The following is a 144,179-nucleotide window of genomic DNA, read 5'->3' as shown; positions in this document are numbered from 1 at the left end:
AATTCTTAGTTTCCCCTGTGGTGGCACTGTAGGGAAGTTGAACACTTGCTGCCAAGTTTCTCCACAGATTAAAACTGATCGCTGGGGGACACTTTGTGATCAGCCTATTTTCAAGAAACCTTACTAACAAGTAGGGATTGTCCAAAACGGAGAACCCCTTGAAGGATGGCCATGCTTAGCCTCAGTATAATTTGTTTTTTATTCCATGTTATAAGCATTTTTTTTTATATTTGAACTTCTAGTTTATATATTTGAAAAAAAACAACAAAAAAAAACAACAAGCATTTCAAAAATTAGTCTGATTTATTATAAAACTGAATTGAAATGTGAGAATTTGAATGGTTATTGTTTCATTACCAATATTTTTGTATAAATGTATACCTATCCTGTGAATGTGCATTGGGACAGATTCCTGTTGATGAATCGGTTTCCACTGACATTACTGTTACTGTAGCTTGCATTATATTCAAAGGGCAACACAGACTTATGAGGCCCATACATATATAGATTCTGTCTCAAGAAACAATGACGATAATGTTGAGAATGCTCACTACATACATACACAATAGATGCCGCTGAAATAAAAGATACAAATATAAAAAAAAAAAATATATATACAACTTAATTTTCAGTTCTAATCCATGTGCTTGTATTGATTGTAGATGTGTTTCCACATATATTGGTTTCTACAAGAAAAAATATTCCTTTACCCGTCTTGATGCTTTTTTTTTTTAAAGGCAAAACAAAAGAAATTTGTATTAGGCCTGATTTACACGAGCGTGTGCGTTTTGCGCACGCAAAAAAACGCAGCGTTTTGCATGCGCAAAAGGCACTTGACAGCTCCGTGTGTCATCAGTGTATGATGCGTGGCTGCGTGATTTTCGCGCAGCCGCCATCATAGAGATGAGGCTAGTCGACGTCAGTCACTGTCCAGGGTGCTGAAAGAGTTAACTGATCGGCAGTAACTCTTTCAGCACCCTCGACAGTGAATTCCGATCACCATATCGAGTAACCTGTTTAAAAAAAAAGAGGTTCGTACTTACCGAGAACTTCCCGGCCGTTGCCTTGGTGACGCGTCCTTGGTGACGCGCCTCTCTTGACATCTGGCCCCACCTCCCTGGATGACGCGGCAGTCCATGTGACCGCTGCAGCCTGTGCTTGGCTTGTGATTGGCTGCAGCTGTCACTTGGACTGAATTGTCATCCCGGGAGGTCAGACTGGAGGAAGAAGCCGGGAGTTATCGGTAAGTCAGAACTTTTTTTTTTTATTGTGTATATTGTGATCGGAAGTCACTGTCCAGGGTGCTGAACCAGTTTAACTCTTTCAGCACCCTGGACAGTGACTGTCTCCTGCCGGGTTCGGTCAAAACAAGTTCGGCCGAACCCGGTGAAGTTCGGTTCGCTCATCTCTAAGACACTCCGTTCGGATGTTTGTAAACAGAAAAGCACATGGTGCTTTTCTGTTTACATTCAGTTTGACAGCTCTTGCGCGAATCACGCAGTTCGCACGGAAGTGCTTCCGTGTGACCTTCGTGGTTTTCACGCACCCATTGACTTCAATGGGTGCGTGATGCGCGAAAAACGCACGATTATAGAACATGTCGTGAGTTTTACGCAACGCACTCGCGCTGCACAAAATTCACGCATTGTCTGCACTGCCCCATAGAGTAATATAGGTGCGTACGACACGCGTGAAAAGCACGCGCGTCGCACGCGCGTATATTACGCTCGTGTAAATGAGGCCTAAGGCAGTTTCGACCAGACCGACCTACCCATCTCTCCTTATTTCTGTCATTTCTATCATTTTGTTGTAGTAGGTGCCTATAGAGCTCTGTCTCATGATCATAACTAGAATATTCCCATAGCTCTTCTCCATGTGATACTTTGTACACATCAAGTGCCCTTTTGGCCTCCTTTGGGCTCGAATACGTCCGTATACCTATTTTTCTTCAAAGGAAGGAATAGCGTAGTAGACGCCGTTTTTCCATCCCGGCGGATCCTTCAAAAAATGCATTCCACACGGTATACAGTACGTTTGGTTAAGGTGACGTATGCCATAGCCTTTCACAATGTATCTGTTAAACGGATACCATTATAATCAATGGATGACAGATCCGTTAGTCAGATACCTATTAGTGACATCCATCACCCATAGACTAAAATGGTATCCATTTAACGGATACGTAATCAACTCTCATATCCCCAGATCACGACATATCGGTTTTAACAGATACCATTATAATCTATGGTGACGGATGCCACTGTTACGCATCCATCACTTCCTACATTTAACGTATACGTCGGGAGATTTTTTCCAATGTATAGGTCGAACGTAGGCAAAAAACGCAATGTGAACAGGGCCTAACCCATACACACACACATATATATATATATATATATATATATATATACAGTGAAGGAAATAAGTATTTGATCCCTTGCTGATTTTGTAACTTTGCCCACTGTCAAAGACATGAACAGTCTAGAATTTTTAGGCTAGGTTAATTGAACCAGTGAGAGATAGATTATATTTTAAAAAAAACCTGAAAATAACATTGTCAAAATTATATATATTTATTTGCATTTTGCACAGAGAAATAAGTATTTGATCCCTTTGGTAAACAAGACTTAATACTTGGTGGCAAAACCCTTGTTGGCAAGCACAGCAGTCAGAAGTGTTTTGTAGTTGATGATGAGGTTTGCACACATGTTAGATGGAATTTTGGCCCACTCCTCTTTGCAGATCATCTGTAAATCATTAAGATTTTGAGGCTGTCGCTTGGCAACTCGGATCTTCAACTCCCTCCATAAGTTTTCGATGGGATTAAGGTCTGGAGACTGGCTAGGCCACTCCATGACCTTAATGTGCTTCTTTTTGAGACACTCCATTTTTAATGTCCTGGTGGAGGGAAGGAGGTTGTCACTCAGGATTTGACGGTACATGGCTCCATCCATTCTCCCATTGATGCGGTGAAGTAGTCCTGTGCCCTTAGCAGAGAAGCACCCCCAAAACATAATGTTTCCACCTCCATGCTTGACAGTGGGGATGGTGTTCTTTGGGTCATAGGCAGCATTTCTCTTCCTCCAAACACGGCGAGTTGAGTTAATGCCAAAGAGTTCAATTTTAGTCTCATCTGACCACAGCACCTTCTCCCAATCACTCTCAGAATCATCCAGATGTTCATTTGCAAACTTCAGACGGGCCTGTACATGTGCCTTCTTGAGCAGGGGGACCTTGCGGGCACTGCAGGATTTTAATCCATTACGGCGTAATGTGTTACCAATGGTTTTCTTGGTGACTGTGGTCCCAGCTGCCTTGAGATCATTAACAAGTTCCCCCCGTGTAGTTTTCGGCTGAGCTCTCACCTTCCTCAGGATCAAGGATACCCCACGAGGTGAGATTTTGCATGGAGCCCCAGATCGATGTCGATTGACACTCATTTTGTATGTCTTCCATTTTCTTACTATTGCACCAACAGTTGTCTCCTTCTCACCCAGCGTCTTACTTATGGTTTTGTAGCCCATTCCAGCCTTGTGTAGGTCTATGATCTCGTCCCTGACATCCTTAGAAAGCTCTTTGGTCTTGCCCATGTTGTAGAGGTTAGAGTCAGACTGATTAATTGAGTCGGTGGACAGTAGTCTTTTATACAGGTGACCATGTAAGACAGCTGTCTTTAATGCAGGCACCAAGTTGATTTGGAGCGTGTAACTGGTCTGGAGGAGGCTGAACTCTTAATGGTTGGTAGGGGATCAAATACTTATTTCTCTGTGCACAATGCAAATAAATATATATAATTTTGACTATGTGATTTTCTGTTTTTTTTTTTTAATATAATCTATCTCTCACTGATAAAATTAACCTAGCCTAAAAATTCTAGACTGTTCATGTCTTTGACAGTGGGCAAACTTACAAAATCAGCAAGGGATCAAATACTTATTTCCTTCACTGTATATATATATATATATATATATATATATTAGATGAATCCCAGACAAGGAGGGATTCACATAGGACTTTTATCACCACAGGTAGATCCTTCCTAATGTTTAGGTTGGTTTTGGAGTTTTAACGCCACTCTTCCCGCCTATTTTAAGCAAAATTAAGCTCAAGGTTAGCAACTGTAGGTGATTGGATCAAAACCTTTGGCCCATGTGACCTAGTTGGTGAGGAAGAATTTATGCTTCCCCCAGTAACAGGTAGGGTATTGGATTTGTAAATCCATGTGACCTACCTATTTGTTTATTTAAAAAGTGATGCTGTGAGTCATGGGCTGTCAGCTCCTAATCATGAGGACTCTTGGATTGTGCTCCCCGGCCCCAAGCACTTTATGTAGGTGCGAGTATTGTGTTAGTATTGTTACTGTTGTTTTATTTTATTTGTCACAAACTCTTTATTAGAAGGAGGTTTCACTCACTCATTTTGTGGCAATTTGAACTCGGGTCCATGCTTATGGCTGGACTTATTATGTTGTGAAGGTTTTAGTAATGTTTTTATTTACGAGTTTAAAATTATTTTATCTGACCTTTAAAGGCTATATAAACCTTTTGAAATTGTTTTTTTATTTTATTTTTTCAATAAAAATGTCTATCAGTGTGTTGTGCAACTTTCTAAATACTTTTATTAAATAATATTTTAACTTTTTGAGATACAGCGGCTTTGCATCCTGTATACAGAGCAGCTACATCGTGCGCTGAGACCTGAATCCGTCAGGTCAGCGGCACTGACGGGTTCAGTATCAGCAGGTCCTGCGGGTGTCTCTGACATGCAGGATCCAACTGTTCTCGATCCTAGTTTATGAACTTAGATGTGATCGGTAACAGATCGATCCTGCGTGTCAGAGACTCGCAGGACCCACTGACGCTGAACCCGTCAGTGCTGCTGACCTGACGGATACAGGTTTCAGAACTAGATACAGCTGCTCTGTATACAGGATACAAAGCAGCTGTATCTCAAAAAGTCAAAATAATTTTTAATGAAAAAAGAATTTAGAAAGTTGCACAAAACACACTGATATACATTTTTATTAAAAAAAATTATAATTATTTCGAAGGTGTACTTAGCCTTTAAAAAATATGGGTGTGGCCAATTATCTTCCACAGTCCTGTCTCCACTTCCATTCTTTATTCAGGGTTTAAATACAGGTTTAATAGTAATTAATATCATTTATGATCCCATGAAAAAATGTCGGTAGAGATACTCCATATAATCTATAATTTAGGATGGACTCACGTTTTAAAGCTTAATTTATCTAAGAATTTACCCATAAACCTGAACTAAAATAGAAAAATAGAAAAATATAACAAAAGCCAGCTTTTGCAGGGTCCATTGAGAATATTTGTCTCATGGTGATTAAATCAGGGTCTTCTTCATTCTTTCACTGCCAGAGGAATACAAGATGTTCAGCAAAGCTAGACGAGAGGAGGTCATAGAAGGCAGATCCTAAAAGTAGGAAAGTTGTAAGTCAGATGGTGACTACTTTTCAGTTTTAATAAATATGTCAAAAGACACATGTTCTTAATCACAAAAATATCGGGAATTCTCGATTGATGCATAGTTTCTATTGACTCTTTCTATTAAAGTAACACTCGGACAATACTGTTACAATGTGTTATAACTAGGTCAGGGACTGAAGGGGCGTTGCATGACACAAGGATTTTATCCTTGGTGTTCTGGACTCTTGTCGCCTCTGAAAATCCCCCTAAACTACAATAATCAGTAAATATCATTTTTTAAATTTATTTTTTAAATGCTGATTTAGAATTTCTAAGTTTTAACTTTTTACTCACTTGCATTCCCTCGCTATGAGCCTGAAAACTGGCCATGAACTGACAGTCTCTTTAAATCCCTGAATCATGCACTGCGCCTCCAGGCCCTGCACTAGGCATAACACAGAGTACCAGTGTTACCTGGAGGGTTCCATCAATTATTTTTTAATATTTGTAATAATTCCTAATATCAAATTTAATATTGAAACCTACCAAAATAATTTTTGGTTTTAATCTTCTTTCTCTATTTCTTCGTCCTTTTTCTTCTTGGTGACTTTGAAAGCTAGATTGTTCTCAATGTCTAAAACCTGCAGCTTTTCCAGTCCTTGGAAGGCAGACTCTTTCACTGACTGTGGAGTTAGCGTATTGAACCTGCCGGAGAAAATTTTGTTAGGGAAACCAAAGGATTAATAACATATATTTACGTTCAAGATATTACATTGTGTTACCTGAGGAAAATGCCCTTTAAGTTAGGAGTGGACTGAAAGGCACTGTCAGGGACGGTAGAAATCTTGTTATTCTGAAGATACAGGTATTCAAGATTCTCTGGAAGGTCCGGTGGGACATAAGACAGCAGGTTTCCTGACAAGTCAAGTAGCTGAAAGGAATGGAAATATTCAGGAAAACAGGAGCACAGCCACAAAAAAATCCTCAGTGTGAAAGGACAACTCCCCAAACATGTGTGGTGCACGCAGAAAAGAATCCCAGGTCCAAGGGAGACAATCAATATGCAATCGAAGAAAGGAACTGCAGCACTCAAGATAATCCAAAGAAGTGTATTTGATTTATTCACCAAGCATAAAAACACTTGCAATGTTTCAACCCATGAGGTTGAAACGTTGCAAGTGTTTCTATGCTTGGTGAATAAATCAAATACACTTCTTTGGATTATCTTGAGTGCTGCAGTTCCTTTCTTCGATTGAAAGGAAAGGAAAGATTTCTTGTTGACCAAGTATTTAGACACATGAGATTTATACAAGATCTGCAGAGCTCCAATAGTGGAACACAAAGCAATAACTGAAATCGATGTGCTCGATGGATTCCCATTGATTTCAATAAGGTTTGTTCCAAAGAGGGAGCCAATGTGGCTAATCTGAGGCTTTTGGAAAAAGGGAGCTAAGCCTTGGTTGGTCCCATCTCCTTTACTATTTAGTGGAGAGAACATGTGCATGACTCCCCTCTCCAAAAGAACTGTGTAGTTAGAAAAAAAAGGCGTGGTAAATTGGCCAAAGCATCAAGCGCGTAAAGGGGAAAACATTGACCAGACCTTGTCCTAGGTAGCAAAACCTGGCACCCTGTTTTTTCTTTGATAAAGGCCCTGTTATGGAAATGCAAGTGGAGCGATACCTCAAGGCTGCTGGAGTCTGCCACTCCACTCTGATCGACAGTGTCTAAGCCTACTCTAAGGTGTTCGCCAGAGCCGACTGCAGGGTGGGATGGACTTTGCTGCTTAGAACCCAAGTTGTCTTAACAGAGTTTAGTTTTGGATAAGAGGTGCAATGCAGACAAACCTGAGCAGGAAACCAGACAATAGGTTAACTGAAAGTGCAGAAACGGAGTAGAGGTAATCAGACAAGTCAAGGTCAAAACCAGCCAGGAGCGGATAATCAGAATCGGTAAGCAGAGGATTAACAAGAGGCAAGCTGTGGTCAGTATACACGAGGTCCAGAAAAGAGAAGTATAGGTGCAGTCAGGAGCTTGATCAGAAACCAGGAGATAGGAAAATTCCCAAGCAAAGACAGGTGGGAAAAGGCAGGTATAAATACAACACCACAGCTGATTGGCAGAAGTACGGAGAACAGAGATAGGCTCAAGGTAAAAGAAGAACCGCCCAGAAGCTAGAAAGGTTGCTATAGCAACCTTAAGGGAACAGGTGTTTTCCTAACAGACCCCTGCTCTTCTATGTTTGCCGCTCCCCCGTAATGTTGTGTTTTCTTAAAGTGACTTGGATAGAAAAAAAACAATTACATAACATTCCCCTTTATCTAATTGTTGGGGCATTTAGCAACACGGACTTCCTGGCAATCAGAATGAGAGTGACTCAAAACAGTCTATAGAGTCCAATTGTACAAAAATGAGTATACGTCATTTTTTTACTGTATACAGTTTTATGGAATGGAATAGTCAACTATGCTATTCCATACCTTTTTCTTTCTGTATATTAACTTTTATCGGCCCAATGGAGGCCAAAAGTATGCTCTTTTGGCCTCCGTCGGGCTAAAGAAGTCTTATTGGTACACTTAACGTGTACGCTGAGAGCTTTTCCCGGCATACACGCTAAGCGTAGACCACAACAGGGCGCAACTCTTTTGTAAAGCATACTTTCAGAAACTGTTCTAAAGTAACTTCTACTAGGGTTTAGCTACCTCACCTGAAGGCTAATAAGCTCTGCCCAGGCCCCGGTGTAGATGGAGCTGATCTTGAGTTTATTGTTTTTCATATAAAGTTCTTTAAGTTTCGACATCCCAGCCAGTGTGTCTTGTGGTATGGAGCTAATTTCATTATCATTTAGTCTAAGAATTTCCAAATTTTTAGGGAGTCCATGTGGTACAGATCTCAAAAAGTTACCAGATAACTCCAAGGTCTTGAGGAGCCTCAGTTTGCGGAAAGCGTCTTTATGTACTGCACTACTCATAATCTTGTTGTATCTCAGGTTCAAGTCCTCAAGGACATAAGTAGTGGCAAAATCATCCTTAGAAATACCAGTGATCTGATTGTGAAGGAGCATAAGGGTCTTCACCCTGCGTGGAAGCCCTGCAGGTACCTTCTCCAGCAAGTTGTTGTACATATGAAGAGTATGTAACTTCTTTAAACCAAGGAAGGCTGATGGGTGAATCCCTCTAGCCCTCAGCTTGTTGTTATGGAGCAAAAGATACTCCAGATTTCTTATCTGAGTCAAAACATCATCAGAGATATTCCTAATGGAATTTTTTTCCAGATGAAGTATGACAATGTTGCGGGGTAGTCCACTGGGAATGTATGTCAGGTTATTGCTTGAAAGGTCAAGGTACTCCAGTCTGTTTAAGTTCCTAAAGTGACAAGAATAACATTTTTAGAATAATGGCCTATGACATTTATTAGTGACATATAATAGACTCAGGGTGGAGTAAAACGGAAGGATCTTTAAGATGTTCTAAAATGTCTCCGGTAAAAAACACTTTTTAAGGTTTGCCTAGAAACGTTATTAGCAAATCTATCCATATACGCTTTCCACTTTTCTAGTATATACAGCTACACATTAAAATGGTCAAACAAGGCTGATATGCTACTTTCTACTAGTAGAGATAGAGGGTAACTATACGGTACGAAGAGGTAGCAGTTGCACTCTGGTCTTGGTGCCTGAGGTGGCCCAAAGGCTCCAGAATTATAAATGGCACATGGTAGGTGGGGGCCTTGTTACAGGTTTTGCATTGGGGCCTAGGAACTTGAAGTTACGTCTCTGAGTAGAGACACCAATTTTTTCAGCTAAAATATATTAATATGGAAGTTCTTCTTCCTACTGAATTGATGGGTTATTTTCTTATAATAACAATAACTTTTTCTTCAGACGGGATCCAAAACAAAAATCAACTTACATAAATGTCTCGTTATTCATGCCTTCGTTTGAAAGTAAGTTGTTTTGCAGGTAAAGCTCACGCAAACCTATGAGCTGGCTAAATGCTCCTACTGGGATCTTCTCCAACCTGTTGTTCTGTGAGAGATACATTTTTATACTCAGAATTTGGTTCTGTGGTGGACCACATTAGGAAACATTTTTCTTGTTCTAAACATGCACATAAACGTATGTTGTACATCTAGATTAATGTTACGGAACGTTTTTACCATGGGGGACCTGGCTTATATCAAATATATGGCCTGATAAAGATGCTGGTCCACTGTCAAAACGCGTAGCCTATTTAATTAATTATTTATTCAAAACCCAATAAATTCCATCTATTAATTACTTCCTTGTCTGGATTTGCAATTGAGGTTAGCAGCGCTGTACTTTGGTTCACATTTTTCTCCTTATACAGTATGCCTGATCTATAACATTTGTTATACTAGGTCTTGCATTTATAGACAGATGTCATATGATTTCTGATACCTTCAGGTGCAGTTTATACATTGCAGGAGGCAGGTTCTTGGGCACATGCTTCAGGAAGTTGCTGGACAATATAAGGATCTCTACATTGTCAGAGCGGTTGAACGCGTTATCTGGTAGGCCAGCGTCCGTCAACTTATTGTTGTGTAGATATACAGATCTGATGACAGAAACCATCCATTATCCTCAGTGCTGCTATATCAATTGCCACAATTCCAAGGTTAGTCTTTCTACTGTTTTATGTTTGTAGTTCATGTTAATTCTCTATATTATTTTTTAGCTTCCAACCTCCAGGGGATTCACACTGCTCTATCTACACCAGATTATGCTACGTGAATGTTTTTGGTCCACTTGGATAATTGCTGGGATGTTTTTTCTTTACATGGGGTGTAACTACAGGGGGTGTAACTACAGGGGGGTGTAGAGGTCACAGTCTCATTTGAGCCTTGTTGCCTGAAGGGCCCAACTGCCCTCTCTGCCACATAAGGGAATACCAGTGTTTATTATCTTTACTGTTACATCACTGTTTATTATTCCTGTGGTATTATATAACTCTGTGCAATATCTCCCAACTTTATTACCATGCTATGACATCATTATGTTCATTCAGAAAAAGAGATCAGCAGCACATCACAGTCCCAAGAAACACTAATGGAAATCGTTATGTCAGGAAAAGTTCCCAACCGGTGCAGGCAGTGTCAAGTCGTAGCCAATCCAACTCCAAAGTAGACACAAGAAAATAGAGAGACCGCAGCACACATTTCCAAAGTATCAAAAAGTGTCAATAACTTTTATTTCGCCATAACAGACAGCGACGTTTCGACCGAAGTGTGAGAAAGAACCACACTTGGGTCGAAACGTTGCTCTCTGTTATGGTGAAATAAAAGTTGTTGACACTTTTTGATACTTTTAAAACAACGTGTGCTGCAGTCTCACTATTTTCTTGTATCATTATGTGCATTAACATTGTGCTATGATGCTGTGTGTATTGTCCTTGTACTGTGACATCACTGTGGTTCTTAGGGTCCTTAGTCATTAACTGTAACATGACTATGTATATTGTCCCTATTCTGTGACATCACTGTGCACATAATTCCTATACTGTGACATCATTTTGGCAGGGGATTCCGCTCCAGGAAGAGCTACTGACGTCACTGTCCATATATGGACAGTGACATCATGGGCTTCCCCGGGCTCAGTGCTTCAAGTAGCGCTGTGCCCAGGGAGTCCTCTGTACTAATGCTAAAGCAGGGAGATGACTATTCCCTGTTTCAGCATTGGGTTCAACTGTATCTGCGTCCTGAGGACGCAGATACAGTTGACACCGGGAACCCGGGACATACCACCGGCCGCCCGGGACAGCAGGACACTGCCCAAAGTCTTGGACTGTCCCACTGAATCCGGGACAGTTGGGAGGTATGCCTGTACTATGACATCACTGCATTTATTGTCCTTGTATTGTGACATTACTATGTTTATTATCCCTGTACTGTGTCATCGCTGTGTTTATTATCCCTATATAGTGATATCACTGTGTGCATTTTCAGAGGAGTAAGTATACGAAGTGCAGAGGTTGCAGTCACACCTAGGAACTCGTGTCTGAGGTGGTCCAATTGTTCTTCTGCCACATAAAAGGATACCAGTACTATACTTTGCAGAAGTTAGGGGGAAGGGGGCAGTTACAGATTTTGAATTAGGGTCTAGGAACCTTAAGTTATGGCCGTAGTTTTCACCAAGGGATTTTGTCTAGTGCAGCACTTATAAAAGGGGATGGATGCTTAACTCAAGAATGCAAAGAAAGCCAAAGAGATTAGTCATGCCCCGCCCCCTCAGACCTGCACTAGGCACAACACAGTGGATCAGTTTTTCTTGTAGGGGTTCCTTTAAGTAAATATTTTTGTCTTTTTTTTAGCTGACAATGCAAAATGGATTAGCAGCTACTTATTTTTATATAAAATGGAATGTTTCTTATTATGAACATATGTTTTTAGTGCATTTAAGAAAACTGTTATTAATTTTAAAAAAAGAGGACCATTCAAGGCAAAGCTAGTGGTTGGCTGACTATACATATTCTGTGCATGGATGTTTATATTGGGTCAGTTATGGAACAGGACGCTGTTTGGGATTTTTTTTGTTGCCAGAAGTTAATTGTGCAAGAGTAGCACACAGAATACAACCAGAAGATATCCACTGTATACCCTCTGTGTCCTACACTACAGGTTACTCTGTGAAAGAGTTAATATTTCAATGGAAAATTGGAAGGAGGACAAAACAATATTATGTAAGCAAAGCTAATAAAGAACATGTTTTCATATGAAATACAGTAGAGAGCCCAGGGCAGCATCCAGCCAGCTAAATGAACTTAAATGACGGTTCCATACGTGGCTTTTATGGCATGACAATCAGACATATCATGAAAGTAAACCGGTGGGGGTCCTACAGCTTGATCCCCACTTTATCCTAAGAACAAGTGTATCCTGGTGCCTGTTTTTAGTGGAAAGGTGGTCTTTTAAACTACAATCCTTTCCACTGAGATAAGTGGGAGTTGCAAGTTTCCATTTGGAGTTATGGTAAACTACAATTCAGAGAACTCATAGGCTTCCATAACTCCCAGTCATGAGCAGCCAGCCACCTTTCCATTAAAACTAAGGACCTTAAATTATGTAAATTACGTTATTTTAGCATAGTCAGCTATATATATATATATATATATATATATATATATATATATATAGCTGTCTAATTTCTAATACATAAGGATGTATGGTTCTGTCTGTTCGATCTTACCGTAGATTTGGCTTATGTCCAAACGTCATTCCATAGATTCTAGTTATATAATTGGCAGCAAAGTCTGCACTTACAAGAGAGTTCGGAAGGAACCTTGGCGCCAGGGTTAGCTAAAAATTACACCAAATGAACAAGTTAGGGCATCATCATTCACAGTACTACCAAATATTACGGTATCATATGGCTTCTCCACTGAACACCATTTTACAGTTAATATATAGATATAAGAGCCATAAAAAGTTTCGCAACTTTGCAAATGCATTACTTGACTTATCTTCCGCAGATCATGAGCATTTATTATAATCTATGCCCCTTCAGAGATAAATTCATAATTCTGCAGGCTCTATTTCTCAAATCTCCCAGCACTATTCGCTTGTTCGGTATCTGCACAGAGCTTTGTCCGGTGATTTAAATTCTGTCAAGTGTCATCTTTACTCCAAGCACTGCACAGTAATCTGATATAGCAAACACTCTGCCATAATACAGTACACAGTGGGCCCTGCATTATAGGCGCTCAAATAAGCTGTTAGAGGTGTGTCTGTCGACAAGCTTGTTGACATCTTCCAGTAGATATTATCAGAACCCTGAACGCTCGGATGACAAAGGGTTACAATACATTTTGTAAGTAAGATCAGTGCATAAGTAATGCAATGTATTTGCAAAGTTTCTAAGTAGATTATATCTGTATATATATAGTAAAATGATATTTAAATGTGAACTTACACTTTATAAATGTATTTTATATTGTTTAGCAATATATTTATATTCACTGCCCTATGGATTTCCTGCTTATTTAACATGTAGAATAGATCTCACGGCTATTGCAAATTACATCTTTGATACGGATCTTTTAGGTTTGATAACATATGAAGCAATTGTCTTAAGTAAGCCCTTAAATGAACATATTTAATAACATAGAGATGAATATATAGCATAAAAGCCAGGTTTATGTACAATAAAAGCGGCCATAAACTAACAAGTTTCACTTATCGGCGAACATCCATTATGAACATTTGCTCTTTACCCAATGTTTCACTGGTTAATGGCAAATTATCTTTAGAGATTTATTTAAGGCTTTGTTCACACATATAGTTTCTGCCTCCCATCAGAGGTATACATTAGAAGTATTTTGCAACATATACCTCCAATGGAAGGCTCCGACCTAAGCGACTATATACAGTGGCATACATTGTCCATAGGGTCCCATTGGTAAAAAAACAAATGTATATCGCATGGTATATGTTTAGTTACTGTATGCGTGTAAAGGAAAACGCAGCAGACTACGCTTCCCTATACTGTAAAAAATGTAAGCTGAAACATACCGGCCTGGGAAATGCCAAAAGATGTCGGGAACATGGGGGCCTATGGATATTTTTAACTTTCCTGGTCCAAATGGCAAACAATGCAAAAAATTCACGAAAACAGAGCCTAGGACGTCATGCATACGGAAGAGCTGTCTTGATGGAGTCTATATGGTGACATACGGAATTTGACAGGAAAAACTGTATGCCTCACAATGTACTCATAATGTTATATATAAGTGCATCAAATATTACTAAGTAGAATGATAGATGCAAATTAGATGTAGACAAAAATAATTCAAAAGTGTTCCTCCAGGTACCATGTTTGTATCTATTTCATCTTATGTCGAGTATTTCCTACAAAATGCATTACGTCCTCTTTTGGCCGTTTTATTATAATTTTGGTGTTGGTGCAAGAAAAGACAATAAGTATCTATTCAGCACCATTTGAGTTAAAAGGCTAAAAGTGGAATCAAATCCTCACACTGTCTGTGCTTACAAGCTGTAAAGTAAGTGACAAATCCCTGACGCATCTCAGCTAATCTTGAACTCAATCCGGGCCCTATTATTGGCCAAACAAAATACAGGTTGGAAGAGAGACACGTTTGATGGAGCCAGCGAAACACATCCCAACATGTTATCTGGCCTCGATCTCTGGACCAGCAGACTGCCAGATTTCTGCATAGTGCATTACCTCCCAGACTTGGGCCTCAGCAGCTCCACTCTCTAAGCCACGAAACCTTACAAGTGCCACACACAGAAATATATGCAGCATCAGGCATCATTCTAAACATCCCTGATGCCCACATTAACATTAGGCTTGGCAAAATGTGCATATTATGAAGCTAGGAGGCGTGAGGGATGCCACTTAGCAGGTATCAGCCAGAAGAACAAAATCTAGGATCAGCGTGTTTTGTACAACTTTCAAAATACTTTTTATTAAAAATAATTTTTACTTTTTTAAATACAGCTGCTTTATATCCTGTATACAGAGCAACTGTATCGTGCGCTGAGACCTGAATCCGTAAGGTCCGCGGGACTGACGAGTTCAGTGACAGCGGGTCCTGTGTGTCTCTGACACGCAGGATCCACCTGTGATCGATCATGAACTTAGATGTGATCGATAACAGCTCGATCCTGCGTGTCTCGACCTGTTGCCACTGAACACGTCAGTCCCGCGGACCTGACGGATACAGGATTCAGCGCTAGATACAGCTGCTCTGTTTACAGGATACAAAGCAGCTTTATCTCAAAAAGTAAAAATTATTTTTAATAAAAAGTATATGGAAAGTTGCACCAATCACACTGATAAACATTTTTATAAAAAAAAATAAAAAAATTCAAAGGTTGTCACAGCCTTTAATTCCAGCTAGCTGTGGTCATATATGTCAATCCCACCAAAAACAATGAAATTCACCAACAGCTATCTAATGTGCACAGGAGAATGTAGAGGAAAGCAGACAATTCAACATGTATGTTTACCTTTGTGCATCATTTTGCAGTTTATATATAGATACTCCCAGGGAGAGGACAAAGTCTCTTGGTACCCAAGTCAGCAGTCTCAGAATGCATGATAGCTGTCGGATGGACACTAACTCATTTTATTGCCCCCACAAATTCTTATTTATTATACAAACTCCATATTTCCCATAAACTGCACACCCTAGACGGCGGCCTACTCCGCCTAACCCTCGTCCTGACCCCCCTATATGGTGTATAATAAAAAATGTAGTAACTCGGTAATTTACTTTATATTATCCTGTACTGGTCCTGAGTTACAGCAAGTAATATAATCCAGAGCTGTATTCACAGTTCTGCTGGATGTTAATATAAACAGTCATTGAGCTTGTTGACAGACGCCATAAATACAAATTGTCTGCTCCATGCCCATACACAACCATTCTTGTTGGATTCTTTTTGACTAAGCCAGAAGAAAGTTACCAACAAAATGTTTTCTACATCTATGGAAATTTGGCTTGCTAATAATAATTAGTTTAATTATGATATATTCTGTGATATGCATGAGATTCTCTGTGCCAGTAATATAAACTTACAGCTGGCCTTGGGAGTAGTAGGAATGGAGTTTGGAAAACTTCACATTGTTGATCAGAGGCCATGAGAAAATTGGCAAGGACCTGAACACCTGGAGCTCCAAATGTCATGGAAGTGTATTTAGAGGATTCGATGCCACGCACAGACTACAAACAAGCAGCAGCAATATAACTCACTTAGCATTCACAAGCAGGTTAGCATGCAACTGGTTCTACCCAAATAATATTCCATGCTGGTCTATCATCTATGGAAGAACTATCTGCAAATGGGAAATTGCTTTACCAAACAAAATATTAAAGCTCAAATTCATACTTGTGTTACCCGGGCTTTCCCACCAAAGACATAAAACCTAGATCAGTTCAGGTCTGGTGACGAAATCACACCGATTCTGGGAATGCTTTGACATAGGTGCAGAGCTCATTGCAAGATAGAGATTTAATATGCTTTTTATATGCGCTTCTTTGCTAGAAGGGTTCTCCAACAAGCTGATCACAGTCCTGCGATTGGCTGTTATCTGGAAGAAAGTGTCCCATTTCCCTGCAGTGCCACCACAGGGGAAATGATGTACTACACAGTGCCCATAAAAATTAGTGGGCTGTCCATGTAATGCACCCCGTTCGTGGTAGCTTTCATTCTAATTGATAGAGGTCTGGATCGAGGAAACTGACTCTGTTACTCTCTCCACATCTTTCCATTCTACTGCTAGTTTTGCTCTACTGATGGAAAAAATTTGTGGAACCGCAATGCTTGTGCTTACTATTTGCCTGACTCTTGGTTGGGAACATATGAAAGCAATCTACATAACCATGGACAAAGCCATGTCCCAAATAAGTTAGTAAGTTAATATTCCTTCTGCATGGAAGTTCCAAAACCGCTAGTGATTTTGGCCCATCACATTCTGATATTTGCCCATTGTTTCATTTAAAGAGGCTCTGTCACCAGATTTTGCAACCCCTATCTGCTATTGCAGCAGATAGGCGCTGCAATGTAGATTACAGTAACGTTTTTATTTTTAAAAAACGAGCATTTTTGGCCAAGTTATGACCATTTTTGTAATTATGCAAATGAGGCTTGCAAAAGTCCAAGTGGGTGTGTTTAAAAGTAAAAGTCCAAGTGGGCGTGTATTATGTGCGTACATCGGGGCGTTTTTAATACTTTTACTAGCTGGGCGCTGTGAAGAGAAGTAACATCCTCTTCTCTTCAGAACGCCCAGCTTGTGACAGTGCAGATCTGTGACGTCACTCACAGGTCCTGCATCGTGACGGCCACATCGGCAGCAGAGGCTACAGTTGATTCTGCAGCAGCATCAGCGTTTGCAGGTAAGATCGACTTACCTGCAAACGCTGATGCTGCTGCAGAATCAACTGTAGCCTCTGGTGCCGATGTGGCCGTCACGATGCAGGACCTGTGAGTGACGTCACAGATCTGCACTGTCACAAGCTGGGCGTTCTGAAGAGAAGAGGATGTTACTTCTCATCAGAGCGCCGTGCTAGTGAAAGTATTAAAAACGCCCCGATGTACGCACATAATACACACCCACTTGGACTTGTACTTTTAAACACACCCACTTGGACTTTTGCAAGCCTCATTTGCATAACTACAAAAATGGTCATAACTTGGCCAAAAATGCTCGTTTTTTTAAAATAAAAACGTTACTGTAATCTACATTGCAGCGCCTATCTGCTGCAATAGCAGATAGGGGTTGCAAAATCTGGTGACAGAGCCTCTTTAAGCTTCCAAGAACATTGCTGGTGCCAGTCCTGAACTGTCTACTTACAGAGTATTTTCACAGGGTTAAAGCTATGCAACAAAGTGAACACCCAGCCAGCTCTCATGGACGACAGCCCAGCATTTTTACTTACTACAAATGTCAATTCAGAGCCAGTTTATACCTCGCGTCTCTTGGTCTAAGACATGTTAAGCAGCATTCCCTCTATAAAGTATTTAGTTCTTATTACTAACACTTTCCAGGAAGCTTGGAAAAAAGAAACCCCATAAAAAAAACTTTCTCGGGTCTGTGATCTACCAAAATGTCTAATTGACAGGTAATAAAAATGAAAAACGGGTTGTCGGGGGACAACCCCTTCAATAGAGGAAATTGCTCACACTTATTAGAAGGATATATATGTGTATAGCCAGTATATAATTTCCAGACACTTTGATAACAATTACTTCATGTACTATTAGTGACAGTATCCACTCTACTTCATGAAAATGGCAGAGAGGTTTTTATTGTGCTAAGGGTCTGGCCAGTATAGTAAGCCCATTTTCTTTATTTTGGCTATAGATAACCCTTAAAGAGCACAATCATGATTGAATGCCATTTTACAAATAAAATCTGTCTACAAAAAAGTTGTAACTTTATGAAACATTCACTTTCCAGAGCCTATACTATAACCGAGAATTGCATTCACAGTTCTAAAGACTTCAGAGCTGAACTCTTTCAGCGTTCCTCGCTGATTCAGTATCTGCACAGAGCTTGCTGTAGTAATTAGTAATTTGCATTATGAAAAACGCAATTTTTACTGCAGGCACTGTACAGTCATCTGATGTAGGAAAAACTGTTCCCCTGCATTATAGGAGCTCAGCTGAGTCTAAGTTCACACTTCCGCTAGTATAGGTTTACCACTCTTCCGTCAGACAAAGAGAGGATCGAAAGATTAATTGTTAAGCAACGGTTCCGTTAGAATAACCATTGACTTCAACTGTAATTTTTTTGTTTCAGTTGCTTTCCGTTTGTCTCCATTCGCTAGGTTTCCGTTTTTTTAACAGAAACAAAAGCGCAGTCTACAGAACTTTTGTTTCCGTTCAAAAAAAACGGAAACCTAGCGAACGGAGACAAACAGAAAGCAACTGAAACAAAAGAATTACCATTGAAATCAATGGTTATTCTAATGGAACCGATGCTTTCCGTTTAATCTTTCGATCCTCTATTTCTCTCACGGAAGAGAGGTAAACGTATACTAACGCTAGTGTAAAAGAAGCCTTAGTTACTGGAGACTAACCTGTTGACTTTGCAATAACCAATATAATAGTGAATGCAGCTCTGGACTATCATACAGGTTGTAACTCTGAATCAGAACAAGATAAGTAATGCAATATATTTACAAAGCTGCTCACATTTTTAAGAATATTTGATCTATACATTAATTGTAAAATTAAAAGAAACTTAAAGGGGTTGTCCAGGCATGGACAACTGATGACCTATCCACCGGAAAGGTCATCATTATATGATCGGTGGGGGTCCAACACCTGGACCCCGCACCGATCAGCTGCTTCGGCTGCCTCCGGGCACCGGATGTCCATGCCAGAAGCAGATGGCTCTGGTCACGGAATAGCGGCCGAGCTGCAGTACTGCTCCTATTCAAGTGAATAGGAGCAGAGTTGGTTTTCTGCAGCACGGCCGCTATCCAGTGGTCGGAGCCATCTGCTTCCAGCTCTGAATACTGCATACCCTTCATAACAGCCGGCGCCCTGAGGCAGCCGGAGCAGCTGATCGGTGCAGGGTCTGGGTGTCGGACCCCCACGATCAAACCTGTGGATAGGTTGCCAGTTGTCCATGCCTGAACAACCCTTTTAAGTATAAGAGAAGATGCCTTACCCTATTATTTGCCAAGTATAAATAATTAAGATTCTCTAGCCGTTCAAAAAGATCCTCCGGGAGTCCTAAAAGGACAATAAGAGAAGAGGAATTCCATGAGCTGTGCATAAGTTAATCTTTTATTTCACATGTTTGCCATGCAGACCCATCCACCAGTAATATAAATGGCATATGGTAGGTAGGGGCCCCATTACAGATTTTGCATTCAGGAGCTGGAAATATGCCTCTAGTTAGTTCTATGTGTAACTATTCTTACCTCTTGATGTAAGACGATTGTTCTGTAAATTCAGGGTTTCCAGAATATGAAGTCGGATCAGATCTTCTGGAGGAATTTCTTCTATCCGGTTATTCTATTATTCAAAAAGAATGGTCTGCTCATAATATTTTGGCAATGGAAATATGATTTATTAATGAGCACCTAATAGTGTTTCAAGCAGAGCTTAGTTAGCAAGTTTTCAAAATTAAGTAGAGAGAACAGTGTGCCATGTTTGAATATAATGGAAGCAATAGGTAGCACAGCGCTCTAAGAATAAACAGCACTCGACTATTTCCGTCAGCCTCATAGATTCCGAGGCTGCTCCCTTCCATCTCATCGACTGGGTCCCAGCGGACCGACACGACCATTCTAGCATTTTTCAATAAGTCAGTGGTTTGGTAAAAAATGCTAATGGCTGGAACACCCATTTAATGCTGTGAACAATAGCTGAAGCAAAATGGCTACCTGCATAATCATGTACAGAAAGTAAAAATAAAAACAATCTAAAATAAAAAACTAAAAACAGATTAGATCACTATCTGGTTTAATTTGTGAAAAAAATATATAGGTAATACATTTCCTTTAAATACACCTCTATCACCCGTCTGTGAACCTGGCGGTTCATTGTCAAAATGAGCTTCAAAAGTTGCGTTTTTGAGTTCTCTTTCAAGATCCTAAAAGAGTTATTTTAGAGCTGGGGATATCAGAACAAGATAAGGACCTGGGTATTCTGGTTACGAATAACCTAAGCAGCAGTACTCAGTGTCAAGCAGCAGCTGCAAAAGCAAATAGAATTTGAGGGGGGTATAAAAATAAAGATAAAAATCTGTAATTCAAATGTAATATTACCCCTCTATAAATCCCTTGTAAGGCCACATCTTAAATATGGAATTCAGTTTTGCGCTCCAAATTGTAAAGAGGATATAGGAGAACTGGAAAATGTTCAAAGGGGGGGCAACTACATTATTAAATGGGATAGGAGGTGTCACTTCCAATGAAAGGCTAGTGAAATTGACGTCTAAGGCCCCATGCACACAACCGTGCCCGCAATCACGGCCCGCGACTGACAGCCGCATTTTCGGGCCGTGCTCACATACAAAGTATGGGAGCACGGCCCGCAAAATGCAAAAGAACGGACATGTTCCATAATTCCCGGAACATTTCCACGGCACGGACACCCATCCGTAGTTTTTTTTACGGTCGTGTGCATGGGGCCTAAGAGGTGATCTTATTAACATGTATAAGTATATGTGTGGTCAATATCAAGAACCAGCACATAATCAGTTTTATCCAAGGACTCTACAAAGGACCAGGGGACAGTCATTGTGTGTGGAAGAAAGACGTTTCAGACATCAATATAGGAAAGGGTTCTTTACAGTTAGAGTGGTTAAGCTATGGAATGCCCTGCTCCAAGAGGTAGTGATAGCAGATACTATGTCAGCATTTAAAAAAGGGCTAGGTGTTTATTTACTTATGAATGTCATTGGAGGTTATAATTAATCAAGCAATAAATGACGTGTAATTGATAGAGAAATGTTGAACTTGATGGAGCTGCATCTTTTTCAACCTATGTAAAGAAAAACATGTAAAGAAAAGTATATAGGACACACAAAATGTTAGTGCAGACCTGCAAAGATAGGTGATTTGTGTTTTCAGGAAGGTCAACAGGAAACTCCTTCAGATCTACTCCAGCACAGTTCACTACCCCTTCTTGAGTGCAGGTACAGTCCTTAGGACACTCAAAGTGTGCAGACGTCACCAAGACTAAGCGTTCATCATCCTCTTCTTCTTCTTCTTCTTCTTCTTCTTCTTCTTCCTCCTCCTCCTCTTGTCCTCGTACTCCATGTGACGAGATCAACAGGAGCGTAAAGAGAAAAGCCAAAGTACAGGGACGCATCGCACTGCAGGAAATGGAGCACAAAGTTAGTTTTAGGTTTTGTTATTTTTTTTAAGCTTTAATTGGGTTGATTTTGAAGTAAATATTGTGAGGTAAATATTATAACTTCATGAATTATTTTAGATGCTTGGAGTTCCACTATTTTCATGCGTACCTTAGGGCACACGAGTCATTGTGATTCCACCCACAATCACAGCTGATTGCAAGATTTCCCACAATTCGTTTTTCTCAGGAAGACCTATAATATAGCTGTGGTTATTCAGAGTGGAAATCCCCTTTAAGGGTAAATTGGATGCGTAATACATTGATGAACATATAACAAAGGTTCTTTTTGCATATTTTTCGATAGATTTTATATTCCATGGGATTAAGGCCTTAAGGCCCTACTACACGGTTAAATGATCGGGCAAAGGAGCATTCATATGAGCGCTCGTTCCCGATCATTGCCCTGTGTAATAAGGGGAACGATCAGCCGATAAACGAGAAAACGCTCGTTCATCGGCTTATCTGCTCTTTAAGCAGAATTAAAAATCATCGTTGTCGGCATCTCCCTGTGTAATCAGGGAGATGTGCGCTGACATGATAAAAATGTATAGGGACGAACGATCGTAGTAACGAGCACTCGTCCCTATACATATCTAATCATTGCTCCGTGTGATAGGAGCAAAGAAGCTTCGATCAACGAGCTGTCTCATTGATCGGCGCTCACTTACACGGCCCATGTAATAGTACCTATTGACATGGAAGAGCCATGTTCATGGAGCTGTATGGTGGCACACAAGCCTTAGGCCCCCCATGTGTCGGCTTATGGTGCCTTTGTATGGCATCATATTATGGAGGTGTTCCCTACAAGAATCAATGCTTCTAGAGGAGAATATCTCCGTGATAGGGTATCCATTGGAACATGGCACATTTTTTGACTAGCATATTCTGTATGAATTTGACAGAAGAAAAATCGGTATGCCTCCATATGAAATCAGAGGCATATGGAGTCGTATGGAACTTGTCTGGAGCCGTAACACAAAATATGCGTATGAGAACTTACGTAACCTATGTATAGGCACACAAAAACAAGATTCCATATTGGGTTGTGAAGTTTTTTTTAATTCATTATGGATGAAAATGGAAAAAAAAATTGTCTGCGTTGGCAACATGTGACCTCTAAAGCCAAAGACATCGCAAAATCTTTCACTTGTGTAATATATGAATCAATAAGTCTATTTGCACATCGTGTACCCTATACACTGTATATTGCAATTTGGCTAATAATTTTACTTTCTTTTGAGTATTTTTGAAAAAACCCCAAAAACAAACAAATGTTGACTAAGGAGCTTAAATATATCAAGTATGCAAAGAAGAGAACTTGCAAAAGATTTCAAGACCAAGGACACACCATTAAAGTGACACATATTGAGATAATGAACTATCCAAATGTAGAACTATATTCTGGTGATAGGTCTCAGACAGTTATTAGAGCGCGGTAACTTCAGGGGTGCAGAGGTAGGAGTCGCACCAGGGCTCTTGTACCTGTTCTTTTATCTCAGAGGAAGACACATGGTAGGTGGAGGCCCAGTTACAGATTTTGCATTGGGCCCAGGAGTTCCAAGTTTTGACTCTATACCAGGAATATGATTTACATTAACATAATGCCCATAATTAACCTACTTGATGCCAAAGGGTCTGCAGAAACGTAAAACCTCTGCACCTCTCAGTCACAGATGCAGTCTGTCTATCCACTTGTCTGTAACCCTGATATCACTGAGGCTTATACCGAATATTTCCAGCTGTCTCACTAATCATCAGATCCAAGGTTCTTGGCAAAAGTTCACGTAACAAAGAGAAAGGAAAAAGTTGGCCAGAACCACGCACAATACTTTGTATTTCTCCTCCGTTCGACAGTCTCAGTATGTGAGCGGCTGCTTGTGGCTTCCACATCATACTGGGGCCTCTTTCTGCTATGGAAAATATACAAAACCAGGCGAATTTCTGCATATTTGTGTGACTGCACTGTAATCCCAATGACAGAGGAGAAAACAACAGACAAGCTAATGAGGTCTGTAAGAAAATGGACAGCAATGTTCCCAGCGTGCATGGAGAAATCACAGCAAGAACCTGTGTACACTGCAGCCTTCCAACTCTTTCAAGTATATTAAATAATGGCGAAAATTTGATGGAGTTTTATCAACAGGAAGTCCAAATATCAACTAATCCAAAGTCTCCCTGGAATAAATTGCGTATAAAGCTCACATTACAAGCTATTACTGTCAGAGATAGCTGCTAGCAGGCTTATATATTACTTTTCCACCTCAGCTCCTTGTCGTTTGCTCCAGAGCCACCCATATAAATAACACGGACCTACATTAGTCATGCAACAACTCTGGAGCCAAACGAGAGGAAGCCCAGCTAAGGCTCACCCTATCTCCCTTTTCTATGAACACAGTGACTCTGTACAGGCCAGAGGGTCATGTTGGCCTCCTCTTCTACATGGAGTGGGAAGGTCTTCCTTTCTTCCGATGGTTGAGTGCGATGGCACAAATTGGAAGCATTATTTTAAATTTTTCTGTTGAGCGTCCTCTACTTTATGTAGACTGTGGAGTACCCTTTGAGTAGGACAAAAGAGGATTGGCCATATTGGATTTTTTCAAGACTGTCTGCACTAATTTTTTTGCATGAGGTCCAACTTGGCTTTGGCTCAGAGATGACTCAGTTATGGCTACGGGTGAAGAACTTTATTTTCCCAAAGAAGGCAATTGGGGTCTGCTTGCGACCATGCTATGCTGACCAAACTCTACAGTATATGGCATAACTTCATATGGGTATAAAGTGAAGATCCAGTGCTAACTTCTGAAACATCATTCCTGTTTATTTTCATTATAATTCCATGGAGCTCTATGGTACTTTTTTGGACTAAGATTTAGCAATATGGTAACAGCTGGAGCTCAAAGTAAGCGTGCATTGTGGTCAGTAGAGCACCTCTGGTGATTGATGGCGATCCCAGCGCACATTGCCTCAATGGCATGTAAAGATAATTAAAACCAGAGCTTCCTTTGAAGTCCTAACCATAAATCTATCATTGTTTTAAGATTATTCTGAATCTACCTTGAGGTGTTTTCCAGCATTGGCTTACTAGTAGAAATGTATGGGTTGTCACAGGGACTCAGTGGTTAGGGGTTGTGGGGGACAATACTGCAAAGTATTTACTTATGGTGAGGAAAACAAACCACCATGGCTTTACAGAAGGTGTAATCATGATTTCTTTACACTTAGCTGCTTCTACATTCCTTCCTCCTTGACCTATACAGGCCAATTTCTTTTGCTTGCCCTCAATTCCAACCAACAATTTATATAACTTCAATAAACTGGTTCCCTCAACATGAAATCTTCTACAAAGTACAAGATCTCTTAGAAAAACCATTCACAACACTGAGGCTGTGTTCACACGACCTATTTTCAGACGTAAACGAGGCGTATTATGCCTCGTTTTACGTCTGAAAATAGGGCTACAATACGACGGTAAACATCTGCCCATTCATTTGAATGGGTTTGCCGACGTACTGTGCAGACGACCTGTCAATTACGCTTCTTCGTTTGACAGCTGTCAAACGACGACGCGTAAAAATACAGCCTCGTCAAAAGAAGTGCAGGACACTTCTTTCAGACGTAATTTGAGCCGTTCTTCATTGAACTCAATGAAGCACAGCTCAAAATTTACGGCTGTCAGAGAAGCCTCGCAAAATGCGAGGAGGAGGAATTACGGCTGAAACGAGGCAGCTGTTTTCTCCTGAAAACAGTCTGTCATTTCAGCCGTAAAAGCCTCTCATCGTGTGCACATACCCTTAAAGAGGTTTCCACTTTATAAAAGACTTAGGACTCCCAGTGATCAGCTATGATCTGTGTCATCAAGTGTTCAATTCCCCTACAGCGCCACCACAGGTCAAATAACGCAATACATGGTGCACATTGAAATCAATAGGCTATCCTTTTAACAGAGAAGAGAAATTAGATCCAGCGCTGATGTAAGTAAAAAGGAAACTTTTTCCAAGTTTTATTAAGTTATTAAAAAACAAAATCGTCAGGATAATATCCTAAGTGCAGAGGGAGGTTCAATGGTATGAATAGCCTACGCGTTTCAGACGCTTCCTGCGTCCTTACTCATGAAACTTGGAAAAAGTTTCCTTTTTACTTACATCAGCGCTGGATCTAATTTCTCTTCTCTGCTTCAACTTCCTGATCGTGTGCCGACACGAGGACCCGAGCGCGAACAACAGTGCAAGTCTGTATACAAGGTGAGCTGGAGGCTTCCTCTCTTTCTCTTTATCCTTTTAACACCGAGTCCTCCAGAGAGAGACGCTCTTTGTATCCACTCTACGCTCTGCCCAATTGATGGAAGTTACGAATGAGGGACTCAAAATGTCCGCTTGGGGTATATGAAAATGGGGTTTCTAAACTAAACAACCCCTTAAGAACACATAATGAGACTGGATCGTTTTTTAATTCGTAACATTTTGTAAAAGGATAAAATGGTGATTTTAATTTTAATATATTCATCTGTTTATTATCTTTCAATTTCACCAATTGAGTGACCCCAGTTTGTCCATTATTAAAATCTATGGTCATTTCGGCATGTATTGTACACAGGGTTTCATGTTGAGATTTTATTTAACAACTTGTATTTATGGAACAAGTTAATCACACAAACTTCACTTGAGCTAGAGGATACTAAAACCATATGGCTGATGGATTGTAAACGATGGGATAACATGTATAAATAGAGCTCAGTAATTTTCCTTCCTTCCAAAAATGCACAGTGCAGCATTATACAGTACCAATATTATCTTCAATACATGTATCTGAGTGGCAGGATGCCCTGGTGAATTTCAATCAAGGAATTAACTGTTATAGATACAAAGAACTTTTAAAATGAATTATGTTCGGAAAGTGATGGGTTATAATTTATAACCTTTGTACTATTCCCCAGGCTTTCTGAGCCTATTAATATATATCAAATCATCGTTGTCAGCTCTTAGAAGGGTAAATAAACGTTAGACAAATTTCTGACATGTCAAAGTGACATGTCAGAAATATTGATTGGTGGGGATCCGAGCACTGAGACCCCCACCAATCGCTAAAATGAAGCGTCAGAAGCACTCGTGTGAGCATTCAGCCGCTTAGTTTCTGTTTGGCTTTTTCCGGAAATCAATGTATCGGAGTACGGGCTCAATAGGAAGTCTATGAGCCCGTCCTCCGATACATCAAAGAAACGAAGCGGCTCAGCGCTCACACGAGAACTTCTGCCGCTTTGTTTTTTTGCGATTGGTGGGGGTCTCAGTACTCGAAACCCCAGCAATCAAAACTTCTGACATGTCACGATTAGTTACCCTCCACGCCGGGCAAAACAAATACACTGCGTTATGCCTAGTACAGAGCCCAAAGGGGTTGTGGTGCACCACCATAGGAATAGGACATAGGAATTCTCTTTTTGGTGTTCTTTGAGTCATGCAGCCCCCCCACAGGCCCTTCAATAGGCGTAGCTATAGAGCTGTAGTATTGCTTTAAGAAATTGCTTCATGCTAAGAGTAGATGCAACACATGTAAAGTTTTCATAAATACATGACCACACCAATTATACAATGCATATAATTTGAATAAGGAGTGCCCACACATATTGACCTCCTAGTAGTGTCACATAGTTAACAATTCCTGTTGGGGTACTGGCAGCCAAAGTGCCCATACCTCCGCACTCCTATTCTGCGCTCTTCCTCATTTTCTTTTCTTTCCTGTGCTGATCTCATGGTGTCATTTACATCACTGGTTAAAGCCACAGAATTGGCTTCAGAGCTGCACTTCCTGCTGTAACGGAGGATAGGAAGCTGCACCCTGTTAAGTTTTAACTCTGCATCTAAAGGAATATCTCTATGAGAAATAAATCACTATGTTTTAAATTTGGATAATATGTATGACCCATGCACAACTGGTTGTACTTTAGTTCCTTTAGAAACAATTACTTTGTTCCTTCAATAAATAAGTAACTCCAGCCAGTCTTAGAACAAAGTTAAAATAATGTACCTACAATAAACCAGACCTGGGCTATCAGGCGTGCATAGTGCAATCTCAGAGCCCAATGCAAGTGAGCTCTTAAAGGGAGTCTGTCACAAATATTGCCCCTCTCCTGCACCGCTAACACCACTAGATAAGGATGGGGGACAACTTTAAGCCTACCTATGACTGCGTTCTGGCTGAAAGCAACATTCTGGAAATGTAATCGTCGGGCACCAAATGTCAAGTTTTATTTTTCCGCTTTAATTTTTCCCCTCTGCTCGGACCCCCACCAATCAAAACTTCTGACATGTCACTATGACATGTCGGAAGTTTGTTGAACGTTTAGTTACCCTTTAAAAAAAACAAATCAAATGGTGTTCATTGGTGGACATTCACTTTAAAACCCAAAAGTAATGATAGTTTATCCCTCTCGGCATTATCACATAATCTTCCACCGAAAAACTTCTGGGCTGGGTCTAGCATCGCAAAAACATAGCGCTAGTCTAACTGACAATCTTCAGTCAAGTCACAAGTTTATATTACAGTATATTACGCAGAATTATTATTTTGTTTTTTTTTCAGGCTCATATGTAAAAGTCTTGGCCAATCATCAGAGAAGACTTAGTTTGATTACATCTGGTAATGCCCCTGTCTCCTGAGAACAGCAGCGATCTTAATCATTCCGACACATGCCGCAGACTAGAATATCTAACATGATCTACAGCTGCCATGAAATTCGTCTTCAGTAGAGCTCACTGATACTTGTCAGGCAAATGCAGCAAAAATTTCCTATTATATGGTAATTGCAGATACAATAAGAAAAAAGTAACAAGTATTACTTATACAGATATAGTAGTAGTAGTTATAGTAGTAGTAGTCGTAGTCGTCGTCGTTGTAGTAGTAGTAGTAGTAGTATTGTTAATGCACCATGGTAATTCACTAAATAAAGAAGACAATGCAGTCCAAGGTAAAATTACAGATAACACATGACTTGTGTCACATAACAAACTCAGCTCTGCTACATCTGTCTTACAGAGAAATATATTCTACATCTGATAAAAGACAATAAATGCCTCCTTTTCTAATAGAAGAGTAGTCTCTAGCTGGTGCAAAACTACAACTCCCAGTATGCCCTGAGAGCCCGAGGCGGTCTACCAGCACTCCAGTGTGAGGAACCTGGCAAACAACTCCCCCATAGATTAGTATCCTGGACCCCTATAAGTGTGAGACAGGGGAAGATGGATATATGGTAGGTTATGGTAAATCACACATTATAGTCATTAGGTGTACACCACATATATAAACATGCATGCAAACACAACGCATATAAAAGTTGGCATTCATCTACATTGCTGCATCCTATTATTTTAGTCTTCTCCTTAGCTCATCTAGTTTTATCGGACCACTTATAAATCCCAAAGTCCTCGTTTTTAGGTTCCAAGTTCTTGTCTTTTTCTAGTCTCCCCACCTTTTCTTCAGACTCCCCACTCCCCGTCATCATTTTTCTCTCACTCCCTTCTCATCACCTACATGTCCAAGCCCCCTCGCCCCTTACTATTGTCATGTTCTCATCACTCCCCCTTCCCCCTCACCTTGCTGAGACAGAGATGAAGGAAAAGAGAATCACTTCATTCCATGTCAAGTTGTCCTCTATTTGCAGCCTCCCAGTAACAAGGATCCAGCCCAGATGTGGGACGGGGATGTCCTGCCTTCCCTGGCAGATGTGAGGGGCTTTGTAGAAATATCTAGGAGCCTCTAAGGGGAGGGGAGAAGCCCAGCGTTGAAGCAAGATCTGCTCATTGCGGATGTGGATCTGGCATTTTATAAGTCGGGGTTTGTATACAACTTGCCATATGGATGGAAGTCCTCAAAAGGGTCCCACTGCCGCAGCAAGTCTGATGTGTTTGTGCCACCTGTAGCCCACTGCGAACAATGCACTTCATGCTGTAGACTGAAGTCTGGACTCAGTGGCGGATTATCATATGGGCGTTTCGGGCGGCCGCCCGGGGCCCGAGGCTCCCAGGGGGCCCATGGCAGCCCGAACCGCACATCATCTGCAAAAATCTATTCAGCGCGCTAGCGCTGCTAAGTGCCGAAGATGAAGAGGAGCAGGGAATTGGCCGGGAAAGGGGTAGGACACGCCTCCCTGACAAGTGCGGGCCGCCGCCATTGAGTAACAGAACAGCGACGGACGGCTGTTCTGTTACTCCAAAGCAGCAGGAGGGAGAAGAGCCGGGCGGGCGGTCACCGGCGCTGAGGTCAGTATAGGCTTATCCTCCTGCCCAACTGGTTCCTGACCGCTGGCTGTATTTTTACGGCCAGCGGTCAGGGACGGGTCCTTAAAACCCGAGCCATAGACTTTCTACGGCTCGGGTTTTAACTTGTTGCCCGCGCGATCGGGCAGCTGAATGTCGGGTCTCCGGCTGTCAGTGACTGCCGGGGACCCTGAGGAGAAGATAGGAGCAGCTTTCGCTGCTTCTGTCTTCTCTGATCTCTTTTACACAGCGCTCAATGAACGCTGTGTAAAGGAATAGAGACAGCAGCAGCGGCGCTGTCTCTATTCCTCCCGGTGATCATGTGACTGGTCACATGATCGCCGGGTGCCGTTAGTGGCAGACTGTTGCTGGGTCTTACTAGACCCAGCACAGCCCTATTAGTGACAATCGTCACTATGAGAGGGCTGATTTCCCCTGTAACTGGGGCTGCTGTGCAGCTCCAGTTACAGTGGAAAAGATGGTGTAACAAAGAAAAAAAATATATAAAGTTCCCCAAAGGTCTTTTTTGACCTTTGGGAGACAGACCATAGTAATAAAAAATAATAAAGTAAAGTGCAAAAAAAAATGTAATAATAAATACACATAAAATACCCACCCCAATAAAAACGTCGCCCTCCCCCCCCCGCCAATCATTGTTGTAACGCTAGCGCTGACCCAATTACCCTAATATAGACATGTAATATATTAAAATTTACGGTAGACAATGACGATTACAAATAAAAGGTCTATTTTAGGGTAAAACTATGTTATTAACAAAAAAAAAAATAGCTGAAACGTAAAAAAGCTTATTTTTTTACTATTATTTTCAAACTTTATGAATAAAAATTCTAAAATAGCAAAAAAGGTGTGTATAAAAACGATAAAAAACGAAACCTGCATTATCTACGGAAAAAACGTCGCAAAAATCACGTCGGTTTTATTTTTTTTTAATAAAAATGTGTGTTTGGGGCAACTTTGTAATTACGTTTTATTAAAAAATATTTTCACTTTTTGAGATACAGCTGCTTTGTATCCTGTATCCGTCAGGTCAGCAGGACTGACGGGATCAGTGAAACGGGCCCTGCGCTAAATTATAATCTTAAATGTGATAGATTTGAGGTGGATCCTGCGTGTCACTGATCCTGTCAGTCCTGCTGACCTGACGGATACAGGATACAAAGCAGCTGTATCTCAAAAAGTAAAAATATTTTTTCATAAATCACACTGATACACACACATACACTATATATATATATATATATATATATATAATTATAATATAAAGTTTTTAAATGTGTACATAACCTTGTGGCACTATATACAAGGGGGAGCGCTGTGTGGCACTATATACAAGGGGGAGCGCTGTGAGGCACTATATACAAGGGGGAGCGCTGTGAGGCACTATATACAAGAGTGAGCGCTGTGAGGTACTATATACAAGGGGGAGCGCTGTGAGGCACTATATACAAGTGGGAGCGCTGGGAGGCACTATATACAAGGGGGAGCGCTGTGAGGCACTATATACAAGGGGGAGCGCTGTGAGGCACTATATACAAGGGGGAGCGCTGTGTGGCACTATATACAAGGGGGAGAGCTGTGTGGCACTATATACAAGGGGGGCTGTGTAGTGCTATCCACAGTGGTATGTGTGTGGCGCTCTTTATAGGGGGGGCTTTTTGGTGCTATTTACAAGAGGGGGAGGGCTGTGTGGCGCTCTCTACAGGGGGGCTGTACGGCACTATCTATAGGGGGCTGTGTGTAACGCTCTCTACGAGGGGGATGTGTGATATATAGAGGGGGCTGTGTATGGCGATATCTATGGGGGTGTGTAATATCTACAGGGGCTGTGTGTGGCACTATGTACAGGGGGCTGTGTGTATGTGGTGTTTTACAGTGTGTGGTATTATTATATGCAGTGTTTGGTGCTATTATATTTAGGGGCACAGTATGTGGCACCATGATAACTTTATTTTCGTTTATAGGTGTGGAAATGTTGGAAAAGTGAGGAGACGTCTGAGTGGCAAATTCTGCAGAAATGAGTCATGGCCGGGAGAAGTCGTCATGAGCGCTGGACCGGATGGAGAAGAAAAGAGGAAAAAAACTACTAGAATCTGAGACGTCGTAACCTGTGAGTCACTAGATTTAAAGAGAATCTGTCACCTTTCCTGACATGTTTATTATAGGAATCCTTGTATTTAACAAAAAGTCTTTCTGCAGTCCAGGACTGATAGACAATTCCCCTTGTCAGGAGGTTGTGTCCCTGCACAGTGTGATACTCTCAGTATGTAGGGACACCGCGCTGTGACAAGGGAAATCGTAACACTGTTAATGCTTGCCCAAAAAGGTAGTGTTAAAAATAGTTACGGCGCGGCAGGGCGGCGGTGAGGAAGGGGGGCCCAAGTTTGGGTAACAGCCCAGGGCCCATGGTCTACTTAATCCGCCACTGTCTGGACTGCACCTGTTTGTACAAGGTTTGGAATGTATGGAAACAGCGTAAAGGGGTTGTCCGGTTTCAGAAAATTAATGTTATTTTTTGTATAATTAAAAGTTATACAATTTTTCAATATACTCTCTGTATTAATTCCTCACGGTTTTCAAGAACTCTGCCTGTTGTCATTCAGTAGGATTATTCATTGTTTTCTTCCAGTGGATACAATTCTGTCCATGGTCATCATGAAGTCACCTATATGTATATAAGGTGTATAAAAATGTATAGATCAGCAGCACAGGAAAAATATTTAAAGAGGGTGCACGTCTCCTGGGTCACAGTCCGAGTAACCCCTCAGTCAAGATAAAGAAGAAATGGAGACAGCACTACCAAATTTTCAAAGTGAAGATCCTTTTATTCCACGGTGCAACGTTTCAGCTCAATACGAGCCTTTCTCAATGCTTGAGAAAGGCTCGTATTGAGCTGAAACGTTGCACCGTGGAATAAAAGGATCTTCACTTTGAAAATTTGGTAGTGCTGTCTCCATTTCTTCTTTATATAAGGTGTATCATGAACTGTTAATAGTATATGATCTGTGCTACTACTGACTGCTTCATCAGTTCGGGTTTTTCAGGATTTTAAAATCTCCGCATTTGGGCTCAGAATTGAAAAATAACAAACTGTGCAATGTACATACCTTACTGGTTCCGTAACTTCTGTTATTCTTTCATGTGCTCTAAAGTTACGTCCATTGTGACAACAGGTGACCACAGGTGCCAATTGCTGGCTACAGCCGTGACTATTCGTAATAGTGAATTCCCTGTTGCAGCCAGAGATTGGCTGTAGCTGTCACCTGATGTGTCATCACTATGGATAGCATGCATGATAAACAATAAGAGTTACAGAAATTGTACAACTGAGCAGAATAAGTAAGTATATAGAACAGTATGTTATTTTTCTATGTTAAACCCAAATGCAGTGATTTTATAATTCAGGAAAAACCCTTTTATAGGCTATGTACACCAAAACTTTTTTTTTTCTTTTTATAAAACTTGCAAACTTTGTAAGTAGTTATTAAAAATGATTTTACTTTTTGAGATACAGCTGCTTTGTATCCTGTAGACAGAGCAGCTGTATCTTGAGCTGAGACCTGAATCCGTCATATAAACTTAGATGTGATCGATAACAGGTGGATCCTGCGGACCCGTTGACATGACAAATTCAGGTCCCGACGCAAGATATACAGGATACAAAGCAGCTGTATCTGAAGAAGTAAAAGCTATTTTTAATAAAATGTAAATGACAAAGTTGCACCAATCACACTGATACACACGCATATATATATATATATATAGCACACAAGAAAATGGCGACAGCACACAGTGAACACTAACGCCACCTAAGCCACTAAATATAAATAAATATGCATTACTGCTAAATCTACTTACAATAGGGAGGTTCTTAGCGCACATTTTGATCAAATTGTGTGAGCCCACCTGCCACGACAAGGCAACCTCCATGGGAACCTACGCTGCACATGCTCCCAGAACTGGGACTAAGCCTACATATACTTGGGGATGGTAGGAACCAGCATTAAACTAATTAAAATCACCCAGGGCAGTATATATATATATAGTTTTCAAGGGTCTACATAGCCTTTAAGTTAAAAATAGAGTCAGAAATTGCTGTAATAGAAATCCCCTAGTATAGCATTATCATAATTGTAGCCCTAATTTGAGGAAATTGTGCCACATGATATAAGCTCTATAAGAGTTCATCTCTTTGGTCTCAGTTATTTGTATCACTATTGGATGCAGAATTCACAACATCTATCCAAACATTTGCACTCCACTGTGGGATATAAACTACACAGCAGGTTTCAGGGTGCAGTAACACGGCTGTTTTTTCGGTTTGTGATTCATCTGTATATTTCTTGCCAAAAACAGGAACAGAAGAAAGAAATGATGAGAATAATAAAATACTGTTTATGACATCCAACAACTGGCTTACTCCAGTTATAACAGTGCCATCTGCAGGAGAACCTTGGTTACTGCATGCAAAATCAGCTCCCTTCCATGTAAGTTCTGCAATATTTTTCCTTTTAAACAATAGTTTTTATACAATTTTCAATAAAGAAGGAACTACATAAGATAGTACAACAATATACAGTTGGTGACATCTAGGACACTAAACCCGTTTGGCCTTTCAGGGCCGAGAACTTTTTGCAGATAAGGGTCTATTAATGGAGGACCAACAGTAATAAAAACAAAAAGGGGAACACAAGGGGAACGCTGAAGGAGGGGGGGGGGGTATCTAGGCTGCACCAATGAAGCAATCAAAAATACTCCTTGTCAAGCCCTCCAAGGTTCCCAAGTTTTCTTGAAAGATTTAAGGGCGCCCCATGGCAAGGAAGTTTATTTCTCATTGATCATATAATAATTTATTTACTAATTGACTTCCAAGAAGTTGAGAGTTTGCTGCTTTCTATCTCTTGCTTTGTAAATATTAGTGGTGTGTTTAAAGCCTTCCACCAAAGGGGAATTTGTAAATTTCTGAATTTGACGCATTTATTTTAAAAAGGTGTGCAAATAAGAACACACTAGGACAATTATTTACAAAACAAAGAATTATTCACTATTGTCAAGAGATTATGATTCCTATGTATTTTATTCAACGCTGCTTTCTGCTACACTACGGAACGGGTAGGGGGGGGGGGTTCAATACCCCATAGATGCAACTTCTCATCTGTCTGGGAAAAATATTGTCCTCATATTTTCCAATTTTGAGCATTACATATCTCTTGCTTTGGTCTGTTTGACGGCCAGAGAGAAAAAATGTATACGTTTCTGCTTGACTCGAGGGACCCTGTCAATATTTTCATGGAGTAGAGTCTCCCATGAAATTTTTGGTTGAGTTAAAACCAGTGACCATGTAGTTCAGATGACAGAGCTGCGTTCACAACCTGCTGATTCTGGAGCTTCCCGTGTAAACCACAATGGCGCATCTGTTGAAGCGTAGTATTTGAACGGGGGAGGGGGCAATTTGGGCTGCATAATAATATTTGGCGATGTCCGGTACACCATAGCTTCCTTTAGACTTAGATTGGTATAGGACTGATCTCGGCCGTTCAGGTATAGAGCAATTTCGGATATACCGCAGCCCCATGTATAGTAGCTACGTACTGTGAGCACTGTGAAATAGTAGAGCACTTTGAGCAGAACGGTAACTTGATAGTATGGACACGACCCAGCCACGAAATAGGATATCTGAATCCATTGAAGGAATTTATAGTGAAACCCCCAATGTGGTGGATGAGATATATACGGTGGATAATATCAACCACTTGGCACAAAGCCCACCTGCCTGTAAGGGCTCCCAAGCTTTGATGGAGTCTAAAAGCGAATAGTTTTGCCAGTAGTTTGACATCAATGTTGATGAGGGAAATGGGTCGGTGGTTAGACTATTGGGTCGTGTCTTATGGTTTAGGAATTATCAATCCTGCAGCAAGAATTTTGGAGGGTGCCAGCCGTCAGCGCATTAGAGAGTCACGTCAGACTTGGAGTAAAAAATAGGCGCAAACTTCTTATAGTATTTGGCCATGAAGCCGTCTAGTCCTGGTCGTTTATGGATCTCCATGGATTTTATAACCAACACCTCTTTTTTCCTCCACATCCGAGATCTCAGGTAGCGATGGCCCTGTATATAGGCAAGATGAAGGACAGCGGAACTCCTCCACTACTCGGGTTGGTTGGCCATGCGAGTGCTACGTCTAGTTTGAGGGGTGATAGGGTTAGTGCGGTGAGAAGTTAAGTAGTTGGCTCGCTAAGGAAGTTGTAGGTTTGTTACCTAGTGGTCAAATTTATTGGCCATCAATCGCAGGTTGCGTTCTGCATATTCGGTCCGTCAGCAATCACGCTTCGCTTTGGCGGTATTGAGGCGTGTCCGAAGGGAAGGGTCCAATGGACTGTTTAGCTTCAAGCCCCTATTGGACAAGCTTCTCCAGATGCAGCTGTTTCACGACACGTTCACGGTTGCTGTGCAAAGCTTTTTGAATACAGTGATTTGTCATAACGGTTTAATGTGCTTCCCATAAGGAAACGATTGGAAGCAGAGAAGTTATAAAAAGACAAAATACTAAGACCTTCCACGTTGGGAGACCACTACTTCATAACCCAGGAGGGAGTCATTTAAAAGCTCGGAGGATATGAAACGAGAGAGGTGCAAGTGACAAGGCTATGGCCAGGGCACCAAAAATAAAGAGGCTAATGCAATATTAGGGAGGAAAATCAGAGGGACAAATATATGGTGAATCCTGGTACATAGCGAGTGAGGGTAAGAATAGTGGGTATAATCTGAACCTACAAGGTGGAGAGATCGCCAAGAATCATCAAGGTTTTGGGCTGTTTCTGCAGCCCTTACCAGACAAACATTACGGCGATGATGTGTAAGAGTCTGCTGAGACAGAGAGGACATGGGGGTTTCATGTTGAGGCACACGGCCCGGTGCCATTTTGGAGAGGCGGAAGGGAGCAGAGGATCTTGTACATTTCACTCTGGAAGCGTGTTTGCGTGGTGAGGTCATATTCCGGAGGTCTGCATGAACCGTAGGGAACTGGGGCAGCTACACCTGGGCGGTGAGTGGTCTATAGGTTACATCTTAATGGAGTGCTGCTACCAAGTGGCCATCCAGGATAGCCACGTGCATGCGCCCCCTATGTTACCCCACTTATATGCAATTATAATGGTTACACAATGATATCTACGGTGTATGGGGAGTTTTACATAGCTGTGCGAGGTCTTGATTTTTGATTTTAACATTGCTGAACCTGTTTTTTCACAGTGACACAGATGACACACAAACAGGAACGATATTTTTTTATGTATGAATGATACACAATAATCGCATATAAAGTTGCGGGGCCCCCTTAGGGATTTTGCATCAGGGTCCAGGAACGGTGTAGGAAATTTCCTTGGACTTTTGAGGATACAGTATATGAAGAAACATCTGACAAATGAGTGCTTGAAAATTGCAAAATTAGTGGCTTTTTTTATTAAATGTTATTCCGACTATTAACAAGTTAGAAAATTCTGCATCGATTTCTGCGGCTGTGGCGTATAGATACCAGGCAGCATAGACTCGACTAGTATCATTTGATCACAGGGATTAGTTCAATCACTGCTGCTCAAACAATAGGATTCAGAAATTATTTCAAACCATTAGTGGTGAGAAGACATCAGATTAAGTCACGATGTTAAAAGAAATGTCCCCCAAACAAGTCCCTTCATTTCTAAACAGCCCGGCAACCTAGATCGGATTTCAGAAGGTTACATTGATAAACATATATACATGTACAGCTGCACTTTGCCATACAATGCCTGCTTGGGAATGAAAGGGCAGATCATTCTTTTATTCTCGGGAAAGGAAAACAGCAGATGATGTTGGTCCTTTAAAAGCCAACAGACTGATGGCATCTGGGCATCGGAGGGTTGGCATCTGCTGCACTGCGGAGATTGGTCATATATCAGACACATGATCTCTTCAGAGCTTGGCTTTCACAGGCTGCAGCTGCAGACTCTGCAACTTCATGGCAAGTCCCATATTTCCAGTGATTTTCAGCTTGCCCTGGAAGAAAGCCTGAGAAACGTGAACCAGATTAGTTTAAGTCAATGCATAAGTGAATTTGTATAAGGAAGAAGAAATCAAGAAAAATTTAGAGAGTTTAAAAATAATCCCTATCTACAATAGAACATGCTGGAAAAGGGAATTATATGACAACTATATCAGACAGATCTTTTACTGCCAAGCTGCTGACATTACACTGCCATACTTCTAATGATCATAAGCACCTAATATCTTGCATGGACGCTTTACAACATGTTGGAAAAGCTCATTGTACAAGTGGGTACTAGTTGGGCAAGTCCTTGGTTCCAATACGTACTATACTACTATGTTATTCACCGGAAAAAGTGCGGGCGCTACGTTTATTGAACGCAAATCAACGATATGCGAAGCCTAACCGTTACGGCACCTCCCCATTATTTAGAGCTGGGGCCGCATTCTACCAGCTCTTCGCAGCCAATCAGACTGCTTCAGATGTGCCATCACCAGACCAGCTAGTGTTCTTACTTATGATTAACATTGTGTACTATCAAGGCCACCACAGGGCCCACTCCACCACAAAGTAAAGGCCCTATTACACCGGCCGGTGCAGCGAGTATCGAACAACGAGACATCGTTGATCGGCACTCGTTTGCTCCTGTCACACGGGGATGGGGACGAGCGGTCGTTACTCCGATCGCTCGCCCCCATACATAATCATGTCGGCAGCGCGTCTCCCTGTGTGCTGCCGACAACGATAATATTTCAGGTTTTTTTTTTAAATGAAACGATCAGCAGATGGGCGAGCGTTTGCTCGTTCATAGATAATTGCCCTGTGTAAATAGGGCAGCGATCAGCAGATGAACGCTTGTCTGCCTAATAATCGCCCAGTGTAAAACCCTTGCCCGCACCAGCTATGGACAGCACCTGTTGACCTTCAGGTACCTTGGATCATTTAAGATGAAGTCCCACACTTGCATACAATCAAAACCATAAAAGATAGGTAGTGGGTGTTACCAGATCACGCTTAAATACGCCCTAACCGTTACATTAGTTCAGGTGGTCGTTACCGTGAGTGTAGTCATAAAACTTCAATCTTGCAGACTAGTAAATGTTTACTGTAAGCAGAAACAGCTTGGACTTTAAATATCGCACTCATAGAAAAAGTAGTAATGAACGGATACATCATGTGTCTGCAGCGGAATACAGACTGCTGTAAACATTAGCCAGTATTCTGCAGACAGATGATCAGGGAAAAAGTGGGGAAACGCAATTCTCCACAGCCTTTCAATGCTAGCTTATTACCAGATTGCTCCCCCTTTGCAGCGGTAGGGTTTCAAGGTTTTATTTAATAGGTACGTTTTATACTTACTGTCTGTGGATTGATCTTGCCGGTCATCAAAGCTAGCAGGTCAGAGTCAGCCATTGTGATTGTACAGTCAGCTTTCTGGTCTGCAACACAAATAATCAAAGAAAATTAAATCCAATTCTCTGTCTTGCCGTGGTCATTGGTTGTGATTACATTTTAGAATTTATTAACATGATATAAATACAATACAAATTCCCCATCATTTCCGGATGTCTTTTTCTTGATCCTTCAGCTTTATTCAGACGAACGTATAAATTGTCCGTGTGACGGCCGTTCTTTTAATGGCCGAAACACGGCTGCATGTATTTTTATGGGGCTATTCACACAGCCGTTGTTTTAACGGACCGTGTGAGGGTCCGTGAAAAAATAGGACAGGTCCTATTTTAGTCCCTTTTTAAGGGGCCCTCAATAGACAAGTCTATGGGGGATCCATGCAATCCGGTCCCACACGGGTGCAAATTTTACACACGTTCGTCTGAATAAAGCTTCACAGGTATTTTAATTTTGCAGAGTTTCATTGGCGCATAGAGCTCAAGCATAAAGCAAAGCCATGTGCACGGACCCTGTACGGCAGCATACAGAGTGCCTTTTGTTTTCAGGTTTTGGTTTTATATTATGGACCCGTAGGCACCGTTTGGCTTTATGGAGCCTCTGTGAAACACTGTATTCTAGGGCGAACACCTCCATTATACAGAATGTGATAGAGAATGCCAGATCCATATGAAACCCAGAAAAAAAAATAATCTGCATTACTCTGTATAAAATTGGAGGCACACAGAGGTACAGTATGGGCCCATAGCAGACAATGGGCACCATATTACAGATCTGCATTACAGCCGTGTGCATGGGCCCTTACCTGAATTGGCCTGCACAGAGCCTTTGCCATTCTTCACATCAACCACCCAAGTTGCCTCTTTTCCATCAGGCCCATCCTTCACCTTAAAGGCAAAGACTCCGCCAATCTTCTTAACAAACTGCTCCCCTTCCTGCAAGACGAGTAGTAACAAGGAACATATGAATATGTAGTAATGCCTTCAAACATCTCTCTATCCAAAATCAAGACAGTGAATTAAATCCGTAGAATATACTCCAGGAGACCATTGTTAAGACATACAAAATTCTGGAAATATTTAATTGCACTTGAAAATAATGTAGTGCAGTAAAAGTACTTCTGCAAGTGCAGAGTTCAGGACTGATCAGATTCCTTTCCAAGAGTCAATGTGAATCACCTACGACCAGATCATGGTCATCACGTGTCTTGTTTAATATACGTTCGTTCTGCTTCATAATATGGGCTTTTGCCCCCCCTAGTTACACGAGTACAAAGGTGACATAAGCAGCCATTACAGCTCCATATCAGAACCTATTAGAAGGTACTACAGAGAAAACTAAACCCTCTTCCGGGAGTCCCTGCAGTACCTCCATCATCCTGTAGTCCCGGCTCCTCTACACTGCCTCCTGTATGCCCCTGGCTGGTTGAGTATGGCTTTGTCAGACTACTGTGGGTGTCATATTCAAGCACGACATAGCCCGAGACATAATCCATGGCATAGTAATACACATCCCCAAGAAATGCAAGGTCATTATGAGTGATGCAGCAGATAGAGCTAGTTAATCTCTCCAGCAGCAACATACTTTTCCTCTTGACTATTCTAGTTTTGTTTCAGTTGCTGAAACCTTAGGATTCTCCCCCATTCCTGTTCACTGATTTAGTCGTTCCCGTTTATGTATTGCAGAAACGGACATGATCAAACGTCTTTAACAGTTAAAAACAGGGAGACAGTTTAGTATGTAGGCCTTCTAATACATTGTATAAGGCACAACATTTCTATGTTAATTTGTTGTAGGTCACTAGAGGGAATACATTGGAATCAGATTTTGCCCTTAAACCCTTCTCTTATCAGAGGACAGCTTCACCGATTAGAAAATTGATCTTTGATCCAATCAACAAGAATGTTTTGCAGCCTTGGTTGTGCAATTTGCACCTGAACGTTGCCTGTGAGTTTGACCAAGTAATGTGACAGAATTGCTTAAAGTCTGGTTTATAAAACTTATTTGCAAGTACCCAGTCATTGAATGAGTTTAAAGAGGGGTGGAAGGGATGGGGGGAGAATCCTAAGGTTTCAGCAACTGAAACAAAACTAGAATAGTAAAGAGGAAAAGTATGTTGCTGCTGGAGAGATTGACTAGCTCTATCTGCTGCATCACTCATAATGACCCTGCATTTCTTGGGGATGTGTATTACTGCCATGGATTAGGTCTCCGGCTATGTCGTGCTTGAATATTACACCCACAGTAGTCTGACAGGACCCTCATCTATTAGACAGAGCAGAGAGCAGATACAAAGAGTGGGTATTATATGGTAAAACTAAGTGGGCTGTATATGGCAGTATTGTCCTGGCACAATATGGTGGCATTAGGCGAACTGAAATGGCAAGCGGAGGAGGCCTCATTTTCTATAAAACCAGCCCTGGCAATAAGAATTTTCAGGGGCATTGGCGAGTTGGCTTTGGACATTCACCCAACCCTGAATTATGTCAAATCAAAATATACAAATTCTCACGGACCTCTTCCAACTTCTTCTCAATTTCTTTAAATACAAACTGGGCTTTAAATCCATCTTCAGCGCTGGTTGGATTCAATTGGATGCGAGAAGAACTGAGAAAACAGATTGGTTTTATTTAAAAAAAAAAAAAAGACAAAATCCTCAATCAAATCCTATGGTTGCAGATTTTGCTGTGGATTACCTGCGGATCCACAGCAAAATCCGCAAGATACGTTTTATTATATTTTTTAAAACACACTATACTGAAAGTTTTTGTTTTTTTTCTTTAAATAAAATTACCCTACACGCCTTCCCCGGCACTCCTGTGGTCCCCCACCAGTCTCTGTAGTCTATTGTTTTCCACAGGGAAATCTGCACCAAAATCCACACTTTTTGCTGCAGATTTTATGCTGCGGCTTTTTTTTAAATTTTTTTATTTGCTACAGAATTTTGCCGTAGCAAATCCACTACATGTGGAATTAGCCTTTATATGAAGCTGTTCGATTATGTGTCAGACAGTGAAGTAGCAAGAAACTGTGGACTGGTACGAAGGCAACCAGCACCACCACGTGTCGTTCGTGAAGATGTAATGTGTCCATGATGACATCACACAGTTATTGGCCACCAGTGTTTTTGGGGGCCGCATTAGGGAAAGGAGAATTTAAAAATAATTTTTTTTAAATATATATATATATATATATATATATATATATATATATATATATATCTCTATATATATTATGTTCTGTCCCTGTAGAAGCCAATTCACATATCCTTATGTTTGTGCAGCGTAGAAGGAAACTCAAGTACCCAGAGGGAACCTACAAAACCACGAGGAGAACAGATGGACTACAGAGGTATTATAGCATTTATAATCTATTATAGGACCCCAGTAAAACTGCACTATAACTGCATGTGTGAATCCAGCCTTAGGGTCAAAACCATACGCAAGCTTCTGAGCTGGAATGAGGTCTGAACTTCAACAGATATGGAGTTTGATGCTAAAGTTCATGGTTACCCAACAGTTCCTGTGTGCACACGCTGACAGCTCATCGGCCATAGAACCCGCTCTTCACATATTCTCAATCAGCTCCAATAGATTTCCATTAAAGGGCCACTAAACCTAAAGCTGGCAGTTACGGCCCGGTGTCCACGGTGATTTAACTTACCGTGATGATCCCACTCCGCAGTAGATTGCTGTGTGATATTGGGCATTATTGGTGGTGAGGTTAACCTATGGGGAGGGGGTGCATGAAATCGCTTATGCTCTTAGTTTGCAGGGTCATAAAAACCACGTTCTTTCAAAATGACAGTGGACCATTTTTTTTTATCTACAGAAAAGATTTAAAAAATTGCAGTGATAAGTGTGTAACGAAAACGACACGTGTACCAGCGGATGCTCATCATTCACACAGCTGTATATAGAGCTGGACATAGACATGGTATAAACTCAGGGGAGGGAGACGTTAATCTCCAAGGAAAAGAACGGATCAGACAGCTTAAAATGTAACCAGTCAGATCCTTATTTTTCCAACAAGTGACGATTGGGAAAAGATCATCGACATTCGATCGCAGACATTTTTGGAAACTTCCTGCCAGTATTCCCTGTGAAGAACACTCCAGGCAGCCTGAATGATAACAGAGAACAACACCATTACACAGTATAGCAAACGGAGAATAGATATACTGCAAGTTTTGGCTACATGCACACGTTGCGGAATTTGATGCAGAAAATCCGCAGCAGAAACACAGGTAAAGCGAGTGAATTTTTTTATTATGCGTTTTTTAGGTGCGGTTTTTACATTTTGATGAGGAAATAGGTGCGTTTTTATCCTGCGGTTTTTGGTGCGTTTTTTTGTATTTTTTTTTACAACTAGTTAGATAGAATTCGCAAGCGGAAACGCAAGATAAATGGACACGCTGCAGATTTTAAAATACGGACCGCAGGTCAAGTTATGTGCAGAAAAAAATCTGCAACGTTTCTTGAAATGTCATTTACTTTGCTGGTACCGCATTATGCTGCGGATTTGCCGCACGTAAAAGGCATCGTGTGCATTTGGCCAGTCGCTAAGAATTATATAGGGGTTATCCAGTCACTAAAAATTGATGGCCTATCCTCAGGATAGGCCATCAATTGCTGATGCGTTGGGGTCCGACTCCGGGGACCCCCCTGCCGATCAGCTGTTTTGAAGGGGGTGCTTCCCACGTCAATGAGAGCAGGCGGCTGCAATACCTGTGAATCGTCGCTACTTCCGTCTCGACGATTCACAGTGAGCAAAAAGAAATGAAGGGGACGCAGCGCTCATACGAGGGCTGTCCCAGGAGTCGGCCCCTGGCCCAGCCGCTATTAGGGGCACATCCTCTGGATTAGGCCATCAATTTTAGCGACTGGATAACCCCTTTAATGTTGCTTTAAGTCAACCAGGATATAGACATATTAGGTTATGTATTAAATCTATTGAAAACCAATAGAGAGATTAAATATTTATATAGTGCACGTGATACAGAGCGCTGAATTAGAAAATTATATTACAGAACGCAGCTTCCCAGAATGCAACACTTCCTCCGGGATATAGGTTCCCATTCACATGCAGATAAACAATAGCATTGCGGTCATGGTTATCCCCTCCCTGCTGGGGACCATTGACCTCACACACACTACATAGTAATAGAATGTACCTGGATGCAGTGTCTGGAAATCCCATTTTATATAAAGTAACCACCACGGCTCCCCCGAGTCCGATGTTGTGTTGCAGAGCGAGCTTGGCTCCCGGAACCTGTCTTTTCCCGGCCTGACCTCTGAGCTGCCAGCAGAGTTCTGCACACTGAGCCAGGCCTGTGAATGCAGAAAAGAGAGAGGCTGAGCTTCCGGCTCTTGGGCGCACTCTATCTACTGAGAGGTAGTACTGCAACTCAGTCACTTAACCCCTCACTGCCCAAAAGAACACTCCACCATCTATACAATGATGCAGAAAGAAGAGAATCCTTCCCGGTCAGGAATATTGCTACAGTAAAATAAATCTCACTCTGTAATATGTATTGGAGCACATTGATACAAATTTGTTGCATGTGGACCAAATTAATATAGCATCCGGCTGCGCTTTTCTTGCCGGCTTATTTCAGTTTTGGAGCGCGGCTTAAGGTATGTTCACACGGCTTACTTTCAAGTGTAATTTGGAGCATAAAACGCTAATATTACGCTACAAAATAGTCTTGAAATACGCATGCAAACAGTTTCCTATTGATTTAAATGGGAAATGCACGGTGTTGTTCATAGGAGATGTATTTTTACGGAGCTGAATTGAAAAAAAAAAAAAAAAAAAGTCTTGTAAAATTACGCCTCATAAAAAAACGCGACATGTCACTTCTTGAGGCTTTTTGGAGCAGATTTTCCATGGACACTACAAAAAAAAACAAAAAACCTCAATATACGCTTCAGAATACGCTTGCAGACACCGCTTTGATAATCAGCTCCCAAAACGGCTGGATTCAGAGGCTGTGTTTTTTTCTTGAAATCAGCCTCGTATTTTTCAATACAAGTGAACATACCTTTAAAATATGCGCTACATCGATAAAATGAATTTGTTTGAAAAAAAAACAAAAAAAACTGCTGCCCAGGGTAGAAGGGTTTTGCTAAAGTACTGAAATGTCACAGAAGCAACATGGAATTATCTAATCACATTTCTGGTTTTGCCAGTTGCACTCCGGTATAAGTATTTGCGGAAAAAACTGGCACACGTGCGGTAAAAACTGGATCATTTTTGGTCAGCAAAATGACATTCTTTATTCAATGCGCTCCACGGTCTCATTGCAGTGGTCACGTAAGCCGGCCATTACAAAATCATTTCCGAACCTATAGAGTTCCATGGGATGTGCCCCCAATCGAATATCTATAGAAACAGTCTGACTGTCCCCAACATCCCCCATTCAGAGGTACAGGGAACTGACACATGCAATACTTTTAAATCACGTTGGAAAAAGTTGGTGAAATTTTGCAGTCACACTCCGAGCAACAGATTTACGAAGTGAAACTTGGGATTGTTTAGAAATGTGCTCTGGATTTCTTAGTAGGCGTGCACTATTTTGAGGAATATGGTTCAACACAGACTTGTGCACCACTTGGTCCAGCCTTAGTAAAGTCCCTATGACAAAGATCAATCACCAGTGGTGGGACAGTTGTCATAGTAAAAATGCAAACGCACTGCAGCATTATGCTCCGATTCCACATTTTTCCTGTATACTAAAGAGACTTTCATAATGACGTTCTCCATTACGTCAGTAACGAGTGAAACTTGCTGCAGGTTAAAGGTCCCAGGCTGTTGTGTCAGTCTTTATCAAATTCATATAGTCAGCAGGTTGTGGTGTCCCTCTCTCTCTTGACCTGATCAAGGACATGAATGGGAAAGTTCGAGAAGGAAGGGGGAGGGGGGAATAAGCTGGTACATGTGAGTGTACGCAGGGGGCCAATATCTGGCGAAGAACCAAATACACTTAAGACAGCCAACTTATCAATCTTTATTTCTTAAGAAGGCTGCACGCCGGATTCACCCGTCCGTCACCCTTATATGACAAAATAGGAATGTTTCCTGGGTAGGGACCTGTACACTATAAGGAAAAGCGATATAAAATAATGATGTTCTGGTACCAAACCCCAGAGCTCCTTCATAAATTGAACCCCTCCATTTCCCCTTAATGCTGACGTTGCTTTTCCTCCTCTGGACCCCTTACTCATATTTTCTGGAGTTGTGTAGGGATTGTTCCTTTTTGGACTATTGTTAAAAGCTTGATTGGTTCGGTCCTTTATGTAGAAGTCCTGCTGGACCCATTAATCCATTTGCTAAAGCTCTCGGCAAAATGTATGGGTAAGAGATCCTTCAGGCTACTCCTTCATATATTGACGGCGGCTCGATGCCTCATAGCTAACTCTTAGAAGCAAACTTTTTCCCCAACGAAAGCCGACCTTTTCTTTCGTATATGTGATATAAGTAGGCTTGAAAAATTCCTCCCTGGCTCCAAATATGGAAGCCAGAATAAATCCCTGGATCAATGTCCCATCTCCAGAATCTAGTACTCATAACCTGTAATATTATATTTTTCAAGAAAGGCATCAAGGCCCTTCATAAACTTATTCAAAAAATCAACCTTCACAACATCCTGTGGCCTAGATTTCCATGGTGTCACTGCTCTTACAGTAAAGAATCCCCATCTGTGGTGGTGAAACCTTTTCTCCTCTAGAAGTAGAGGCTGCCCCCTTGTCCTTGTTACAGGCCTAGTGTGTACGAAGATTATTCGAAAGATCTCTGTATTGTCCAATTATATATTTGTACAGTGTAATTAGAGCGCCCCTAAGCCGTCTTTCTTCCTAACTTAATATCCCCAAGTGTGATAACATTTCTTAGTACTGTAAGCCACCCATTTCCTTAATCACCTTGGTCGCCCTTCTTTGCACCTGTTCTAATTCAGCCATGTCCTTCTTATACACAGGAGCCCAAAATTGTCCACAATATTCCATATGTGGTCTGACTAGTGATTTGTATAGAGGCAAAACTATGTTCTTGTCAGGAGTATCTAGGCCTCTTTTGATGCATCCCATGATTTTATTTGCCTTGGCAGCAGCTGCCTGGCACTGGTTGATAAAATGTACTGTCCACCAATATCCCAAAATCTTTTTCAGTAGTAGTTTTACCCGGTGATTTTACATCGTGGCTCATTCTCTTTTTTTCTCTCACATTTGTCAAATTATTACACATATATACAAATACAGAGTTTTACTATCGTTATAATGATACGCTTCCATATTTTTACATTTATGTAATTGGTCCTTGAAGCTGCTGGGCCCCAATGCAACATCTACAACAGGGCCCCCCACCTACCATATAGAATTTAAACTAAAGGTGTCTTCTTATGCGCCTAAGTGGCTTTTGGGCCCCCTCAGGCTCCAGGGCCCGGATGCGACTGCTACCTCTGCAAATTCTATAGCAATGCCCTTGTCCTTATCTGCATACAATTTAACAATGTATGGCCTTTCCTTTATGGACCATAGTACTGCTGAGTACTTCTGTTGTTATTGTCTATTGGGCAGGATTTATCTTTGTCCCTCTTAGTGTTCTTATGTTGAATAAAAAAAATTTTTTTTCCAATAAATATAACAAAAAGAAAAAAAAAATGAATAGAAAAAAAAAAAAGAAAAAAAGGCTGCTTGCTAGATGGGGTCATGGCAGTTGTCAGGTGCGGTGCCAGTCTATTCCTATATTGCTCATTTATCTCTGCCAAAGGTCCTTATGCCGCTGTATCTGATATGTGCCAGAGGTAGCCCAGTTTGATGGGTGAAGTTCAAGGCATGCAGTGTAAAGTCCCTGTGTCGCTATCAGGCACGGAGATAAAAAGGGGCACAAATTCCATAATATCTTATAAACATGCAGATAAGAGCGGAGCCTGTCCCGGATTTCTTCCACTCCCGCTTTGGCCTTTACCCTACATGTGTATCAGGTTTGTCTAGCGCAGCTGTAGAAGGTCTATACATCCCATATATTGTGTTCATACACCGTGGTATAATTATAGAATATGTAAATCTGGAAGATTTGGGATGATAGCCCTCGGTGTTACGCAGCCGGCGTTCAATGTAAATACAGAGCAAAGGTTGTAGGTACAAAAATAGTGCACACAGTATGAAGCTTAGTGGGTTGTGTAATACGAACTATGAAATACCTCATTATGGATATAAAGGAGGAACGAACCGAGTAACAATCCGAACAGCTTTATTCAGAAACAACATCACTCCTTGCCAGGTACTGTGTCTGGTATTGCAACATAGCGTCATTCAGGTAAATGGGGCAGAGTTGCCGTTCTCACACAGAGTCAGGTCGGGAGAGGCGCTGTGTAGAAGCCCTAGTTTATACCAGTGGTCAGACAACAATGGCATATGCTAAAGAATATCTGCTTAAAGGGATTTTCCAAAGTTATTTAAAAAAAAATGGCCACGGTAAGGATGAATGCAAAAAAAATAAAAATAGCCATTGCTCAACTCACGGATCCCAGTCGTTCCAGCGCCGCCGCTCCGTTCCTTCCCGCCACTGTGTTTTGACATAGCTGCAGCGATGACATGCCCGTATACCCACGTGAGCACTGCAGCCAAACACTGGCTTCAGCGCTCCTGTGCCATAAACCCATTGAGACCAGTGATTGGCTGCAGCAATCACGTGGGTATACGGGCACGCAATCGCTGCAGCTATGTCAAAACACAGCGGTGGGAAGGAACGGAGCTGCGGCGCTGGAACGACGGGGATCCGTGATTAGAGCAAAGGCTTTTTTTTTTTTTTGCATCCCTTCTACTTTGGCCAATTTTTTAAATAACTTGGAAAACCCCTTTAAATAGCAATACACCAATGTTAAAAGGGCTTATCCTATCGACCACAGAATTTGCCAAAAAAAAAGTCTGATAGTTGTGGTTCCCAGAGGTCCGACAAAGCTTACCTGCCATTTGAGGTGACTTTTCAGAGTAAGCGGCCATATGTGTGACATGAGGAATAACACTATTTCCAGCCATTATAGGACTTATGTTCTGCATTATTTAGCAGTTTTCTCCTATGCAGGCGCTCTCTCTAATTCTCAGTTGTCTCAAAGCTAGTGGGTTGAGTCTAACTGCTATGATGTCCTCTAAGCACTGCACAGGGAGAAGAGGAGAATTATATTATATATATATATATATATAATAACATCAGCATGGAGGACGTCATGCAGCAGTTATGAGCAGTGGAGCTAGGAGGCCAGCACTAGGGCAAGATAGAACACTTAGGCTGGGTTCACACACACACTATTTACGGACGTAATTCGGGCGTTTTACCCCTCGAGTTACGTCCGAAAATGCGGCTCAAAAGCATCGGCAAACATCTGCCCATTCATTTGAATGGGCTTTACGATGTTCTGTGCCGACGGTCATTTTTTTTACGCGCTGCTGTCAAAAGGCGGAGCGTAAAAAAGACGCCAGCGTCAAAGAAGTGCCTGTCACTTCTTCAGACGTAAATGGAGCAGTTTTCCATGGACTCCATGGAAAAACAGCTCCAATTACGTCCGTAATGGGCGCAGCGAAAGACGCCTGCACATGCCATTACGGCTGAAATTACGGTGCTGTTTTCTCCTGAAAACAGCACCGTAATTTCAGCCGTAACGGACGCTGCCATGTGAACATACCTTTACGAGAAACTATAGCAGAGTCTGAATCTCTCTCTCGCTCTGCTATCCCCTGCTGACAATTTTAAAGAGTCCCAGGTAACCCCTTTAGGTGTATGTACACCTTTGCAACTATTTTCTTTGCTCCAATGCATCTAAAATGAAGAAACTTTGCAAATTAGTCTTGATAACAAATATCCTATTTTTTGTAAATGGCTACTATTTTTAAACTCGTTTTATTAAGAACTGTTACAATAACAAGTATAAAATCAATCATACATCTCTAATTACAAAACATGGCACATTGGATCAAGAAAATGTACATATAGCAAATCCAGTAATGAGTATACATAGAGTATTCCAATATGATGATATGTCAAATAATAGCGAGTAGACTGGTTTGCTTGGACATATGTATGACAATAGTAATAGAGAGGCAAAAACCAAAACAAATATAAAAGAACATAAAACAACCTAGGACCCATGTCACCCATGAGCATCTGATAAATCCAGCACAGCAAGTTCTTGGAGATACATACTAAAATTTGGGTCACCTATATTCCTAACTCACATTATCTGATGAACCAATGGAGGGGTTGACTGTCAGAGGGGAGTTATTCCAAATATCCCAGACCTTAGCAAATTTAGTACTACACCCACGATTCATAAATGCAACTTTCTCGAAAGGTATGACTGAATTTACCAATCCCTTCCAATGACCAATTGATGGAAGTCGATCATTCATCCAATGCTGTGCTATGGTTTTCCGTGCTAGAAACAGAGTTTCTCTCAAAAATTTTTTAGTATGGTGATTCCATGTCTCCCCATCCAGTATACCAAATAAACATATCTTAGGGCATAAGGGAATGCCTACATGTAATAAGGATGATAACAGGGATAGTATATCGTTCCAAAAGTCCCTAATGACAGTGCATGACCAGATCGTAAACAGCTACTATGCAGAGCTATGTGCACCGGGCTGATGAAGCTGCTGCCTCATGGGGTAACGACGGAGGAGTAAAAAACAGCTTTACAGAGAATGCCCTGAGAGCGCTGATCTTGCAGCTCCACAGGCAGGCACGTAGGCAGAAATCAGCCAACACCACAGCACAACGTAAACCTCTCCATGTACATAGATGCATTTTTTCCTTGACAAAGTGAGTCAACATATGCTGTAAGGGACTGTATTTTGGGTTCCACTGATGTTAGATTATTATAAGGCAATCAGTGGGTACTGCTGAAAAAGAATCTTCTGTCTACGACCAGCTTCATACAATGAAACGCATTTTCTAGGATTTTATCTACATAGAGTTTGTTTAGATTACCACAATTTATATATATCTGACCTGTTGCTCCCAGTGGATGCCCCTTGGAGATCAAACCTCCACTTGGATTGACAACCCAGCGTCCTCCATATGTATTGTCTCCTCTGTCAATCAATTCTCCGGCTCCTCCTGCAAAAGGAATCCCAAGGCAAATACGTCAGCTGCTTTATTATGCACCCGGTAATATAAGAGATCCATCTCATACACACCTATCAATTGTGGGTAGACCTACTACTTCCAATCCCCCCGCCCAAGTTACAAACTGCACACCTCAGATATCGGTGAAGTAACCGTTTACAAGACTGAACTATGTTTTAGCTAGGTCTGCTTGGGCAGTTCTTCCACACTACTAAGTGTCTTTCCTTCTCCATTGAATTCTACGTGGTATAAAGGGAAGAGACAACTCTTATGGGTGCCCAGAGTAGTTAAGTTTTTAGTCCCTGTCACCAGGTTAAAAAAAAACAAAAAAACTGATACAGACCCATTTGCACCAACCATTGTTGTAATTTGTCCATTGTCAAAAAGAATTCTGGTACAGTTGGAAACTTCCAGTGATAAAAAAAAATTATAAAAAAGGGGTTCAGGGGGCACTGTTGCCCATTCTTTAGAAATCAGACAACGGTTAAGCTTACCACCAGCACCATATTTTAACATGTCACTCTGAGAAGATAGATTTGGGGTGGAATACCCCTTTAACTCCTTCCCGACGGGAAGTCTGATGACTCACGGGCTGAGCACACTTTATCTGATGCGGGTGTCGGCTGTATATTACAGCTGACACCACACTATGCTACACCGCTTAGATGTTACGATCAATAGCAACCGCAGGATCTAAGCAGTTAGGAAGAGTGAAGGGGCCCCTCTGTCGTCCCACCCCGTGATATGCCGATGTCATAACAGTCTCAAAAAGCCCCCAGGTTAGAAAGAAAAAAAAAAAAAAAAAGAAAAAAATAACACATTTTCCCTCTAAAGTAATGTAAACAGATAAAATATACACATAATTATACTCTGGCCGCGTCTATAAAAGTTCGAACGGTTATATAATATTATTTACACTGTAAAAGAACAAAAAAAAAAAGGGCAGAATTGCTGTTTTTTTTTTATACTTTACCACCACCCCAAAAAATAAAAAAATGGAATAAAAAAGTGATCAAAAAAAAATTATATGTACCCCAAAATTGTACCAATAAAAAACAAAGCTCGCCCTGCAAAAAACAAGCCCCCACACAGCTACATCCACATAAAAAAAAAAAGTTATGGGTCTCAGAAAATGGTGACATAAATCAAATTTTAACAAATGGTCTTTATTTTGTAAAAGCAGTAAAAGATAAAAAAAATAAAAAGAGGAAAAACAATATAAAATTGGACTGACCCGCAGAATAAAGTCGACATGTCATTTGTACCACTCTGAACGGTGGAAAAATGAAACCCAAAAAACAAAAAATGGAAGAATTGCTGTTTTTTTTCCATTGCCCGCCATAAAATAAATACGTTTTCCCAGTACATTAATTGGTGCTATTAAACACCAACTCATTCCACGAGAAAAAAACCAAAAAGACCCTGACATAGCTACCAGTATGTCAACGGAAAAATACTAATAAAAAAAAAAAGTTTTGGAAGGTGGGGAGGAAAGAAACAAAAATGGCTGCAATGGGATCAATAATAACAAGTAATATTTTGTCAAGATTGATTACCTAGTGGGCAGAGCCCAAGTGCCTCATATGTAATGAGCTCATTGGCAGAGAAGCAGTCATGAAGCTCTATGACATCCACATCGTCCGCTCTCACCCCAGCTTTCTGATAACACCGGTCTGCTGCAATCCTGCTCATGTCAAATCCAACCTGGAAAGGATGCAAGAATTGTAAAGATGGGCATTCAAGGAGACGATAAGGATGACCTGAGAACCCAGCATTAAAGGGGGTTTTCCCATCTTGGACATTTATGGCATATCCACAGGCTATGCCATAAATGTCCTATCTCTAGAACGGGGCCCCCTATACACTGTTCTAGGTTACTGGGCTCCCGCTGCCTCCCGGCCACTTCCTGGTTAGGTGGTCGAGAGTTACGAAAACAGCTGAGATCTCGCTGAGCTACGCTGATGTCCAAGATAGGAAAACCCCTTTAACAACCGACAACCCAGGATTTCAGAACTTTATAAGGGGCTCCCTATTAGGGAATTTTGAGTTAATGGAGGGGGCTCATGGCTCCAAGATCCTCACGTCTTGGCCAAAGTGGAGAGCGGTTACAGAGAGTCGTTCTGGAGGACCTGTCCGGCATTACACAGACAACCCATTGATTTAAAGCCAATAAAAAATGATGGCCTATCCTCAGGATAGGCCATCAATAGCTAATGGGTCGGGGTCAGACTCCTGGGACCCCCGCCGATCAGCCTTTTTGAAGGGGCCGCAGCGCTCGTACGAGCGCAGCTTCCCCTTCATTTCTACTTTCTCACTGCGAATCTCCAACCCACATTTAACGGTGCTTCTCAGGTATTGCTAGTTTTTCTCCCATTCTAGTCAATGGGAGAAAAGGCTGCAATACCTGTGAATCGCCATTAAATGCGTGTCGAAGATGGACAGTGAGCAAGAAAAAAAATTACATGGTACGAGCGCTGTGGCCCCTACAAAACAGCTGATCGGCGGGAGTACCGGTAGTCGAACCCTGACCCATCAGCTATTGATGGCCTATCCTGAAGATAAGCCATCAATTTTTATTGGCTGGAAAACCCCTTTAACTGAGCACTGTGTAATCTCTGAGAAAATAAATAATGGAGGATAATTTATCACAACTAGTGCAAGAGGAATGTGGAGCAGTTTCCCATAGCAACCAATCAGTTTTCAATTCTCATTTTTCACAGGCCCTTTAGAGAATGAAAGCAGTGAACAGATTGGTTGCTTTGAGCAACCGCTTCACTTTTCCTCTGCACTAGTTTTGATGAATCTCCTATTTATTAGTTACAGAAAACCATGCTTACCGCCTTAATGCAGCTTTCCTCATTAAAAGTGCTGGATGTGTCTGTGATCATCTCTTGTGCCAAGATCTGAACTGCCTGGCGATGCAGCCCATGCTTCCGCACAAAGTCTTCACTTGCCAAAATGGCCGCTGCCGCACCATCAGAGGTTGGGCTGCAGTAAAGAAATTACAAAGAAAGCGCGGTCATTAGATCTGAAGGTGTCTGATCTCTTCATAATAAATTAGTCATTAAAATCGGACTTGACTTGCTGGAAAGTCTGTAAATCGACCCTTCCCACAGAAAAAGGAAGGGGTCTTCAACGTTGCGTGAATTGCACCTAGGGGTACAAGTTTGTATGCCGCCTTTTTTCCAAAGAAGACTGGCCAGGATAAAAAGAGTGTGGTTTGGGGCGTAACTTAACAGAGTGTGACTTGACACTTAAATCTGGGATTTATTGTTTATCAAGATTACTTACAGCGAGTGTCCGGTCAGATGTTACTCTGCTGATGATGTCAGGGATAAATAGCGAAATTCAGCCCTGACATCCTAGCTGCATGCTTGGTAAAGACTCCTGCGGGGTCGAAACGTAGCACTATTGACATTGGGAGGTGTTAATAAACACTTTTTTACTTTTGCCATACGGATGTTGTCCTCGAGTTTTTGCTACAATTGATTGTCCAGGAGGGATCGCTGGATTTGGAATTTGTAGCCAGCTGAAATGGAGTAGCTGTATTCTGATCAAGTGAGTGCGGTGGATAACCAGTCTATCAAGTTTGTCGGGATACACAAGAAGAGCCGTGGGGGAACTGAGGAAACTGAGACATTACAAGGCCCAGTTTAACCTGGTAATGAATAAACACACGGTAGAGCACTGAGGTACTACAAGTCCCATCATAACCTAGTAATAAGCACACAATGGAGCACTGAGAAAATACAATTCCCAGCATAAACAATCAATTAATAAATATGCACTGGGGAACTGAGGTACTACAAATCTCAGCATAGTCTAAAAAAAAAAAAAAAAATACACACTGGAGAAAAAAAAAAAAAACATGTCAAAAGTAAACGTAGTCTGACATACCAGCACTGAAGAACCGTAAGGTAATCAAAAACTTTCCTGGAATTCTTCACTTGATCTAAGCTGTATTCCTCTTGAAATTGGGAGTAACTGTAGAGAGAGGAGAACATTAAGCAGTTGAGTTAAAGGCGTTGTCCTGTTAAGGCCAGGATCACACACATAGTTTTGATGCAGATTTTGGTGTCGTTTTTAGGTCTTTTTTTTTTTGCCAAAACCAGAAGTGGATCCAAAAGGAAGGAAATGTATAAAGAAAAGATTGCATCTCCTTTCTTTTGTGACCACTCCTGTGTTTGGCTAAAAAAAACTGAGCCAAAAACAGCGTGTGCGATCCTGGCCTTAGAAAACCCATTAGGAAATTTCAAGTTAAAACAGAGGAGTCTCTTATTCAGGACCTCCATTAATCTGCCAGAGTAAATAGTGGCTGCAAAGAGCATCTCTCTCTCTCTGGAGGGCCCAACACATCCAGTCTATTGACTTTAATGAACAGCAAGTTATGCTTTATTTCCCCTGTGGTGGTGCTGCAGGGGAATTAACACTTGCTGTTGAATTTCCCCACAGATTACAGCTGATGGGCTGAGTTTTCCTGTTTTCTGTAGGTCACTTGTCAGCTTTGCCGTATAGATTGGGAAATAATGAGCAGAGTCATCTCATTAGAGGATGGGTGAGTTACTGACAGCTTTATTGTACTGCTCAAGGCCTAGATAAGGCTCTGTAAACATCTTCCCTGGTCTCTAAGGGAGCGGCTGTACTACATCACTTCCTGGAGACTGATCATTTATGCCATTTCTCTGTCACCTGATTTCAATTAATTTCGGCCACTGTTCACCAAATATATTATAGGGTATAGACACTTTTTGCGTCTTTTTAGACAGTTCTGAAAAGTGTCTACAAAAAGGGCGTGGCTAACAGGAGTCATGAAATGCACCAGGTAGTGTTAGGGTATATTCACACGGGTTATTTTCAGCCATTTGTCAGGCCGTGTAACGTCCCGAAAAACAGCTGAAAAATTGTAAGCAGAACACCTACAAACATCTGCCCATTGATTTCAATGGGAAATACGGCGTTCTGTTCGGACGGGGCGTAGTTTTACTCCTAATTTTCAAAACACGGCATGTAAAAAGACGCCCGCGAAAAAGAAGTGCATATCACTTCTTGAGCCGTTTTTGGAGCAGTTTTTCATTGACGCTATAGAATAACAGCTTCATAAACAGCCGTAAAAAACCCAGCGGAAAACGTGAGTTACTAAAAAAAAATAAATGCTGAAAATCGTATTTTCAGACATTTAGTAAGCGTGTGAACACCAGCCTGAGGAAGGGAGAAGTGTATAACATGTCTAGCAAGTTGCGCCAAATTTATCATAAAATGTGGGACACTGATAAATTTGGCGCAGTTTCTTAAAGGGACATTCCCTTTAATGAAAGTTTTGCCTATTACATATAGTGAGATCCTGACACTTATTACCATTGTATAGACAGGAACAGGCCACAGGTTCTACAGACAACATTTTTGCATGATTTTTATAGCTGGGTCTAAAGTTCAGAGCGTGTTTATGCCCTTTTCAAAATCTTCTTTGGCCTGGAAAACACAGAAAAAGCAGACGTCTCATACAACACTCACGGATTGTTTATTGAATGTTTGTGATTCTTCCAAGCGATCTTTGCAAAATGTTCTGACTTCGTTCCTACAAGGAAAAATCAAAACTGAATATGACAAGACCTTTCCAGTCAACCCATGTATTAATCGTGTTATTGAGCTTCTCATATATCAATTGACTGGAAATATATTCAATATCTAGTCACTGTGGAGAAATGGTCCCATTATTAATTTCTAACAGGGTTGGGCAAGTATCTATTTTTCCTACAGATCAGAGCACCGAACACTTGAGAATAATTCAAGTGCCACTTTGCTTGCGACCTCCTGCGCCATCCTAGATTGGGCACGGAGAGACCAAGGTACGACGCTGTGAGGTACAACTGCTGTGGCACCTATAGGACGCAGATGTTTTACAACACCATCACCGAGCATGCTACCTGCGTCAGGCAGGAGATCACAATTAAAGTGACACTCAAATGCAACAAGTCATCAGCTTTTTGGCCATCAAACTGCCAGCATGGCTCTGTAGTAATTTCAAACACTATTCCAACCATACCCTTGTTAAAGTCGTCAGGCAGCAATTTTTACCGAAAATAGGATACCTGAAGCAAGTGGGGCAGCATTGCAGCTTTACAGAGGCAGCGCTGTAAGCATGCCTATTCCTTTGTGATTGACACCCCCACGCATGCGTGGGATTTTAGATCCGCTAGCGCTAATGTTAACAGGCATGGGGGATATCAATGACGGTGAAATAAGCTTGCTCACAGCACTGGTGTATGACTTCATGACTCTGCAATGCTGGTGCACCGCCCGAAGACTCCAGATACGCTAAATGCACACAGCCTGCATGGGTATTAGGGCTTATTTAGACGAACGGTATATACGTCCGTGCAACGCGCATGATTTTCACGCGCCTCGCACGGACCTATGTTAGTCTATGGGGATGTGCAGACTGTCCGTGAGTTTCATGCAGCGTGTGTCCGCTGCGTAAAACTCACGACATGTCCTATATTTGTGCGTTGTTCGCGCATCACGCACCCATTGAAGTCAATGGGTGCGTGAAATTCACGCGCAGCACACGGAAGCACTTCCGTGTGACGCTCGTGATTCGTGCAACAGCAGTAAGAAGTAGGATTGAAAACAGAAAAGCACCATGTGCTTTTCGGTTTACAAACATACAAACAGACTGTCAATGATGGCGGCTGCGTGAAAATCACGCAGCCACGCATCATACGCGGCTGACACACGTAGTACACGTGCACGCAAAACGCACACTCTCGTGTAAATCCGGCCTTAAACGTATTATTCTGCAAAAAGGGAGACCTGACAATTAACAAGGGCATGGTTGGAATAGTGTTTAAAAGTCCTATAGCGCCATGCCGGCAGTTCTATGGCCAAAAATGTGATGACAGGTTCCCTTAAAATTAATGGCTCAGTCACATTTGACATGTGATATTTTTCTACTCCAAAATACAGTCGGACAGCAACCATCATCATCATCATCAGACTTGACAAACATTGTAGAAAGGTTTTTCGAATGGGTTAAAAATCATAGCCTGGCATTGTGGGATGTGTCAATTATAATGTGCCAGATCAGAACAAGCAGGGTATTTTGCTTTGACAGGCCCATGTTCACACACACGTCATACATACTGGAACATTTATATGGTAGTATATGATACTGCTCGTATACATCTGTTCATCATCTCTGTGGATATAGAGCAAGCCTGATAATATCTGAGCCATTTGTGCAGACAGAGCAGTTTTTAACACATTATTCTATTACCGTATTTCTCCATGTGTTCAAGCCCGGCTCTACCAAACATCTGAGGAGCCAACGGAGCAGCTTCCAGGCCATACTTGTTTGCTATAACTTCCACATGCTTATCCAATGGGTTGGTCCGGTCAGTGTACTAAAACAACAAGTTCCAAAAAAAAACCGAAAACGTGAACCTAGGATAAAGACTGGAATAGCGCAACAAGATGAATCAGAGAACTGAAAGGTAAAATGGGCCATGGGGGATCTGACGCGCGGCATCTCAGCTTGAATAATACCATAACACTATAGGACTATGAAGCATCATCTTGTTAGGTACAGATGAGCGAATTTTCTAAAATTATTTTCAGGGTGGATTCTAAGGGCTCTTGCCCACAACCGTGTGCGCCGCCCGAGTCCCGTCCCTGATCCGTGAAAAGATAGGACATGTTCTATCTTTCCACAGATTGGAGAGTCGAGTCTGTGAGTCACCGACTGAAGTGAACGGGTCCGTGAAAACTATCGGGTGCCACTCGGATGCCGTGAAAAACAGCCCAAGCGGCACTCGGTCTTGTGCTAGATGACTCGTATGAATCAGCTGTCCAATTCGATCCGAATAAATTCGCCGCGAATCGCAAGTGCCCTGATTTCCCGATCAATATTTTTCTCCCTGCGGTCGAGCAGTAGAAAGGAACAGGGGGTTTAGAACCCCCGTTATCACGATCAGTGCAGGTCCTAGCGGCGGGGGCCCCTATAGATCAGACAATTATTACCTATCCTGTGGATAGGCAATAATCATTTCTATGTAATGGTCACATATAGACAAAGCAGCCCTTGGTCATGAAGCAGCCGGTCATTATGTAAAAATCATCAAGTAGCTGTAACTGAAGTTTATGTTACAGGGTGTGACTAAAGTCAAGTAAGTGCGAGTGCACATTTACAATATGGGCAGTGCCGTACTTCTCCAGCACCTTATACAAGCTACAGAGAGCGCACAATCTATAAAGTCAGCCGCCCAAAAAAATCATCAATTAAAAAGAGCTGCAATTACAGACACTGTCCATGGACAAGAATGGTGCTCTTTCTAGTGGAAAGCAACCATGTTTTTCTATGGTCATACAATCCCTTTTTAAGAAGACCCGTCAGCTGCCCTGACCTGACAGATCTGCTTTAATAAATACTTGTATTCCCCATAAAATAACAATTCTGGAGCATCTTTTCTTTGAACTCTGTGTTGTGCCGTTTCTCTGTTATTCCTCCTAGAAATGTATGAATACATTGAAAACTGGGTGTTACCAGTTGGGGGTGTGTCCCTACACAGTCTGACAATGTCCAATCAGTGCTGACAGAGTGACTGTAGGGACACGCCCCTTTTTGACAAGGGGAATAGTAACACCCAGTTGTCAATTTATTCATTCATTTTCAGGAGGAATAACAGAGGAACGACACAATGCAGGGTTCTAAGAAAAGGTGCTCCACTTTTCTTATTTCACGGGGAATACAAGTATTTACTAAAACAGATATGTCAGGAGAGCTAACAGATTTGCTTTAAGCCCAGCATAAAAACAATATTAAATAAAAGTACTAACCATGGATTTTAATGATCCTCGCTCCATCTTCTCAAAACCGAGAGCTAGAATACAGTCTGCCAACCCTGAGACGAATATACAATTACACAAATCAGAGGTGCAGAAATGAGCATTTAAACACAATGCATCAATAATATAGTAAAATTATGACAAACCAAAGTAGCGAGCTTGAGACATCACTGTTTGCTGTCAGTGAATGAGAACATTCATCCATGGTCGATACAGACCGAATAAATCTCAATGCTACATTTGTAACTCTAGTCTTGACTAAATTTATCAGCAGCACAAAATCCCCCTCGTCCCAATGGTTTGCTACAGTGTATCCGTTTGAATAAAATGAATCCACCTAGTCTTTAAACTGTTTGGCTCACAGAGGAGTGTCTAGACTGGACACATTTGTAGTAAACGCTCAGGTGGGAAAAGTATTAGGATTGTACAGGTTTAGGGTATGTGCTCACGACCTCTTTTCAGACGTAATGGAGGCATTTTACGCCTCGAATTACGCCTGAAAAGACGGCTCCAATACGTCTGCAAACATCTGCCCATTGCTTGCAATGGGTCTTACGATGTTCTGTGCAGACGAGGTGTAATGTTACGCGTCGCTGTCAAAAGAATTGCAGGACACTTCTTGGGACGTAATTGGAGCCGTTTTTTTTATTGACTCCATTGAAAAACAGCTCAAATTACGTCTGTAATGGACGCCGCGAAAAACACGTGCACTTGTAAAAACTTCAGGAGCGGTTTTCGCCTGAAAACAGCTCCGTAATGTCAGACGTATTTTGCGTTGCCGTGTGAACATACCCTAACAGTCTCCGTATGTAAACAAAGTTCCATTCACTGACAGCAAGCAGGAATCTTAGACATGGTGATTGAAACACAGAGTATACTAGAAAGTTGCATAACTTTCTTTTATACATTGATTAACTTTTACTTACATAAAACTGGACAATCCACTTATATCCAGTATACAGGGAATGAAACATACACAAATAAGAATGAAAAGGTCAGTCCCCCATCCCTGCTGGACAATCCAAGGTCAAATGAAGGGTAAGACACTGAGGGTATGTTCACACGAGGGCGTCCGTAACGGCTGAAATTACGGGGATGTTTCAGCCTGAAAACATCCCCGTAAGATCAGCCGTAACGGCATGTGCAGGCGCTTGAACGCTGCGTCCATTACGGGCGTAATGGGCGCTGCTATTCATTGGAGTCAATGAATAACGGCTCCAATTACGGCCAAAGAAGTGACAGGTCACTTCTTTGACGCGGGCGTCTATTTACGCGCCGTCTTTTGACAGCGGCGCGTAAATTACGTCTCTTGTGAACAGAGAAACGTCTGCCCATTGCTTTCAATGGGCAGATGTTTGTCAGCGCTATTGAGGCGCTATATTCGGACGTAATTCGGGGCAAAAACGCCCGAATTACGTCCGTAAATAGGCCGTGTGAACATACCCTAATACTGCATATTTATTTCATACGTCTCTTCTTGCTATTGGTCGGACATCATGATTGGATTGCATCTTACGTTCTGGTGGATCTCTCACCTCCCTGGACCAACTGTCTGGCCATGAAGAGTGCGGTGGATCCTGTAGAGCAGTTGTTGTTCACATTGATGATGGGGATTCCTGTGAGCCCCAGGCTGTGATAGATTGCCCGCTGTCCGCATGTGGAGTCACCTGCAACCCAAAAATAACACTTCACAGCATGACTTGAAGACCCTCTACCTTGTTCATTTACTTATCCATGTCCATCAGTGGGTCTTGTTGAAGGGGATTTTATTATACATTTCTCAGTGGTAAAGTGGCTACCCCAACAGGACAACCCCTTTTCTAAAAGGAGAGCCACTGCTGATCAGCTGATATTAGGGGGAGCTGACGGCGGTCATATGAAATCCATGTAATACATGGTCATGCTGAGGGGGTCCGGAGTATGTTTATATATTCCTTTAAGAGGATCTGATGGCTCTCCTGACACGTCTATTTTAGTAAATACTTTTATTCCCCATGAAATAACAATTCTGGTACATCTTCTCTTAAAAGTCTGCTTTGTGCCGTTCCTTTATTAATCCTCCCGGAAATGTATGAATAAATTAACAACTGGGCGTTACCATTCCCCTTCCCAATAGGGTGTGTTCTCACCGAGTCTGACACGGTAAGCAGGTATTGGACACTGTCAGAGTGAGTAGGGACACGCCCCAGATGTCAATATATTTTTAGGAGGAACAAGAGAGGAACAACATAATGCAGAGTTGTAAGAAAATATGCTTTAGAATTGCTACTTTATGGGGCACCCATGCCTTTACTAAAAACAGACAACAGGAGAGGTGACCGGTCCTCTTTAAGGCCTCATGCACACGGCCGTGCCCGTGATCACATTTTCGGGCCATGCTCCCATACAAAGTAAGGGAGCACGGCGGGTAAAAAAACAGGACATGCTCCATAATTCCCAGCACGGTTCTACGGCACGGACACCTATCTGTGGTGATACGGAAAGTTGTCCGCAGCCAATAGAACCGAGCGGGTCCCGTAATTGTGGACCGTGTTACAGTCCGCAATTACAGAGATTTTTTACGGTCGTGTGTATGGGGCCTTAAAGGGCAAATGAAAAGAAATTGGTCAGAAGGGACAACCCCTTCAACTATTTACTCCCCATGACAATAAATACAATTACGGAATCACCCGTGAATAGGACGGAGTATTGATATAACAGAGTCGAATTTGTCATTAGATATATAAAATAACGTACCATAGACGTAGCCCACACAGGCCTGCTCCACCGAGGAGTACGCAATTCCTGCATCAGCCAGAGCCTTCTCCCCTTGAAGAAAGAAAAAAATAAAATAAAAAGGATAGTAAGGAGATATAATGTAAGGCCCGTGGAGAGGAAGGGGCCTGGAGGTCACGCAGCCATTTGTAGGAGATTGGAATGGGTGCTGGAGAAGAAGAAACAATCCCATATCTAGGGAGTGCTACAATAATAAAAAATAAAGAAAATTAAAACCTGCTTATTGTAAAACCACCAAAATCAGGGACCGACAATCTACTGTGGGTTATAAGATCCAATTTCACTTTTTCAGTTACTAAACAACTTTTATAGACAGGGCCGGTGTCAGCACCAGGCAAACCTCGGCAAATGCTAGGGGCTGCCGGGACTCCCACAGTGACCCCAGGGCCCACATACACCTGGAGCCAGACCTGTTCATAGACATCAATAGAAAATCCAAAAAGTTAGTCTTGCTAATCAGCTACCTCGGTCCTTGCGTTCGTCAAGTTCTGTCCTATATACAAGTCCGCACATTTGTTTGAATGGAAAGTCAGAAAAAATCAAATATAGGGCAAAATGGTCATAAACCTGCCCAGTGTGAACCTGGCCACTACACCCATGTAGTCTAAGATAGGCTCGGGGGCTCATTGTGTCCTCTGCCCCGTCTCCTCTATAAGATTTTGTGAAACACCTTAATAATTTGTATCAGCTCTTAGACTTGCCCTCTGCCCGCTTCTAGCCCCTTCCCCCAGTGCAAACAAGCAGCCACACATTACCTATGGGGATATATACATACATACATATATTAACGGGCACATGGAACTACAACCCATGACATGCCTCTGGCAGCCACAGACACCACGCTCACCTGCTTCCTTAGCCATATCCGGATAATCAACCGCATCTCGTGGCTTAAGAAACTGCAATAAAAACAGAAACCTTATAAATTTCTAGATTATAAAAGAAATATCACAGAGAACAAGAAATAAGGGAACGGATTAAAGGTGTACGGTATAAATAGCGTTCAAGGTTAAAGAGCCTAAAACTCCACTATACTTTCTATTGGGAGGGGGTGTTGCTATGGTTTCCGGTAAAACTACGGACACTCGACAAAAACCCATTACAGTCAACGGGTTCCGTCGGTGGTGTCCGTTTGCGTCCGGAATTCCTGTTTTCCTCCTCTGACGGAGCAGAACAACGCAATGCCCTGACGCAGATGTGAACAGGCTCTAACTCATATATATATTATAATGTAGCTAAACGTTTGACAAACTTCTGACATGTCATAGTGACATGTCAGAAGTTCGGATTGGTGGGGTCCGAGCACTGAGACTCCCACCAATCGCTAGAACGCTCCTGTGAGCGCTCAGCTGCTTCGTGGCTTTTTCCGGAAATAAACGTATCGGTGTATGGACTCAATAGAAAGTAGAAGCCGAACAGACACGGAGCCGCTGAGCGCTCACATGAGCGTTCTAGCGATTGGCGGGGGTCTCAGTGCTCAGACCCCCACCAATCCAAACTTCTGACATGTCAGAAGTTTGGAAGTCAGGGGGCCGGAAAAAAAATAATTATAAATTGGACCTTTTGCAGGATGCATTGGTGATGTGACCAGCTTTCCTAAAAACTAAAAACCGCATGTTCAAACCGCATCCAAGAGACAGGACCATAGAGCAGGAAGCGCACACTACACATAGACTACAAAGGAACAGGACGATCTCACAGACCTTGGTCATTCCAACTCCCACCACATAGACTTTCCTCTGGGTCGATGCCATCTCTGCGAACACTTCTCGGGTCTGCTCTCCACAATAACAGCTGAACGTCTAGGACACTTGGACCCAGTGCTGCCTGGAGCCACCGCCCCCCTGCTTACTTAAAGCGGCAATAGCATGGTCTCCACAGCAGCTTCCTGTCTAGTACATAGACCGCTTTAAGAAGGCGCGGTCAATGTCAGTGTAACTACCAATCAGGGAGCGCTAGGATGACAGTGCCCCTCTGAAGTGCGTATCACAAGGATGATCCCTCCTTTCCAGATCCGGTGTTGATCACGGGGTAGACCGCCTGGTGGCGCACTACTGGCTATCTTAAGATGGGTAGTTTAATACGACAGATGGTTGGGGTACGGGGGTCTTTTAAATGGGGACGGTTAAGGGGGTACAGCACTGCAGCAGGGCACAAAGAGGTCCGTGTTACCCACCTAGAAGGGCACAGTGCGGGTGAGTGAGCTCTGATGTCTCTTCCATTGCTTAGTTATTACATTATACATTGTGCTCATGGTCGACTCGTGACTTTTCTGCTGTGCACTTCTCCTTTTGCTCGATGTCACGTCAAGGCTGGGAGATAATCTTCCCTTTACATGACTGGATAGTGAACTTTCATATAGAGTCCTGTGCTAAGAAGTTTATTAAATGTAACAATAATTTGGGTGACCCAACCAGTAAGAAGCAGCGGCATAAATATGTTTGTATCTGTTATAATCAAATCTATAAACTTGCCTACTTTTAAAGAAACATTTTCAAGTCTCCCTGAAATTGAATTTTTCTATGTAAACTCTGCCCAAAAGTGCAGAACACCCCCCAATAATAATAATAATGACAGCTGATGTACCTCGGAAAACCGTGCCGCCATCGGAGTGGCCCATAACCGTGCCGCCATCGGAGTGGCCCATAACCGTGCCGCCATCAGAGTGGCCCATAACCGTGCCGCCATCAGAGTGGCCCATAACCGTGCCGCCATCAGAGTGGCCCATAACCGTGCCGCCATCAGAGTGGCCCATAACCGTGCCGCCATCAGAGAGGCCCATAACAACACCAGGAGAGTGCCCCTGCATAAACAGAGACCAGAGTTTGTCCTCACAAACCGTACCAGCTGAGTGCCCCTCATAACCAATACTGCTGGCAGAGTGTCCCACGCAAGGTCTTCATGTCAGCGCTACACCTGATCAGAACGGGTCGTAATATCATTATCAGAGTCCTGTTTGGGCAGATTCATAAGTGACCACGTTGGGCAGGATCATTCAGTGATTAGATCATTGATGATGGACATGTGGACTCTTAGATCAAAATAGTGTCCTGATCTCTGTAGACGTGGCACCTCGTGTGGTCATTTTAGGTGAGATCTCTGTGATCTATTCCATCATCATACACAATGGTTGTCAGGCAGAATTCAGAGGGCTGTAATATGGTCTCGTTTTAACATCTGTCCTACCACTGGACCACCCAGACTCCCCAGGTTGTGCTGAGCAGAACTTTAATCACTATAGAAACCTTCGGCTACGTTGAGATATTTTCAGGCGTATTTCGGATCGTAAAATGCTTGTATTACGCTCCAAAAAACGCCTACGGATTATTCAGCCTAGTTCATATACCACGAAAACACGGCCTTAGAGGATCTATGTTCCGTGCAGTAGAACCACGGGGTGTTCGGGCGATGCAGCCCTGTAAAAAACATTTTTAAACTGTAAACAAAAACTTGTATTTTTGTCCCAGCATCACGTGGGTCTAAGGGTATGTTCACACGCACTAATTACGGACGGAATTTGGGCGTTTTTGCCCCGTATTACGTCTGAAAAATGCGCCTCGATAGCGTTGACAAACATCTGCCCATTGAAAGCAATGGGCTGACGTTTGTCTGTTCACACGAGGCATATATTTTCGCGCCGCTGTCAAAGAAGTGACCTGTCACTTATTGGGGCGTAATTGGAGCCGTTATTCATTGACTCCAATGAAAAGCAGCGCCAGTTACGTCCGTAATGGACGCGGCGTTCAAGCGCCTGCACATGCCGTTACGGCTGAAATTACGGAGATGTTTTCTCCTGAAAACATCCCCGTAATTTCAGCCGTTACGGACGCTGTCGTGTGAACATACCCTAAGTGCACTCATTGGAATTTCTCAAGTGCACTGTTAACCTTTTTAAATGGGTTGCACAAGATTAGAAAAACATGGCTGCTTTCTTTCAAAAACAGCACCACCCCTGTCCACTGGTAGTTTGTGATATTGCAGCTCAGCTCAGCCACATTCACTCCAATGGAGCTGAACTACGATACCAGACACAACCCATGGACAGACGTGGTTCTGTTTTTGCAGAGAAGCAGCAATGTTTTTTGAATCCTGTACAACCCCGTTTAAAGAAGTATTCCAGCCTTCAGCATTTTTCAATTATCCACAAGATAGGTGATCAATGCTAGATCGGTGGGGGTCCAACCACTGGGACCCCCACGTGACCTTGGTCCCTTTTTCCTCCCCAGCCGCAAGACAGTGTGTTTCCATCAGCCCCATTGACTTTAAATAAAGCGGCACCGCACGTGTCCGCTCCATTAGAATTCCTCCTAGCCGCTGTCTTGCCGGGTCCCCTGTTCTGGTGATTGTTGGGGGTCCCAGCGGTCGCATCCCCACCGATCTAGCATTTATCACCTATCCAGTGAATAGGTAAAAAATGCTGTAGGCTGGAATACCCCTATAAGTGCATGAATTATTTAACACTTTGTGTACAAGGGCATACATTTACTCCATAATCCACACGCTGCGTAAATATTCAGAGCAGAAATTGACCAGCGGCGCGTATTTTTTCGGACTGCAGCATGTCAATTCCTGCTGCGGAAAGTGGCCAGAATTGCTGCGTTTTTCAGAGGAGATGTCACCACCTCCTAACATTGAGAAAAACGCAGCAAAATCCAAACCATTTTCTGCAGTAAAAAACGCAGGAAATGGTGCGTTTCGTTACGTGTGGACAAGCTTTTAGTGCTGAACTACAACTCTCAGCGTGTTCTAATGGCATTCTGCTGTGCTTCTTATCTTTCAGGTATTGCAGAGATCGTCATGTGCAGGCCTCGTGCTCGCAACTCTTTGGGTAAAATGTTTGTTAATGAGGTAAATAGATGGGAATAGAACCATTCATCTGGTTACATGTTGTAAATCAATAATGTGCGCTGTCGGTATACATTGTACGCCAGATTGGGCACTGCGTCGCGGCTTCCATTATGAACTGATGCCATGACACAGATGTGAACGTAGCCTATCAGAATATGACTGCCTCAGTCAACCGCCACATATGTGAACCCCTGGCCGTGATCTCCATGAGCCACATTCAAAAAGTCAATTTTCGTGGTAATGAAAACGGGGACCATAATGCGCTATATTTTGGATTCCCTGACGTCTCAGAACAGGGGCTGGATTGTTTATACCGCTGTAATGTGTGTCCTGCCATATTGTAATATTTGTTGCGTACAACCTCTGATCTTATCTAGAAGCTGGTATCCTAGTGTATTATATTACATTGTATTGGCATTGGTGGCTCCCTCGGCAATGCCGTCCGGTTTGACAGCAACAATATCGCAGCATACAGCGCTATTCGTGCCGTCGTAACGACAGTGAACATGAACCCCATTATGTACTATGGATCCGGCACAGTGTCGTCGAGTCCTTCGCGAATGGAAGCAACGAATCATATATGAACCGAACCTAACCTAATATAAATGTATATATTTAGTTAAACTTTACCGGTGATTGATATTTTTATTCTTATTAAACAAATCCTGTTCCAGTTTTTTCATTCTGTCGACAGTCTACGCCATGACAGCGGTGTCCGGGTGGTGGTGGTTAGGAGCGCAGTCCCCGGGGTGTTCTGTGCAGGTCAGTAACGTGAATGTATATTACTATTCCACCCCTCAGTAGTCAGTCTAGCAGAGACGTGAGCATGAAGCCTCTTCATCTCCGTACTATGGAGCCTCAGTGGTCCGCCATGAACACCAGATAATTTGACATCACTATTATCGACACACAGGGAGCTGTGGGTTTACCAATAATTTTTTTTTTTTTTTTACAGTTTATGTATAAACATAATTTGCCTAAAATGTGTTTAACTTTGCATTACTTATCTTTTATGGATTCTGAGTAACCGAATGTATTATACTCCAGAGCTGCATTCACAATTCTGCCGGTTGTTATTGGAAACAGTCAACAATCTTGTTGTTAGTCACGCCCCTTACAGCTGAGCTCCTATAATGCAGTGGGACAGTTCGTTTTCTCTACATCAGATTACTGTACAGAGCATAGTGTTAACTCTGCACTTCCCAGAATGCAAATTGCCACAGCGATTTATGGCGACACAACCGAATAATTTTGGGATGGATGAGAATGGACTATAATTGAGGATCAGTACAAGATGAGTAAAGCAATGTATTAACAAAGTTGCTGATATATCTGTCATATGTATATATTAGTATGTATGTAATAATTAATGGAACAGCTACATTACCGGTTTTTGTTTCTATTGATTGCTGCAGTGGAGATAATATGGTGAGTGTCATATTTCATTTCTTGGGATGTAAAATGTATGTACATTATATTTAAATACATATTAAAGTGTAAAGCTGGCAGACAACCAAATAAAATAAAAAAAGATGATCTCAACATAGAAATATTGGCTGTTATAGTTAGAGGGGTTATCTGGCATAGAGGGGAGTACCTAATTCGGGGGGCAGGCAGCAATTCGCATAAGCAGACAGCGTCTACAAAGGTCATCTCTCTCCAAAGAACCCAGTACGTCTTTCTACTTCATGGACAGTGCATTAGTTTCATAGGGCATTATGCATTACTTCCTTTCTCCTGTGGTGGTGCTGCAGGGAAATTGAATACCTGCTGCCAAGTTCCTCTTCAGATTACAGCTGATTGCTTGGGATCCTAGCAGTGGGACACAGTCTGTTTTTTTGTTTTTATAAAGGGTTTCTAGAGTTTGGTTGCACATATCCAGTCTAATCCATTATAACCGGCCTCATTTTTTAATATACTTGCACTGTTCTCCGTATCACTCACAGGTGCAGATTTGAAGGAACGAGCGCAAATGGGAAATTCTGAGGTGTCGCTCTTTGTTCAGAATCTGAGAAAGTTAATGAATGAAATTGGTGAGTCCCTCAGGTCAGATCACAGGTGGTTGGCAGAATGGGTTGAACATGGACCAGAGCAAAAAGTACCGTACTCCTTGAGAATTTCCCGATCAATGGCGTTGGATCTTCACTTCCATTAGAGATTCAGAGCTTAAAAGGGAGTCTAAGATTGTCTACCAATGCAGTTTCGCAGCGTTTCTTGGAGATACCGCTTGATCTTGGGACCCTCCTTAAGAGGTTCTTCAGGATATTTAAGTGTATGGACAGCCTAGATGGTGAAGGGCATGACAAAAGAACGACCAACTGCTTCTTATTCTAGATAATTGGCAATTCTGTCCCTTGTCGGGATATACACTGATATCAGAGGTATAAACTTAAAGGGGTTGCCCGGGCATGGGGCGGTTTTTCCTACTCATGACCTACCCACAGGATAGGTCATCAGTATATGATCGGTGGGGGTCTGACACCCGGACCTTGCACCAATCAACTGTTCCGACTGCCTCCGGGCACCAGATCTTATGTAGTGGTAGGCTCTGTACAGTGAATAGGGGCAGAGTTGCAGTACTGCAGGACGGCCTCTATACTGTGACCAGAGCCATCTGCTTCCTCCACCGACCACTACATACGATCCGATGCCCGGAGGCAGTTGGAACAGTTGATTAGCGCAGGGTCCGGGTGTCTGACTCCCACCGATCATATATTGATGATCTATCCTGTGGATTGGTCATCAGTATGAAAAACCGCCCCATGCCGGGACAACCCCCTTAAAGTTTCTGGGTCCAAATGCAAAATCTATAATAGGGCCCCCACCTACCATGTGCCATTTAGATTACTAGTGTCTTGTTATGTAGCAGAGGGGCCATTGGGCCACATCAGGCACCAGGGCCTGGGTGCAACTGTTGCCTCTGCCCCCTATAGCTATGCCCCTGACTGAGAAAATAGGTGTTGCCCCATATTGCCAGTGACAATAAAACAATTGTTTTCTGTTCCCTTATCTAATATTTACGTTTATTTCCTTTATGTGCCCAGCGGCCCTGCCAATGCCTACAATTGCAGCTGTAGATGGATATGCCCTAGGGGGCGGTCTGGAACTGGCCCTGGCATGTGATCTCCGTGTTGCAGGTATGTGACCATTATATATGATGTTTTTGTGAGACTAGTTTGCTATTAGAGCTATTGACGTGAATTTCTTACAGCTTCTTCAGCTAAACTGGGGCTCATTGAAACTACAAGAGGATTACTGCCAGGGGCGGGTAAGGGAATACACCTGTGATATGGATTACAGTAATGCTAATGGTATAAAGATGTGTCTGCGTATTTACCTTTACTTTTTTTTTTTTCAGGGGGCTCACAGCGACTTCCACGCCTAGTAGGTGTTGGTTTAGCCAAAGAGCTTATCTTCACCGGGCGGCAAATTGAGGGTACGCAGGCGTACCAGATTGGACTAGTAAATGATGCTGTTCTCCAAAATGAAGAGGGGAACTCTGCCTACAAGAAAGCATTGGATCTTGCCCATGAAATCTTGCCTCAGGTACACAGCTAAGTGAAGCTGTTTTTGAATAATATTTTATATCCATCCTTGAAAAACGGCGCTTATTTTTCATAATATTTCTGCATACGGGCTGGTACTTTGTAGTTCTAAAACTGCTCCAAATCTCTTAGGCCCTGTTCACACAGAGTTTTTTTTGCAGGCAAATTTTGATCTGCCAGCAAATTCTTGATGCAATTTTCATGGTGTTTTTCGCCCACGGCCATTGAGTGCAGCGGGCAAAAAAACGCGGCGAAAAACACTTTCTCTGCCTCCTGTTAATTTCAAATGGAGGTCAGAAGCATGCCGCTTTTTTTTTTATACCGCGAGCGACTAAGAACAGCTGCAGAAAAAAAACGCCTCCCATTGAAATCCATGGCAGCCAGTTTTGGCTGTTTATTGCCGCTGATTCCAACACGGTCTCTGTGTCAAAATCAGCGTAAAAAAAGACCTGTGTGAACTGGGCCTTAGTTTATCATTTAACTCCTACTGCAGCCACCACTAGGGGGAGCTTAAGAGCTAACTGCATACTATTTATTTATACAGTAAATGGAAAATCAAAACCGCATGCAGTAAGCTCCTTATCGCCCTCTAGTGGTGGGTGCAGGCAACTACAACATTTTTTCATGCCTGTGTAAAGAAAGGCAGGGGATTTGGATCCCTATATCAGGAAAACAGACGTCTGGCAGCGATAGTGAAATAAATTAAACAGCACAGAATGTTGGATGATGATAAAGGTGGATATTTACCTTACAACTACTTTGAAGCTTAATTGAGTTAATTGCATAATTGGCAACCCTCTGATATATTGTTATAAAGAGAATACATCCCGGTACAAACAGAAGCATTACGATAAGAATAAACTACATGGCCACAGGGAACTTCAGATTTCCCTCGGTTACAGTATAGAAACACACCTAAAAGTTGCCTGTTCTCTGTTCTCCCCTGAAAAACATTACCCTGATCATATAGATGTAGCCATGGGCAATTTAATATCTGGCACCAGCTCTCTATGCCAGCGTTGCATTATTATATATATATACATATATGTGTGTGCTACTCCACCTGCTGGTAGTTTGTGATAAGTAATATACTGGATGCTGCACAGATAAGGTCCCCTTCACATCCTATTATTGCACTACCTTTGACGGGAAAAGCTCCTGACATATACCTTAAATGTAGGCATCTGTCACCATAGACTATAGTGGTATCCGTTAAATGAACTGGGGTCCTGAGAGTTTGTGACGTATCCGTTAAACGGATATCATTATAGTCTATGGGTGACGGGTGCCACTATTAGGCATCAGTTGGACGTATCCGTCACCCATGGTATTTGTTTAATGTATACGTTCTAAAAAGCTATTAAAAAGACCATGACATGTACGTTGCCATACAGTTACATACGTCACCCATAGGCTCCCATGTTAAATTTAAAAAAATAACAATTATATATATATATATATATATATATATATATATACATACATACACCCTATATCTGACATGTTTCCAACCATAACCACATATTTCTGCTATTGTTCCAGCTCCCCACCAGTGAATCCTTGTGATGGGATTAAGGTTGTCAGGCAGCTTTCCTCCATGGTCCTGCTGTTGGGTTTATCTCCTGTATTCTCTTCTAGGCTCCGGTTGCTGTGAAGATGGCCAAGCTGGCTATGAACAAAGGAATTGAGGTAAATAGTTTGTAGTTTACTTACCACTAATATCCAACTTTCCAGATTTTTTATATTTATATTTTCATTGATTGAATTCTTCACTTTTGGGCCATTCTTCGGTTCCTTCTCACATCTCTTGGCTCAGGAAGGACATGGGCAGTATACGCTTCTGGTTTCTTACAGCTTAGTGTGGCGGGCCTCAGGCTTTTTGTTGGTCAGATATTTGATGTGTGTTTTGCTTTTTTTTTCCCTGTATTGTATAATATTTTATATACTAAATATAGAATATAATATATAGAAATATACTGATGTTTTAATGTAGAGCTACTGTAGGTATTATAGCGGATTTAGGGATCTTGTTCTGGGGTCTCAACCTTAAAGTAAATGTCAAACATTTCACACGGATTCATTTCACTAGATCTTCAAATCCACTATATAGACAAAAGTTAAATAAGAAAATTCTGCCAGCCACCACTAGGGGGAGTTCAGGTGTGTACTGCATATTGTTTTATTATTCACCTCAATGCAGTGTGTGCAGTAACCCCCCTAAACTCCCCCTAGTGGTGGCTGCTGGCATTGAGAATTGTATCATTTTGTCTATGCAGGGGATTTGGAGCTCTGTATCAGAAAAACAAAGCTCCATCCACTGTAAAATTATATTCTAAAAATAAGCAGCACAGAAATCTGAATGGGATTAAAAAAGAATATTGGTGTTCAAGGATGCAGATTCACCTCAAAGAGGATTTTTATCCAAAACGTAAACTTGGTTGTATCTTCGCATAGTAAAATCTAAAGCAGAAGTTTGGTAATTTTAATAAGTGGCGTCTATTGAATGAAACGCTCAACTTAATGGAATTAAGTTCTTCTCTGCACTTTTCATTTACTGATAAGACTTTGTTACTAGGTGTTTGCAGTTGATATTTAAGTATTTGTCTTGTACAGGTGGACATTGCCTCTGGAATGGCCATCGAGGGAATGTGCTATGGGCAGGTGAGTTTCTGCAAATGACGCATCTGTTGACCTGGCAATTTACTCCATAGTTTGGGCTCAGACTTTGCATTTTGGAGCTGTTCAGAGGTGGAAAAACCACAGCGCGCGGTTGGTTGTGAGCTTAAGATATTCTAGGAAATGTTTGTAGAACTGCTTCTATAGAATCATCATATAGTTTTCCTCCATGACTTCAAAACTCTAGGCCAGAGCTTCGCAACCTTCGGCATTCCAGCTGTTGAGAAACTACAAATCCCAGCAAGCCCTCACAGCCGAAGGCTTTATTATTCCAGCAAAAGGCTGTCAGGGCATGCTGGGATTTGTAGTTTCACAACACCAGGCGTGCTGATAGTAGTTGACCTCTGCTCTAGTCATTAACAGATTGCAGGGACTATTAGATTGGCGGAAATTTTGATAAGTTTGATTGTGGTGCAAAACTGGAGCGATAAACCCTTTCATTATATGATCCGCTGTATTCACATAGAACACAATATTTCTTGACAAAAAGTGAGATCAAATCCTGCAAAGGGAAAGCAGGAAAGTATTTCATTTGGAAAGGGCTTCCTCTGATGGGATCCTGTTTTTGACATAAAAAAACCTCAGCAGTCACCCAGATCCGTTCATATGGAGGAGTGAATGTAACCTTAGGTTAGTACTCGTGCCCACAAGCATGGCGCTGTACAGGCTACATGTACTCAGTGTATGGAGATAGTCTACCCTAGAAGCAATGGCGAAATCCGCATATGTGGGTGCAGTAGAGCGCTCCTACATTTTCATGGAAACCCTATTACAGCTCAATACAAAGGATCCAAAATACGGGTGTGGGCAGGAGCCTTATGAATGAATCTACCCGTATAAACCTAGAGTTTGTCCTGGAGATAAGTGGCACCACTTGGGTCTGGTAGCCGCTCATCTTCTCTGCTCTACTGACATAACATGCATGATTGTTAGTTAATTTTTTTGTTCCCCCACTAACTCTTTACCTGTTGCAATATAACATATCGGATATATTTTATGTTCATTAGGTTATTCCCACCAAGGATCGTTTGGAAGGAATGGCGGCTTTCCAGGAGAAGCGCCGGCCAGATTACAAGGGGGAGTAACAATATCTAATAAAACATCTCTTTACCCATTTACTTACTGGACCATCCACTAGATCCACTTGCCAGAAACACAAAAAGGACTGATGCTCCAAGAGTTAGGGTGGTCTTACACAGCCGACGTGGGCCGTGTAACCAAGCGCCGATCAAAGAGACAGCTCGATGATCGGCGCTCGTTTGCTCCTTTTTCTATGGAGAAAAGCGCTTGTTACTACAATCGCTCGTCCCCATGTATTTCTATCACATGGGGGTTTACACAGGGAGATGTGCTTCCGACAACGATAATAGTTTGAGTATTTAAAACGCCGCGATCAGCAGATGAACGAGTGTTTGCACAGGGCAATTATCGGGAACGCTCGTTTGGCTGATAATTGGCCCGTGTAAAAGAACCCTTACTCTGAAACATTTAGGCCGGGTTTCCACGTAGCGTAAACTCAGAATTTCCGCAACGAAATTCTGTGCGGAAATTCCGCGGCATTTACAGTAGCAGCAAAGTGAATAAGATTTAGAGAATCTCAGGCCCACACTGCGGAAACAAAACGCAGAAAAGTCATGCGGAAAGTGTCCTGTGGTTTGACTTTCAATCCCGCAGCATGTCAACTTATGATGTATGGTCTCTGCGGAGATGCGGCGTTTTGCCCATAGCCTTCAATGGCTAGCATAAATTCCGCAAAAGATTTGTTTTGTTGCTGTTTTTACAGCGTTTACTTAGCGGAAACGCAGTAAAAACCGCTGGAAATCCGCCGATGCACATATACTTTATAATCAATGATTGAACACTAAATACGTAGGTAAAACCCAAAAAAACACACTGGATTATTGTGACCGATTTACCAGCATTTTTCTTGAACGGCTTGATTAACCGGCCTGCTAGCATGACGTATCATCCCAGGAGACCGCAGCAGCCTCTGATTGGCTGTTGCGGTCACATGGGGTGAAAAGTCATCCCAGGAGGCCGCACTGGAGGGAGGAACACAGACTTCTGGGAAAGTATGTATTGCATTGTTTTGCGGCGGGATCGCTGTGAACTCGCTGTAAAAAAAGGCAACAACTGCTATTTGTTGCGGGATTTACCTCCCATTGAATTCAATGGGGAAAACCCGCAACATATAAACAGCGTTTACGCAAATACAGTTGACATGCAGAATAAAATTCCGCACCGCAGGTCAATATGAGCGTTTTGTCCGCTCAGTATTTACGCAACGTGTGGATGAGATTTGTTTTATCTCATCCACTTTGCTGCTACTGTATTTGCTGCGGTATTTACGCAATGTGTGAACTGACCCTTAGTGCCCTCCTCACCCCGCAGCAAGGATTACAGTCAGACACTTCTAAATCATGGCTCTGCCAGAAAGAGGGATGCAGATATTTACGTAAGATAATCTCCTAAAAGGAAAATAATTTTATAACTACAGTGACTGATGAGCTACATGTACTTTGCCATTTTAATAAAGAGAAACTCAATTGACAAAAAACAAAGCTTGCTTTAGTCCATAGTGCACTCCATACAATGTGCAAATAAAAAAGTAACTCCGCACTGAGTCTGTCTCACTTTCCATATCAGGTATTACCGATAAATTGGCACTCACTCTTCATGCTACACACTAAGGACGTAAACGGCCGCCTTATGTATGTCCAACTTCATGATCCGGGGCCCCACTAATCGTCAGGACGACGAGGAAGCAGCACTACAAAGGGTTTAATTGTAATGGACAGTTCAGACTATGACACAGGCCAATGACTGGGTGAACAAGCGTTCATACAAATGCTCGTTCCCGATCATTGCCCCGTGTACACAGGGCAAAGAGCAGCCGATAAACGAGCAAACACTAGTTCATCGGCTGATCGGCTCTCCCTGTGTAAACAGAGACGTGATGCCGACATGATGGAAATGTATGGGGACGAGTGATCATATTAACAATCGTTTGCCCCATACTTAAAGTGTAACTCAATTTTTTTTTTTTAAAACTGACGTCATCGATTTTGATTGGTGGGGGCCTCAGTGCTTGAACCTCCACCAAATCGGTAAAATGAAGCAGCAGAAGCGCTCAGGTGAGCGCAGAGCTGCTTTGTTTCTGATCGGCTTTTCTCAGAAAGCTGAGCAATATGTACGGACTCAAAAGAAAGTCTATGCGCCAGTCCACCAACTGCTCGGCTTTCTGAGACAAGCCAATCAGAAACTAAGCGGCACAGCGCTCACCTGAGCCCTTCTTTTAAGCGATTGGTGGGGGTCTCCGTGCTCGGACCCCCACTGATCAAAATTTGACATGTCAGAAGTTTTTTTATTTTTTTTTAAAAGTTTAGTTACCCTTTAACGATCATTGCTCCTTATGAATGGAGCAATCGAGTGCGATCGACGCTCATTATAGGTGTTTAAAGGGGTTGTCCACAACCAGACAACGGACGACCTAGCCACAGGATAGGTCATCACTATAGGATCACTGCGGGTCTGACACCCAGACCCCGCACCAAATCAACCGCTCCGGCTACCTCTGGGTGGCCGATATTTTGAACGGTATGCAGTAGTTGGAGCTGGTAGCAACTTTACTCCTAATAACTTGAATGGGAGCAGAGCTGCAGTGCGGCAGCTTGGCCAATGTTCCGTGACCGGAACCATCTGCTTCTGGCATCGACTTACGGTACCCGGAGGCAGCCAGAGCAGCTGATCGGTGCGGGTGTCGGATCCCCGCCGATCATATACTGATGACCTATCCGGTGGATAGGTCATCAGTTGTCTGGTCGTAGAAAGCCCCTTTAACAAGGGCGATATCTACCACCTTTTTTTTTTTTAAATATACTTTCCTCAGTTTTCAGGATCTTTGCTTCAAGCAACCTTCATTGCTTTCTTCCAGTAGATAGAAGGCTACCATGGCATGTGATAGACGAGGGCTCCTTACATAACCAGGACAGATTTTTATCCACTAGAATGTGACGATAAGATTACTTAAAATCTCATTTACTTTGCTGGTACTGTATTACAGCCTAATGTATGTCGACCAAACCCGCCGGTGTGACCGGCCGACCATCTATTGTGAATGTCGGTGTCCCGATTCTCCCCCAGATGTCAGCAGAGAGGAGGGTCGGGCATGTTGGATTCCAATATCCCAATCCTTTTGGTTACTGGGAGAGAACACTATTGAGAATGCATCCACGCTCAGCCAAGACAGCAGGCATGTGTATGGGGGAGTCCGAAGGAATAGCCGAATGATCAGCCAGCAGCTATCTGAAATGTATGGCCAGCCTAATGGTACTATTACATCGGCCATGTAAACGAGCTCGTTGATCGGCACTCATTTGCTCCTATCACACGGAGCAATAATTGGATACGTATAGGAAAGGGCTCGTTACTATGATCGCTCGTCCCTATACATTTTCATCATGTCGGAAGCGCATCTCCCCGATACACAGGTGCTGTCGACAACTATTTTTAATTCTGCATCAAAAAAGCAGAACGGCCGATGAATGAGTGTTTGCTCGTTCATCGGCTGATCATTGCCTTTATTACACAGGGCAATGATTGGGAACGAGTGTTCATATGAATGTTTGTTTGCCCGATCATTGGCCCGTGTAATATGTTCACACGGGGTATTTTGCCGAGTTTTTTGACGCGGAAACCGCGTCGCAAAACTCGGCAAAAACGGCCCGAGAACGCCTCCCATTGATTTCAATGGGAGGCGTCGGCGTCTTTTTCCCGCGAGCAGTAAAACTGCCTCGCGGGAAAAAGAAGTGACATGCCCTATCTTAGGGCGCTTCCGCCTCTGACCTCCCATTGACTTCAATGGGAGGCAGGAGAAAGCGTATTTCTCGCTGTTTTATGGCCGCGGGCGAAAAACGGCGCGATAATCGCCGCGAAAATCGGCGTGCAGGGAGAGGAATATCTGCCTCAAAGTTCCAAACGGAATTTTGAGGCAGATATTCCTCCCCCAAAATACTCCGTGTGAACATAGCCTTAGACTTCTTTATGATGCAGTTAGGCTGCTCCCATTGAAAACAATGTTGCTCTACCATTATGCCACCAATTTAAATGTGTTGTCAGTCTAGGTTGAAGATCCTACAGGATAAGCTGATGAGACATGGCGCTCCATAGAGCACCGCAGCCCATTCCTAGTGATTAGTAGGGGCACCGGCTTAAGAAACCGCCGATGCGGTGAGTATTTACAAAGGGAAAAGCGGAGTCGTCACATTCTTGAATAATAGCACCAGCCAAAAAGAATCACACAAATCTGTGGTGATTCAGAAAAGGTGTGTGTGTTTGGGAGGGGGCAAGGTACAAATGGAATATATGGTATATAAAATGTAATAAAAAGGAAAATAAAGATGAAAGAAGTAAAGCTTGAAGCACACCAGCGTCAGGTAGTCATTGCAGGTTTATTTTGTTCTAGTGCATTACACAAAGGACTGTCTCATACAAATACATTGCGATGTATGGGCACAGCGAGCTGGTACTCAGGAGAACACTGGCGTCAGACTGGACAATTCTTATGCATCTCCATGAGTAGCGGCAGTTACTTAAAAATGAAATAGATTCATTCATTTACACGGATGGTAAACAATGTATTATGATAACCCCCAATCTGAAACCTCATGAATACATTTGTATGGAGCCCGTGGCCCCGATCACTGGTAAATTATTGTAGTCTAGCAACACGTAGCGGCATTGAAGACAATCTCATCCACACGATGTGCAAACTTCCGACCAGAAATTGACCTGCGGTGCGTATTTTTCGGACCTCAGCAAGTCATTTCCTGCTGCGGAAAGAGGACTGAATTGCTGCGTTTTTCAGGAGGAGATGTCACCACCTCCTAACATTGAGAAAAACGCAGCAAATGGTGCGGTTTTTCCGCAGCGGAAATCCTGCTAGTTTCTGCGGAATTGCTGCAGACATTTTCTGCAGCAATTCCGTTACGTGTGGACAAGCCCTAACAATCAGACAGGATTATGAGGCGGGAAATGGTTAATCTCCTGGAACACATATAGAAAAATTCTATATATTTTTTTTTTTCTCACAGTTTCGAATGCTATAAGAGACGAAAAAAAGGAGAGGAGGCCATTGAGGAGAGAATTACTGGGATTTTAGATTTTGTGTATTTTCTACATTTAGTATTCCTTTAAGTTTGGAATTTGCTGGTTCCAAGAGAACAACGTTTAGGTAAAATAATTTGTAGATGGTGAAATGAATGAATCCGTCTTGCACAATATTATTACAGTCAGAACGAACACGACATGCACTTTCCAAAAGTTCTCAAAGAATAGTTTTGCTGCACACGCTCCACAAAAAAATGATGCAGAAATGTTATCAGTCATTTTTCCCTGCACAGACAAAGCATTTTTTTTATTTTAATTTGAAGATTTTGGCCATGACTATCTGTATGTGTGATGTTTACATATCATCCTGCAAAAGATAAGGGCTTTGTTTACATCGTTGTACCGGAGGTCGTTGTTCCTTTCCATATTTTCGTTGGTGAACATTTGTAAAACGCACAGATCTAAGACTGGGCTGCCGTAAAGTTCATATTCACAGATCGTCTTTGGCCGCCTCTAAGCGGCTTATTGTAACATATATGGGTAACTTTACTCCTAGGTGACAAAGTGTAAAAACACCCAGTGTCCAACTGGCCCTTTAAGGGCGGATTCATACGAACGTGATTTGCGTCCGTGCAGCCCGCGTGGTTTTCACGCGGGTCGCACGGACCTATACAAGTCTATGGGGCAGTGCAGACAGTCCGTGAGTTTTGCGCAGCGTTAGTCCGCTGCGTAAAACTCACGACGTGTTCTATACTTAGGCGTTTTTCCCGCATCACGCACCCATTGAAGTCAATGCGCACCCCACGGAAGCCCTTCCGTGGGACGCGCGTTATTCACGCAACAGCAGTAAAAGAATGAATGTAAACAGAAAAGCACCATGTGCTTTTCTGTTTACAAACATCCAAACGGAGTGTCATGAAAATGGCGGCTGCGCAAAAAGCACGCAGCCGCGCACCATATGAACAGGACACACGGAGCGGTCAAGTGCCTTTTGCGCGCACAAAACGCCGCGGTTTTTGCGTGTGCAAAACGCACACGCTTGTCTGAATCCGCCCTAAACGTGTCATTTTTTCTTTTTGGCCAATTACCCCCTTCATGATTGATTGGATCTATGACAGGTAGTGGATGTCCAAGTTGGGCATATGACAGGATTCACTAAACACTAACCAGATCAACAAAAAAATGAATCGGATGGTCGACACTATGGTGACACTATTATCACCATTTTACTGGACAGTCCCCACCAAACCACATGAGAATACACCACCCAAGAGCGATTGTAAGGCCCTGTTCACACTAGTATCATGGATTTAGTTTATAAAAGAGCCATGTGTGCTATGATGGAATATCTTAAATACAAACGGATGCTGACGGACCCTATTGACTTTAATGAAGTCCTTCGGGGTACCTGTATTTTAGAGCATCAGACAGATGTATTCCTGCCATGAAAAATACCATAAGGCCCGACTGCAATCGGAGCCTTATAGCGGTATATCCTGCTACGTCAAGAAGATGCTACAAATCGGACGCAACTCAATGCTTTTTGTTGTCGTATTTACTTGTAGATTGCAAAAGTTTAGATCATTTTTGATAATTGGGGGGGGGGGGGATAGAAGGGAAAACGGTACTCCGCTACACGCATGTAAACAAACCCATAGATACAAAACAAGCTTGTCCTATGACGGCATCTTGGAGCGGTGAGACAATGACCTCATGACTACAGCGGGGACTGGGTTATTTTACCAGGGAAATGAGTTACGTTTTCTAGACACAATTCAGTTTCCTGATCATAAACACACTCAAAATTAAAAAAATAACTTACATAGTTAAATAGGAAGCTCTTCCCAGTGTTAATATAGCTCGTCAATTAAAATTTCAGAATAATAAAAACGTAAGAGTAGTCAACATATATACAATTTCAACACTTTTTCTCTACAGTTTTACAACAAATCTTTTTTTTGCACTCTAGTGAATTATCCAGTTTGCAGAAACAGTTCAATGTGAAAACCAGAACGAAAAACATGCACGCTTCAATAATAATACACTGCTAATAAAAACCGACAATGATGGAGGCAGCGTGATCTGCAGGCAGACGTCATTCATTTCATACATTGCTGGTGTCGGTTGGATCTGCTCTGTCGTAGCGGATGACAGGCACCGGCTGCCAGTATATAGAACCACCCAAAATACATACAGCGCCAGGACTACAAATTCATCGCTGAGGCAAAAAGGATGAGCGGTTCTATAATTGGATTTAATTATGGCAAATAACAGAGCGCATGTAGTCCGTAAAGGCAGCTCTATAAATGGGATATATCCTAGAAACAGTGACACCATTGTCATTAGGCTGTGTCTGGTATTGCAGCTCAAACTTATTCACTTAAAATGTGGCTGTGCTGCAATGCCAGTCCGTGGACAACAGTGGCGCGGTTTCTGGAAGCATTGTGTTTACAAAGGTGCATCTGTGGTCTGTACCCCCCTCTATACTAATGAGATTAGGTCCCAGCAGAAGGAAAGTATTCGTCCTGATCCTCTCTGCTGCGATCCAAGAGTATAGTGAGGAGTACAGATGACAAATAAAAGGAATCCGGAGTCTGTAATATACAAAATAATAATAAAATAAAAAAATGTAATACCAATGTTACATCATTTGTAGCAAAAACGTTCCCCGTTCTGCAGTATCTTATGCCTCGGTAATTTCTTGAGGTTTAATCTCAACTCACAAGAAAGCTGCTTATACTGCGTGCAAATTAGGCCGTTCACACAGACGTTGCGTGGCGGGTCCCGGGGCAAAATCCGCCACAGAGGTATTCCTGCCGTCGGCAGGAAGATTCCTCCTCCCGTTGACTTCAATGGGAGGTTCGGGCGAAATCGGTCCGAAGATCAAGCAGGGCGCTTCTTTTACCCAGTAGCTGAAAAAAATCAGCTAGCGGGAAAGAGAAGTGTCCGACTCCTATTGAAATGAAAGGGAGGCAGAATTTTGCGGCAAAAATTCCGCCGTATGAACAGGGCTTAAGGGGTGTTCGTACGCAGGTGATTGTGTGGAGTTGACCGTACTGCTGCATACCCGTACTAATATGTTATCTTTAGAATTGCTCCCTTTAGACGTAGGAACTTTCCAACAATACGGCCGGGCGGCCAGGTGATCTTACATTTCCTGAGTCCTCCTTACCAGCCCATCAGCAGACTACAGGTTATTTTACAACCACCCAATTCACAGACAACAGACACTTAGGGTATGTGCACACGAGAACTTGCTTTTATGTCTGAAAAGACAGACTGTTTTCAGGAGAACACAGCTGCGTCGTTTCAGATGTAAAAGCTCCTCCTCGCATTTTGCGAAGCGTCTTTGACGCCCGTAATCTTGAGCTGCTCTTCATGGACTTCAATGAAAAACGGCTCAAATTACGTTTCAAAGAAGTGTCCTGCACTTCTTTGACGAGGCAGTCATTTTACGCGTCGTCGTTTGACAGCTGTCAAACGACGACGCGTAACTGACAGGTCGTCGGCAAACCCATTCAAATGAATGGGCAGATGTTTGCCGACGTATTGTAGCCCTATTTTCAGACGTAAAACGAGGCATAATACGCCTCATTTACTCCTGAAAATAGGTAGTGTGAACCTTCACACGAGCATGTTACGTCCGTAATGGACGGAACGTATTTCGGCCGCAAGTCCCGGACCGGACACAGTGCAGGGAGCCGGGCTCCTAGCATCATAGTTATGTACGATGCTAGGAGTCCCTGCCTCGCTGCCGGACAACTGTCCCGTACTGTAATCATGTTTTCAGTACGGGACAGTAGTTCCACGGAGAGGCAGGGACTCCTAGTGTCGTACATAACTATGATACTAGGAGTCCGGCTCCCTGCACTGTGTTCGGTCCGGGACTTCCGGCCGAAATACGTTCCGTCCATTACGGATGTAACATGGTCGTGTGAACCCAGCCTTAGTAGTCAGCTGATGGTTTTGCAGGGCATTGGCAGGAAATCTAAAACTCCCCATAGAAGACTTTCTATAAATAAATTAATGTAACCCCATCATGTTAGGTAATTGCTATGTATGTAAATCCCTAATATAGCAATGTTGGTTCACATAAATTACCCCGCTGCCCAGAAGTACACAGTTTTATCTGGTGAATATTTACCTTTTAGGACATCCACCTGAATCTATAAAGACACCAAGCGGTAACAGTCAGCAGAACAGTCACAACCTTGATTATTCATTTCATTGCAAGCTCTCAGCAGGGAGCGATTCCATAAAATGCACGCATATATAACTAAAGTGTGCCAGATTACAAAAAATGGTCTGCTTATTTATCCAGAAACAGCGGTTTTGCAGCTTAGCCCTATGGAAGTAACTAGGGTTGAGCTGCAATACCAGACACAGCCCATTGGCAAGAGTGGCACTGTTTTTGGAAAAAAAACAAAAACAGACCTATTTTCCTAATATTGTTTGCGAAAGGAAAAAACAAACAGCAAGTAGAGCATAGTATATCAGGATTTACATTTTGAGCATGTTCACACAAGGTGTATACACTGAAAAAAAATTTCGCCCAAAATTGCGGTCGGAGAATCTGCAGCATTTTACAGAAGCGACAGAGTGGATGAGATTTTAACAAATCTTATCCAAAGGCTGCAAAAGAATGACGCAAAGAAAACTTGCATAAACTAACCTGTGGTGTGGATTATAAATCCGCAGCATGTCAATTTATGCTGCAAATTCACTGCGCATTTGTTGCGATTCTGCTGCGTATATTTTGTATATAAGTCTATACTTAACCTCTCACGGCTCTGCCATAGCAACGCGTCCCGTCTTCCAGTTGCTCTGTGTCCAGGCTGCCTGGTGATGACAATTCACAGGCTGCAGAGGTCACATGTAATAAAAACACAGTAACAGGAGGGCGCCTGGACACAGAACAGCCAGAAAAGCAGGGATGCGTTGCTATAGCAGCGCCCGGAGAGATTAGAAGTTTAGCCCTTTTTTATTTTTGTAGCGGGCGTTTTTCGCATCGGAAAATACAGCTAAATATACGCACACCATGTGGTGCAAATATTCGGTTGGATTTCCCTTCGTGTTCTGGGTCACACGCTGCGGACATTTCCGCAGCGTATACGCCCTGTATCAACATACCCTGACCTGCAATTATCTGTATAATATTGTAGTGCTGTGGCCAAATATTGATTGTCCTTCTGACAAGCACAACACCTTAGTATAAAACACACACACACACACACACACACACACACACACACACACACACACACACACCTTAAAGTACATGTTCACTTTAACGATGGGGGTCTCATAAATAAGTGGTAACCCTAAAAAAATCAATAATGCACCATCATTAGACTTTCATTGACCAGGAGATGGCGCTGCTGCAGAGCTGTCTGGCTGTGTAGTCTGGACCACCCCCTCACAAAAGTTACAAGGAATTAAACAGGCGCTACAGACTTCTGCGCCCGCCTTCTCTGCAGCAACCAACTACACCACCTTCAACTGGTCAATAAAAGCTCAACTCATACATTAAACCACCTATACATTAAAAGTATTTTTTAAATTGTACTGAAGTTATTTCTTTATTTTTAAATCTATATGGGCCCCAGCATTTTTTTTTAGGACGTAACTTGTTGCAGAGCTTCCATTTCCAGTTTTCTATAGCTCAATGATACAAAATTCTGGCTGCCGGCAGCCACCACTTGTGGGAGCTCAATGAAGACAGCATCCATTGAACTCGATAATAAATCTGTCTTCAGTCAGCTCCCTCTAGTGGTGACTGAACAGTCAGAATATATATAAAACTCAAGGGAAAGCAGACTTGGGGTTCGATAATGAATTACCACAAAATTTTGGACCTATGTAAACGGCAGGTACACGTTTTAAAGTGACCCTACACGATAAAGTGAAGACATATGATGAAAAAAACAACAAAAAAAAACAACCTGTCTGAAAAGCCCCATTCATTATTAACACTAGGTGACTGTATATTTTTCGATACACTTTAACGGATTATAAATCTATCTTTTTACACAACATAATATCTGTAGTCTATGTACACTGTTTAGGCTACCACAATTTCATATTTTCACTTTTTTTTTTACCAACTACAAAACAAATCTTCTGATTTACATTACTTGACTTCTGTTCAGAATCTCGTAATTAGGGACATGTGATTTACATTCACACAATTCATGGAGGGTTAAGATTGTATAAAATTCCATATTATAGTAAATCTGCTTCCAGCAGGAACGTAAAATTAGAAACCAAAACTGACTAGGCCAGAAGCGTGAGCACAAGACGGAGATCATTTGAAGTACTAGTTTTTACACAAAGTTCATTCATTTTTTTTTTTTAACACACTCCCATGCAAAAAAAAAAAAAAAAGTGAGAGGAGCTCATACGAGTGGTAATCCTGAATTCATGTTTCAATACAAAAGTCCCTGCCACCTAATGAAAAAGCAACATCCGGTGGGACATTTAAAGAAACAGCCCACACACTTTCAAACTACAGATGACACTGGGCAAACCAGGACAGCTCATTTTGGAGATGTTGGCGGCCTTGGACAGAAAGGGTTACCGTGCCGAGTAAGGTGTCGATCGAGGTTGTCTAAGATGGCGATTGTAATCTGCAGTACATCCGGATTGGCACTTGCGTGGTCTCTGATGCGGTGCAGCTTCTCCAATCCGCCTTCTTCAATCAACATGCTGCAGTACCGAACAGCTGTAGACGGGTATAAAAGGTGGAACATTACGCAGCGGTAGGCGACAATGTCCCTCCAGCAATTCTAATATAAAAATTACGACAAGCATATAATTTTTCCAAACTACGTACGGTTTTTGCTACAGACGTGTTGCATGGCCCAGACTGCCCAAAGCTGTACACCGGGTGTACTGAAACAGGCGAGGAGAGGGAAGAAGGGATTAAAAGACCTGCAAAGGAGAACATAGAGAATTCACATTGTAAAGTTAATGTAACAAAGACATAAAGGAGCATGGAGGCTTCATAGAAACATAGCCCGACTGCTGGTAAAACCACAGACTGGCACCAATGAGGAGAGGTGTTCTCTGCATCTTTTGGCGCCACATACAGTATGTCAGATTGGTAATGCTTCATCCTGGAAGAAATCCTGTGCTCGTTTAGAATTTGTTAATTTATAAACACGTGCGTAGCTATAGCCCGTTTATAAATAATAAAATTAGGGAGAGGTAGCAGTCGTTCCTGGCACTTGATGGGTTCCAAAGACCCCTCTGCCACATAAGACGCCGGTATTATAAAAGGTCAAAAAATATAGAGAAAGACCTCCAGCTCACCTTGTATATATATAGGATTCAGATCATCCTGCACGGATCCTCGTGTCGGCACACGACAAACGGACAACAATAGAAAAAAGGAGGGTTGGATCCAGCATGGATTGTAGATAAAATAGAACGAAGTTCCAAGTTTAATGAACAAAAAATAGTTAGTTAAAAATCAGGACATGGGTTGAAGTGTGAAATCCTGGAGTGTGAGGAAAAATATCGATGATGTGGAAAGCCTACGCGTTTCAGACTCTGCAAGCGTCCTTAATCATGGCTGATGCTGGCCGTCTAGTTTGTGTGGCTGGAATATATATCTTTGCCTACAGGTGTTGCTGGTAACTTTAATTGCGTTCCCCGTGTGTCTCTATTTCCCTGTTTGATAGTGACGAAGTGTTATGAATTTCTATATAGAAGAGAACTTTGTACATAGGTTGGAGGAGCCCTTATATAAGGGCAAATTAAGCCTTGAGGTTTCTAATGGTAGAATGTGTTACTGATATGGTAGAATAATGTGATCGTAATAGCCCAGATCTGACATATGTAATAACTTCCGGTTCAAAGAGTAGTTTTTTGTGCTTGCGTTCCAGTGTATAGTAAGCTTGGAACGCAAACAACGTGGCAGCTGGAGATCGATACCAGGGTGAACATTCTCGGCTCGCGGACATGAGAGAGAACACAGCTTATGTAAGTATGTTGGTAAAATATAATATATGTAGTGGGTAAGGGTATATTAGTTTAGAATTTCAACCCATGTCCTGATTTTTAACTAACTATTTTTTGTTCATTAAACTTGGAACTTCGTTCTATTTTATCTACAATCCATGCTGGATCCAACCCTCCTTTTTTCTATTATTATAAGAGGTCACATAGTAGGTGGGGTACTTGTTACTCATTTTGCAATTGGGCGCAGAAGCTTCCATTCATAAAGATATATTGCGGGCCCGAAAATTGCAAGTAATGAAGGCTTCCTTCTTTGCTTCAGTTTAGAGGAGATCGTTTTTAGTGAAGCCGCACCCTTGGTCTGACAATGCGGGTGTTACTCTTTCACACACGATATTATCGATAATTATAAAGAACAATATTTTTCTGCTACACATAATACCTGCTATATGAAGGAAAGATAAAAATATTGGGGGAGATAATGCGATTTGCGCCACTTTTCTAGTGGAAAAAAGTTGCACATTTTGGCACGTCTGTTTTGTGCAAAAACTTTTTTTTTTCTCGTTTTACGCCACTGTTGCCACTTTTTTACAAAGTGGGTGAGGGTTAGCAGGAAGGGGCCACCCAGAGTCTTAAATATTTTAAATAGTTTAAGCCGGAAATATGAATACATTATCGCAGAAACCTATGCCAGTTCACAGATGGCATGGATTTCAGTTTTTGGCACACTGGCAGCACAAGATGCGCCAAATTTACTTAGAGACGTGTGCCTTTAAATAAATTTAGCGCATCTTAGGCTTTGTTCACATCTGCGTCGGGACTCCGTTCATGGGTTCCGTCCGAGCTTTCCGTCAGCGAAACCGGTGAACGAAATCCAAACTGAAACCATAGGTTTCCGTCTGCATCGCCATTGATTTCAATGATGAAGGATCCGGTGTAAATGGTTTCCTTTTATCACCGTTGTGTGAGGGTTCTGTCGTTTTGACGGAATCTATACCGTAGTCGACTGCGCTATTCATTCCGTCAAAACGACGTAACCCTTACACAACGGGGACAAACGGAAACCAAATTGCTGCTAGCGGTGTCTGAATCAGATATTCCTTTACAAAAGCAACATCAGTAAACAAAGGACTTCGACAAAAGGCTGAAACATCCCTCACCTGTAGGCCACCATCTCACATTCGGGGGTTGGCCAACTGAGTATGGCAGAATGCTGCAAAACACAGAGACAGAAAACATTAGGAATAGGGAGTTGTACTAAAGGTGTCCATGAACATTGGACTGTTGGCACTTTTGGCATAACATTTTCACTATGGGAAGGTTACGATATATTTTGTATACATTTTATTTGGTAAGGAAATACATAGACTCATTTTAGAAAGTGCAATGAAAAAAAAAGTCTCTGCACAGAGCAGTTCTAAATCTCACATAGGCAGTAAAATCCGGAGGGGGGATATAAGCTTGGTCGCAGTGTGCCAGTTTCCCTAGAAATAGAAAGATTAATGGTTTGTTGTGACTCACAAGTTCCTTCAGCAAAGCATCTCGCAAGGTTGAGCTTAAGGTCCAGGTCTCGTCTCCGCGGGACACAAGGTGTGCAATAATCCCAGCAGCAAAGTAACTGACCTCGACTTCCACACTATGTAGGAGCTTACTGATCTGATCAATAAAATCCTTCCACATGAGTTCTGAGTGCAGCTCCTTCACCTCCGCTATATTGTTCTACAAGCGAGAGAGAAACTTGTGTAAAGAAAGTGACGGCAAAGACACAGGAGCTCAGCAAACAAAACAGGGCGACGCCAAAGTAGCACGTCAGAACATTTACTATTTAATAATCACTATACACTGGTTTACGTATCGGACCTGTTTTACTTTTATTCCATGTTGCCGAAAACCTTCCTATATTCTAGATCACCAAAACATAACGTGAACGTATGCGAGTAGGTGTGTAGGAAAGCCATGGTCTGCTGGGAAGGCCCTTCTACACAAGACAATGATCAGGCAAACTATGAACGCTCGTGCCCGATCATTGCCCGGTGCAAACAAGACAATGATCAGCTGATGAACGGGAAAACGCTAGTTCATCGGCTGATCAGGTTTTTTATGCGGCCAAAAAATGTCTGCTAACCAGCAACACCTCTCCCTGTGTAAACAGGGAGATGTGCTGCCGACATGATGCAAATGCATAGGAACGAGCGGTGGTAACGATCGTTTGTCCCCATACTAAACGATCATTGCTCCATTTAAAAGGGATCAACGAGCGCCAATCGACAAGCTGTATTGTTGATCAGTGATCGTTTTAAAAGTGGTAAACACGGGCGATATCTGCTCATGTAAAACCACCTTGTAGGAGGTTGTCAATTGGCTTTTCTCTCCTTCTGCATATTGATTCTACACATAATAATACATGACAGAGTATTGTCATTAATTGACGGATAATTAGCAAAAAAAAAAAAGAAAAGACTTGGAAAGTGGGCTTTCTCATCACGGAAGGTGATGGTATATAGCTAGGATATGCAATGACTTTCTAATAGGAGGAGGTCCAACTGCTGGGACCCCCACCAATCCTGAGAATGCAGGAGCCTCGGTGCTGCAGCCCCTTCACGGTTTTTCCATACACAATGGCGCTCTTAGCCCATCGCTATGCAGGACACTGCAACATGGCTCTATTCAAGTGAATGGAGCTGGGCTGCAATTCCCTGCATAGCCACACACACCATGGAAAATAAAAGGATCGTGTTTACCACTCAAGACCTTGGCAGTGGTACATGGTAGTTCCAATACGACAGTCAACCTTTTCAACAGCAGCAGTCTATCATATCAATCTTACAGGTGAGCTAAACTTTGCAGTAATGAAAACCTGACTGTTGAATGTATCAGCTATTGTTTGAATTGTCAGAAAATAAGATGACCCAACAAGTCCTGTTAAAGAGGCTCTGTCACCAGATTATAAGTGCCCTGTCTCCTACATAATGTGATCGGCGCTGTAATGTAGAGAACAGCAGTGGTTTTTATTTTGAAAAACGATCATTTTTGAGCAAGTTATGAGCTAGTTTAGATTTATGCTAATGAGTTTCTCAATGGACAACTGGGCGTGTTTTTACTTTTTACCAACTGGGTGTTGTACAGAGGAGTGTATGAGGCTGACCAATCAGTGACCAATCAGCGTCATACACTTCTCATTGTTTCAGCCCATTGTTACAGTGTGATTGTGCAATGAAAGAAGCTGGGCTGGAATAATGAGAAGTGTAGGACGCTGATTGGTCACTGATTGGTCAGCCTCATCCACTTCTCTGGTAAAAAGTTAAAACACGCCCAGTTGTCTATTAAGAAACTAATTAGCATAAATCAAAAATTTCTCATAACTTGCTCAAAAATTATCGTTTTTCAAAATAAAAACCACTGTTATCTACATTACAGCGCCGATCAGATTATGTAGGAGATAGTCAAGTTATAATCTGGGGACAGAGCCTCTTTAAGCTCGATAAGATTTAGCTGCTCGAATCAGTCACTAATCCATCTCTGGAGAAACAGCCAATACTACCAAATGTATACGTCACATGCAGACAGTGGCCAAATTCTTACCAGCAAGCCCAGAACCTTCTGCTGAATGGAAGACTCTGATGGAAAAGTCTAGGGAAGAGAGAAGAATTAATCATTTTTGTAGCACTCAGGTTTTTGGTTCAAATAAGACCAAAATCAATGTCTGTATGCAGTTTGTATGTTCTCCACTTGTCTGCATGGGATTCTTCTAGATTACCCGGTTTCCACCCACAATTCAAAAACATACTGATCAGCTACCTGGGCGTATATGTATGTATGTATGTATGTATGTATGTATGTATTTACCACTGAGCACAGGGTATTATGTGAGTAATTGTAGTCTTTGTTTAAAGGGTTTTCCAGTCCTAAGAAATTGATGGGCTTACCTCAGGATAGGCTTTCAATACCTAAATCGGTGGGGGTCCCACTCCCGGCACCCTCACTGATCAGCTGGTTTAAAGGTCCCGCGGCGCTCTTACGAGTGCTGCTCCCCTGTCATTTCAACCTGCTCGTACTATGAATCGCTGACACATTTGTAGCCGCGGTTCACAGAATTACAGCCTTCTCTAATTCAAGAGAATGGGAGAAGACTAATACTGTGAATCGCCGCTTCAAGTGTGTCAGCGATTCACAGTACGAGCAGGTAAGGAATTAAGGGGAAGCAGCGCTCGCATGAGTGCTGCAGTTTCTTCAAACCAGCTGATTGGTGAGGGTGCCGGGAGTGGGACCCCCACCGATTAGGTATTGATGACCTATCCTGAGGATAGCCCATCAATTTCTTAGGACTAAACAACCCCTTTAACTATACAAATAACAGGAAACAAAAACATGTCAATCTTCCTTTACCTCAAGGACCTTCATGAAGAGTTCCAGGCCTTGGTTTTCTATAAAATGTCGACATGTGGTTGGCGATTCATCTGTCAGGTTCCACAAAGCACTGAGCGTGAATTTCAAGGTGGTGTCTACTAGACTCTGGCTGGTCTTTTGTCGAACAATTTGAAGAAGTTGCTTTGGCAGAGGGAAAAAGAAAAAATGGTTTCTGTGCATGTATTATAACCTTTATGAAAATGTAATTATTTTAGAAAGTTATAACTAGGCGAGTCCTAGCAAAAATATTATGACCCCTGTGCTTGGCCCCCCTGACTAATAAAGATTATAGGCGGCATATGCCATGTACATGGGCTCCCACCTCGGTCTATAGTCATATGGTGAGCAGACGTGCAAGAGTTCTGAAAACTCAGTCACACCGCTCTGTAATGACAGTGGGCTAGGGAAATGAGTATCAAGAAAAAAATATTTATATTTATATTTATTCATAGGTACTAGCTGAACTAAAAAATGTGCACATCCATTCAAAAGTGCAATAGAATGTCCGCAGAGCATAAAAACATACCCGCACAATGAAAAGCTCCGCTCCCAACTGCGCCGTTTGTTCAGTTGATAGCTGTAAAACAAAATGCGTTACAGACATATCCACAGCCAAATGATAACACTAACTAAACCATAGCTTTGAATACCAATTAGTGTGACTTGGAGTGTGCAAGCAAAGTCTCATTTGAGAGTGCCCAATTAGAAGAGTCCCCTACTCAGGATGCTCATAAGTTGACACCCTTATAAAGGTTAAAGTGGACCGCCAGTTAGAGACTCTGTCACCACGTTATAAGTGTCCTATCTCCTACATAAGGAGACGGGCGCTATAATGTAGGTGACAGTAATGCTTTTTATTTTAAAAAAACTATCTATTTTCACCACTTTATTAGCAATTTTAGCTTTATGCTAATGAGTTTCTCAATGGACAACTGGGCGTGTTTTACTTTAGACCAAGTGGGCGTTGTACAGAGGAGTGTATGACGCTGACCAATCAGTGACCAATCAGCGTCATGCACTCCTCTCCATTCATTTAGGCAGCGCATAGGGATCCTTTTAGATCTTTATGTGCTGTCTTATACTAACACATTAACGATACTGAAGTGTTTCGACAGTGAATAGAGATTCCACGGGATGTCTATTCACAATTTCTGCACTTCGTTAATGTTTCTGTGGTAGTTACAGCAGAGCAAGCGTAATCTCGTTGTAACCGGTCATCTACAGCGTAATCTCCCGGGATTACACTTTGCTCAGCTGTAACTACCACAGAAACATTAACGAAGTGCAGAGATTGTAAATAGACATCCCGTGGAATCTCTATTCACTGTCTAAACACTTCAGTATCATTAATGTGTTCGTATAAGGCCCCATGCACACGACCGTGCCCGCAATCACGGCCCGCGATTGCGGGCACGGCCGGCTGCCGAATGACAGCCGCATTTTCGGGCCGTGCTCCCATACAAAGTATGGGAGCACAGCCCGCAAAATGCAAAAGAACGGACATGTTCCATAATTCCCGGAACATTTCCACGGCACCGACACCCTTCCGTAGTGCTACGGAAAAGTGTCAGCGTTCAATGAAAGTGAATGGCTCAGTTTTTGCGGACCGCAATTGCGGTCCACAAAAACGGAGGTTTTTTACGGTCATGTGCATGGGGCCTAAAACAGCACATAGCAATCTAAAAGGATCCCTATGTGCTGTGTAAATGAATGGAGAGAAGTGTATGACGCTGATTGGTCACCAATTGGTCAGCGTCATACACTCCTCTGTACAACGCCCACTTGGTCAATAGTAAAACACGCCCAGTTGTCCATTTGGAAACTCATTAGCATAAAGCTAAAATCGCTAATAATGGTGAAAATAGATCGTTTTTTTTAAATAAAAAGCATTACTGTCACCTACATTATAGCGCCCATCTCCTCATGTAGGAGACAGGGCACTTATAATGTGGGGACAGAGTCTCTTTAAGTATGCTGCTATGGATGCCAAGGCCTCTACTGCAAAGCCCCTATTAAGTGCATCTCCTGTTGTCACTTTTAAACTTCTGGAGGGCAGCGTGGCAGAGTACATAGCTGGCGGTACAGTTTAACCTTTATAAGGGTGTCAACTTATGCGCATCCTGAGTAGGGGACACAGTTTTCAGTTTCGTTTCTTCCCGCCTTCCAAAAGCCTTAACTTTTCTATTTCTTTGGCGACATAGCCATATGAGGTCTCGTTTTTTGCAGGTACAAGTTTGTCGTTTTTCATGGCACCACTTATTGCACTGCATAATGTACTGGGAATCTGACAAAAATTATTTGTGGGGTGAAATGGACAAAAAAACAGCGATTACACCATTTATTTTTTTTAGGGGGGGGGGGGGTTTGTTTTTACAGCATCCATCAGGCGGTAAAAACGACATATTCACCTTATTCTACAGGTTGATACGATTACCGCAATACCAAATTTATGTTTGGTTTTTTGTTTTACCACTTTTAAAAAAATAAAAATATTTGCTAAAAAAAAAAAAATTTATTATATTCTGAGCGTTAACTTTTTTATTTTTCCATCAATTTAGCGATGTGAGGGCTTCAATTTTGTAGGGGACGAGCTGTAGTTTTTACCGATACCATTTTGGGGTGCATGCGACTATTTGATCACTTTTTATTCCTTTTTTTTGGAGAGCGGAGGTGACCAAAAACAGCAATTTGCATGTTTTGTATATATATATTTTTATGTCGTTTACAGAGCGGGTTAAATAACGCTATATTGTGATAGTTCAGACTTCTACAGACGTGGCGATACCAGTTATGTTAACTTTTATTTTATTTTTTAACATTGCTTTAGGGAAAAAAAATGGAAAGAGGTTTTTCTTTTTAACTTTTAATATTTCATTTTTTTTGGAACATTATAGAAATCTTTAACTTTTTTGACATTTTTTTTTTATTAGTCCCCGTTGGAGACTTGAAGCAGCGATCGTTGGAACGCTTGCACGATATACTGCAATATTAATGTATTGCAGTATATCGTGATTCTGACAGTCTCCTCTGAAGCACTGCCAGAGGCAGGGCTTCAAAGGAGTACAAAGATGGCAGCCTCCAGGCTGCCATAACAACCACTGTGCTGCAGGGGGGTGCAATGGCGTGTTTGATTCTAATAATTTAAATGCCGCGGTCGCGATGGACCGCAGCATTTAAGGTATTAAATGGGCGGAATCAAAGTGATATTTCCGCCCGTTGCAGTGAGGTGTCGGCTGTCCAACACAGCCATCACCCGCTGTGTATGGAGCAAGCTCAGCCCGTGCGCCCGCTCCATACTTCCCCTTAACCCCTTAATGACCAGCCTATTTTGGACCTTAATGACCAAGCTATTTTTTACGTTTTTCAATCGTCGCATTCCAAGAGCTATAACCTTCTTATTTTTGCGTCGACATAGCTGTATAAGGTCTTGTTTTTTGCGGGACAAGTTGTATTTTTTAATAGCACCATTTTTAGGTACATATTATTTATTGATTAACTTTTATTAACTTTTTGGGGGGGGGGGGGGGGGGAATAGAAAAAAATCTGAAATTTTGCCACTCTTTTTTGCGTCCTAAATCTACGCCGTTTACCGTGTGGTATAAATAACACAATAACTTTATTCAGCGGGTTGTTACGATTGCAACAATACCAAATTTGTATAGTTTTTGTTTGTTTTACTACTTTTACACAGTAAAAACGCTTTTTTTTCTAAATTTGTTTTTGTGTCTCCATATTTGAAGAGCCTTAACGTTTTTATTTTTTCGCAGATGTAGTTGTATGAGGGCTTTTTTTTTGCGGGACGACTTGTAGTTTTTATTGGTACCATTTTGGAGTAGATGCGACTTTTTGATCACTGTTTATTAAATTTTTTTAAAGTCAGTATTCACAGAAAACAGCAATTTTTCCATAGTTTTTTATTATTTTTTTTACGGCGTTCACCGTGCGGGTTAAATAATGTAATAGATTTATAGTCGGGGTCGTTACGGACGTGGCAATACCAAATATGTGTAACTTTTTAACTTTATTTTGGTTTTATAATAGTAAAGCATTTTGTAAGGGGAACAGCTGGGTTTTTCATTTTTTTTCACATTTTTTTTAAAATTAACTTTATTAAACTTTTTTACTAGACCCATTAGGGGACTATAATATGCGATTCTGCGATCGAATTTATAATACACTGCAATACTTTTGTATTGCAGTGTATTACTGCCTGTCCGTTTAACACGGACAGGCATCTGCTAGGTCATGCCTGCGGCATGATCTAGCAGGCATTCACTCCAGGCAGACCTGGGGGCCTTTATTAGACCCCCGGCTGCCATTAGAGACACAGACACTCGTCGATCGTATCGCCGGGTGTCGGTCGGAGAGAGAGGGAGCTCCCTCCCTCTCTCCAAAACCACTCAGATGCGGTGCTCGCTATTGAGCGCTGCATCTGAGGGGTTAAACGGGTGAGATCGATACTAATATCGATCTCACACGGCAGAGCAGGGACGCTCCCAGCCCTCAGCTGCCTCTAGCAGCTGAGAGCAGGGACATTTGACAGCTCCCTGCTCTGTAAACTTATTCTGATGACGCGACGTAAAAAGTCTATGGCATCAGAATAAGGCCCGTTAGTGACCGACGTAGAAACACGATGGGTCGGTCACTAACGGGTTAAAGGCTGCCGCGTACCAGTACGTGACACGACGTTAAGGGGTTAATTTATGAGCTGTCCAATGTCATATCTATATACGTCTATAAACACACACCTTTGCAGCGAGAATAGAGATTATAGCAACCGCCATCCTCTGCATGTTCTGGTCTTCATGATTGCACAGCCACTGCATTACCAGCTTTGCTGCATCAAACCTAGAAAACAAGTATACAATATTGCGATTAAAGGGGGTTATCTTGTTAATCATATTCATACCAAAAACCTAAAATGCTGTTAATAGCGGTTTTAAAGTGATTTTCAGTGTTTCTAGCATAGAAAATATATTTTCCATTATATTTTGCTTCTATATGTCCCCCTTGGTGCTGCTGCTAATATGTGCTGCCGGGGGGGGCGCTCAGCCTTATTCCCCCTCTGATTAATTCTCATTCCCCTTTTGGCAGCTGATTATATAGTCCCTTCTTACTTCCCCTGCAGAAGGAATCTCCTCAGTTATACTGCCATGCTACTGCAAAGGTTATGCTCCTTCCCTGACAAGCAGGGAAAAGCTATTTCTATTGGCTGCTCTGCAATGAACAGAGGATAATTATGCAGAGAACGGTTTGTGGGGAGAGTGACCAAGCATGCGTGTCCGGCAGCACACAGCTCAGTAGATGAACATGCACATGAATATATGCTTTGAAGACCAGGTGGCGCTCTATGTAAACAAAATGTCATAATTCTTCACTGTCTCATTTTTTATTTTATTTTTAACAGCATGTAATTAGCACATTTTTCATTATCTATACAATGAATATCTTTAATGGCTGGACAACCTCTTTAACTATGACAGTCATCATGGGCATTAATGTAATAATACAATGTACCGTATGTGCCATATTGAGAGCACGTGTATCTATGAAGATGGAAATGAATACGTTAACCATGTAAATTCTGTAGCGTAAATTGGTTACAGCATCACTGGCTATGTTTGATATTAACCAGACAGAACATAGGCATTTGATAATAAGTACCTGTTGAATGGGACATCTTGCAATATTCTATCGCTGCAGAGGGACAGTAGACAGTTTTTCTGCAACTAAACCAGGAAAACAAAACAGCAAAAGTTAATAATTACCTCTAGTCACACCTTATTAAATAGTGTATTTCAATGTATATAATCTAGAACAGATGTCTCATCATGACAATCTACGTCCACATGTACGATTAGGGCACATAGACGTAATAGATGGAGGTCCCCTGCTCAGAACCCCCTATACGAGCCAGAACGGAGAGCCGATATGCAACAGCAACTCCAGCCCGCTCATGCATCACATGGTTGACCATTCATTGGACTGCCCAGCGCGTAATACAACATTTATCCTGCAGGGAAAATATATGGCCAAATGGCGCTTCTAAACACAAGACACAAAAGTAAATGGAATCTGTGATTTTGGTGAAATCGGCCAACAGTCTAATGTGTATGGGGGGCCTACTGAGTGTACCCTAATGGGAGATGTCAGGGGAAAGAGGAATCGGCCATGTTGGATTTTTAACATGCACGATCCCTTGTTCGTTGCGCTAGATAAGCAGCTACCAGAGGTTTCTTATTCCCCTCTAGCCATTGAAATAAACAGGCATGGTTGGCCGAGCGGGCATGATTAAATTGGAGTCAGGAGAAATAGTTGTCTGCTATCTCATGTATATGGCCATCTATAGAGGGATCACAGTGTTATTAGTTGAGGTTTGTACAGCTTACGTGTCTGTCCAAAACCTGAGTCACAAGTCCTTTGGGTCTTTAGGATATGAAACGGCACGCTAGCACAGGGCTTATCTGAATTCCACCGCCCATTGGTAAACAATGGTTCATACCTGCTGGTGATTTGGGAAATTCTTCATCGCTTCTAATAGCAAGTGTGTTACATCAGCCAGTAACTTCACAGGCATCCCAGCTGCTAAATCCTGTTTGGTCAAGTTAAAAACACAGGCGCTGGCAGCTAGTTGTACAGGTAGATTGGTAGGGTGGTTTCTCATGCCGATCACCACTAACTGTAAAGAAAACACAAAGGTCAATAATGGATACGAATAGGATGCAAATGTGTCCTTGACTTAAAGAGGCTCTGTCACCAGATTTTGCAACCCCTATCTGCTATTGCAGCAGATAGGCGCTGCAATGTAGATTACAGTAACGTTTTTATTTTTAAAAAACGAGCATTTTTGGCCAAGTTATGACCATTTTCGTATTTATGCAAATGAGGCTTGCAAAAGTACAACTGGGCGTGTTGAAAAGTAAAAGTACAACTGGGCGTGTATTATGTGCGTACATCGGGGCGTGTTTACTACTTTTACTAGCTGGGCGTTCTGATGAGAAGTATCATCCACTTCTCTTCAGAACGCCCAGCTTCTGGCAGTGCAGATCTGTGACGTCACTCACAGGTCCTGCATCGTGTCGGCACCAGAGGCTACAGTTGATTCTGCAGCAGCATCAGCATTTGCAGGTAAGTAGCTACATCGACTTACCTGCAAACGCCGATGCTGCTGCAGAATCATCTGTAGCCTCTGGTGCCGACACGATGCAGGACCTGTGAGTGACGTCACAGCGTGATCTCTGGAGAACACGGCTGTGTCTGCACTGCCAGAAGCTGGGCGTTGTGAAGGGAAGTGGATGATACTTCTATACACAACGCCCAGCTAGTAAAAGTAGTAAACACGCCCGATGTACGCACATAATACACGCCCAGTTGTACTTTTACTTTTCAACACGCCCAGTTGTACTTTTGCAAGCCTCATTTGCATAAATACGAAAATGGTCATAACTTGGCCAAAAATGCTCGTTTTTTAAAAATAAAAACGTTACTGTAATCTACATTGCAGCGCCTATCTGCTGCAATAGCAGATAGGGGTTGCAAAATCTGGTGACAGAGCCTCTTTAAATAAGTCATTACCTTCAACATCTCTGGATTTGCTTTTTCCATGGCATGCGTTAGACTAAACAGGTGAAAGAGTGCCTCACGAACAAAGAAGGAGCGTTCACTGTATTTGCGGAGGGCTTCTGCAATCTGGATCTGATTTGCTTCTCCAGAAACCTTTAAAAACATACAATGAAGTTAATCAGGATGACGTCATCACATTGTAAAACGTCCATTATAAAGAATACAGGGTGTTTCAGTGTTTCTTATAACTTCTTTCCATATGGCCGTTTTGGGTATAATAGCGGGTCCAATGCAGAACTGGTCACCGGAGGATACAGAGTTTGCCTATTGTTAGCAGCGGTTACAATGGATTTGCACCGATTATAACGGATGAGGAAGGAACGGAGAACAGGCACATCCACTGCAACCGCCCTCCACAAAGAGTTTATCTTAGGTCTCCAAACCCCACGATCCTCTTGTTACAGGGTGCATGGTTTGAACATTGGTTGAATTTCATATTGTGATCAAAATTTGAAGCCTTCATTATTGTCAAAATACTGCTGCTCAACGTGAAATATAGACGCTTGCCTGATAGGATATACTATTGTGTAAGCGATGATACTATAGACAATCCGCCCAAACTCATTATTTGCACATTTTTATTTGTACGATTGCATGAAGCTTTTCCATTGGTGAGTTCGTAGCGTCTCTATTTTTCTGCTGAAGAAAAATGGAGTTGCAATAGCCCCACAAATTGATGTTCTGTGAAGTGTCTGCTGTGTAGACATGCGGCTCATGATCTACACTTAAGGTGTCCATAGACATTAGATGAATGTTGTCTGAACCAACCGACCATCTAATGTGTATGGGGGTGTCCTGACTTTCCCCCGGCGGCAGATGTCTGGGGAGAGTCGAGCCGAGTGTTTGGCCAACAGCGATCTAAGGTGTATGGCCACCTTTTAGCAGGCTTTACATGCTACAAATTTGTTAAACTCCAACCTGTAATCCAATTATTATGGCATTGGAAATAACTATACAAAGATGGTTTAAATGCAAAGATTTTTCAATAGGATGCAAACGTCTCCTTTAAAACAATGGAGTTGGACATTGGGAGGCCATCCATTACCATATTGACGTCTGTTTACATGCTGCGATCACCACAATATGGTGTGTCCGATGACACAAATTTTAATTTTTAGCATCTCCATTCTGATTCGGACCACAGCACGCATCTCCAATAGTATCCAAAAAGTATTTATTTGTCAAACATCCACATAAGACAAGCCTGAGAAAGACCCCATATGTTTTACGGGTCGAAACGTTGCTGTCTTATATGGATGTTTGATGAATACTATTGGAGATGCGTGCTGTGGTCCGAATCAGAATGGAGATGTTGCTGATGATCGTCTGGGGTTTGTCCAATATAGGACGGCGTGACACCGTCTCACATACTGGGACTCGTGCTGTAAAATTTGTACAAATTTTTAGCACGTCGGATAAACTTCAATTACAGTTGCAGAGATTATCATCAATTGAGAAATGTTTCTTCTGGTTTGCTTACTACATGGAGTTAGTTCTAATTGGATTGCGGGGTGAGAAAACCCACCGTTATTACACAGAAGTTGGCCCAAACCAGAATTTGGCTGACCGGTATCTCCGCCATGCATAAACATGCACGCTCAGATCAACCAAGTATGGAGGCTTCATAGACATTAGGTTATCAGAGGATTCTCCAATGGCGGAAAGGTGAACTGCTGGAACAGTAATGTCCTTCAGTGCCCATTAAAAAGTTAAGTATGCCTACATTTATATAGCAGGTATGGGCAGTGTTTAAAGGGGTTGTCTAGAATTAGAAAAACATGGCTGCTTTCCACCCCTGTCCATAGGTGGTGTCTGTTATTGCAGCTCAGCTCTGTTAAAGTAAATGGGGCTCAGCTGCAATACCACACACAACCTATGGACAGGTGTGGTGCTGTTTTTGGAAGCTCTTGGACAAGTGTTCCGAGTTCAATAAATTATTCTAGTGCAAGGCAAACTGGCTAAATCAGAAGCAGGAAACATGTTCAGGTCACCTTCACATTGCCTTCTCCAGAAAGGAGCTCTGAATACCCGGCCTCAGTCGCCAGAAGACCAACAAACTGGATTTGAGGGCGTTGCAGGATAAAGGCCTCCACCGCTTTATCGGTCACGTGCTTTCTTCCGGAGATGTCTAATGAGCCCAGGCTGAGCAGGATATCTTTTTGCTCTAGAAGACGACAGGCTATGTCTGATGTGAACTGTTTGTCATCAGATATATCTAAATGGCTAAGATGCTTCAGTTCTTTGATGACTTCCAATATTTGTGTTGTAGTCATTTTTAGACATTTTAGGTGGTGCATTGTAAGGGATTTTAGTATGTCCTTGCAGTTCAGCAAAGCAGAGATGTCAGTCACTGATGTATTGGAGATATCCAAGCTTTCCAACCTGGGAAGGGAAGAGACATCTGCAAGATCTTCATTGTAAAACAAAACATTAGTGATGCTTAGAGCACGAAGTCCAGATAGCTGACTGAAGCATCGCTCATATGGATCCTCCAGGGATAGGGTCAAGGAGTTAAGGATTAGGCATTGTAGGTTTTCCCGGATCCATTTACTACTACCGAGTCCAGTTATGATATCAGTAATTGTAATATCAGCATTGACCCCCGTCGCATCCAATTCAACTAATTTGTGATGGCAAAAAGCCTTACGAAAGGCCACGGCAGAAATCTTCGCCCTGCGGATGCATGCACGTTTCAGTCGCAGCTGGCTTCCACGGAAAATTCCAACCGTCACCTCGTTTAGCTGTCCTGAAGAAAATAAAAAAATCAAAAAAAAATCAGACAAACCAGTATACAAAATATAAAAGTATTGTATTAAAAACAGCACCTCACAAGCATGAACCACATACACTTGCTGTACATATATTAATACCACAGATTGATAGACTTTAGGAGTCATTATGACATTTAGGATAAGGACACACACAGTGTAGACACTGCAAACTTTCCAATACGGATTTCATTGCAGAAAATCTGCAGCGTATTTCAGTAGCAGCATTCTGGGTGAAATCCACAAACCTCATTCACAAACTACGGAGAAAATCTGCAGAGAAACCGTTCATAACTTGAACCGCGGTGGAGTTTTTTAAATCTGCAACACATCAATTTATGCTGAGGAATCGCTGCTTTTTTGTTGCGGATTTTCCCTATCAAATTCAATGGGTAAAACCTGCAACAAATAGCAAATGTTGCAATTTTTGTGGTGGAAAATCTTCGCATCTGCAGCAAAAATTGCAAATCGGGAAAAAAAAAAAAACAACAAAAAACACCAAAAACTTTTGTTTCAAAATTAAGAAAAAAGTTAATATTTACCCCCCAGTCATAGCGAAGAAAGCGTTCCTCTATTCTTCGCCCAGGCCGGCCTCCTGGGATGACGTTTCATGCCAAGTTACTGCTGCAGCCAATCACAGGTCTCATGGACGGGACTGTCATCACAGGACGCCGGGCTGCACCGTGAACAAAGGAACGCGTCGCTATGACAACGTCTGGGTGGTATTAACATGCGGATGTCGGGATAGATACGCTGTGTACTTTTACGCAGCAAATCCGCCCTGCGTGTCCTATTTCTAGGGCATTGGGTCTGCCCTAAAACTAGGTCTTTGTTTGTTTGTATGACAACTGTATGTTACATTATACACTTAATATGGATCTTTACAGAATTGGAAAAACATTGTGACACACACACACTATGTATTATACGATAGGCTGTGCATTACTTTGAATAGCCATAGTGCGCAGCAATTGATCTGCCACTTCCTGAGGGAACACCGCAGCGTCATGTAAACAAAACGTCCCATCTGATCTCTTCCAGCAAAACTTTTCAAGGTGAGAGCTCAAGTAATGCAGGGCTATATCGATCAATGACTTCGGCGTGGCTTCCTCCTAGAAGAGAAAGTTCATGTTAAATTCACAAGCAAAGGAAGTCATTCATAGGACTCTGCAAGGCTGACCCAAAAGGCTACATCTAGGCTATGTTCACACAGGGCGGATACGCTGCGTAAAAGTGCACAGCGTATACGTCTTGGTTATCGCAGGGTATTCTGGCCGAAAAACCGCACCAAATGGTGGTGCAGTTTTTCGTCCGGAACGTCCGCAGTGGAGAAATGCACATAAAAAGAAAAAAAAAGTTTCATACTTACGTAGCCATGGCGACGCATCCCTCTGCCGTCGGCCCCCTGTGATGACGTTACATCCAATGTGAGCGCTGCAGCCTGTCATTGGCTGCAGCAGTCACATGGGATCAAACGTCATGGCAGGAAACGGGTCTAGGTGAAGAAGCATGAAATTGTGGAAAGGTAGAAGATTGTTGTTTTTTTTACCCATGTTGCGATTTTTGGCGGCGGTATCGCAGATTTCCGAAGCAAAATTTGTAACATCGGCTATTTGTTGCAGGTTTTACCTCCTTATTGAATTCAATGGGGGAAACCGACAACAAGAAAGCAGCGATTACGCAAATACAATGGACATGCTGCGGAATTTAAAAAAAAATGCACCTCAGGACATTTTCTGAGCGTTTTTTCCCACTTCTCATTTACGCAACGTGTGGAGAACATTTGTTAAAATCTCATCCACTTTGCTACTACCGAGTAATGCTACGGATTTTCCACAATGAAATCCGTTGCGTAAAATCTGCATTATTTACGTTACGTGTGAACTTACCCTAAATGTGGCTAGAGCGGTTATACATGGCCGGATTCTAGCGCCCAGCCTGCAGCTGCTGCAATAATTTGGCCATGTTAGACAGGGCAGGTATGGCGCTTATGATGATCGGGAGACGGTCAAACCAGATCCACAACTTATTGTAAATCTATAACGGATTTTCATGAAGAAAGGACGGGAACCCGCTGCACCATCCTGAAGTCTGCTGACAGATCCGCTACCGAAAAGTGAGGCAACAGACGGCGATACTCAGAACATTATATTACGGAAATGCTTTTTGAGAAATTCTTCTATATAATGTGGCTGGAACTTCACTTTAATATTAGTTGGTGTACGGTTCCAGGCCATCGCTTCCCCGCTAAGTCCCATGAGATAGTCTGAAGTTATGGCGACATCTATAGCCGTTACGACCACTGTGATTTTTTTTAGAAATAAAATCTCTGGACTGAATACATCTATCCAGCCCGACATCTTATGAAAAGTGGCCCTTCGACAGGAGTCGCTTTAATCAAAAGACATAGGGAGTAGGTTTGTAAGTAGTGTAGCAAGAACTGCTTGTTGGGACCCTTAACTATCAGGAAAACGGGGGTCCAGTGACCCCTGCTCACCGAGTCCCATCCACCAGTCTCCATACAGTTCAATGGAGGGGAGGCGGCAAGCTGCGCTCGTCTCTTTGGGTATGTTCACACGTCTTAACAAATTACGTCTGAAATTACGAAGCAATTTTAAGGCGAAAACAACTCCTGAATTTCAGACATTTTTGCAAGTACTCGCGTTTTTCGCGGCATCCATTATGGATGTAATTGGAGCTGTTTTTCAATGGAGTCAATGAAAAACGGCTCCAAAAACGTCTAAAGAAACGTCTAAAAACGCCCGAATTACGTCTGTAAATACCCTTTGAGTAGCTCCCATAGGCGGATAGGATGAGGGTTCCAGAGGTGGGACCAGCACCTATCAGGCATCTATAGTATATCCTGTAGACATGCCATAATGGTGGGAATACATGTTTAAATTGAATGATCATAATAAAATCACATAGTTCGGCGTCTGTTCAGTTGTCCAGTTCCTCGTTAATAGCCGCTCGTTGTTGCGGGTAAAACAGCTGATTACCAGCAAAATCGTACGGCCATTAAGCGATTACACCCTATATGGGCCCAACGATTTTGCAGCTTAACAGCAGTTTTAATCGCAGCGACGTGCAGCCATTAACAATGAGCTTGACCACCACGTGGGCATGGATTTCGGCCACGTCAATGCGGCTCCTTGCAGCCTTACCCTAATGGTTTTTAGACCCGTGGACTGACCAACAAAGATCATGTGATATATCATGTGACTCAACAGGTAGCGCTTTCTTTTTAGCTTCTCTGTTTGGCACTTTCGGGGGCTGTCCGTTCATTCAGTAAGGCCGGTTTCCCGCAGTCGTCATACAGACGCATTTTAATGTCCAGATTACAGCAGAAAACGCAAATTTATCAAATGTCTGATAAGTGGAAACTAAACGGCGAGTAGGCCGCCTACGCGGCTTCTCTATTGAAGTATATGGGAGTTATGGAAGCAGCTACGCAAGCACACGATAGGTAAGGGTGCTAGAGGTGGGACCCCAGCTTTCTGACATTTGGGGCATATATACGCCATAAATGTCTAAAGCAGATAAAGCCCTCCAGCCACAGGTATCCGTGACTTGACGGTAATGTTGCAGCTGGGACGACCAGACGTGAAAAGAGGGTGGAGTGGCTGCGAGGTTCGGTGATCTGCTGCCACCCATGCAGCCGCAATCCTGGGCGCCGCGCACCTGCACGCTGCGCCTAAGTCTGGACCGGAGCATTACGTGATCCAACATGGACGGACAAGTGTTAGATTCCACATTGTCATTGACCTTTATGGGGAGGAAAATAAAGTTGTGTCAAGAGACAGAAGTTGTGAGACAGCCATAGTGCAGTACGGGTAGCGGTGTGGTCCAAAAATATGGGAATGACAAAAACATCCACAACGTAAATATAAGGAAATGTCAACAGCCGATCCACAAGTGCTGCCAGTCACAGAAGTGTCCTGTGTGGCCTGTGCGGTCATCTACACCCGAGCAGGGTGACATTGCACGTGTGCTCATATACGAGGGGTGGTCAGCGCAGCACACAGGGCTATATACGGGAGTACCGGGCGGGCATAGCCTACCATGTTTACTCCGGGATCAGATGGTGATCGTGTTGCCCGTCCGCTGTTGTCAGCCTGGTGCGTGCGGGCTGGTGGTAGGGGAAGGCCCCGCACCACGGACCAAGTTGTCTGCGGGTGCCCGGCTCGTCTCGGCCCCGAGGTTCTAAGTTCGGTCCGCAAGGAAGTCACAACCTCCAGCCCGGAGTGGTGGTGGGAGGCCCGGGCGTAGGAGGCCGGGAAATGAACGCGTTGCTAGGCAACCTTTCTTAAAGGGACCGCAGGTATTAGATGGTGCAGGGTCAGTCAGGACAGTGTGATCGAAACACTGCTGGAGAGGTTTACATAATGGTGACACTCAAACTGCGGCGCACAGTCACATCACAGCAGATATAATGCGGAGCCATGAAATAGATGACAGTATTTCCACATTATAGAAATCGCCAGTAACTACTATTTCCGTTTTTATCAGTGTCCTCATGAACCACAATGTCCCCATAAATAGTACCAGAGTGGCCCCATAAACATTACCAGAGTGCCCCCATAAACATTACCAGAGTGCCCCCATAAACCACAATGTCCTCATAAATAGTACCAGAGTGGCCCCATAAACATTACCAGAGTGCCCCCATAAACCACAATGTCCTCATAAATAGTACCAGAGTGGCCCCATAAATAGTACCAGAGTGGCCCCATAAATAGTACCAGAGTGCCCCCATAAACCACAATGTCCCCATAAATAGTACCAGAGTGGCCCCATAAACATTACCAGAGTGCCCCATAAACATTACCAGAGTGTCCTCATAAACCACAATGTCCCCATAAATAGTACTAGAGTGCCCCAATAAATAGTACCAGAGTGCCCCCATAAACCACAATGTCCCCATAAAAAGTACCAGAGTGGCCCCATAAATAGTACCAGAGTGCCCCCATAAACCACAATGTCCCCTTTAATAGTACCAAAGTGGCCCCATAAATAGTACCAGAGTGCCCCCATAAATAGTACCAGAGTGCCCCCATAAACCACAATGTCCCCATAAATAGTACCAGAGTGCCCCCATAAACATTACCAGAGTGCCCCATAAACATTACCAGAGTGTCCTCATAAACCACAATGTCCCCATAAATAGTACCAAAGTGCCCCCATACACATTACCAGAGTCCTCATAAACCACAATGTCCTCATAAATAGTACCAGAGTGCCCCCATAAACATTACCAGGGTGCCCCATTAACATTACTAGAGTGCTCCTATAAATTGTACTAGTGTCCCTATAAACAGTAATAGAGTGCTTCCTTAAACATTACTAGTGTCCCCATAAAAAGCACAAGAGTTTCCCTATAAACTGTGAAAGAGTGTCCCCATAGATAATACTAGTGTCTCCATAGATAATACCAGTGTCCCATGGATAATACTAGTGTCCCCATAGATAATACCAGAGTGTGCCCATAGATAATACTAGAGTGTCCCCATAGATAATACCAGAGTGTCCCATAGATAATACCATAGTATCCCCATAGATAATACCAGAGTGTCCCATAGATAATACCAGAGTGTCCCATAGATAATACCATAGTATCCCCATAGATAATACCAGAGTGTCCCATAGATAATACTAGGGTGTCCCATAGATAATACCAGAGTGTCCCCATAGATAATACCAGCGTGTCCCCATAGATAATACTAGAGTGTCCCCATAGATAATACCAGATAGTCCCCATGGATAACACTAGAGTGTCCCCATAGATAATACCAGAGAGTCCCATAGATAATACCAGATAGTCCCCATAGATAATACTAGAGAGTCCCCATAGATAATACCAGATAGTCCCCATAGATAATACTAGAGAGTCCCCATAGTTAATACCAGAGTGTCCCATAGATAATACCAGAGTGTCCCATAGATAATACCAGATAGTCCCCATAGATAATACCAGATAGTCCCCATAGATAATACCAGAGTGTCCCATAGATAATACCAGAGTGTCCCATAGATAATACCATAGTATCCCCATAGATAATACTAGGGTGTCCCATAGATAATACTAGGGTGTCCCATAGATAATACCAGAGTGTCCCCATAGATAATACCAGCGTGTCCCCATAGATAATACTAGAGTGTCCCATAGATAATACCATAGTATCCCCATAGATAATACTAGGGTGTCCCATAGATAATACCAGAGTGTCCCCATAGATAATACCAGCGTGTCCCCATAGATAATACCAGCGTGTCCCCATAGATAATACTAGAGTGTCCCCATAGATAATACAAGATAGTCCCCATAGATAATACCAGAGTGTCCCATAGATAATACCAGAGAGTCCCCATAGATAATACCAGAGTGTCCCATAGATAATACCAGATAGTCCCCATAGATAATACTAGAGAGTCCCCATAGATAATACCAGAGTGTCCCCATAGATAATACCAGAGTGTCCCATAGATAATACCAGAGTGTCCCCATAGATAATACCAGCGTGTCCCCATAGATAATACTAGAGTGTCCCCATAGATAATACCAGATAGTCCCCATTGATAACACTAGAGTGTCTCTATTAACAGTAACCTCAATAACAAAATTAAACTAATACTCGACCTAACAGGAGTCATATGAACCTAATCACACCAGTATAAATATAAAATGTACCTTTTATTAAACATATATAAAAAATGAAAAAAATATATAGAACTGTAAGGATATAGAACAAAATAGAGCCGATCAGTATTCCAAACTGTAGTAATACAGCAAGTATGTACATGAATCATGAATCACATAATCTAAACTGCATAATAAAAAGACTAGCAAAACACAATGTGCATCACTTCATGAATGGATAAAGTAGGAATACTGATGAGAAACACGCGTTCTGCTGATCACATTTTCCTGATCATTACCTAGGTGAGCCATTCCAACTTATGAAGCCATCCTACGGGTATGTTCACACGGCTTATTTACGGACGTAATTCGGGCGTTTTCCGCCTCGATTTACGTCCGAAAATCCAGCTCGATAGCGTCGGCAAACATCTGCCCATTGAAAGCAATGGGTGTTAAGTTGGTCTGTTCCCACGAGGCGTAAATGTACGCGTCGCTGTCAAAAGACGGTGGGTAAATAGACACCCGCGTCAAAGAAGTGGCTGTCACTTCTTCAGGCGTTAAATGGAGCCGTTTTCCATTGACTCCATGGAAAACCAGCTCCATTTACGTCCGTAATTGACGCAGCGAAAAAGCGCCTCAACATAGCATGACGGCTGAAATGACGGAGCTGTTTTCTCCTGAAAACAGCCCCGTAATTTCAGCCGTAACGGACGCTGCCGTGTGAACATACCCTACTAGTTTGGGCTTTTTGACTATCAATTCCAATTTGGTGCAATTGCACTCAGTTTGTTTAGATCGCTGTGCCTTCATCCATTTACTTGTTTGGTAGGATATACGCATATATTGCATGGCTTTCTTTCTTGTTTGTCTTTTTGATGCACTTTACCCATTCATGAAATGTATGCACGTTGTATTTTGGTAGTCTTACCGTGCCCGGGTCGTATTTACAGGCACGGTCGTGTGTATGAAGCCTAAGGCCGGATTCACACGAGCGTGTTCGGTCCGTGATATACGGCCCGTGTGTCGGCCGCATTTCACGGACCGAACACACTGCGGGGAGACGGGCTCCTAGCGTCATAGTATGTCGGGGAGGTGAGATAGGTGTATAGTATGTGGGGGAGGTGAGGTAAGTCTATAGTATGTAGGGGAGGTGAGGTAAGTGTATAGTATGTCGGGGAGGTGAGATAAGTGTATAGTATGTGGGGGAGGTGAGGTAAGTGTATAGTATGTAGGGGAGGTGAGGTAAGTGTATGGTATGTAGGGGAGGTGAGGTAAGTGTATAGTATGTAGGGGAGGTGAAGTAAGTGTATAGTATGTAGGAGGAGGTGAGGTAAGTGTATAGTATCTAGAGGAGGTGAGGTAAGTGTATAGTATGTCGGGGAGGTGAGATAAGTGTATAGTATGAGGGGGAAGTGAGGTAAGTGTATAGTATGTAGGGGAGGTGAGATAAGTGTATAGTATGAGGGGGAAGTGAGGTAAGTGTATAGTATGTAGGGGAGGTGAGGTAAGTGTATAGTATGTAGGGGAGGTGAGGTAAGTGTATGGTATGTAGAGGAGCAGGAGGTGAGGTGTGTATAGTATGTAGGGGAGGTGAGGTAAGTGTATAGTATGTAGGGGGAGGTGAGGTAAGTGTATAGTATGTGGGGGAGGTGAGGTAAGTGTATGGTATGTAGGGGAGGTGAGGTAAGTGTATAGTATGTAGGGGGAGGTAAGGTAAGTGTATAGTATGTAGAGGAGGTGAGGTATGTGTATGGTATGTAGAGGAGGTGAGGTATGTGTATGGTATGTAGAGGAGCAGGAGGTGAGGTAAGTGTATAGTATGTAGGGGAGGTGGGGTAAGTGTATAGTATTTAGGGGGAGGTGAGGTAAGTGTATAGTATGTAGGGGAGGTAAGGTAAGTGTATAGTATGTGGGGGAGGTGAGGTAATTGTATAGTATGTGGGGGAGGTGAGGTAAGTGTATAATATTTAGGGGAGGTGAGGTAAGTGTATAGTATGTAGGGGGAGGTGAGGTCAGTGTATAGTATGTGGGGGAGGTGGGGTAAGTGTATAGTATGTAGGGGGAGGTGAGGTAAGTGTATATTATGTAGGGGAGGTGAGGTAAGTGTATAGTATGTAGGGGAGGTGAGGTAAGTGTATATTATGTAGGGGAGGTGAGGTAAGTGTATAGTATGTAGGGGAGGTGAGGTAAGTGTATAGTATGTAGGGGGAGGTGAGGTAAGTGTATAGTATGTGGGGGAGGTGGGGTAAGTGTATAGTATGTAGGGGAGGTGAGGTAAGTGTATGGTATGTAGGGGAGGTGAGGTAAGGTAAGTGTATAGTATGTAGGGGAGGTGAGGTAAGTGTATGGTATGTAGGGGAGGTGAGGTAAGGTAAGTGTATAGTATGTGGGGGAGGTGAGATAAGTGTATGGTATGTAGGGGAGGTGAGGTAAGGTAAGTGTATAGTATGTAGGGGAGGTGAGGTAAGTGTATAGTATGTAGGGGAGGTGAGGTAAGTGTATAGTATGTAGGGTAGGTGAGGTAAGTGTATGGTATGTAGGGGAGGTGAAGTAAGTGTATGGTATGTAGGGTAGGTAAGGTAAGTGTATGGTATGTAGGGTAGGTAAGGTAAGTGTATGGTATGTAGGGTAGGTAAGGTAAGTGTATGGTATGTAGGGGAGGTGAGGTAAGTGTATGGTATGTAGGGGAGGTAAGGTAAGTGTATGGTATGTAGGGGAGGTGAGGTAAGTGTATAATATGTAGGGGAGGTGAGGTAAGTGTATAGTATGTGGGGGAGGTGAGATAAGTGTATGGTATGTGGGGGAGGTGAGATAAGTGTATGGTATGTAGGGGAGGTGAGGTAAGGTAAGTGTATAGTATGTAGGGGAGGTGAGGTAAGTGTATAGTATGTAGGGGGAGGTGAGGTAAGTGTATAGTATGTAGGGGGAGGTGAGGTAAGTGTATAGTATGTAGGGGAGGTGAGGTAAGTGTATGGTATGTAGGGGAGGTGAGGTAAGTGTATGGTATGTAGGGGAGGTGAGGTAAGTGTATGGTATGTAGGGGAGGTGAGGTAAGTGTATAGTATGTAGGGGAGGTGAGGTAAGTGTATGGTATGTGGGGGAGGTGAGATAAGTGTATGGTATGTGGGGGAGGTGAGATAAGTGTATAGTATGTAGGGGAGGTGAGGTAAGTGTATGGTATGTAGGGGAGGTGAGGTAAGTGTATGGTATGTAGGGGAGGTGAGGTCAGTGTATGGTATGTAGGGGAGGTGAGGTAAGTGTATAGTATGTAGGGGAGGTGAGGTAAGTGTATAGTATGTAGGGGAGGTGAGGTAAGTGTATGGTATGTAGGGGAGGTGAGGTAAGTGTATGGTATGTAGGGGAGGTGAGGTAAGTGTATAGTATGTAGGGGAGGTGAGGTAAGTGTATGGTATGTAGGGGAGGTGAGGTAAGTGTATGGTATGTAGGGGAGGTGAAGTAAGTGTATGGTATGTAGGGGAGGTGAGGTAAGTGTATGGTATGTAGGGGAGGTGAGGTAAGTGTATGGTATGTAGGGGAGGTGAGGTAAGTGTATAGTATGTAGGGGAGGTGAGGTAAGTGTATGGTATGTAGGGGAGGTGAGGTAAGTGTATGGTATGTAGGGGAGGTGAAGTAAGTGTATGGTATGTAGGGGAGGTGAAGTAAGTGTATGGTATATGTAGAGGAACTGAGGTAAGTATATAGTATGTAGGGGAGGGGTGGAACGTACTAAATACAGAACATCAGCTCATAAACACTAAAATATCCTGTCATTCCTTACATCACTTTTTTTTTTACCCTTTATTACAACTTTATGAGCAGGTCTGACGTCATTACGGAGCGCCAGCTTTGGCGTGGGTCTGTTATCATGGGAACGCTTACTTCCGGGTTGTCTGCAGTGGGCGGGGCCTGAAGGTCAATGTGACCGGTACATGTGTTCGCTATGGCTGGTCTGGTGGATTTTAAGAATGAGGAGGAAGTGAAGGAGTTTTTGGACAACCTGGGGACGGAGTACTCCTATCAGTGCTACAGAGAGAAGGATGCGGATGGTGAGAGTTACCGCTGGGTCAGTTAAATACCGATGAGTATGTGCGGGTGGAGCAGCAGTTCGTGTATCTGTCCCTGCTTACAGACCTCTCTAGGATATGTGGGGTACTACAAGCCTCAGCAAGCACCTGTAGTCTCCCAGCCAGAGGTCTTCTGCTATATGCTCTCCTGTGTACGGGCGATGGATGGCTATAATGTGTGTATGGATAGATCTAGGGTCTCTGTGAGCACAGACAGAATTGTTTTCTGACCGTATCTATGTACTTGTCCTAGTATGGACTTTCCAACGTAGGTCATGACCCTGGGAGACCTATTAACCAGTTCAAGACCGGGCCGTTCTCTCCCTTTCATGACCAGACACATTTTCGTTTTATTTAATTTTAGTACATGTGGGTTTGAAAACTGTAACTTTTTTTTTTCATTTGACTATAATTTTTGTGTTTCTTTTCTGTGATACATAGAGCTTTATTCTTCTGTCATTCTTATATTCATATTTTTAAGTGTCACTGAAATATGTTTTGAAATGTGTTCCCTTTTTCCGTTACAGGCATTTTTATTGTTATTATTTGGGATATGTAGTTTCAGGTTGTCAGGGGTGCGGCTAGTAGCTTTTTTGCACTTTGTCATAAATAAAAAAAAATATATATGTATGTGTGTGTGTTTTTTCCCTTTGAATCTGGGGCTGTCCTTTTTAGCCCCATTGACAGGAGAAATACAGTCACCCGAGACACTGAGGAGCTGACCCGGATCTGCTATCACCCAGCAACTCCTGCAGGTTCCAAGCGATCATGTAATTGCCTGGACTTGAGCATCATGAGGAAGCGTCATGACTGTGTACACAGCGCTCATTAAACGCAGTGTATTCAGCGATCAGTAAGGCCTTGTGCACACGACCGGTTTTGCATTTTTTCGAATAAACTGTGGACCCATTCATTTCTACGGCAACCTGCACGCAACCGTGGTTTTCACGGATCTGTTCTGGGGCCACGAATCCGCACCGCAAGAACTCAGGACAAGTCTGTTTTGTTTTTTTTGTTGTGAATCCTGATGCACAACAAAAGTTTTTTTGGACCGCAACAGGTCTCTGCTTTTGTGGACTGTAAAACCAATACGGTCGTGTGCATGAGGTCTTAGAGTAGGATGGTAATAAGTCATCTCTGCTTTCTGTATGGGGAGTCCTGTCGCCTCTGACAGCCGCCTCTCTCCTGCAGCTGTAGACTGCAAATAAAGTTCTTTGCGGACCAGCTGTATATATGTTTTTTTTTTTTGGTGTTTTTTTTTCCAGCTGTATATGTTTTTAAAAGGGTCCGGAGATATAACTGGGGGCCAACTTGGTGTCTATTTGTACTCCTAAATCTTTTACAACATATTAACCATATTGAGCCATTAAAGAGCTTTGTCATTAATGTGTCTCTTATTTTTCCATAGAGCTGCACGCTATTAACTATGTTGTAAATCCACCGGCAGGATTGTGCTGTTTGATTAGAGACGTTTTACGCCATTGTTACCTCTATATGAGTTTTTACGGATATCTGTGTCCCTCTCATTTTCCAGGATGTCATCGGTTAGCAGAGTATTTAGAGAATATAAGAAAAAACTTTGAAGCTACAGCAAAAGTACTGAAGAATAACTGTGAACAGAATGATCATAGTGAGAGCTGCTTCAAGCTGGGGGCTTATCATATAACTGGGAAAGGTGTGTATGCGCTAGGTTTGATGGATATGGCTGAAGCTTTAATTTATAGTAAGGTATTCTGAAGAAAGTACCGCTCATCTTATCTTATTATTTGGAAGACCTTCAAGTAATTTATGGTGATATTCTATGTTACGTCATGGGGTACTGTATGTTTGAGGTGATATTCTATGTTACGTCATGGGGTACTGTATATTACAACTTGCACACAGCATTGGTGAGCCCGGACCCTGTATGGCTGCACACAGAATGCCTATGGATCTATATTATGGACCCCTAGACACACAATGCCATAAGGCAGCCTGTTCTCTCCAAAAAGCAATGCTCTAATACATATGCCACTCTAGTTTTTTTTCCTCTCTCATTGATTCTCTACGAATCCCTAAGACAAAACCTTAGTGAAATTTAAGGTACAGTATGGAAACCGAATTATCTTCTAGGTGCTGCTGCACAGACATTGGAGCACTTTGAATTGACTGTGTAGACTAAGCCGTTCTGGAAATATCGGTGCCATTAATTGGCGCCCGATATGTAAGTTAGCCCCTGTCCTCTCGGGCGTATTTGTACATGGAAAGAGCAGGGGGGCGTGATAGTCAGAGCTCTGACACTGTCCAATCAGCTGCGGACAGTGTCAGTGGCTTCTGTTGTGTGATCTCTGCTGCGTGCACGCGCTCCCCTGCGGTCTCCTGTGCGCTCTCGTGAGAGGTGGAGAGAGCACGAGCGCGCGCACACACGCATCAGAGAGATCACACAGTAGAAGCCGCACTGACTGCCTGAAACTGAATGGACGCTGTCAGAGCTCTGGCTATCACGCTTCCCTGCTCTTTCCATGTACAGATACGTCTCTGACCGTACAGGGGCTAATTTACATATCGGGCGCCAATTGTAACGGCACCAATATTTCCATTGGGTAAATTTTAGTTATATTAGGCTTGATGATTTATTTGGAGAAAAATTCCTTTAAACTCCCTCTTGCTCCCAGGGACTCCCTTTTACAGCACGGTCTGCAAGGAGTTAAGGCAGGGAAAACCATTATAACGTGTGTGTTTTTTCCATTTTGCAGGAGGACTTCCAGTCGATCTAAAAGCTGCATATAACTACTTCCTGAAATCATGTCTTAAGGGAGGGAAGAAATCCATTGATTCCTGCCATAACGTTGCACTGTTGGTACAAGACGGTCGCATAAATGATGGGAAACCCGATGTTCGTGTAGCCAGAGATTATTATACTAAGGCTTGTGACAGTAAATTTGCACCAAGTTGCTTCAACCTAAGTACAATGTACTTGGAGGGATCACCTGGATTTCCCAAGGATATGACTCGGGCTTTGCACTTTTCTGAGAAGGCCTGTGAGCTGGGACATGTATGGGCGTGCGCGAATGCCAGCCGAATGTACAAACTTGGGGATGGGGTTAAGAAAGATGATGGCAAGGCAGAAACTTTAAAAAATCGTGCCAAGGACCTCCACCAAAAACAAAAGGAGGCACCAGAAATTACCTTTGGGGTGTAAAGCGCAACAGGATAGAAGAATTTCAGCTATTCTGTCAGATATTAGGTTTTTCTACCAACAAAGACAATATCATGTAATAAAATAATTTAAACACCACGCACGTCTGTTTCCTTCTCATTTGTACTATGTTGTATTCAGATATGAGACGTACCTCTTGTTTGTGAGTCCAGTCTGTTTCTGGGTTTTTCAATTCTGCAAGTTTGATTTTGGACAGTTATGGGATCTATTGCAGCTGGTCCTTTTATATTTAAAGGGGTTACGTTGGGACAGAAGCCGAACATGCTGCTTCCTTACAAAATAGGGGTTTACCTCTTTAAGTTCAAGTTGGACACTTATCTGGTAGAAATGAGGGAGGATACTAAAGTATTTTTTTTGTTTTATTTAAATCTTGTAATACGTGAAAGTGTTTCATAGTTTTTATAAGGCCTCATTTACACGAGCGTGTGCGTTTTGCGCACGCAAAAAACGCAGCGTTTTGCATGCGCAAAAGGCACTTGACAGCTCCGTGTGTCATCAGTGTATGATGCGCGGCTGCTTGATTTTCGCGCAGCCGCCATCATAGAGATGAGGCTAGTCGATGTCAGTCACTGTCCAGGGTGCTGAAAGAGTTAACTGATCGGCAGTAACTCTTTCAGCACCCTCGACAGTGCATTCCGATCACCATATCGAGTAACCTGTTTAAAAAAAAAAAGAGGTTCGTACTTACCGAGAACTTCCCGGCCGTTGCCTTGGTGACGCGTCCTTGGTGACGCGCCTCTCTTGACATCTGGCCCCACCTCCCTGGATGACGCGGCAGTCCATGTGACCGCTGCAGCCTGTGCTTGGCTTGTGATTGGCTGCAGCTGTCACTTGGACTGAATTGTCATCCCGGGAGGTCAGACTGGAGGAAGAAGCCGGGAGTTATCGGTAAGTCAGAACTTTTTTTTTTTTTTTACACGTTCACGTATATTGGGATCGGAAGTCACTGTCCAGGGTGCTGAACCAGTTTAACTCTTTCAGCACCCTGCACAGTGACTGTCTCCTGCCGGGTTCGGTCAAAACGAGTTCGGACGAACCCGGTAAAGTTCGGTTCGCTCATCTCTAAGACACTCCGTTCGGATGTTTGTAAACAAAAAGCACGTGGTGCTTTTCTGTTTACATTCAGTTTGACAGCTCTTGCGCGAATCACGCAGTTCGCACGGAAGTGCTTCCGTGCGACCTTCGTGGTTTTCACGCACCCATTGACTTCAATGGGTGCGTGATGCGCGAAAAACGCACGATTATAGAACATGTCGTGAGTTTTACGCAACGCACTCGCGCTGCGCAAAATTCACGCATTGTCTGCACTGCCCCATAGAGTAATATAGGTGCGTACGACACGCGTGAAAAGCACGCGCGTCGCACACGCGTATATTACGCTCGTGTAAATGAGGCCTAAGTGTAATGAAGATATATTAAAGATTTGCTTTATTTTACAATGCCTGAATACATTGTGAATGTTCATAATTTTTTTTTCTTGCCCAGACCACTAGGGGGCACACGTACACAATATAATTTAAAATGTAGTTATTAGAAAAAATAATTAACTTGTTTATACTTTTATGTTTTAGAGTTGAGCGTTTGCACATGAAGTTATTGATTTTTTTGCACTAATATTAATCCCTTAATGACACAGCCAATTTTGAGTTTTTTTTTTCATTTTACTCTTTTTCCTTCCCGCCTTCCAACAGTCATAACTGGGTGATTGAAAACCACACATGTCACACGGAAGCACTTCGCAACAGCAGTCAAAAGTATGTTTGCAAACAGAAAAACACGACGTGCTTTTCCGTTTACAAACATCCAGACGGAGTGTCATAATGATGGCGGCTGCGCGAAAATCACGCAGCCGTGCATCATACGGGGCTGACACACGCAGCTGTTAAGTGCCTTTTGCGCACGCAAAACGCAGCGTTTTTTGCGTGCGCAAAACGCACACGCTCATGTAAACCTGGCCTAAGGAAACGGTCACAGCCTCCTATACATCATAAGCTTTTCCCAGCGTTTACGTCAAACGTAGACCAAAAATTGTGTTGTGGACAGCCCTCAAGGGATTATCCAGGACAGCATACAGTGTGATACAACCTGTCAGTATATTATGTAGTACATTCCGTTAGTATTAATCTCTAAGGCCTAGTAATTGATTGGTTGGTAGCATCTCACTATGTACTTCATGTTTAGCCTTGGTGCCGCAGTGGCATCACCTGTGAGTCATAGTAAAATGACCTCCACCTGCACTGAGACTTCAGGGATTCCCTATAGGAAAAAAGTCCAAGCGTTGCTTTCAGTTCCTATAGAAACAAACCTCTGTTTTAGGCTGCCTGGCCCTTTAAGACATTGTATTTTCTGTGTTCCAATGTCAAATGTCATGTCTTCTGGTTATAGCAACCTTTCCTACATCGATAAATTCTGCACAGTTCAATAGATTAATATCCCTCAGCTCACAGACACTGACGAACAGATGACTATGAATGTTTTAGGACTAGAATTGCAAAGTTCAATGAGTATCCTAGGCCTACAGTGAAATATCCTGTTCTCTAACCAGTCCAGAGAAGCAGCGCCACCTCACAAATCCCCTGCAACGCTTAATAAATCAAATGTTCTAGTTCACTCGTTGGGATTGGATTCACATATTGCGGTAGTGTGCACGCATGTAACCGCAAATTGCGGTGGTTTTGCAATTTGGTTATTGACCTGCAGTTTTTACAGGTTAATCATGAAAAAAAATAATACATTGCCTGTAGAAACTGCACGGCATATAACCATGCAATTTTTTGGCTGTGCAACACACTACTGCAATGTGTGAACCCAGCATTAGGCTAGAGCTACATTTTTATTTGTTTTTTTTTAATCACTTTTTTGTTTTTGCTTCCATTTTCAGCTCAACCTACACTCATGCATTGTAAGGCCTTGTTCACACAGATTTGCTGCAGAATTAGCATTTTTTTCCAAGCCAAAACCAGAATTTTTTCCAGGAGAGCAGACCTATAGGGTCCATTCACACGTTGTAGTTGAGGTGCAGCTAGAACTGCATCCAAAAACCGCATTCATTTTGAGGCTGGATTCACACGAGCATGTTCGGTCCGTAATGGACGGAACGTATTTCGGCCGCAAGTCCCGGATCGAACACAGTGCAGGGAGCCGGGCTCCTAGCATCATAGTTATGTACAATGCTAGGAGTCCCTGCCTCGCTGCCGGACAACTGTCCCGTACTGTAATCGTGTTTTCAGTACGGGTCAGTAGTTCCACGGAGAGGCAGGAACTTCTAGTGTCGTACATAACTATGATGCTAGGAGCCCGGCTCCCTGCACTGTGTTCGGTCCGGGACTTCCGGTCGAAATATGTTCCGTCCTTTACGGACGTAACGTGCTCGTGTGAATCCAGCCTGACTGTAACTTGGTGTGTTTTTTATGCGGTTGTGTTAAAAGAAATGCAACTGCATTTGGAAACTATGCTTTTATATACGATTCTAGCCACACCTCAACCGCAATGTGTAAATGGACGCATAAGGGTATGTACCCACACACTGCATACGCTGCCGTTTTTGTTTTTTTTTTGCAACATCTGCAGCGGAAACTTCCACATCTGTGCATATTGCTGTGGAAAAACTGCATCGCTTTTACCTGTTGGTTTAGTGCCAAGCATTGATTATAGCAAGAGTTAAGTGCACCTGCAGATTTCCATCAGTTTTTACTGCGTTTATGCTGCGTAAATGCTTTACAAAGCGCAACAAAACTCAACTTATGTATTTTAGTGCGTCATTTATGCTGCCCTATAGGCCAGACATGCAGGTTCTCCGCACAGAACCCAAATCTTAAATTGCCATGCTGCAGATTTACAAGTCGTACCGCAAAATTTGCAAAATCCCATTCACTTTGTTGCTACTATAAATGCTGCGGAATTTCCACACAGAATTCCATTGCCTCCGTGGGACATGCGTTTTTCACACAACACTTGTTAAGTCTATGTAAATTACTTTGAAAACTTGTCCAAACAAGCACAAAACAGGAAGTGCTTTGGAGCTTCTTTGGCACATACAGAGCTGGACACAGAGAACTGCAGCCATGCCTAGAGCTTTAGATGTGGAGAAGTCGATCTGCCTTTTCCGTTAGAGGCTCGAGGTGTGGGGCACGCGTGCGGAGTCCTACCATGACCGTACTGCCAAAGAAGTGGCATGGGACCACATAGCCCAGTCACTCCAGCCAAGAGTGGGCTAAAAGCACCACACGCGACTGTAAGAGAATTAGTGAGTACATTTCTTTAGAGATGTCATGTCATCCAATAGTGTGTCACGGTGCTAACAATTCCAAAATGGCCAACGTTTCGTGTGTGTCGCTGCATCGTGACCTTCTGTAATGTATGTTGCTGTGTAACGCAATGAAAATATTTGGAAGTGTCGCTGTGTGTGCTGTAACATAATGACTGACCATTTGATTTTTCGTTCATTGAAAAGTCGATGATGTGAAGACCCGGTGGAGGAGCACCCGGGATCAGTTCTGCTGGGAATATGGCGCCAGAGGGCGAAGTGGAGATGGTGCCAGCAAAAAAAGGAGGTACCTCTACACCCAGCAGCTCATGTTTCTCAAAGACATCATGGAGATGCGAGCGTAAGTAATCATACTGTCGCTTGAACAAATGTCTGTGTTGACATGTCATGTACTCATAAGAGGCTGTTAGTTCCTTGGTGAAAAGTTGCTAATCATTATACATTAATATTCTAGAACCAGTGACAATCTACTAGATTCAGAAGAGGAGCCTGCCCATGAGGAGACCCAAGTGTCAGCTAACGCCAATCCCCTGCTGGCGTTAACCCCGGAGCCCACAGCTGAGGAACCTGCGCCACTATCGTCCTCGCAACATCAGGTGACAGCGTATGAAGTTCGACCAAATCCTGCAGCAGCCAGGCGCAGACGCAGTCACATGCCTTCTGCAGGTGCTCTTGTGGACGCAAGGGTTCTTGAATACCTGTCGCGCTCCGCAGATGAGGACGGCTGCGACTACTTAGGGCGCACCATTGCCCCCTTACTTCGCAAGGTAGCGGAACATAGGCTGGCGCGCCTCCAGGCCTCAATCATCTCGCCGATCGACAGCGCGACACCTCCGAACAATCCACGCCAGTGCTTCAACGCAATTGAGCATTGGCGTGGATTCCCGGAGCCGTCTGTGGGGTACAATGTACCTGGGCCATCACAGCCGGCCACCCCCAGCGCACGGCACCATCACTATAGGCTATTGCCTGCAAGATTTTCTCCTGGTCCTGTGCCGGCCCATGACCGACATTTCCCGGCCTACAGCCGAGCGGCGGAAACCTATCCTCCTCCTATGCAAAGTCACGTCTACCAGCCGCAGCATCAGCACCACTATGCTGTTGAGGAACATCCTCTGCAGGCCCGTGGACAGCATAGTGGTGCTGAAATGTCCGCCTACACATCCCCGCCTCATGAGTACCATGACTTGTAGGAGTGACCGTTGGAGCAATTTTTGTTTTCGTTTTATACTTCTGTGTTTTTTTATTATTGTGGTAGCATCATGTTCGTGCTAAATTGTTTTTGGTGTTTACATAAGTTTGTACTTGGGGTTTTGTGTGGCCAGAACATAAACTCCGTTTCTCTTGTTGCCAATGAGTGTGTGCATTATTTTTTACACCTCTGTTTCACAATGTTTGGCAATCTGGTTGTTTTGTTGTACTTTTCCACACGGTTTACAAGGACCAACATTGTTGCATGACATCATTGAGGTATTAGTTCATCTGTTGGGGTTTGGCTTGCATCAAAACTGATTTCAATGTGGCCGTGAAGTGCTATCATATTTGACGCACAAAGGACAGTTGTGATTGTATGAGAAAACATTGTTTGTAGCCAATGTTATTCTGATCCAATTACCTGTTTGGCTGCTAAATACTAAGTCCAAACCCCAAAAGATATAAGCTCGCAACCCACGTCAAGGGTCCTCATGTATTGCGAGTCGCTAACACTACAAGCCCCCAACAAAAAAGAAAAAATAGGGGTCAGTAAGGACCTTTTTACACAATAGTAAGAACTATGCCACCCTTTAAATAGCATCGTGCTGCCATGGTACTGCTCCAGCAGGGCTGTAAAAATATTCGGGAAATCTTTTGCTCACTCGGAGTCAAGATGTTTGTGCCCTCCCTAGTGGAATTAGCGGCACAATGTTTGTGCTGGTTGCATTTGTTTGGATATATTCTGCATCAAAACTGGCATCATGCATGCGTGTAAAGTTATGCAGAACTACACACGCTTGGATGACACGTGTCACATTCTGCTGCAACATTTGCATGGTTGTGATAAGGACCCTCCACTTGTTTGACATGATGCCAAAGGCACATTCCACACATCTTCGCGCTCTGCTTAGCCGGTAATTGAAGATGCGCCTAAGCTCATCCAAGCCCCTTCTAGCAAATGGACGCATTACTTGCCTTGTCAGGCCAAAACCCTCATCTGCAACAATGACATATAGGTGGGCCGCTGGAGCCAGGGAGGATGGTAGGTTCAGGCACAGCAAGTTGATTTCTCATAAGCCGTTGTCCCATTCTGGATGAGCGAAATATGTGGGCATCAGCAGAGCTTCCATACGACCCAATGTCTACTATGGTAAAACAATAATTACTGTCCGCCAAGGCCAACAAGACGATGGAAAAATACTGCTTGTAGTTATAGTATCTGGAGCCAGAGTGGGGGGGGTTTCTTCACACAAATGTGCTTCCTGTCTAGTGCACCAATACAATGAGGAAATTGGGTGGCAAGCAAAAAATCTTCAGAAATATTAAGCCAGTGTTGTGGCGTGGGCTGAGGCATGACCGTGGCTTTTAATCTCTGCCACAGCACGACACAGGTGGATGTTACAATGCATGAAATGGTGGTCACCCCCAGAAGAAATTCAAAATGTAAAGAATGGTAACTATTTCCTGTGGCAAGAAATCTACATGACGGCAAAAACACAAACAACAAAGAACACATGTTATGTAGGACATGATACCCACAAAGCACCCTGTCAGCACAAATGCAACAACACACATACCTCAAGGTCACAATGAGTCGCTCCTCTGGGGAAATGCAGCATGTTTGAGTCCTGGTAGGTGATTCCTGAACGAATCTCCTCAAGCACCATATCAAACGTGGCCAAAGAAATGCGGCAAAACAAACAAAATTTCTCTGGGTGACGGCGGAGGTCATCATAGAGGGTATGAAAGTGCCATTTGGAGGTGCGTTGGGCCACAAGAGGATGAACCAAAATCCTCCCTCTTCTCCGCGGTTGGTCCTGAAGCATGGGATGGCGCTTGCCAAATCGCCGAGAAATCATCCACGCTAGCAGCACACAGGCCAGCGACGTAGACGGCATAATTTTGATTATAATACAAAAAGTCACTAAAGTGTGTGAAGTGACCAAATGTTTCCGCAAGGTGAATAAAGGCTGATAACATGTGCACACATCAAGCAGGTGTGTGGGAAGGGGGCCTTTTTGTGGGCTGGCCTCTCCATAACGCCACCCTCCGTTTTTTTAACGCGCAGGAAAAACGCATGCCATACGTGCGTTAAAAATGCAGAAACGCAGCATATACGGATGACACACACACCTGCAACGCGCGCAAAACGCACACGCTCGTGTAAATCCGGCCTTATTCTGAGACATTAATGGCATATCTACAGTCCCGTGATCAACCATTCTGTCAGGCGTGGTGGTTGGCCACAGCCGCATCCAGACGCTGACTAAAAAGAAACAATGACTGTCACTTTCCCATTATAAGATATATTACAAACTTTCCTCACATGGACTACTCATTTATGAAAAAAAATAAAACTGATACGTATGATTTAGTTCACAACACGGAATTTTCATGCATTTTCCGTGTCAGAATCACTTGCTAAAAAGCCTCCAGTTGTCTTTAATGGGAAATTGCCCCGTTGTTCATTCGGGGTGAAACTTCAGCGGGCGGAATTGCAATATGTCATTCCACTGCAAAAACAATGTCAGGTGGTCAGGCACAGATTATCCCCATTGAATGAGGCTATTCTGCGTGCAGAGATGCATCTATTGTACTGCAAGACCGCGGCAGAAAACCCGGGGTCAGCCTCCGCTCTCTGACAGAAAATTCTAAGCCAATTTCATATCAAATGTTCACACAGGGCGGATATGTTGCGTAAAAGCACATAGCGTATCCGACCTGAGCGTTGCAGGGAATTACGGCCGAAATTTTGGTGCAGTTTTTCAGCTGAAATGTCCGCTGAAGAAAACTGCACATAAAAATAAAAAGTTTTATACTTGCGTAGTCATGCCGTCCCTCTGACGTCCTGCAGCCCAGCCTCCTGTGATGACATTTCATCCTATGTGGCTGCGCCTGTGATTGGCTGCAGCAGTTCATGGGATGAAACGAAACGAAAGTCCCCCGAAGTTCTCCATGACAAACCTCGGACTTCCGGGGTCTGTCTGCAGCTCCATAGAAATGACTTGCGCACCGGTCGCGCTTGTGCGCATGCGTGACCAGCGCGCCTTTCATTTTTATTGAACTGCGCAGACTCCGAAAGTCCGAGGTTTGTCATGGAGAACTTCGGGGGACATTCGGTCCCCCGTTCTCCTTATCGCTGCCAGCGATCACACACGTATCCCCTATCCTGTGGATAGGGGATGCATGTCTTTTGTAGGACAAACTATAGGCCGTTTTTTGTTGGGGGCTGCATGGCGTTACCTACGGGGGGGGGGGTTTAGGGCTGTTTGGCGTTATCTACAGGGGGGGCTGTATGGCGTTATCTACAGGGGGGTTCTGTATGGTATTATCTACAGGGGGGTCTATATGGCGTTCTCTACAGGAGGGGCTGTCTGGCGTTATCTACAGGGGGGCTGTCTGGCGTTATCTACAGGGCGGGCCGTCTGGCGTTATCTTCCGGGGCGGGCTGTCTGGCGTTATCTACATGGGGGCTGTCTGGCGTTATCTACAGAGGGGGGCTGTCTGGCGTTATCTACAGGGTGGTGTATGGTGTTATATACAGGGGGGCTGTCTGGCGTTATCTACAGGAGGAGGGCTGTATGGCGTTATCTACAGGGGGGGCTGTATAGCGTTATCTACAGGGGGAGGGCTGTATGACGTTATCTACAGGGGGAGGGCTGTATGACGTTATCTACAGGGGGAGGGCTGTAAGGCGTTATCTACAGGGGGGCTGTATGATGTTATCTACAGGGGGCTGTATGGTGCTATCTATAGGGGGCGCTGTGTGGCGGAACCTATAGGGAGGCACTATCTACAAGGCGGGTTGAGTGATACCCAGGGATGGGGGGGCCCCAGCCAAAAGTTTGTTATGGGGCCCAGTCTTTCCTAGTTACGCCCCTGACTCTGTGACTATGATGCGGGCCATACAGGGTTGTTTATGGTTGGCCTGACACACATACATTGTGAGAAAATGCCTGCTAAAAAGTTTCCTCTGGGGCAAAACTCTTGTAGCAGAGTAGAGAAAAAACAGGCAAATAGATCCATTGGGGTTTTGTTTTTCATGTACATAGTGGACGATGTACTTTGTACTACAGGAAGAGAACTCGCATTGAAAGTCTGGTGGCAGATTCTCTATACCAGGAGCTTCAGGCCCGTTTCATCCTCCCTCATCTGCTCTGTTCGATCGGCTCCGCTGCACACTGATCGTTCCATAAATTACCAGGGTTTGTACGGTAAGCAGGGTTATTGGAATTCTGCAGTAGTAAGATTTTCATATGCAAAAAAAAAAAAAAAACCTTCCTCCGCAATATGTTCTGTCTGTATTCTCTTCTGTGAAATCCTCTGTTGCAATAAGCAATTACACTTCATGTATTTTTCATAGATGAAACATTTTATCACCGCACAGTGGAATTCGCTTCAGGTCAATTAGATTCAGTTCACACAGGTGAGCAACACATTTAGAGACAAGCGGCTGGGTTTGGTCCATTCTCGCTATATACATCTGATCTGTCAGTTATGATCTGAGCTACAGACTAGAAAATTACTGGACTAATTCCTATAAATCTTGTTTTTCACCATGAAATATGAGGTAAAACCTGTATGTACTAAAAAAAAATGCACTCAATACTTGGTCGGGGCTCCTTTTGCATGAATTACTGCATCAATGCGGCGTGGCATGGAGGTGATCAGCCTGTGGCACTGCTGAGGTGTTATCAATGCGGCGTGGCATGGAGGCGATCAGCCTGTGGCACTGCTGAGGTGTTATGGAGGCCCAGGTTTCTTTGATAGCTGCCTTCAGCTTGTCTGCATTGTTGGGTCTGGTGTCTCATCTTCCTCTTTGACAAATACCCCATAGATTTTCTATGAGGTTTAGGTCAGGCGAGATTTCTGGTCAATCATGCTGTGGTTATTAAACCAGATATTGGTACTTTTGGCAGTGTGGACAGATGACAAGTCCTGCGGGAAAATAAAATCAGCATCTTGTGAAGGATGGTTTATTTGCTTATATTCTCTGTATGAAATTACATTATGAATTATCAAGCAGGATGCCGAATTACTAAGATATGTATTATGTGAAAGTGATTATAATAATGTTTAAATGATTTCGTTTCCTGCAGCAGCCATCTTGTCTGGAGTTCCCATCTTGGTTCTTTTGTAGTGAATAAGAAAGACATTGTTCCTTTAACGCCAGTAATGTTGATTTCGTATGTTTTATCTTTGCTTAAATTTGCACGAAGTGAAAAAAGGCAGTGCCCTTCATTGAAGAGTTGATTGGTCTTTGAGTTATAATTAGCTGGATCCATACCGCCGTAGCTTTTGAGAACTATGCGACGTCAGGTCTAATTGCCAAATGACGTCTGAATTCCTCATCATACCTCCACCATGCCGTACCTCCATGTAATTAGAGGAATAAATTCTATCCAGATATGTAAATAATTCAAACGTTTTCTCAGGCTTGTTTTGACTTATTATGCTTTCTGGAGAATGTGGGCGGGCTATGGGAGCAGATTCCGGCGCAGCGCCTGTAGAACTCTGACACTGGCCATGAGCCAGATTAATACTCTCCCCAGTCAAGAAGCAACCCCTCTGGACGGCGCTCTGCTCCATTTACGAGGCAGAGCAGGGGAGGGGCTCAGACGAGTGGGCGGGTGGCACTGCCTCGCTGGCCACACATTTACAGGGAAGTTAGATTGATCAGACCCACCTAGAAGGAGCGGTGTAAGCCAGGCAGAACCTTCGTTTGCTAGCTTGACTCAGTAGAGCCATGAATGCATCGTCCACCATCATAAATCATGGGGGGGGGGGGGGTAACTCCTCTGATACTACTGGATATAGCGTAAAGGTTTCTCTTCCTTAGCCGGGGAGCGGGAAAAGGGGGTTAGTGAGGAGGAACAGCTTAGTTTTATTAAGCCTTAAGAAAAACCCCTGACCAACCAATTAACTTGCACCACTCAGAATGATGCATTTTGGAAAATCCCTTAAGGGGACATTGTCCTACAGTCAGTGACTCCCTGGTTTATTTAGCCTGGGAGCTATAATGTAAATGAATGAGCGATTTAATGGTAAATGTTAGGATTCAATAGAAGGATATTATTGGTTAATCTTCCTTCAGATATAACAGATGGATAAGGATAATAAATGTGGCGCGTCTTCGGCTACTGGGAAGTTTGGGGGGGTGAAGAGGGGCTGTGTAATGTATCTGCTGACTCTTTTACTGTTGCGTCGTCTCATAATAAAACACTGCGGCTGCACAAACAATTATTGACATATGAGCTTACACTCAATAAGCCGGGATATCCACACATGAAAAGGCAACACAGTCGCTAATGACAGAAATGGTATACATTTGCTATTTACAGTATGTAGTCTGTTGATATAAGGGCAGATGCAAATCTTACAAATACAGGTGAAATTTTCGCACGTTGCATGCAATCCTTTACTGCCACATTTAGTTGGTCATGGGGTTTGCACAATCCTTCACTATCTAAGAAGTGAAGGGCACTTTAAGCATCGCCACCAGCAGCTGCTCACAATTCTTCTAGATACAGGGATTTCTTTCAGAAGCACATTATTCACCTTTTATGACTATCCAAGCATCTGCTGCTTGGTCATTGAAACTGGAGGGGTTCAGGTGACTCGGGCACCCACTCTCTGCCCACGCTTAGTCTGCACACCCTTCCGTCTCCACTGACAAAATGAGAATGACATCCACAGACACACTCCATTCACCCATATTCATCCTAATTACAGGGTGGCTGCTATTATTACAGGGGAAATGTGAGGAGTAAATTAAGACAAATAGGAAAAGGAGGGAGGGTGCCGTGCCCACTGAGGAAGTGGAGGGACTGATCTGGTGACTGGGGAGTGGAGGGGGATGTAAAGGTCTGGAAGCGGATTCGTAGTTTAGTGGCTGAAACAATCTAAAGGGGGCTGATAATAGCCAGAGTAGTCAAGTGAGGGTCCTCTTACACGGCTTGTGTGGTCCGTGTAAACGAGCGCCAATCAACGAGACAGCTCGATCATCGGCACTCACTACGATCGCTCATCCCCATACGTTTCTATCATGCCGGCAGCACATCTCCACAAGGAGTTTACACAGGGAGATGTGCTGCCGAGAACGATAATATTTTCAGCTGCATAAACAATACAATCAGCCGATGAAGGAGTGTTTGCTCGTTTCATTGGCTGATCCGTGCCCTGATTACACAGGGCAATGATCGTGAACGAGCATTCTATGAACACTCGTTTGCCCGGTAATTGACCTGTGTTAAAGCACCTTAACAGTTCAGGTTTGGTACAGAGATAAGCAGCAACAGTTTGAAGAATAAGGCAGAGATGTGATAAGGAAACGATCCAAGTTTGGTACACAGATAAGCGGTTGTAGGGTAAGGAAACAATGAGCCAGTCTAGATGCAGGAAACTCAATTCTCAAGGAAGTGCAAGGACCAGGCTTATATAGGAAACCAAAAGGGTGAGACTAAGCGGGTAATCAAGATAAGGAATCTCAAGAGAACCTAGACAATAGACCCAGCATTGGAGCTGTCCAGCCACACAAGTAGCTCAATGGAAGAAGCTACTGACTGGGACACAGGAGTTTCTGGGTTTCAATCTTGACAGGGTCTCTATTCTTTCTACTGGGGAGGGAATAAAATCTCAAGAGACGTTTAAGGCCGGACTTGCATATCTTTTTAGATGACTTCTAGGCCTGGATAAGATTTGAAGTTAGTTCAGCTTAAGGGCAGAATTATTTTATTAAACTTTGCATTTTTTTGTCACACTTGAGGAATAGAAGCAGCAATCCTCTGACAGCATTATTGCCAGTCACTATAACACTGACAGTCTAACTAATAGGTCATGCCTCTGGCATGGCCTAATAGCTAGATGCTTCCAGCAGACCCCGCAATCGCGTTGTGGTGCACCAATGGTCTGACAGAAGTAGCGGGGTGCTTAGAGAGGGGGAGGTCTACAAAATACATTTTTCCCACCCTTGCTTAGTAATCGTGGTATCCTGTATCTAGAGTCTTTCTTAGTGTGGCAATAGACAGAAAGATGCCTCAATCCATAAGGAATAATTATGTTCATAGCATGAAGATTTTGCAACGTGTTGTAAAACAGACTTGTGTAATGATGAGCACTTGCATTAGCTGGATTTTCTAAATTTGCACCCGGCCCAGTTCTTGCTCAGATTGTTGAATTGGGCCTTGCAAGACCAAGATTTTTGAATGACCCTAAGCCTTGATATGGTCTTCCTTTCCCTTCACCTTAGTGTAGAAACGTTTAGAAAACACGATTGGCGATTATGCTCAACAACTATAAATGTTGTCAGATGATGTTAAAGAGGCTCTGTCACCAGATTTTGCAACCCCTATCTGCTATTGCAGCAGATAGGCGCTGCAATGTAGATTACAGTAACGTTTTTATTTTTAAAAAACAAGCATTTTTGGCCAAGTTATGGCCATTTTTGTATTTATGCAAATGAGGCTTGCAAAAGTACAACTGGGCGTGTTGAAAAGTAAAAGTACAACTGGGCGTGTATTATGTGCGTACATCGGGGCGTGTTTACTACTTTTACTAGCTGGGCGTTCTGACGAGAAGTATCATCCACTTCTCTTCAGAACGCCCAGCTTCTGCCAGTGCAGATCTGTGACGTCACTCACAGGTCCTGCATCGTGTCGGCCACATCGGCACCAGAGGCTACAGTTGATTCTGCAGCAGCATCAGCTTTTGCAGGTAAGTAGCTACATCGATTTACCTGCAAACGCCGATGCTGCTGCAGAATCATCTGTAGCCTCTGGTGCCGGCTCGTCTGACACGATGCAGGACCTGGGGAAGTGACGTCACAGCGTGATCTCTCGAGAACACGGCTGTGTCTGCACTGCCAGAAGCTGGGCGTTGTGAAGAGAAGTGGATGATACTTCTCGTCAGAAAGCCCAGCTAGTAAAAGAAGTAAACACGCCCCGATGTACACACATAATACACGCCCACTTGGACTTTTACTTTTCAACACGCCCAGTTGTACTTTTGCAAGCCTCATTTGCATAAATACAAAAATGGCCATAACTTGGCCAAAAATGCTAGTTTTTTAAAAATAAAAACGTTACTGTAATCTACATTGCAGCGCCGATCTGCTGCAATAGCAGATAGGGGTTGCAAAATCTGGTGACAGAGCCTCTTTAAGTGTTAAGTGGACATAAGTCATCCACACAATCTGCAACGATCCAGGATCTTATAATTACCTTGTAAATAGCTGAAATAATTTATGTGGACAAAAAAAAAAAAAGGGATAATTATTTGATGTCGCTGCAACAGAATAGGCGGTGAGAGGTAAATCTTCATCTAGGGACCCTGTCTGAATGTATATAAATACCATGTAGGGTGTAATTAACCTACGTTTTTGTGTAGACTCGTTCTTTTTCTAGCCTGCTAATTATCAGATAATTGCAACAACATATATTTTCCAGCCCATAATTTTCTCAGAAATAGTTATATTATATAGAAGATTTGTTTCTGTCATAACGACCTTCTTTCTGTATATGTACAAAGTGTTTGTGTATAGAAATTATGAATAAAATGCTACAATTATACAAGACGTTGTATCTGAATTACCAGGAATGATTCTTTAGAACGTTTCTTATTTATACTGGTCATGCTGGAAGTAATGGTCATTCCTGTTTTTCCAGGGCTGGTAAATGTAACTTTGAAAATGAGCTTGTACATAATGGGGGGGCAGCCATGACAACTCACCGGGAACGTGAGATATCTCTGCACAAGGCATAAAGTAGACAATTACCGAGCAATTATACTCAAGAAAAATTACATTGTGTGCCCCGTGGTAACTCTCCAACAGAATAAGATGCTATGTACTGCGTTGCTGTATAGGTTGGTGCTGTATTATTTATATAACAATAAATAATTGTTATAAAGGCAGATAGTGGACCCTCTATGCCAAATGTCTAAAATGTGGTTTTACACGGGCAGATTCGCTCGTGTTCACCACCTATAAAAGCGGCAACCGACAATACAGCTTGTTGATCGGCACTCGTTTGACCCATTCAAATGGAGCAATCGTCGTATAAACGCTCGTTCACCCGATCAGTGTCCCATATAAAAGGGCCTTTAGGAAGCCCTTGTCTTTACCCATAAGCCTCTTTATGCTGCATGGTTCGCAAGATAGGCCCCTATTGGTTTGTAATTGCATTATAGGACCAGCAGATTACAGCGGACTCATAGTTATGAGTCCGGTGTATTCAAGAGGGGAGCGCTCCCCTGACCATCAGGCCCCATAATACACCATAATACGCCCTATGCGATATATAAAATTGAGAGTCGCTCATTATAATTGGATGATACCATTTTAGGAGAGGAGATGGCTCTGTCCCACTCGTCATCAGACAGCGGACCTATATCACCTTCCCATTTTAATTTTTAATTTCAGAGGGACAAGCATAGATTCTTTAGACTTTCCGGATAATAAGCCATAAAGACAAGAAATCAGGTGTTTAACAGGAGGAGAAAGCAGAAAGTTAGGAAGTGGGAAGCTTTGGTACGTTATTGGGAGGAGGGGAGAGCAAATTCCTCCTGCAGCTCTGGGAAGGTCTTAATACCAGAGTCAGAATACATATGGGATAGATACCAAATACCATTCTTGTGCCAGGGTATATCAAAGGAGAGCTGTAACAATTCTGGGAGAGCTTTACAGCGCCATAGGGGTGTGTGCCTAGTGAGGCCAGTGGAGTAGATATGTGCTGGGAAACATCCCACACCATTAGGGCCTGGTTCAGGATCGGGTGGTCACGTAAGTTTCCACCGGTATGCGGTCGGCCACAAAACATGATATGCAAGGGGTAAACATAATGTATACTAAATGGGGAAATAAGTAGGGTCTGAACTCTCACACGTTCGGCCGCTCCCCATCTCGCCAGGTGAGATATCTGACCAGCTATATAGTACCATTTAACACTGGGGAAAGATAGACCGCTCTCATCCCATGGGGCGCATAGACACCGGCTAGCCACTAGAGACCTATCATTATTCCACACAATGGAGGTGAGTATACTCTCAATTACGCTGTAATAAACGGGCCGGGTGATATATGGGAGATAGCTGGACAATATACAGGATTTTAGGCGTTAGGGTCATTTTAACTAAACTCACTCTCGCAGGTGTAGATAGGAGCAATTGGTTCAATCTGGCAATTTTTGTACGTAAAAAGGAAATCAAAGGTGTGATATCTAATGCTTCGAAATCAAAAACTGATCTGGAGAGCTGTATCCCAAGGTACGTAATAGAAGTTGATCAGAAGTTGACCAGAGGAGTGGGGTAGAGAGCGCCGAGGCAGCAGGGACAGATATATCTAATGGTAAAATATGTGACTTAGACCAATTAATGGATAAACCAGACATGGAACCAAAACGTGTCATTATGAAAAGTACTATATGCAGGGACACCCCAGGGTCAGTGACATACAACAGGATGTCATCCGCATACATGCTGACCTTTTCTTGTACATGTGGAGGTTAAAACCTATAATACGGGGTTCTTGTCTGAGTATTTCAGCGAGAGGTTCCACTGCCAGCGCAAATAATAGAGGGGAAAGAGGGCAACCTTGTCGGGTACCTACCTCTATACAAAGGGAAGGGGTCCGAAGTCCAGCCATTTACTGCCACCCGTGTGGATGGGACAGAGTATAATAATTTAACCAGGGGCGTAACTAGGAAAGACTGGGCCCCATAGCAAACTTTTGACTGGGGCCCCCCCCTCTGCTGGGTATCACACAACCCCCCCCCCTTGTAGATAGTGCCTCCCTATAGATTCCACCACACAGCGCCCCCCTATAGATAGCACCATACACAGCCCCCTGTAGATAACGCCATACAGCCCCCCTGTAGATAACGCCATACAGCCCCCCCTGTAGATAACGCCATACAGCCCCCTCTGTAGATTACGCCAAAAAAAAAAAAACGGCCTATAGTTTGTCCTACAAAAGACATGCATCCCCTATCCACAGGATAGGGGATACATGTGTGATCGCTGGCAGCGATAAGGAGAACGGGGGACCGAAAGTCCCCTGAACTTCTCCATGACAAACCTCGGACTTCCGGCGTCTGCGCAGCTCAATAAAATGAAAGGAGCGCTGGTCACGCATGCGCACAAGCACGACCGGTGCGCAAGTCATTTCCATGGAGCTGCAGACAGACTACGGAAGTCCGAGGTTTGTCATGGAGAACTTAGGGGGGACTTTCGGTCCCCCGTTCTCCTCATCGCTGGGCGTCCCAGTGATCCCACATGTATCCCCTATCCTGTGGTTAGGGGATGCATGTCTTTTGTAGGAACAACCCCTTCAGTGGCGTCGCGCTGTAGCAGCCATAGCGGCTGCTAGCGGAGCCTGCGGCCATGGGAGGGGCCGTGCCGGCGGGTGGCACGGGCCCCCTCATGCTGCAGGCCCCGTAGAAGTCGCTACGGCTGCTATAGCGGTAGTTACGCCACTGCGCATAGGTTTGTACGCCGTAAAACGACAGCTCCCAGCATGGCCGAAACAATGATAAGGATATGCTGGGAGATGCAGTTTCACAAAAAAAAAATCATTCCACCATCATCTCACTGCAGATCATACAGTGACTACAGTGCTGATTAGAGGCAGAATAAACATTTACATTAAGTGACTCACCGGTGACGTCTCAGATTCTAGTTCTTTTCTTCTCCCTCCGGTTCAGACCTCTATGATGGATTTCTCCCGGCCATGACCCATTTCTGCAGTTTTCCGTTTAGATGTCTACAGCTTCTCACTTTTAAAACATTTCCTCACCTGTAAACAAAGTTAAAATTCTCAACACATCTAAATATAACTGTCACACACACACACACACACACACACACACACACACACACACACACACACACCGTGCCCCCTGTAGATAGTGCCCCCTGTAGATAGTGCCCCCTGTAGATAGTGACCTACATAGAAGCCCCTGTAGATAGTGCCCACATATGGACTCCAGAGCTGCAAGGCAATAGTGCTAACCACTGAGCCACCGTGCTGCCCTACATATAGCTTCCCCTATAGTTAGTGCTCCACGTATAGCCCACCTCTGTAGATATTGTCCCACATATAGCCCACCCCTGTAGACTGTGCACTACATATAGCCACCCTGTTGCTAGTGCCCCACAGGTAACCCACCCCTGTATATAGTGTCCCACACATAGCCCACCCCTATAGAAAGTACCCTAAAAAATAGCTCCCCTATAGATAGTGCTCTACATATAGCCCACCCCTGTATAGTGTCTCACATATACTGCCCCACATATAGACCCCCCTGTAGATAGTGGCCCACATCCCCACATACAGACCTCCCCTGTAGCTAGTGCCCGACATATAGACCCCCCCTGTATATAGTGGCCCACATATAGACCCCCCTGTATATAGTGGCCCACACCCCCACATATAGACCCCCCTGTAGCTACTGCCCCACATATAGACCCCCCTGTAGCTACTGCCCCACATATAGACCCCCCTATATATAATAGCCCACATAAAGACGACCCCCACTATAGATAATGCCATTCACATTTTTATGAGGAAAAAATATATAAAGTTGACATACTCACATTCTCCGGTTCCCACGCTGTTCACTGGTGATGCAGACATGCTCTCTTCTGAGCATGTCTGCAGGAGCTGAATGAGCGTCCTTCAATGACGCTGATTGGCGGGGCAGAATGACTTGCCCCGCCAATCAGCACCTACCAAGCATGGAAGCGGCGCGATGATGTCATCGCGCCGCTAGCCAATCAGTGTCATTGTAAGGCACTGGATGGTCAGGCACGGAACATGCGCGGCCATTCAGTGCTAATACATGTATTTGGCTGCCGCTAGCACCGGGGCCCCCTCCGGTGCTAGCGACACCTACAGGCATGAGAGTGCCTGTGTAAGGCTCGGTGGCGCGGGCCCCACAGTAGCGGTGCTACCCCTTTAGCAGCCATAACGGCTGCTAGCGGCACCACCGGGCATTTGGGAGGGCGTGTCGGCTGGCGGCACGGGCCCCCTCAAGCCCCGGGCCCCGTAGCAGCCGCTACTGCTGCTACCGCGGTAGTTACGCCACTGAATTTAACCCATTTTATAAACTCGGCCCGAATACAAATTTCACAAGTGTCAAAAATAAGAAATCCCATTCTATTGAGTCAAAGGCCTTAGCGGCATCTAAGCATAAAATATATTTTATTGCCCCTACATTACATAAAATCCAAAAAACTACACATATTAGGTATCTACACGGCCGTAATAAACTGAAGAATTAATTTGACAGGTTATTTAGTGTGAAACGTGAACGGGATAAAAAATAAACAAGAAAAACTACACAGAGAATTGCTTTTTCCTATATCTACGCCGTACAAATATATTTTTTTCTACCCCCAAACTGCATAAAATAAGGCCTCATACAGCCACATCAATGAAAAAACAAAAAAGGTATAGCTGCTGAAAGGCAGAGAGGTAAAAACAGAAAAATTTAGCTGGTCATTAAGGGGTTAAAAGTGTCTAAAACGGCACTAACATTGCGCAAAAAACCCAAAACTGGTGCAGGGCATGTATGTAGCTGGTGCAGGGCAGGGCATAATTTGTCACATAAGTCATATTATAGAAATAAAAATTGCATTTCAAAAAGGAAATGATAAAATGATAAATGTTTAGGCAAATTGTTTTAAAGAGGATGTGATGTATACTCCTTGTGAAGTGAGCGGTATGGCCGCCTGAATCAGGAATACTCCAGTATACTCACCACTCTGAAGTGCCAGAGATTAGATGGCAAATTTAATGGAGTTTAATTCCTCTCTGATTGTACTAAGAGCCATCAGCCCGGCCTCCTCTAACACGCAAACACAGAATATTATTACCATCATTACAATTATTTGATCTGAACATTCTTCAGAATAGATGACGTCTGCATAATACAGGATGAAGAATTATATTAAACAGTCTGGGAATTCACACATGCGCCTGACATGTGCGGCCGGAGAAAGCCACAATCTATTGATATACAATATTACATCTGTAGTAAATATGACAAAATATAGGAATGAAATTAGTGGCCATAAGTGGAAGGATGTTTGACATCACATACAAATGTAATGATTAAATTACATTAATTATTCAGCTTACAGAGTCTCTGTCACCAGTTTCGTACTTCCCTATCTCCTACCTAATCTAATAGGCGCTGTGTTGTAGATAACCACTGTGTTGTTGTTTTTTAAAAAAAAAAAAAAAGAAACGTTTATTACTGACAAAGTTCTGATAATTTTAAGATTTATGCAATTTTTTTTTAAAAGCCCAACTTGGAGTTTTTTTTACTTTAACCAAGTGGGCGTTGTAAAGAAAAGCGTATGATGCTGTCCAATCAGCGTCATACACGTCTCTTCATTCATGTCCACCTTTAGTCACAGCACAGCGTGATCTCGCGAGATCAGGTTGTGCCGTCACTTACTCCCGTATTGCAGTTCCTTCACTGGAGAGAGACGGGAGAATGACCAGACATCGCCTCCAGCCGCCTCCTGGCTAGAGGCGATGTCTGGTCCTTCTCCCGAAGCTCCGGTGAAGGAACTGCAGTGCGGGAGTAAATGACAGCACAGCGTGTTGTAGGATCATCTGTGTTTATTGCAGGAGCCTAAGACTACAGAGAGTTGGCCCTTTTAAGCCAAAAGTAAGGGTTTGGTTTTTAAGTACAGTGTAAAAAGTTAAGCAACAAGTACTCTGGCCAGGGTCGAACTGGCCCACAAATGTCCCAGAAGATCCTTAACCCCCGGGTCTGCCACAACAATGGCCCCCTAATACCACAGGGCCCCAAAGGTACAGCAGAAGACAGCCCCATTTGGAGTTAACTCTAGAATTTAGATTCTCATATAACATATTTGAATAATTTCCTTTGGTTAGCCAAGAAACCCCAGATTGACACTGACAGTGCGGGTCTGGCTGGATCATAAAGTTGTAAGAGGTTGTATCACATATTAGAAGTTGGCCAGACTACGCACATCTAAGTCTCTGCTCACATCTGTATCAGAGGCTCCGTTTGGTGCCTCGGTCGAAGATTCCATCATATTTGTCTGACAAAATAGCGTAGTGAGTAGCGTTGTTTTGTCCAGCAAAATTACCTAAACCTGGAAACAATTAAAGTCAATAGGTTCTGTTGGGCTCCGTTGGTGTCCGTCATGTGGCGTTTCCAGCACTTCGGTTATTGTCATTATTTTGTTTCTATGACAGAACAGATAGAGATTTTAGCACAGATGTGAAGCCAGCCTAAGCTTTTTCCAAGGAGGGTACATTTTAGAAATGGTGGATGGAAACAATCAATGGGCCTAACCAAATTATCATTGATTCCTACAAGGTGGTCAACGTATCAATGTTGGGCAGCACTCTCTCCTTGCAATTGTGTGTTCAAATCCAACCAAGGAACACACCTGCATGGAGTTTGTATGTTCTTCCCGTGTTTGGTGGATTTCATCCGGGAACTCGAGTTTCCACCCACACTCCAAAAACAGATAAGGAATTTAGATTGGGAATCTCACTTGAGACAGTGAGTGATGACAATTTTCTGTACAGCGCTGTGAAATATGTTGGCGCTATATAGAAAAAAATGTATATAATCAAGTGATATCTGAAGTTCTTCGTTATGTGAAGGTCACATGGTGAGTGCAGAGATTTCTGAACCCATTTTTTTATGTGATCCATATTTATTTTAACTCTTCTACATGATCCGCATTCTGGCCAGATTTCATTTTCATGCCCAACCTCAATCTAGACACATCATTATCTCCATGCCTTAATGGGGTGATTAACCTATGCGGATAGATTCATTAAATCCATCTGCTAGAAGGGTGATCCATTAACCTGTCTTTCTGATGCTTCTCACCTTTGGGTGAGATGTTGAGGCCTCTTGTTGGCTGCTAAGCCTGTCGTAGATCCCGACTCCTTCGCTCTAGATTTGTAAAGCTTGTTGTGTTACAGGAGACATGTTTGCCTGACAAGAGTCTGATTTAGTAGGCCTACCCAACATCTTCCATCCGATATTAAGAATACTTGTCAAGAAATTCCATTGGGCTCATGTCTGGAGACTGAATTGAGGCTTTACTCTTGAATTTCCAACATTTGGCAATAAATTGTACTGCTCAGACGTGGCTTCATCCAAATTTGTCCTTCGATCAATCTATCTCCAACTTTGGATACTTTTTAAAAAAAGGATTTCATATTAATGAGGCGGCTCTACTTGACGATTTGCATCTTAATTAAGGTATCGAAGCACACAAGGTCAGGAGTACATTGTCAGTAAATCAAGATAATGGTTGCATGTCAATGCACAGCATTGGAATTCATGACTTTTACATATGTAAGCATGTTATTATATAGGTCCTTAATTGACAGTGATCACTAGTTTAAGATGTGGAGTCATTCTGAAGTGATCTAATTGACAATACTATAACATTTGCTGTCTTTAAACGATTTGTTCAAATTGCAAGAGAACAAGAGAACTCCAACCACTGTTATATAATGGTAAAGAACGTACTGAGTACAATCATATACCAATTACTATAATATCCCACTGATTTTCTTATTCTACCCACAAATTGCTTTTATAAATCCATTTTGTATCCTGTCTCATGTTTCCCTTTCACGTTTACAATCTTGCTGGTATCTTAAGAGAAAATAAGCCGTACGTGAAATATAATACATTTTACCACCGTGGTTACATTTAACCAATATAAGAGGGCCCTTTGGGATTTGAGCTTTTGCTTACTAGCTGAAAAAAAGCCATCAATAAACAGGACAATTTGCCCAAATCAGACCAATATTCTAATATTGTTCACTATCCGGATAGTCAACAGCAAATGGTATTGGTTTTCCACGGTGTTTAGAATACATATGATTGCAAAAAAATAGCATAAATTCCACAATTAAGCCATTGTAGGAGGAGGTTTTGCACTATTTGTAATGCACATAACAGTAAGCTCCTAAGCTCCCCCTAGTGGTGGCTACAAGTAGACAGAATTTTTCTCTATTATGAACAAGCAAAACAGCTCATATAGCACGTATGGGGCTAGATGCTTAAGGTATAGCATACTACCCTAGTATAGAAAGGAGGCAACTCCCATATATAATGATATACACTAAAGACACAAAGGAGCATACTAGCCAGTAATAAAAGAAAGTAAACTTTATTGGACATATGAAAACATATATGAAAGATAAAAAGGTACAGAGCTGGACATGAAGACTCTGAATAATTTCACTGTAACACAGCTAACAGGACTCTCTCTATATTGCAAATATAGGGCAGTGTACAATACACGGGCTGAAGTGGATGGACTAGTGTTATCATGAAGCAAGTCATTGTACATCAACACTGTAAGCCAACAATAACATGGGTAGGCTCGTAAAAGTAACGTGTCATGAAGAACAGGTGATGTACGACCTATAAACATGCAAAAGTCTAGGAAAAGTATATAGACCATCAGTCATATAAGGTAAAAAAGTACACGGACTGCAACCTAAACAAACCAGAAGTCCACCCACTCATACGATAACTTACCCATAGTGAATGATAAATGTAGAGAGTCGGGCTAGTGTGAGATGAAACCCCAACGCGCGTTTCGCGATGTGCTTCCTCAAGGGGTATAGAGAGAGTCCTGTTAGCTGTGTTACAGTGAAATTATTCAGTCTTCATGTCCAGCTCTGTACCTTTTTATCTTTCATATATGTTTTCATATGTCCAATAAAGTTTACTTTCTTTTATTACTGGCTAGTATGCTCCTTTGTGTCTTTAGTGTATATCAGAATTTTTCTCTATGTCTATGCAGGGTTTTGGAGCCCTGTATCAGAAAAAGGGAATGAATCAACACAGAATGTTGGACCTAAAAACGACATGTACTAAACTGATTGCAGGGATTTTTTGGAGGGTGGCTAGTCTTTTTAGTGGTAAAAAAAGGACTGCCTGATGTTGCAACTTAAGGGGATCTGGGGCGGGCCGCCTTCTCCCCTGTGCCTGGTCGCGGTCCTGGTCCCAGCCCTGCTCCCAGTCTTTGCCTCGGTTTTAACCGCAGTTTTGATTTTGACTCTAAACCCAGTACAATCACCGCAAAGCCATATGTTTATACATGTAGTTTTGCTACTTTGTGTTAATAGTGCAGCTGCCATGTAGTATTAGTACTCTAGTATTATTACTGCATGTAGTATTACATGGGGGCATTTAAATGAATGGACAGAGTAGAAGTCGCTGGTACTTAGCATCTCAAAAGGGGGTCCAGAGTGGGACTTGCCCTCTATGACTTCATATGCCTTAAATAAATGCGTTAATAATTCATAACTGGCCTTAGGCATTTTCACAGCAGTGTATTCAGATGGCTGATAATAAAGTGATACTGGATGGTAGTGGCTTGAATAAAATGCTATTAATCACTTCACCATTTAATCATGTAATATTGGGGCTGTCCGACTTGACATGTAATGTTTTACTACTCAGAATTATATTAGACACTGACCATTTTCTAGGACTTTTGCTATGACAGAAACCCTGGCAAATCTAGTGTAAAACTCCTACTGTTATAGACTCCATGCCTACTCAATAAATCATTGCAATCCTCTAACATTATGATAAAGTACTTCACGGCTGGAGATTCTGGAGGAGCAGAATGAATCACTTCCTTCAATCTCCCTGACCAAATAAGAAAAATAAGAATGAAGTCTGCACATCCCTCCAGCAGTGACAGATCAAGATCAAGATCAAACATCTCAAATCCCAGATTAATTCTATTGCAAGAGAAATCCATCCAACTGTCTATTCACGAAGGACTCCAGTGTGTCCATGTCGGAGAGCCGCAGTCATAAGACTATAGACCTTCATTTACACTGCATTAACTCCTCCATGTTAGAACATGGCTGCTTTCTTCCAAAAACAGCACCACACCTGTCCACAGGTTGCATGTTGAATTGCATCTCAGCCCCACTCACTTCAGTAGAGCTGAGCTGCAATACCAGACACCACAAATGGACAAATGTGGTGCTGTTTCTGGAAGAAAGCAGGCATGTTCTTCTAAGGGCGGATTTACACGAGCGTTTGCGTTTTTGCGCACGCAAAAAATGCTGCGTTTGGCGTGCGCAAAAGGCACTTAACAGCTCCGTGTGTCATCACATAGGATGTGCGGCTGCGTGATTTTCGCGCAGCCGCCATCATTATGACACTCCGTTTGGATGTTTGTAAACAGAAAAGCACGTGGTGCTTTTCTGTTTCCAAACGTACTTTTGACTGCTGTTGCGCGAATAACGCGCGTCCCACGGAAGTGCTTCCGTGTGGTGCGCGTGATTTTCACGCACCCATTGACTTCAATGGGTGCGTGATGCGCGAAAAATGCAGAAAAATAGGACCTGTCGTGAGTTTTACGCAGCGGACTCACACTGCGCAAAAATCACGGAAGTCTGCACTGCCCCATAGACTTGCATAGGTCCGTGCGACACGCGTGAAAAACACGCGGGTGGCACGGACGTATATCGCGTTCGTGTAAATCCGCCCTAATTCTGTACAACCCCTTTAAAAGGTCTTGCCTGGTTTAGAAAACATATTTTCAAATGCCCTATTCAGAGGTAATAAAGAAGGATTCACCAGAATTCTCAGTTATTAAACAAAGCAAAGAGGGGAAGCAAAGGGTATCTCTTGTTCTGGAGGACCCGGCACATCCGTGCGTTACACAGACAGCCTATTGATTTAAATGGGAAATATGTAATGCCGTATTTCCCCTGTGTCGGCACTGCAGGGAAATTGAAGCTGAATGCTGGATCCCCACAGCGGGACACCCTTTGATCAGCTTATCATAGGGGGACCTTTTTTTTTTTTTTTAGGAACTATCTTTTTATTTAGGTCGAATTGTCCATATGGGCCAGTTAGCTTAGATCTAGTAAGGGTTGACATCCTGACATGGCTCATTCTTACGAGTCGTCTAATGCAGAGGAGCGGTATAATCGCCAGGATTGCCTGAGCTAAAGGGAGCGCCAGCTAAAGGGAATGAGAAGTTTGGCTGCTGTTAAATGTAAGTTACCAGATCATTCCTCTTAGGGTATGTGCACACACACTAATTACGTCCGTAATTAACGGACGTATTTCGGCCGCAAGTACCGGACCGAACACAGTGCAGGGAGCCGGGCTCCTAGCATCATACTTATGTATGATGCTAGGAGTCCCTGCCTCGCTGCAGGACAACTGTCCCGTACTGTAATCATGTTTTCAGTACGGGACAGTTGTCCTGCAGCGAGGCAGGTACTCCTAGCATAGTACATAAGTATGATGCTAGGAGCCCGGCTCCCTGCACTGTGTTCGGTCCGGTACTTGCGGCCGAAATACGTCCGTCAATTACTGACGTAATTAGCGTGTGTGCACATACCCTTAGAATAAAATGAATGTGCAGGTGACCAGAGAAGATGAGCTTCAAAGTGGTTCTGCAGATCAAAAGAAAAACGCAGTATAGCTGAAAATTCAGTTTTTCCCATAGTATATGTTGATCATTCAACCCAATAATTCTTCCTTAAAGAGGCTCTGTCACCAGTTTATAACTCGCATATCTCCTACCTAATCTAATAGGTGCTTTAATGCAGATAACTACTGTTTTGTTTTTTTTAAACACCCACTCGGTGAATAGAAAAAAAAACACCC

At 42.9% G+C, this 144,179-nt stretch overlaps 5 protein-coding genes across 5 annotated transcripts; 2 read left to right on the top strand and 3 right to left on the bottom strand.

Annotated features, from left to right (window-relative positions):
• Positions 1-5,009: 5,009 nt before the first annotated feature.
• Positions 5,010-29,699, bottom strand: PODN (podocan). Its single transcript, XM_075832139.1, has 11 exons — positions 29,372-29,699; positions 21,471-21,744; positions 19,844-19,937; positions 19,588-19,652; positions 12,634-12,743; positions 9,850-10,006; positions 9,341-9,456; positions 8,137-8,794; positions 6,215-6,363; positions 5,979-6,137; positions 5,010-5,439 (listed from the first exon to the last, which is right to left on the bottom strand). The coding sequence occupies exons 2-10, from the start codon at positions 21,738-21,740 to the stop codon at positions 5,996-5,998; spliced, it is 1,761 nt and encodes a 586-aa protein (XP_075688254.1). The 5' UTR covers positions 21,741-21,744; positions 29,372-29,699; the 3' UTR covers positions 5,010-5,439; positions 5,979-5,995.
• A 7,789-nt stretch (positions 29,700-37,488) lies between these two features.
• SCP2 (sterol carrier protein 2) lies at positions 37,489-65,032 on the bottom strand. Its single transcript, XM_075833006.1, has 16 exons — positions 64,926-65,032; positions 64,070-64,121; positions 63,184-63,255; positions 61,983-62,114; positions 60,439-60,503; positions 58,880-59,006; positions 57,118-57,181; positions 55,504-55,590; positions 54,444-54,594; positions 53,163-53,310; positions 51,490-51,597; positions 44,654-44,810; positions 41,997-42,087; positions 40,286-40,415; positions 39,433-39,512; positions 37,489-38,096 (listed from the first exon to the last, which is right to left on the bottom strand). Exons 1-16 carry the CDS (start codon positions 64,974-64,976, stop codon positions 38,001-38,003), a joined length of 1,611 nt encoding a protein of 536 aa, XP_075689121.1. The 5' UTR covers positions 64,977-65,032; the 3' UTR covers positions 37,489-38,000.
• A 175-nt stretch (positions 65,033-65,207) lies between these two features.
• ECHDC2 (enoyl-CoA hydratase domain containing 2) lies at positions 65,208-76,910 on the top strand. Its single transcript, XM_075833005.1, has 10 exons — positions 65,208-65,417; positions 68,003-68,070; positions 68,745-68,832; positions 70,017-70,103; positions 71,115-71,207; positions 71,282-71,338; positions 71,429-71,616; positions 73,254-73,304; positions 74,229-74,276; positions 75,299-76,910. The coding sequence occupies exons 1-10, from the start codon at positions 65,291-65,293 to the stop codon at positions 75,374-75,376; spliced, it is 885 nt and encodes a 294-aa protein (XP_075689120.1). The 5' UTR covers positions 65,208-65,290; the 3' UTR covers positions 75,377-76,910.
• A 9,889-nt stretch (positions 76,911-86,799) lies between these two features.
• Positions 86,800-107,455, bottom strand: ZYG11B (zyg-11 family member B, cell cycle regulator). The gene is made up of 14 exons (XM_075833004.1): positions 107,218-107,455; positions 104,103-104,268; positions 102,380-103,134; positions 100,341-100,481; positions 99,268-99,444; positions 98,430-98,494; positions 97,514-97,613; positions 93,292-93,342; positions 92,745-92,906; positions 91,941-91,988; positions 89,880-90,077; positions 89,519-89,571; positions 87,232-87,329; positions 86,800-87,120 (listed from the first exon to the last, which is right to left on the bottom strand). Exons 1-14 carry the CDS (start codon positions 107,218-107,220, stop codon positions 86,936-86,938), a joined length of 2,202 nt encoding a protein of 733 aa, XP_075689119.1. The 5' UTR covers positions 107,221-107,455; the 3' UTR covers positions 86,800-86,935.
• A 6,125-nt stretch (positions 107,456-113,580) lies between these two features.
• On the top strand, positions 113,581-117,128 carry COA7 (cytochrome c oxidase assembly factor 7). The gene is made up of 3 exons (XM_075832137.1): positions 113,581-113,839; positions 115,392-115,532; positions 116,593-117,128. The coding sequence occupies exons 1-3, from the start codon at positions 113,734-113,736 to the stop codon at positions 117,036-117,038; spliced, it is 693 nt and encodes a 230-aa protein (XP_075688252.1). The 5' UTR covers positions 113,581-113,733; the 3' UTR covers positions 117,039-117,128.
• The last annotated feature ends 27,051 nt before the right edge of the window (positions 117,129-144,179 follow it).

This window comes from Rhinoderma darwinii, chromosome 7 (assembly GCF_050947455.1).
Source record: "Rhinoderma darwinii isolate aRhiDar2 chromosome 7, aRhiDar2.hap1, whole genome shotgun sequence".
NCBI lineage: Eukaryota > Metazoa > Chordata > Amphibia > Anura > Rhinodermatidae > Rhinoderma > Rhinoderma darwinii.
This window is presented reverse-complemented; position numbering and strand designations above follow the sequence as displayed.

What these genes read in the sequence shown, in the direction of transcription:
- ECHDC2 (XM_075833005.1), top strand. Translation starts at nt 65,291, where the DNA reads ATGGGTAGTTTAATACGACAGATGGTTGGGGTACGGGGGTCTTTTAAA. An exon ending in AAAGTTAATGAATGAAATTG is followed by an intron (nt 70,104 to 71,114) that starts GTGAGTCCCTCA and finishes TTATGTGCCCAG; the next exon opens with CGGCCCTGCCAATGCCTACA. An exon ending in CTATGAACAAAGGAATTGAG is followed by an intron (nt 73,305 to 74,228) that starts GTAAATAGTTTG and finishes TGTCTTGTACAG; the next exon opens with GTGGACATTGCCTCTGGAAT.
- PODN (XM_075832139.1), bottom strand. Translation starts at nt 21,740, where the DNA reads ATGCGTCCCTGTACTTTGGCTTTTCTCTTTACGCTCCTGTTGATCTCG. An exon ending in TGTATAAACTGCACCTGAAG is followed by an intron (nt 9,457 to 9,849) that starts GTATCAGAAATC and finishes TATCTCTCACAG; the next exon opens with AACAACAGGTTGGAGAAGAT. An exon ending in ATGAATAACGAGACATTTAT is followed by an intron (nt 8,795 to 9,340) that starts GTAAGTTGATTT and finishes TTGTCACTTTAG; the next exon opens with GAACTTAAACAGACTGGAGT.
- COA7 (XM_075832137.1), top strand. Translation starts at nt 113,734, where the DNA reads ATGGCTGGTCTGGTGGATTTTAAGAATGAGGAGGAAGTGAAGGAGTTT. An exon ending in CAGAGAGAAGGATGCGGATG is followed by an intron (nt 113,840 to 115,391) that starts GTGAGAGTTACC and finishes CTCATTTTCCAG; the next exon opens with GATGTCATCGGTTAGCAGAG. An exon ending in TTATCATATAACTGGGAAAG is followed by an intron (nt 115,533 to 116,592) that starts GTGTGTATGCGC and finishes TCCATTTTGCAG; the next exon opens with GAGGACTTCCAGTCGATCTA.
- SCP2 (XM_075833006.1), bottom strand. Translation starts at nt 64,976, where the DNA reads ATGGCATCGACCCAGAGGAAAGTCTATGTGGTGGGAGTTGGAATGACC. An exon ending in CTGTGTGGGCTACGTCTATG is followed by an intron (nt 62,115 to 63,183) that starts GTACGTTATTTT and finishes TTTGGGTTGCAG; the next exon opens with GTGACTCCACATGCGGACAG. An exon ending in CTCTGTGCAGGCCAATTCAG is followed by an intron (nt 39,513 to 40,285) that starts GTAAGGGCCCAT and finishes TTTGTGTTGCAG; the next exon opens with ACCAGAAAGCTGACTGTACA.
- ZYG11B (XM_075833004.1), bottom strand. An exon ending in GCGCACTATGGCTATTCAAA is followed by an intron (nt 103,135 to 104,102) that starts GTAATGCACAGC and finishes TATTTTCTTCAG; the next exon opens with GACAGCTAAACGAGGTGACG. An exon ending in CTGGAGAAGGCAATGTGAAG is followed by an intron (nt 100,482 to 102,379) that starts GTGACCTGAACA and finishes ATGTTTTTAAAG; the next exon opens with GTTTCTGGAGAAGCAAATCA.